Below are 113,904 nucleotides of genomic sequence, written 5' to 3' on the forward strand. Positions count from 1 at the left end.
CTTTGGGAACCTAGAAAGAATACGGAAAGAATACTCATCTAAAGCCAGAGCTATTTACTTACTTAAATAATCATAAAATGGAAAGTTCGGTGCGTTTTGTCAAGGAGAACGAGTGTAAGCGGTCGCCTGTCATTAGGTTAAGAAGAAAACGGGATAACAAAAAGTATAAATTGAATTTTCATCATTTTGTCTTGAAACGCTCAAGACCTGCTTAATTCTGCCAATGAACTTAACTTGATGAATGCTCGATCATATATTCTTTCGCTAAATGAAAAATTAAGGTTAAGTTGTTCAGGGCACATTTCATTTTTATCTCACTTTTCAGAAACGTGAGCTAATTTCGTAGCCATGTCTGTCTGTCCGTTTGTGTGTGTGTGTGTCTGTGTGTCTGTCTGTCTGTCTGTCTGTCTGTCTGTCTGTCTGTCTGTTTACACGATAACTAAAAAACGCCTGAACGAATTCAAATCATATTCATATTCAATGAACTTTGTAATTAGTGATATAATTCTGAAACTCTTGCACTTAATTTGGTGAAACCTGCTACAAATATTGACGAGATAAATATCTAAATGTCACGTAAAACACTGAGCTTGCATAGCTTGTATAACAGAAACTTGGGCAAGATCCAACGATAATTTATTGTGACTGGCTGCCAAACCACAAATGTTATTCGTCCTGTAGAAAACGTAAGGGAAATTATGGAAGATTTTCTGGTGGTGTATGTATTTATGTTGCTAATTTTATTTCTCATTTTGTAAGACGCATTTTCAAAGATAACGAGAACGCTGTATATTTGTTCATTAGCAGAAATGCTTTCAATACACCCCGTGATTTAATTGTGTGTGGTGTGTACATCTCACCAGAGGGCGCCCCGTTGTATAGAGAGGGTGAATTAGATGGCATTATTCGTTTGGAAAATTTTGTTATGGACATTTGTTCTCAGTTTGAAAATGTTGATTTTATTTTTCTTGGAGATTGAATGCTAGAGTTGGGGACTTGCTAGATTTTGAAGATGAGCACATTACTTATGATATGAATGCTACAGGAACCTCCCAGCCTGGCTATGAAATTGACCACTTTGATTTACCCAAAAAATCACGGGACAGTACTGTAAATAGATTTGGTCAATCCCTAATTGAATTCTGTTATAATCAACATGTACACATAGTAAATGGGCGTTTTACCGGTGATAGTGAAGGGGACTACACCTGCTATACAAATAACGGAGCAAGTATGATTGATTATGTAATCATTAGCAGGTCTTTGTTTCAATACGTTGATGACTTTAGAGTTGACACGTTATACATTTCCGATCATTTACCTATTCAATGCTTCTTTTGTTTCCCAAATGAGTATGACACTACAACTGACGGAGATATCAGTTCAAATGTTATGCAGCTCAATGTATGGAAGAAATTTCGTTGGAATTCGCTTTTATCTGACACCTTCAAAAATTACAAGACGAAGGTTTTGAATCTGTATATAGAATTTTCAGTCAAGCTGTTCGGGACAAGGATTTGAACAAAGCTGTAACGACTTCGATTTATATATTCACAAGAGCTGGGGAGGACATGAGAATTTTCAGTCAAGCTGTTCAGGACAAGGATTTGAACAAAGCTGTAACGACTTTGACTAATGTATTCACAAGAGCTGGGGAGGACATGATGAATACAAGTGAAAAGAGACGTAATACAACAGACATACTATGGCGCGTAATCCATGCCAAAATTAATACCTTACATTTTGAGCCAAACTTCATTCAACTCTCGCTCAGTGCGACCCAACTGTGGCCACCTTCATTCGGCTCTCGCTCAATGCGACTCAACTCTCGCTCAGTGCGACCCAACTGTGGCCACCTTCATTCGGCTCTCGCTCAATGCGATTCAACTCTCGCTCAGTGCGACCCAACTGTGGCCACCTTCATTCGGCTCTCGCTCAGCGCGACCCAACTGTGGCCACCTTCATTCGGCTCTCGCTCAATGCGATTCAACTCTCGCTCAGTGCAACCCAACTGTGGCCAACTTCATTTAACTATCGCCCAATTCCATCCAATATTGTCGCCAACCTATCCAACTTTCACGAAACTCAATGCGACTCGTGTAATGCATTCGCTTTCCGCCGCGACTCGTTTGAATCATGCTCCCTAGATTACCTTTGAAGCTCAACTCATTTGATGACTCTGCATTCGTCTTGCTTTTTGAGCTGAACGCATTCGTGTCGGGGGATATTCCGTGTTTGGGGGGGGGGGGGGCTTGGTTGGGGCGAACCATTTTTGAAATGGGCGCCACAGCATGCGATTCAAATGAAGACACTTTTGAGTTGAAACAAATCACACGTGATTTAGAGTCCATTGCATTTACTTTACTTATGTGAAGATGATTCTATGTTATGTTATCGACTCTGATTTTACTTCAAATTGATCGTGCCAGAATGTGGTTCATGGCAGCCAACCCATCATTAAAGTGACCAACTTTGCCATAGTACACGAGACGTCACAGGGCATCATAGTGACGTCACATGACGTCATTAATATATTCATATGTTTTCTGTCATTGTCCTGGGGGATCCAAATATTCAACCCAAAAGTCTGTTGCGGAAGTCCAGATTTACAGTTCCAACAAAGTTCTTGTTATCACGTCGTCTAGCTATATAAATAATTCTGTTGTCTTCAATGGATTAGGAGTTCGTTCGCGCAAATATTGTTTCCAATAGCAATACATTAAACCAAGCGACGGTATACCGCTCAATTTCGACTAGATCCCTTTTAGAAAAAATTTAACTTATTTTTGTATTACATTTTTATTACCACAAATGTGATGTAAATTCTCCATTTACAAGCAAACAAAATTATTATTATTATTATTATTATTATTATTATTATTATTACAAGTTCAGGGGCTATAAGTATTATATAGAAATCTAATAACAATTCATTGAAGCTGTGGGAATCTGAAAAAAAGGTGTTGTTTCTAATTGTCGTAAGTATATTCTCTCCGCCCAGTTAGATAGGTGTTTCTTTTGACATCACTACCCTTATGAATATTAATATACTTGCAAAAACCGACAGTTGCTGTCTGGCAGCGCGTGCTCACAGCTGCTGAACTAGCTGCACAGTGAAGCCTTCGAATGCAGGCCCATCGTGGCAGTCGTTGGCGCCTACAAACAAGGCACTGCAGCGACTGTGGAGAGTCTATGCCAGTGGAATGTTAAACGTATCTTCAGCGTGGCATTTGTAGTTGTGGTGAAAACCATAAACCCTCTCCCTGTGCTGACGTTGTTGGGTTTTATTTTGTTCATGTGCATTTACTGTAAGCAATCGAGGAAGTTTTGGGATGGAAATAGAGCAAAAGCATGAGTTATCCGCGAAATCTGTACTGCAAATATAACTTCACGCATGCGCACTTCGTTTGCCAGTGTAGCCTGCGAATATGCGCATGCGCAATTGAGTCTATTTGCACGTGAATGTGTCGTCTGTACACTACGTCTCGTGCTATAATCATGTCGTTGAGCTTTGCATGTTGACAGAAACTGGAATTATTTCAGAGAATACCTTTCAGGACATCACATGTGAGTCTCTAAGGTAACAAGTAGGACGTTTAGGAAATCCTTTCAGAAAGTTCACGCCGCCTGCGGCCATTTTGTGGAGTATAAGCTTATACGTACCTGGAGCGTATACAGTATTTCTACTGTACATATTGCCGGATTGTATGCGATGGAATTTTGCGTTTCACGTACGGCGTCGTTCAATCGTTCAGATGCAAACTTTGCAAAATTAGGGTGACAGACTTTGGAATGCTAACTCTTGTATAACAATGACGTAATTTAATGAGAAGACATTTGTATTCAAGCACGGCAACAGTTTTTGATTTGAGAACTCTCATCATGTCGGATTCACTGAAACAGTGAGTATTCAACAACTTTTTCCTATGTCCATGTAGCACTTGTGCAAAAATAAGCAAATCCACAGGCCTGGCGAATCAATAAATGTGTTTTTCACCAAGCTGAAAGGTTGAAAGATGCGTCCGTCACTTTGGGACGAGCTAGATAAATGCAGTCAAACCCAGCTGGGCATAGAAATTTGCCATTGTATGACTTTGTTCTGGAGACGACCGCCGTGCTGTGGAACTTTGCAACAAAGTTTCAATATCTGAACTGACGTACTTGAATGACAGGCACAGGAAACGATGCCAATAAAACGCATTCTCGTTGCATTTTGATAATAATGTATCAATCACAATGACACGGAAATTATGCCTCCTCCCAACAGAAGGGCCATGGTCTATTTTAGCCCTGCTACAGTATGTCTTAGTGCTGATGAAAAGGCCACATTGTTTTCATGTTGTCATGGCGACTTTTAAAATTTGCATACAACTCTGAGAGTGAAACGTGTTCATAGGTCACAAAACTCCCACTGTCGTCCAATATACCTATTTCCTTGGGTATAAAGGTGTGCAAGTATACACATCAAAAGACTAGAAAATTCACTTCATGGGCAGAATCTTGTAAAATTACCCTCTCTTGTCTAGTTAACGAAAAAAGATACCCCTGATCTAAAATATGCATGGACTACCAGTCACCGGGCTAGTACCAACTTCAGAAAATGGTAGCGCAAATGGACTACCAGGGAAAAAAAGTTAATTTTGAGCCCTGGGCAGTATTAAACATGAAACATTTAACTTGTAATATTTTCCCCTTGTCTTGGCCTGCTGGGTATCAAAAAAATGTTTAAAGGTAAACAGGGACCATGTTCAAATTTAGACATTGTCATGGGAAGGGGAGAACTAGCAAATCATAGAGTTTATGGGGTCACGCCAGGTCACACAAAAAGTAATGTACCATACATAGCCATAATTTTACTTTAGTTATATAATCAGAAATAATTTGTCTTCATTATTCTTCCTGGAATGAGACAAAATCAAAATAAATCATTATAAAATGAACATTATTACGTCGCTAATTATAAATCCATAAAATAAATAAGTACAAGTGAATTATGTTTTAAATAAAACAAAAAAACTGTGCGCTACTGTTCCTGCTTGTGATAAATAATGGTACATTGGGTGATAAGGGGCATTGGGTTCGGATTACTAGTAGAATTAATTTTAGCACATAAAATTAATTTGAAGGCATAAACTTAATTCGATGAATGCATAATAAGTTAGTACTATACTATATCACACCTATTTGGGATGACTGCATGAAACAAAATTAAAACTGCTTGAAAAATTATTTCTGGTCTATATAAAATTAATTTAACATATTAAATTAATGGAAAACAATTTTGACCAGAATGGCCCCAATATTCTTATCTTTATTATTCTTCCTAGAATGAAGGCAAAGAAATTACAATTATTATTATTATAGAACAAATGTTAAAAGTTGTTACTTAGAAATCCGTAAAATAAATAAAAAACAGTAAATTATGTTTTAACATAGATCCTCTCAAGGGTCTATGGTTTTAAATAAAAAAAACTGTGGTTACCAAAATGGTCACCATGGTAACATAAAACAAAAATGAACATGGAGTTCATGCTGTGATAAATACACTTAGGAAAACATTTGCATAGTAACAGGGATTACTTTTAATGGAATTTGGAAAAAAAATGAAATTTTAAAATGCAAATAGGTTACTATGGAAACACTGGGCAGTAAAAATGGATATCATATTTTGTCTGTCTACCCCAAAATATCTCTTTGGTATAATATTTCTGTTGATTACTGGATCTTTACGCCGGATATTTGGTCTTTCTAACCCAAAATATCCCTTTGATATAACACATTCTGTTGATTACTGGATTTTAGGTGGAATCTTTGAAAAACTGGTAACTTTTACACCTGAATGGTTGCCATGGAAAAATCTCACATTAAAATGAGTGTGATATTTTTGGTGTGCTAACCAGAAAAACCCTTATTATCAATTATTTACATCAATCAATAGTTCTTTAATAGGAATTAGGGAAAAAGTAACATTTTCAATCCCAAAATAGTTACCACGGCAACTCGAAACATTAAAATAAGTCTGGTTTTTGTGTTCTCTGACCCGAACTCTTTCATATCAATCAAAGTAACTTTTCATGGGATATTAGAAAAATTGAAATTTTCAACCCCTAAAATGGTTACCATGGAAACATGGGGCAGTGAAATCGATATCATATTTGGTCTTTTCGACCCAAAATACCCTTATGGTGAAATTTTCACGGAAATTGAACCTATTATTATTCGCGTTATTATTTCTATATAATACTTATATTAATTATTATTACAAGTTTAGGGGCTATAAGTATTATATAGAAATGTAATAACACTAGTTCATTGAAGCTCTGGGAATTCTGAAAAAGAAGTGTTGTTTATTTTAATTTTGTCAAAAGGGGTGACTTCTAATTGTTGTACGTGCAGCGCAGAATTATACATAATACTGTACGGAGAGAGGGACATCATTAGGCCAAGGAGTAATTAAATGCTTGTCGGAAAAGTGACACTCAGCAGTTTAAAGCGATACCAGCAGGCAGACTTTTAACTTGTGTGCGAACTTTATGGATACACATTCAATCGGAAGCCACAGAACAGTGCCACAAACGGCAAAAATTAGAGAGGCACCTTTTTCATCATATAGGCAGAAATCAATGTATTATTGCCTTATTTGTATTGTACGGTGATTGTTTTAACAGCACAATGGCAAATTAACTGTAATGTTATTAAAAATTACTTCAAACCATAACATAAATGATCAAAACAGGCACGTGCATATAGAATAAAACATTTTTTTTTTATTTCTTGAAGTGACAAGACTCAAATAAATTACATGTACCGATAACAAAGTTTCGGGCAAACATCTTTTACAAACTCTCTGAATATCAAAAGTAACTTATCCCACAAAGTTGCATTTTAAAAAAGGGACAAATAAAGAGCTAAACAAAAAATATAGGAAACGAAAAGGAAAGGTACACAGAAACTGAAAAAAATACAAATTGAAATGATCAAATACCTTTATTTTTAATACAATATGAAAATACAGACAAAATTAAAAAATACCGTCAATGACGCTGTACCTTCTCTAATGTGTGGTTAGGTCAGGTAATTGGTTGTTGGCATGGAGTTGTTGGTAAATAGTTGATGATGTAGGGGCATGAGGTGGGATATGGACCAAAGAACTCAAAAGATGATTAAATACATCAATCAAAAAAATTCTAAGCTACAGTATAAACTGCCTAAAGATAGTTCAATATGGAAAAAAGTTAAATAATTCAGAAATAAGAATTAACAGTCCAAAACAGTAATGACGCACTTCCCTACTGACCTGAGTGCATGTGAAATACACAACCTGGCATCTGTAAATTAAATGTATACTAAGTGAACATTTTAAGTCACTTTTAACTGTTTTTAATGAATTTTCCAAAGAGTCCTGTGGAAATGATGAAAAACGCTTATCTGGTCTAGTGTTTGTAAAACCTCATGGCTGATAATTGTCATAGTATTGAAAAAAAATTGAAGTGAAGAAATTACTTTTTTTAATAGGCATATTTTCCTTCAAATACATGACCGTGTAAAGAATATATGCTAAAAATGTTTAAGAGTAAATTTCTTTTCAAATAAATAATTTAATCTGTGACCAAAGGATTTTTATTCTTTGAGTTTACAAATTCACACATTGCAATTTGTTCAATCATCTTGTGCAGTGCAAAATTTATAAAATGACTGAAAAACAAAAAAAATTGGCAGAATTACTGTCTTTGTGATGTAAAATTATGGGTTGACATCACGATAATTGTTAATCTGTTCGAAGTACTACTATACTTTAATTAAAAAAGAAAAGTTCATGCAGAAACGGTAACATATATTGTCAGCAATGTAGTGTTAATTTTGACTTTACATCAAAATATGCCTTTGCCGGATACAAAATATATAGGGCGAAATATTAAAATCAGCCATGTTCAGCAAAATCCACACAACAGCATTGATCCTTTTCTAATTTGATTTGATTTGCTTATGTTATCCTTGTATGACAGTCAGTACAATATGGAACTTGAACACAACACAGTGAATAAGTATGCTGTAAATGAAATGGTGTGGCTGCATCCACATGCAGCAATAGAAGTGCCTTTGTCTCTCACCCCTCATTTCCAACCTGTCCCATCCCTGAAAAAATAGTTTGGTCTTATATTTATAATGTTAATAATTTCTGTATTTGTTAAAATGTGCGCATCTCAAAAACTTTTGATCATAAACATTTTAATTGTTTTTTATAGCTGACCAGTCAGTTAACCTGTTTATTTTGAATATTTGCGCATTGTTCCTCAGTATTTGACATTTTAAGAATACCTTCAATCTGTCATTTTCTAAATGTTTAAATGCTCCTTTGTGTGGTCTAGCTTTCCACAAGTATCAAATGTGGTACTTCATATAGGAAGGTCTGCCTCTAGAGGGCGGGCATCATGAACAGTGTTTGTTAGTTATTTCCTCCACATAAACTTCTGATTGTACTGTAAACAATGAACATGGCCGACGTCCGATTTTCCTGTCTAAAACTTTCACTCATTTTCGTTCATATGACTCTGAAACTCCAGGAAACGATTGGGAAGAAAGAGTTATCTTGAAATATTGAGGTACTCGCCGATATTTTGCAAAATTAAATGAGAAAAAATGCAAGGAAAATGGCGACAGGCTTACACAATGGCCGTTTTCAGACTCAGAGGCCATCTGCAGTTTATGCAACAGGCCCATATCACGTGAGGCCATGAGGGGATATCCACGCAACTCAGTACCAAACACTAGCGCACACAGAGTGAGCAAACACAAAGTGAGTACCCCTAACGTCAGCTCAGTAGTCTGTGATAGATCGTACTCAACTAAGAAACCTTGGAGAAAGGCTTAACACTGTGGCTATGCCGCTAAGTCCCTTTTGATTTTTGTCACAGCTCAAAATCGTTCTCCTACACCTCAACCTGAGCCATAAACACCCCCACCAGTTTATGATATGACGCATCACAATAGCATGACGTCGACGGATCTTGACAGACAAAATGTCTTGACAGACGGAAGAAGTTGACACCAGCATACTGGTTTTCAACTCTAATACCTTCTCTGTCTATAAATAGACACGAGAAGGTAAAAATGAGAAATACTTGAAATCAAATGGACACCTGCAACTTCCAGGGTCGTTGTATTCTGTAAATAGATAAGCAAAACAAGGTTATTTACATCTGTACTTGTTAGTATATATACTTCATCATAATAAAAGCATTTAGAAGTATTTCATTCTTATTTTCATGCTAAAAATTTAACTTTTCCAATGATATTTCATGTAAGATAAAACTGAAGGAAGTTTCATTTGAACATGTGAAAACATCCTAAAATGGTAAGTCATCATTACATATACTGGACTTACCATATAGATGACTTTTCAAGCATCAATTTTAAATTGAACAAGTCGTTGATGGCACAGTCCCCACTTGTTCGTTGGTACTTTAATTAAAAGTCCTCAGAGAGGATAGAGTCCTCTTCATTAATTAGGTCTATGATAAAAATACTGTGATACAGATAGCGCTAAATGGCCAAGAATGAGTTCCATGGTGGTGAAAACATAAAACCAATGTAGGCCGCCATCCTAATTACAAAATGTCATTAAATGAGTCAATGAGTAATGAATCAACAGGATGTTGCCGAACATTTTTGCATACTATCCTAACACTAATAGATTATCACCGGTACCATATTTCATAAAGTTTGATGCAGTATTTACAAACTATGAGATCAACATCTGTACCGAGTTTCATCAAATTTTGACGCAGTATTTGTGGATATATAACTCTAATTATAAAAGTTCATTAAATAAGCAATTACAAATTAATTAAAATGACACTGATAAATGCCTTTTTCATTGTTAAAGCAATGTAAGCTTAACATGTGTACCAAGTTTCATGAAATCTGATGCAGTATTTCTCGACATATCAGTCTAATTATGAAACTTAGGTAATTGACATGATACTGCTACACGCCGTTCAACAAATCAATGTGCATATGTATGACATAGGTCAATGTCCTTATACCAACTTTGAATGATACTGGTGGAAAGATGTCTGAGTTATGGCTCTGTACATGAAAAGATCGTAACAAAATGGCAGCCATGCAGCCATATTTAATCTTACTGTCTAAAAAATCTATATGCATATGTATGACATAAGTCAATGTCCATGTACCAACTTTGAATAAAATCGGTTGAGACTTGCCAGAGTTATGGCTTTCGACATGAAAAAATAACATAACAAAATGGCCGCCATGTGGTCATATTGGATCATATTGTGAAACAAATCGACATACATATGTATAACATGAGTCAATGTCCTTGTAACAACTTTGAATAAAATCGGTTGAGATATGATTGAGTAATTGCTCCGTACATGAAAAAATTGTAACAAAATGGTGGCATGGTAGCCATATCATGTTCATATGTATGACATAGGTCAAAGTCCATGTACAAAGTTTGAATAAAATCCATTTAGACGGGCCTGAGTTATGGCTAAGGACATGAAAAAATTGTAACAAAATGGCTGCCATGCGGCCATATTGGATCATATCATGAAACAAATTGACATGCATATGTATGACATAGGTCAATGTCCTTTTACCAACTTTGAATAAAATAGGTTGAGATATGCCTGAGTTATGGCTCCGTACATGACAAAATTGTAATAAGATTGCCGCATGGCAGCCATATTGGATAATGTTGTGAAACAAATTGATGTGCATATGTATGATGAAGGTCAATATCCTTGTACTAACTTTCAATAAAATCGGTTGAAACATGTCGGAGTTATGGCTCTGTACATAAAAAATTGTAATAAAATGGCCGTATGGCGGCCACATTGGATCATGCATATGTATATATATTGGACGTGCATATGTATGACATATCAAGTAATCCTTGTACCAAGTTTGAATGAAATCGCTCCATGTATCTCTGAGATATCTGCGTGAACAGACGGATGCATGGACGGACAAACGCACACACTGACACACGCTCGGACATGACCAAACCTATAAGTCCCCCCGGACGGTATCTTGGGGACTAAAAATACAAGCATCAATTTAGTAAAAATATGATTCATAGAAAGAACCAGATTTCAATGTTTTTATTTACATATTGGTTTGTTATTGACTTGATTAATTTGTTCTTTACATGTTTATTTTATCATGATTTATCTTTACTTTTATCACTATGGCCATCATTATTTCACGTTGCTTATTTGGTTCTGTATGAACCCCTTTGTGTTTTTGGCACTTTCACATGACTTGAATTGGTCATCACATGATGCTCCCTTACCATAAGTTCTAATTTCTTTGAACCATTATGGCCAGGTAATTTACTATACCGGTCCATTCCCTTCCTAATCTCATGATGGATACTCTCTACACCGTTCTGTGAGGAAACCAAAGCCAAACCCTGTGTTTTCAATCTGAGGGATGACATGATCTTCTAACATATGCATTTTGGGGGGGGGGGGGTACACTTTCATTAGGAAAGTGTTCTCTGTAATATGCCATTAAATGTGATATGTTTGAACTGAGAATGCTAATATATTCATCTGACATTCTATTGCTTGTACTCTAAAGATTATGGCAGGCTGCAAATTTTGAAAACATTGGCTTATACAGACCACAAATGTGTGCAGCCTGTTCATTCAGCTATGGGCATATTCTTGCTGTGGTTCTGATGACGCTCTTGCACAACGTTTGGATGTTTTCTTCCTGAAACACAAAAAAATAAAAAAAAGGATATGATAACTTTCTTTCAAAGAAGCAAACAGAGTTGTTTCACTGAAAGTAGGTCAAAATAATGTAGACGATATACATCTTCTGTAGTATATATATAACACACAATAAATCTGACACTGAAAGCTTGAAAATCCTGACAAGCAGAATACTGAACCTTTTAATGACTTCAGCAACAAAACAGTTTACAGTTGTAAAACACATACTTTACAGCACTTGTTCACATGATTTCCGATGAATGCCTGCCCGTGGTAAGAATGACGTCCAACACCAAATGACTGCAGAGCTTGGTCAATACCGCAGACTACAAAACCACATTGTTTTGGCAGTTTCGCTTTTACGTCTGTAGCTTCAGATATCTAAGAAAACAAAGATAAACACTGTGTTGTCTGGAAATGACTGCACTACAAATGTGCGCAAGCCAAAATTCTGAAAATGCAGCATAGACATGACTGTGCACTTGAGATTGACAATGTTATTGCTTATCATCACAAAAATGATCTTACTTCTGGTATCAATATGCCATTTTCAAAGATGAAGGAGACCCTCTGAGATCTCAGGTTGCTAGACAGGTTATCTGTGGGTGTTCTCACATGATACAGGCTAAACAAACATTACATGTTTATTTAACATGGCAACTATTCCAGTTTGATAAAAAGTTTGACTTGGCTAGCAACTCACTGCCACTGAAATTAATTGCGTCTCACAAGATTATCACAAATCATCACAAAATTATCACAAAATTATCACAAAATCATGTATTTTTATTTTGTTAATGTAGTATGGTCTTCTATTAATAAATACTAACCTTCCTGTCAGCTTCTTCACTGAGTTCCTGCACTTTCTCCTGGGCTTTTTAAACTTTGCCCAAGGTCATTAGTGGCGGTCTGCCATCATCTTCACTGTTGTCGTCATCATCATCATCATTGTCACAGTCATCATCAGCAAGGAGAGCCTTTTCAACACTATCAGCCAAGGTCTTAGCTTCTTCTTGGAGTTCTTTCGCTTCACACTGTAATGTCTCGATTTGTTTCAACATGGCCACATATGTGTCAAATCCAGCAGGCTTCAGCACGGGTTCATCAATGTCATCATATCTCTCTCCAGAGTCGTGATGATCTTGATATCCAGTACTGCACAGCTAGCTTCCATCATGGTGAAAAACTTTTAAAACAAGCCAGGACTGATGTGCAACCCTGGGACTGCAACCTGTGATAAAATATAAGGGTTAGCACATGTATCTTTTACTTTTAATGTATGACAATATCTTGTAACTTTCATACCTACCTATTTATGAAGAAAACACTACATACAAATATACAACAACTAGATTGATCACAAATGCTGACATATGTGCAGGCTTCATTGTCAACTTGTTTTCGCATATAGCTTGTGCATACCATTATGGACATAGTGGCATACATACATGTAGATAGGTCACAGTGTGGTCTGTTGAACTGTTCAGAGAAAGGTAAAGTGAACTGATTGAAACAGAACAGAGCTATATGTTTAGTTGGTCAATGGAAGCAAACAACATAGTGGATTGAATTGATTAGTACATACTCTGTGCAGTGGTACATTGAAAAGTGGCTTTCTGACACTATTGTAGTGCTGCATGGCATGCCTTAGGTTTCCACCAGTTGAAAGAAATTCACTGTGACATTTTCTGATATCATCATCTTCATTGATGACAATAGTTGTTCATCCTTCAGCAACTGTGCTTGTTCCTTGCTGATCACACAGCATACGCAAAAATATTTCCCTAAAATATTTCAATGTGAGGAAGACAAGGAACAAAAACTGACATAATTACTTAAAAACCTTAGTAGGTACAGACATGACTGGTGTTCATGAAGTCAATTTGATGTGCATGTGTGAACTCTTGGAGAGGATGTACCTGTAATATGCAAACTTATCAATTTAAATATTTATTTCAAAGAAATTCATGGTTACTACATTTTGCATTGCCAGTATACATATTAATACTATGTGTAAGAATTAAATTGAGAAATAAACACAAGAATTTCTACAGAGGAAAACAATCATTTGTCAATAGCTTGCAAATATTTATCAAGATCTGACCCACTGTGTACCCCTTCCTTTAAATTTATCTGACCAATCAATGTTAGCTGTGAATGTCTTAAGTCAACGAAAAACTACAACAAATTATCATAATTGTGTTCTACAGCATATCATACACAATGCATGCTGATTATTAACAGTCGCACATATTGCAAACTGATAGGACAAGGATGTACACATGTAAATCATAGGTAAAACTGAAGTGTACACAATAAACTGCCTGTCCTGTCAGTGCCTCAACTTTTCTTACGTATAAATCATAGCATGCAAGTATACATTTCATACCATTTGGTCCAGACAATCCATAACTCTTGGCCAGATACTCATAATCTCCCATCATCCGTGCTAATAGTGTCTTGTCCCTGAAATAAATCAAAGTGGAATGTAAGACAATTGTCCACACCATTCTAAATTAATGCCCATGTTTCTACACATCAATGCATCTTGTACATGAAAGAAAACAACTTGCCTTTTGTACTATTTAATGTAGGTATCATATTTATGCTGCATAAGTTTGGTCAGATTTGCACATTGTTTTTCAGATTTTTGGATCAGCAGTATAATGCATGTATTAAACTTGGATAACCAATATGTATGTATCTTAAGTTCCAAATATTGTACCAAAATAGATATATGGTACAATCTGTTCATTGTTTAGTAAAACACAGTATGCATGTTTAGACTTACTTCCACTTTGTGCCATCCAGTTTGTCTACCTGACCTCTGTTAACAGCTAAAGCTATTTCTAAATTGTAATAGGAATCAGGTGCTGCAAATGTACTCCAAATCACTGTATTATCTGCTACATTTGGATTGCTGATGTTAGCAACTTGGTAAACCATTCTCAGGGTTCCCTGACCCTTGTCCCCACCTAACTTTATCCAAATTTCACTGGTAGGACGGTATTGTATCATGCCGGGTAAGTTTGCTAGACCTGAACACAAATATGAACAAGATGCAAAAACAACAGTAACACTTATATTCAGTAATATGTGATAACAAGATTACTTATCCACAGTCTTTCTCTACATGATCATAATAGAGTTTGCACACAATCCCAAAAGTCTGACTGCAAGCCTGCTGTCCCAATATTAATACTCATGTGCTTATATAAGAGCATATGAGAACAATCTAGAACTTTTATTGACATGCTAATTACTGTTTTAAAATTCTCTCTTACACAACTAATTAAATTTCCAGAAAATTCCAAACATGACTTATTAAATTCATGGTTGTGAGGTCAAGAAGGACAGTGACCTTGATGAGTGTGGGGGAAATGACCTGCATAACATACCTCACTTCCAATATTCACATGCCATGCCTTGAAGTAACGCTGTAATTTCCTCTTGGCAGCCCATGTTGTTCCCATAGCAACTTCCAAATGAAGGCCAGCACCTGGAGGTATGTCAGGAGTGAGTCCCAAGATCTGGAGGATTTTCCTTCTTGTCCTTTTGTTGGTGTCTCACCTCCTCTCACTCAGCTGCAGCATCACATCACCACCACTGACAATGTCTCTCCTCTGACTTAACTGCAACACCCTCTGACGTCTCGTCCTAGTGCTAGCTTCTGAGATTGTTTTTCGTGGCTTTGGTGTATATGTTAAACACATGGCTGAAAAAATCACACCAAAAATTGAAAAACCAATTTATCTTTCAAAAGTATATGTGGGTGATAAATTCATGAAATTGGACTAGCTCATTACTTGATGAAATTAATTTGTTGAACCACTACCAGGTCACACATGTACTACAAAACCAAATAAATGTTATTACAAATACAAATTTACAAATTATCATATTCCATGATAGCTTTATCAGAAGAATTTACTCCAAAATCTAACTGTATATTGATATGTGGGTATAGATCAGCAAGAGTAATGCTGGTAAAAAACTCACCTGGCCCTTGGTTTTAACCTTTATCAAACTATCATCACTTCTGTTTGCTTCTATTTTTTTTCTTGACAAGTGTTGTTGCCATTTCTTCATACTGTGGCAGCATATGCACCGCTGATACATTCTGCAACACAATTTCTGCGGCCTTCACTGCACATATATTGTTCTGCCTATCCCTTGATGTTTCATCATTTGATGTCTCGGTATTGATTGTGTCAGGATGGGGACTGGAGTATGGTGGCTTCTGATGGAAATGGGCTCACTGACGAGAAGCAGTGGTCTCCAGCAATGGACTGGTAAACACACCGTTCCGTGTTGTGTTGCAGATCTTGCAGTGGCACAACTGACTTACAACCGACATTCCCATAATCACATGTGACTGTGGCATTTGATAGCATGTTTGCAAAGGCAATGGGGGGACTTACAATAGATTCACACATAATAGAGAGACGGCACACAGGACAGGATGAAGAAACTTGCAACCACTGACACAAACATTCAGCACAAAACACATGTGGTCCATCACACAAAAGTTGTATTGGTCCATCTATTATGTCTTTGCAAATGGGACACTCCATTTCTTCAATGAGATCATTGAACCTCTGTCTCTGCAAGGGAATGAATCTTCTCATCTTTTTTCCTGCCCTCTGTTTTACAGCTGCTGTTAGATTTGTACTGCCATGATCACTCTGTAGTTTCCCCGTCTTTCCTGTCTCCTTGCCAGTGATACCAGAAATGTCACTGCCTTGGTATTGACTTGGTCTGCCCCTGTTTTTACTGTCTTTCTTTTTCTTTCCTGCCTTACACAATGCATCACACACCGCACATCTCCGTACTCTACAGTGTCTGGACCATTTCACTACGTGTGTCCCTGGCCGATAGGTTTTGTTATTGCTTTCTGCCTGCTGCCATGAAGCAATGACTCTCTTACAGAGACAACAAAAATTGGACGGGTGAACATCAGAATGTCTTCACTAAAACTGTACTCTGAAACAATTCTTTAACTCCACGATAAAATTGGAGCATGGATAACTTGTGCCATTTATTTTCCGTGCACAAATACGACACCGGTTTTTTAGCACACGAGCATGAAATTCGAATGACATTTTCACAGTCTAGGCCAACAGACGATTGAAAAAGGCGCCAGAAAATATGCCAGTGTGTAAACAAACCCGTTACCAGGGAGACATGCGTGATGGTCCGAAAAACTATGCTCAACTGCAACGCACATATGGACGTAAATAAAAAACCCACACGCATAAAAAATAACCCATGACAAATCACGCCATGAAATGTACAGATTAAATCACTGCGGACACGGTTAAATCGGTTTCAATCTTGTTAAAATTGATTTACTTAAAATCTGAACCTCGTAAATTACACAACACATTAATGAAAATACTTACACTTACAGACCGCCATGCTTTATGTTATTAAGTTGTCCGTGCTAAGAAACTTCTCCTGCAAATGTCGCGAGGTCAAAGGTAAACTAGCGATAAACATCCAGCTATGCTGAGTATGCCACCTTATTAATTGAGAACAGCTTTAACTATCACATTTGAATGCATTTTTTAAATGATTATGGGTCAGAATTCGAGGAACAACACGCGCACGGCGAGCGATCGTCTCGGTATGCACACAATACGATGGCCGCCATCACTGAGAGTGCGTTCGGCTGTTCGTTATTTGTTTGCTCAACCTAAGTTGCCAAGTCGGCCGCGCCGGAAACAAAACACAGGTGACGTAGTCTGCCAGTATGAGCATGCGCAATTGAGCCTGGGAGCGCGAGAATGTGTATAGTATTGTAGAACTGTCTCGCGCTATCATGTCGTTCAGCTATAAAATGTGTGCATGTTAACAGAAACTGGAATTACTGCAGAGAATACTTTCCAGGACATCACATGTAAGTCTCTAAGGTACCAAGGAGGACGTTCAGGAAATCCTTTCAGAAAGTTCACGCCGTCTGTGGCCATTTTGTGGAGTTTATACGTACCTGCACTGGCTGCAGCGTATACAGTATTTCTACTGTACAGTGCACATATTGCCGGAACATATGCGATGGAATTTTGTGTTTCACGTCGTTCAATCATTCAGATGGAAATACCGCCCTTCTCAAAACTTTGAAAAAAAAAGGGTGACAGACTTTGGAATGCTAACTCTTGTATATCAAGAATGGCGTAATTTAATGAGAAGATATTTGTATTCGAGCATGGCTACAGGTTTTGATTCGAGAACTCTCATGGACCGTGGTTGTATTCAACAATCGAGAGGGCTAGGGTAAGTCGAAGTTTTTCCTATGTCCATGTAGCACTTGTGCAAAAATAAGCGAATCCAGAGGCCTTTGGCGAATCAATAAATGCGTTTTTCACCAAGCTGAAAGGTTGAAAGATGCGTCCGTCACTTTGGGACGAGCTAGATAAATGCAGTCAAACCAAACTGGGCACAGAAATTTGCCATTAGTTCTGGAAATAGTTACCATGGCAACTCGAAACATTAAAATAAGTCTGGTTTTTATGTTCTCTGACCCGAACTCCCCCAATAGATAATTTTCATATCAATCAAAGTAACATTTCATGGGATATTAGAAAAACTGAAATTTTCAACCCCTAAAATGGTTACCATGGAAACATGGGGCAGTGAATTCGATATCATATTTGGTCTTTTCGACCCAAAATACCCATATGATGAAATTTTCACAGAAATTGAAACTATTATTATTCGCGTTATTATTTCTATATAATACTTATATTAATTATTTTATGCTCTCGCTATCACCCGTGCATATGTCGTGAATTGGTCAAAATCTCGATGTATACCGTTGCTGGATGTGCTTTATTGCTTAAATATTTAATACCGATTATTAGTCTAAGAATAAAATGATGTCATTCTTCCCATACCCGTTGTATTTAACAGAGTTTCTAATTCTGTTTTGATTTTTTTGATTTTTCTCCCCTTTACAGTAATTTTATTCTCAATGTACTATTTCCCTAACCAACTGTAGGCCTACTGTGTAAGTCTTCTCATTCAAAATGTCCTTAAACTTCATAATATTAGATGACCCATTTTTTTAATGATATGAATATTGTCTGTTAATTATAATAGAATCATAGTACCAAAGATATTGCTTTGAAAGCTGTTTCCGAAGTTACGAGTCGCATTGAGTTTTGTGAAAGTTGGATAGGTTGGCGACAATATTGGATGGAATTGGGCGATAGTTAAATGAAGTTGGCCACAGTTGGGTCGCACTGAGCGAGAGCCGAATGAAGTCGGCCACAGTTGGGTCGCACTGAGCGAGAGCCGAATGAAGGTGGCCACAGTCGTGTCGCACTGAGCGAGAGCCGAATGAAGGTGGCCACAGTTCACAGGGACGCGTTATTTACCGAGCACACGCTGCCTCTGGCGAATGTGGGTACTATGAATAGTCGTACACACACTCTCACTCATAGGAAAATCCAAGGGTGGACACCGAACTAGACGGTATGGGAAAATCTACATTGTAACGGCTTATATGCCAACAAAACCAATAGTTATGACTATTTCTTACGTCAAATAAAACATTTTCCCAGTATTTTTACCAAGTAGTGCGTCTGTCATTTGAAACGGAGTGTAATTTCGCCGCTTGAACGAAGGGAAAACTGCTCTGTATGCAAATTACACATCGCGACGTCACTATATATTTCTCGAGTGCTGATTGGCTATGAAGTGTCGGCTTTCCTATGACGTAAGTATGTGCGAATATGAACACTGCAAACGACGTCCCAGAGTTTAACCCAGAAGTATGGATCTCGAACAGTTTTCGACTGTTTCATGGCATTAAAGTAAGACGTATGCGTACAACTAATTAAACCTAGTATCTGTCTAACAATATGTGAAGTCTGGAATATCTTTTTGGTCATTTGTTTCATATTTCAGTGATTTTTACCAAGGTTGGAGCGCGAGTCGTACACGGTAACGTACAGACCGTACGCGTTCCGATGAACCACGCACCAGCTGTCCAATGACAGTTGCCGTTTGAATTTGATTGACGTACAGAGCAGTTTTCTTTCAGGTGTCCGGTTTGTGTCCACCCTTGGTGTTTTATATAAGAACAGCGGCAATGCACTTTATCTTGAAAATACTATTTTTACGATCAGATGGAAATATAAATAGTTATTAATAATTAATATGTTATTATGAACAAGCGAACACGGAAAACAAATGTTGCAAAAGATCGAGCCATAGGCCTAATGTTCGAAAATTGGTACTCATAGTACCAACACTCGTCATGTAGCGCATGGCATGGATGGCTACATTCGAAAGATAATGCGTCTCTGTGCCACAGTTGGGTCGCACTGAGCGAGAGCCGAATGAAGGTGGCCACAGTTGGGTCGCACTGAGCGAGAGCCGAATGAAGGTGGCCACAGTCGGGTCGCACTGAGCGAGAGCCGAATGAAGGTGGCCACAGTTGGGTCGCACTGAGCGAGAGTTGAATCGCACTGAGCGAGAGCCGAATGAAGGTGGCCACAGTTGGGTCGCGCTGAGCGAGAGCCGAATGAAGGTGGCCACAGTTGGGTCGCACCGAGCGAGAGTTGAATCGCATTGAGCGAGAGCCGAATGAAGGTGGCCACAGTTGGGTCGCACTGAGCGAGAGTTGAATCGCATTGAGCGAGAGCCGAATGAAGGTGGCCACAGTTGGGTCGCACTGAGCGAGAGTTGAATGAAGTTTGGCTCAAAATGTAAGGTATTAATTTTGGCATGGATTACGCGCCATAGACATACCCTCAAACAAATCATGGTGGGACAAGGAGTGCTCTCGCGCTAGAGACCGGAAGTTTGAACTTTTAAATACATTTCGTAAATCAAATAAGGGAGAAGAGTTAACAAATTACTCTGATTCTAAAAAAACTATTTAAAGAATTATGTAAAATGAAAGCGGAAAACTACAAGAAGAAACAACGGGACACTTTATTATTTCTCGCGAACGATCATGCGAAATTCCGGAAGACAATTAAAGAAATAAGAAGTAATAATAAGTCGGGATCTACCGCTGATAACAGGCAACAAAGACATGGTTCGATTATTTTAACACGCTACTAAATAATTCAGTTGTTGTCCAGGATGCCGTATTTGAATAGCAAATTGCCCTTGATTTAGCAGACGACGATGCTTTTTGTGCTGCCTGCGACAATACTACTCCTTCAGACATTAACAGCGCTATTACTATTGGGAATTTCGAAGTGTAACAACGCCTTACAGAACTCTAAGTCTCCTGGTCCTGATGGACTTGTGAACGAAATGTTTAAGAACTGTAATGATGTTTTGAAACACTGTTTTTGTGAACTTTTTAATTTGATTCTTGCTTCAGGTGTATTCCCTGAGAGTTTGGGTAAAGGTATTATTTATCCGCTTCACGAAAAAGGTAGTTTTACAGACGTCAACAATTTTCGTGGTATTTCCCTTTTATCGTGTATGAGCAAAATGTTTACTAAAATTATTAACGAGCGTCTGGTCAAATGGGTAGAGGAACAGCAATCATTGTTGAATCACAAGCTGGTTTCCGTAAGGGCTACAGTACGATTGACAATATCTTCACGTAACAGTCTATTGTACAAAAGTATCTTTCTCAAAGAAGATGCCGCATGTACTGTTTATTTATAGATTTCTCTAAAACCTTCGATCGGGTGACTCCCAGGTACTTATGGCACAGATTGATATCCTATTGCTTACATGCGAATGTACTTAAAGTGCTTAGATCCATGTATAATAACATCGAGTCAAGTGTTCTGTGTAATGGCGGACTAACCGATTATTTTAATTGTAATGTGGGATCCAGAAAAGGGTGCATGCTCAGTCCTCTATTATTTAGTCTTTTTATAAACGAACTTGCGTCCTATATAGGCATAGAAAATGGGGGGATTTCAATTAATTCGAACTTTGAAAACGTTGGGATTCCCATGTATGCGGATGATGTAACGGATGATGCCGATCTGCCTATTAGATTACAGAGAAAGCTGAACAAACGAGATATTTTTTAATCAGTGGGGCATGTCGGTCAATTCAGACAAATCCAAAATTATGGTATTTAGAAACGGTGGGATATTGAGGGATAAGAAAAATGGTTCTACATGGGTTCTCCAGTAAATGTTGTCAAACATTACAACTACTTGGGTATGCTAATGTCATCACGACTTTCATGGTCACCAGTTAAAAGTAATCTGTGCATGAAAGGAAACCAAGCTCTTTATCAGATAGATATTGTTATCAAGAAATTTGTAGGCTCCCCCTCCCACAAGCATTTGAACTATTTGACACATGTGTTGCTCCGGTAATTTGTTACGGAGCTGAAATACGGGGATTTTAATACTCACCTGTTATTGAAAATGTACATTTTAAGTTTTGTAGATTTCTACTTGTATTGTCTACTTATATTGGTGTAAATTCTAGTGTAAACCACGAAGTACTGCTTGGGGAATGTGGTAGATATCCACTGTCCTGTATTTACATGAAACGTTGTATCGCCTATTGGCTAAAACTTGTAGCTATGAATAACAACCGATACCCAAAAGCTTGCTACGAAATGTTGAAAGATTTGGACCTGGCAGACAGAGTGAATTGGGTAACTAAAGTGCGTGAGATATTATTTCGATATGGTTTTGGTATCGTTTGTCTTGAACAAGGAGTGGGAGATCCAAAGTTATTTCTTAATTTATTTCAAGACCGATTACGGGATTGTTACAGGCAAGAGTGGTCGGCGTCAATCACTGAGTCGCCACGTCTTCGCCGCTATGTTCATTTTAAATCCATGCTCAATCCTGAACTTTACCTTTATTATGTATTAACGTTCCAAAATTCAAGGTTGATCTTGCAAAACTCAGATGTTCAAGCAATATGTTACAAATTGAAACCGGACGCCACTGCAATCCTGCCATACCTGCAAATCAGAGTTTTTGTCCATATTGTAGTAGGAAATTCGCTGGTAGAGGACGAATTTCACTTTGTTTTACTCCGTCCATTATACGCAGAACTGAGAGTTGATTTGATACCTTTAGGGTAGAAAATATATCCAACACAAGAAAAGTGTTTTAATCTCTTAGCGAGTGACAATAATCGGGTTCTTTATAAATTGTCAATATTTATTCACAAAGCCTTTAAGATTAGAGACGGCTTTGTTAATCAACGAGAAACGGTTCAATACTTTTCTGTGTAGTTTTTCGTAGCTCTCTTTTGTAAATAGCGTTAACATGTTTTGTTTTTCTCCTGATTTGTGTTCTGTAGCCTTAATATGCGATGGGCTGAGGACTATGCATTTTGGAATAAACCAACAATGTGTAAAACACTGAGTAGTGTAAAGTTAATAAGTAGCTCGTCTGCATATTAAATGAAGATTTATAAATAGTCATATAACTCCAAAATAACTGAAAACTTTGATGAAATTTACTGCAGATACTAATCCGACAGATATCGGACTGTGTTGTGAAGCACTTAGTAGTGTTAAGTTAATTAAAGGTTAAATGAACTTTGTAATTAGTGATATAACTCGAAAATTATGGCATCAAATATAGTGAAACCTGCTACAGATATTGATTTGATAAATGTTTTCGCGTCAAAGCACTGAACAGGGTCAAGTTAATGAATGGTATATTTGCATATTTTATGAACTTTGTTATTAGTAATATTACTACGAATTACAGTATTGAGTTTGATGAAACGTGCTACAGATGTTGATCTTCTAGATTTCTAATTGTCCAATGAATTGAACAGTGTCAAGTTAATAAACAGCTCAGTTGCATATTGAATGAAATTTTGTCACTAGTGATTTAACTCCGAGAGTACAGTGTTAAAGTTGATGAAACCTGCTACAATAATGTGGCAGATATCTGATTGTTCTGTGAAGCATACTACTATGTAATTAACCTGTCGTAAACCACTTGAGCACATTCAGTTCACATCTGGTACTTCAATGTATTTTTCACTTCTAGGAGTGATGAGACGGTTCTGTAATGTCAATGGAGAATGGGACGAGGTGGATACAACTGATTGCAAGACCAGGGAGTTACTTGAGCTAGCAGAGAAGGTGAGAACGATAGCATTAACAATTTTATTTTTTTGACGGTTGTCGCATTTTCTGTCGGAACTTAGACTCGACTTGAATCTACATTTCTGAAATTCTTGTCATCTAATACGGTATCGCAAAAACCGCATTTACTAAAGATTTGATTCAAAATACATTTACATGGACCACCTTATTATACCTATTTGAAAGGGACTTGGAAAACAAAACAAACAAAAAATCAATTAAAAGAAAAAAAAACATACAATGAGTCCAATGAAATGTCTGAAAACCAACTTGATATTAATATACAACAGATACACGGAACTTAGAAAGTAATTTCATATAGAATTATATTATGTTCAATAGGGACAAACAGCTTTAAATATTTGTTCCATTATAATGTAATATAGAGCACTTCCCAAGACATTTAAACAATGCAACGGTAGTCTCAAAACATTTCGTTGTTCACGCACAGATAACTAACATAACTGGCATGGTTGATGCAGTGATAGCTCTGGATTCCCTAACCAATGTCACCGAACATCTCAATATAACCCATGGAGGCGATTTATTGCTCGAGAGTGACCTCATGCTAAACATAGCGACAACTGTATCGTCTCAAGAATTAGGAGAGTCTGTCCTTAACGTTACAAACACGTATATTCAGGTACATAGTTATATCTGAAAGCAGAGTATAAGATGTCGACTTAGTGTCTGTATCAGGCACCTTGAAAAGAGTGGACGGAATATATTTTGCAACATTGTTTAGTATAGATGTATACTAAATAGGCTTTCCAATTGGAAAATTGCCTAGCTTGATTCCTACGAAAGGTTATGCCATGTTCAAGTGACAAACATAACCGAGTGAATGAACTTCAAGTATGGCACTACTGAAGAGTTCATTACGAACTAAGTACGACTTTTCAAGTATGTAGTCTAAGTTTTTCTTTGGTTTGATTAGGTATACATTATTCTTCCATGTCCCTGCTCAAAGAAAACGATATCGGTAAATGAACTTTTTTATCTATTTCAATCACAGGTGCTTACTTTTGCAATAAGAGATCGCTCAAAGTGAACAAACTCTGAAATGTGATTTACCGAATAAAATGAAATTGTCTACATATGGCTTTCTCCAACCCTGCATTTCTCACACAAGTTAACGAAACTTCCAACAGGTCCGTTTTAATAATTGCATATCCAAGAAGAATTTTTGTGTCAATGTTTCGTTCACAGCGTTTTATAAAACATATTGATCGACTCTTGGCAGTAAAATTTGAAGGTTTATGGGCACAAGTACATCAGGTGAGATAATTGTTTTTGTTTTTTTTGGAATTTTGTACACGTATGTAAAACTTACGTGTCTAATACCATACGATTTTGTTGATCCGGTGAATAAAAAAAATAATAATCCAATGTTCTTTATATCTCTACGATTTTTGTCTCCACATTTCCGATAAGCTAACATATAAGATCGAAAATTGGGGATTGTTGAGGTTTTTCATCGTGAAAGTACTGAAGTAGCAATTGACATGAATGTGTGCGCCAGGCGCGACATTCTGCTTGTATTTGACCATTTCATTAAAGGAACACGGACCAAACAAGGGAGTGTTGAAGCTGTTTTCTTCTCTAGAATCATTCGGTGACACATTGTATGACTTCATGAGAATATCTAGACAGGACGTGACCTTGTCAACTGGTGCATTAGGTAAGCAGAAGGATGTCATGTAATCGATTAGCCTAGTGCGCAGCGTCTCGGAAGCTGTTATCCATTTAATTGGCTGACTCTTACCGTTATTATTGAATAATACAAATACACTCCCTAAACGTCTGTGAATAGTGAAAAACGACAATGCAGATATAACCTACAAAACACGCTGCACTTCAGCAGAATCAATTTGATTAATCAACCATATTGTTGGCTTACCCACGTGCGTATATATGTCGAGATGTTATCTTTAGAAGTAGACGTTTTCTTAGCCCGGTCACTTCCCAATGTGCAAATATTTTATTTTGCAGATTTAAGAGGTGTTTTTATAAAATCTCTCGACGACTTCATGATTGATTTTACCACAAACACTGTACCAACGAAGAGGCGTTTACTGAAATGGAACAGCTCAGACCTTCAAGATAGTTACCTACAGATACCCAAGGCAACACTGGAAAAGATAAATGTGTCTACTTCTATAGGTACCAAAGGTTGATTAAATTATAGAAAACAATTTCCCTGTTTTAGGAATAATGTCGCTGTGAAAACAAAGTTTTAGCACTTCATGAAGAATTCTGATCTATTGCCTCTATTAACTCTCAAAAGTTGAATCACTTTTTGTGAATACTATACAAACACGGCTAGCATTTTAAGAGCTTGCCTAAAATACTATTTTAGGCAAATGTTTGGTATAGACAATCTCTGCTTCGATCGGCTTAAACAGAGTGCCTTTGATTATAATCACGAACCTTCCTTCCGTCATTCACAAATGCAAATTGAAGCTGAAAACGTAGTAGTGCGTCTAACGCATTGTAGAGACAAATATACTGAAGGCTTACCATTGAACACTAAGAAGAGGTTTTCTTTTTGCAATGGATAGAGATGCCGTTGGTAGTGATATGCTACATCTATCGAAATCCGGGAGACTTTTTACCAACGGACACTGTCACAACAAGGTCAGAAAATGTTAAAGAAGTTGTTTCTTAAAACATTTTCATTTTGGATCCTTCCTTTGTTGATTATTTTGGACTACAGTAAAAATAAATCCTCGAGATTTATGGGTTATCCATGCAGGACTTAAACGTTATTTCTTATTCTTGTAACTTTTGAATACATCAAATTAAATGAAATCAAAACCTTAGAAAATAATTAAACTAAAAACGTTATCTATGTTTTACAAAATGTACGCTTGTAAATTTCCTCCGTCTTTTATTACTTCTGTAACCCTAACCTGTATTTAACCCTAACCTGTATTTACAGACCGCAAAGACGAAATTGGGTAAACTCAATAACTGCAGTGCAGAGAGTAAAGCGGGTGAACACACCTGTTATTTCGTTGTCAGTATATCCTCAAACGCGTCAGAATATTGATGTGGATGTCCAGATGAGATTCTACTTAAAAGAGGTGAGACTTGTGGTGCTGTGTTACAATAGACTATGTCTCAGAAACTAAAAGACATAGCTTGAATTATCTGAATCTAGAATTACTTATCAATTATCGGCATTTTACCAGGAACGTTTAGGCAATGTCGTCTTTTTTGCCTTGCAGGAAGGATATTCCCCGACCTGTTCATCCATGTCTCTTGAAGCTATTTATGGGTAAGACCAACTCTTATTGTATAGATTCCTACAATAAGAATACATTGTACTTTAAACCCATATAAATATTTGTTGATAGATGCATTTACCAACTAGCTGTTTCCTATCAGTATGTACATTACATGATGCCAAATTGAACTCTTTACTATGGTCTGTACATATTGCTAAGCAATTTCAGATTTAGGAAGTATAACGTCGTAGTACGAAAGTACTTCACACAGGACCTTGCAACTATGACATTTACGCAATCAGGGAAAGGGATGTATATCGTGTTGTATCCCTGTCGATATTGTTGTAATGATTGCATTGCCGCCAATATTGCCACGAACATATTTTAAAAGACAAAACTGTCGACGTTATGTTGTTAATTAAAGATATTATGTTGCTATTACCTTTTTGTACCCATGAATCCTAACATAACATTCCAAGGAATAATTTTAAGACCCATAAGATCTAAGATCTCATCCGAAGGAGTAAATGGTGACATATATATTTTTAAATTTATCTTTAGACTACAGAAAGTAAGGGAACATCGTATAGAAGCGCACAGTGGATGACACTCAGAAAGCCACGAATAGGATAGTGTGATTCTATACTCATCACTGCATAGAAAATACTTGCTGTCATCGTGTACAAAGTACGTTAACACTGGCTATAATGTTTGTAAGGAAGTCGACAAGGGAAGGGAAGGGAAGGGCTTTATATAGAAGGTGATTTGTTAGCCGAAAGTGCACACCACTGAAATCTTAATGTCTTCCTACAGGATATGGAGTAATCACGGATGCAGTGTCAGTGAAATTGGTGTCCATGAGGTTTGGGAGTATGTAGAGTGCAAATGTAATCACGTGGCAAACTTTGCTGTTATTACAATCATTGGCAAGGAACCTAAGGTTTGCATATCCAATTAATTATCAAGCATATTTTGCTGTACGCTTCTTTTTGTTAATAAAAACCTGCACCGTGCATTTTCTATACTAAAAAGAGTATATGAATAACGGTATGAGTCTGAAAATTGGCAGCTAACAGCTCTTTAATCAAGGCCTTGCAGTATTATAGGTTTTTTGTGATCTGACACAAGGATGCGGCCGAAAATTACAAGATAAAAATGTACATTTGTTTGCTGTTCAAGGAGGATACGCCTATCGATTTACTCATTGCATCAGTGGTGTCGGAAATGCATGACCATGGACGGTAGATATGTATTTCATTAGTTGATGTATAAAGACCAATATTCAACAATGATCTCTGCATTAGATGGAAAATTCAATCCACAAAATATTCTTAAACTCCTCATCTCGCCCCATTAATTTACAGCCTTTTCTTAAAGCCGCCGCCAACATTGTTTTGACGATTTGCTGCGTTTTATCCTTGTTATTCATTATATCGAGTGTCATCGTTGTATTTTTGGCAAGGTAAGTACACTTGACTTTTAAAGCTCGTCGATTTTATAGAAATTTCAACAAGCAGTGTGAAAGTTGAGAACGTGACCACTTTTTCAAGAGGGGGAGCAAAAATTAAGACACCAGTGTAATGTTGCATTGACTGTGTTTTGTCGTCATTACAAATGTTTTGCGTACGTGCATAGTCGTGTTTGTGCTTAAGTATGGATACATGGATGGACGGATGGATTGATGGATGGGTGTTGGATGGGTGGATGAATGGATGGATGGATGGATCAGAACATTAAAGTGATGCGAAGGTATAACTTTGTAAGATATGAAAACTTGCGAGAGTAACCATTCTCATATCCCCAGTATGCCGGGCGTGTGTGAAACAGTGTGGGATCTATTTGTTAATCACAATCTCTTTTGACGAATGCCCATCGGTCCTTTACTGTTCGCCGCTCAAGCAGCGCGTATTATTTAACGAAATGTCTCGTAATAAAGAAACAGACCTCTATCAGGGGCAGACGACACAGATGAAAGTGAAGGGTTGTCTGAACTCTCTGTTGGTGACAATAGAAATGAAAATTGATCAAAGCGTGGTGGCGTATTGTTATTTTGATTAATACCTTGTCGAATTATTAATAATAAATGCTGTTAGTGCATTGAGAAGAAAATTGTCGTCAGTTTTATCATGTTTCACATAGCATTATATGTGAGAGAAATGCTACAAATTAAAGAAAGTTATTGATGACAATTGTGTTTTCTACAATGAAGTATGATGACAGCAATCTACTCAAGTATTGAAGAGACGTAAGAAAAATAATTCCACCCCAAAGGGCTGAGATCGGTGTTTGACATTTGTTTGGGAAATTCCGCGTCAGACGAACTGGACAGAAATTTTGCAGCTCTATCGTTCTTACATACACAATAATTTGTTACAACAGTTGATGAAATATTACTTCTGTATCGCAATATCTAGCAACTTTTAATAAACACTAGCCAGTAAAAGCAGATTATTTTCTATTTGGTCTCGTGAAGACAAATTGTGATGAGCAACTCGGCGATATACCTCACGGTCACCCTTGTCTTAAACAATACCCACAAATGAGGCGGCATGAATATACTGTTTTGTACTGATTCAAACGCGCCAATATCAGAAATCGACGCCTGTTGTACTTTGCCTATCCCTAATGAATGCATAAATTCCTATACTTCATAAAATGCTTGAACCATAGAGAAATCATTATTTCGTTGTGTGATGTTAATGACATCGGCCTTTAGTTTGCATCAAACCCTGGTGTGTTTTTATATTCCAGGCTGACATCAGACTTTTATGTTGTCCTATGCCAGGCTATGGTGTCACTTGGTTTCTATCCGGTCTTAATCGCAATAGACGCCAACCTTATCGAAAGAGAGAATGAGGTAATACTCTTGATCTGAAATCAGTCTATACATTTATAAATGAACTTAAAATAGGACCCGTACAAACTGCTAAATTTGACCTGTTTGAAGCTTTTGATATATATTTTTGCACTAAAATATGTAGGATAGACGAACATATTAACAGAAATCTCTGAAGCCACTCCTGAGCTAGTGTAATTAGAACATTGTAGCTAAAATATTGTCAAATTCTGTCTTCATTTGCAAGATTAAACTTTTCTTTGATATGATGATGCAACAGCATGATGAAGTTATTGTTATGTTTTCCTGCAGAATACATGCCGAATTGTGGCGGCCTTCTGTCAGTTTGCACTGTTAAGCAATGCTTCCTGGATGATGAACATGAGTGTTCAACTTTTCATCCGTCTCAAGTATTACGTATACCGAAGTACAGTGGCAAGGTGATTTTTGATTCAGGAGACTTTACTTGTGGTATTGTTTATGTTTTTAAAGGTTTATGTCCGTTTATGATCAACATTTGCCTTCTAGTGTTTGCTCTCATCGTTGGTGTTGAAATTGAAGGGAGTGCACTTGTTGTGCTGTCCTTGAAAAGATAACGGGACAGAAAGGACTCCGAAGTACCACACGTTAAATTCGTTTTAGAATCCTTCCTATATAGGTCACTCGTACGATACACCAACTTCATGCATGATACATTTATTTTAAAGATTTGGAAGAACGAAGGTTAGGAAAAAAGTATCTCAGTCAGAGTCTTTAACATATCCCTAACATACGAAACATGTATTTTTAGTGGAAGCAAACGATTAAAAATATGCAATAACCCTTCTATAGTTTCCATCAGCGATATATGCATAAAATAATCATTCGTCATCTTGCAGAATCTCTTACATCATTTGCGGTTGGGTACTGCCTAGTGTTGTCTTTGCTATTTTGAAATCAAACATTCCCGCTCACCGAGAATTGAACAGGTAACTTATGTTTTGTCTTAAAAAGTCGCTAACTCAATCTCTTGAACGCGCTTTTCCTGAAAGATAGAAATCCTACACTTTACACTTAACCGTTGAAAGCATTTATCACGTAAGCGTATGACTAAATGATATCATTTTAGGGGAGAAAGGGAGAGGATGGGGAAGGGAGGAAGGGAGGCAGAGTCCTATAGAGAAAGACAGGGACAAGGAAATGAGGGACTGAGACGAGTTTTATTACTATCATGAAAATTACGCGATGAATTGAAGGAAATCATTTTATTTCCCAACAGTTGTCTGGTTTTCAATCCTTCAACTGATTATACCGTCACATTAACGTTAGTGTCACTGACTGGAATGGTGAGTAGCTTTCAGGGATAAGTATTTTGTGAAAGCTGTTAAACTGTAAATGTTTGAAATAAAAACGCAATACTGCTTATATTTCGTTTTAGGTGATTAAAGGAAAACTGTTGTTATGATCAAATAGATAAAAAGCAAAGAACTAACTATCGGATTTCAAGAATCGTATTTCGTGACTGTCGAAGACTTTTTGCCAGATAAAGACCTCATTTTCACACAACGTTCCTAGTTAATGCGATGTCCCTGGTAAATTTTCATCTCGATAATGCAGTTTGCGATTGTTTTGAAGATCAGTTGCGGAAACGATGATAAGGGTATACACTTTGAAGCTGATATTTTGATATAGGTAAAGCAAAAATTGCCGAACAAGTCTACTTCATCTGACGAAAAGTCAGAGACACAGCCAGTTTGCGGGAAACTCTTTAATCACTGGCAAGATATTTTGTTGGTAAATCGTTATTTACGTTCCTCATAGTCAACGAACAGGCCATCGGCGAAGTGGAAAACTAAACGTCAAAGTACTATTTTTACTGCTATTGACAATTTAGGTAACGTGTTTTATGTACTGGTGTGATTACAAGATGTTCATTAAATTGGCGAAGGTCATTAATGGACCAGAAGAGCAGTTATTATGGTAAGAAATAGATTGTTTAAAATGTAAAACGATTCATTCTAGTTATTTTGTAACTTATCTTTGCCAAATAGCACTAGGTCACACACTATAAAATGAATACTTCAAAGAAATATGCTAGTGGAGGACTTTAAAGGTGTTCAACTTTAATGTAACATTATGCAATGAATGAAAGAGCTAAATAGACGGCATTGTGTGGCATTTATTTAAGGGACAAGATAAGCACTTCAATGCTGCTCCAAGGCATATTCATGGTTGGGCGATGTGTCAATGTTATCGCAGTAATGGCAAATGACAATCCATACCCAGTCTATTTCTTAGCATGTCTTATTTTACTCGAGGTAAGTTCTGATATATTCAAGTAGCGCAAAGTAACCCGAACTATCGAGTATTTCGGATAGGTTTCGTGGATCAATTTTTGACCATTATTCTCTAATCTACTCTGAGCATTTTCGAAAGATCGTGTTTCTCTAAAATCTTAATGGACAATAACATGTATAGCTAATAACGACTTCATATTGTGGAATCGAAGAATTGAAATCTGGCGTGCTTTAGCTTTGCAGACATGTGCACGAATTTTGAAGACAGCAACTACTTCTACCGTCTTTATTAGAAGGTTCTTTTACAATTCTCGATCAGCTCACTTAAAGTAGACGATGCAGTTGTGAAACGTACATTCGAGAAATACGTCATTTTTGAACTAAATATAGTTGGTTTAAACCTTTTTCTCTCCACTTTGCATCATCAATTAGCGAAAACAAAGAAGCCTTACCACTTGTAACGTAACCGCATTGAAGCTGATATGTTTATTCACGTTTGTTTTAAAGGGGTCTTTCGTTTTCCTTGGACACTTTGCCACAAATCAGGAGGTGAGTCTGACGATCATTAATTTTTGAAGCTTGTGTTTGAAGTAGTTTACAAAAAAAGAAATAAAAACATACGTTGAGTAAATATACAAAATATAGGAATAAAAAGGAAGCAGACAAGCAAACAAACACCTAAATAATAAATATATGTATACATAAATAGATAAACTAGTCTGCCTTTATCCGCAGTGTTCCAATAAACTTTTGTTTACATATCAGTACTTGTGCAGGCTTTGTAATACAATATGAAGCGCCACGAACATTTTCGGCTAGTAGGTAGGTTTTTATCTTTCTCTTCGATATTTGCAGCTGCTGATTGTCCTTAGGGCTCGGTACTTTGAATCGGACGAAGATCATAAGCAGGCTGTAAACGACTTTGAGGTAGAAGATGCTCAGCGACTGCAGATTCAGTACTTTGGATGCAGATTAAATGAACGCATAATAAATGCATGAATAGAGAATGCATAGATAAATGCATAAATAAATGCATTATAAATAAAATACATTTTCAATATCAGTAAATGAGGCGGAAATACATGAACTATCCAATGATTGCGATCTACGCTGAAAATAACAGTGTGTATGCATGTTGAAACCGATAAACTCTAAGTATAATGCTCATTGAGTACGGAAATGTCATCCCCGTTATACCAGTGACAAGCTAAACCCTTACATCAACCTAAAGTCAATTAAATCAAACAGCTATGTACCCTATCAATAATGCCGTTGATTGTATTACACAGCATACAAAAGACCATCGAAATGTATTCAACGACCATGGCACGTCTTAAAATATCTGACTAATTTAATACCGAAATAGTTAGATTAAAAAGGCGCTATCCTTTGAACCTTTTTTTTCACTAACAATGTTGCAGACGAGCAGTTGCTGATGTTGTTAAATTTACTGAAAGATGTCTAAAACGGTCGACCATATATAGACAACTTCAATCCCGTTTGCGTACACTTATAGAAAAACCTCGGGTCGGGGGAAACGGGGCTGGTTTTTACCGCAGAGTTGGCAAACGTTTACCTGCATTAGACCACAGTGCTAGCTGCTCTACGCTTCCGCGTGTGAAAAAACACACACAAAAAGTGAAAGGTCGAGACGAATGCTGATGATTGTAAGATATATGAAAACTGTGTAACAGATATTAAGTAATATATATATATATATATATATATATATATATATATATATATATATATATATATATATATATATATATATATATATATATATATATATATATAATGTCTGTGTTAGACTGTATTTTTTTCAGGTTGTTCCAAGCGTTGCTTCCCTTAAGAGAGGAGGCGTAGAGAGCGGCTTCAAATGACGATTTTCCAGTCTACTTTGAATATAATGCGAAACTTTAAGTTACTCCTTATATTGTATTTTAACTTACGTTTAATCTTCCCTCTGCTATTCATCTCATTTGATTTTCTTGTGAAATTCTCTTGACTTTTCCATAATCATGCATTACACTTCATCGAAACAGTCTTAATAAATCCATTTTCTTTCAAGCAACAAACTGGTACCCGATTACATATTATATTGACAACTTCGATGCAAAAATGGCACCATTTGCCCTTGTGACGTTCTCTTCAAACACATACAAACCTGGCCGCACTGGGTAACTCATAAAAGGATATGGCCCTGATAAAAATGACCAACTTCAACTTACACATGAAGTCTGTCTGTCGCCAACACCTAAGCGTGAGTTGCTGTTTGAGATGCTTTTACTTGGGATTTAGAGTCAGAAACACTTCCGAGGCAAATGTTACCCCTTTGCCATAAATCTTAATTGGACAGTTATATTACATCGCATAAATCTAGAAAGACTGAACGCAACACAAGGTTCTTCTAAACGAGAATACAAGATGTAATTATGGCATTTTTCTCAGTAATCTCCACTGGCTGTAAATGGTTATTTTTCAGTTATTTTTACCATTGTTTTGGAGGGAAAAACTGCACATTTTTCTTTCATTCTCAAAAGCATCCTGTAGAAACGTTCGGTATGTTTAATCTGTCAATGTAGTTTATCTTTGAGAAATATCAAATATTATTATTTGCACCGCATTTTTAGTACACACTGGAATTCATTTGTCAATAACAATATGGACTATTGTATGCATTATGCTTGCATAGGCTAAGTACTGTACCTCAACGTACTTTAGAGAGAAGCTGAAACAGAAAGTATACTTGTCTCCTAGAGTATTTATAATGATAGTATGCTCAAAGGTTTAGTTGTCCATTTTAATGTGACTTAACAGGGATATAATGATGAATACAAGAATAATTTAGAATTCAACATTTCTAACAAATTGAGATGTTTTGAAATATGATATAGACAATGCATTTACATTCCAAGTTTTTAACTGTAAAATGTCAGAAATTGCGACAACATTTGACACAGCTACACTTCAGATTTTTCGCATAGTAATAGACCGACTACCTCTTTCGAAGTTATGTATCCACGAAAGCATTACATTTCCTCACTAACTTACCCTAAATTAAAAAGTTATGGGCAAATTTGTTATTACATTGTGTCGCGCGTGTTTGGAAAGAACTAATGCGGGAATGGTAGATATTGCGCTTAATAATTTACCATGCAATTATTATTATTATGTCTCTAAAACTGTTTTGGAGACCTTACTTTAAATTATTCATTTTAATACACTCTATTTAATTTGTGACAAGGACATATCGCACTTGTTGGGGATGTTTTACTGTTGTCCGTCGTTAGACATAAGCAATAGACAGTAAATGAAAATATATCACAAGCATCAAAGCCACCGTTAATTTCAATGAAATAATTTATTTGCATTTAATTTTACCAAAGCATGGACAGCACGTCCCACCTTGCAAATAAAGGCATCGGGGCGATGCATATTCGCACTGAAGTTGTGAAATTATCCACTATAAAATATTTAAGTTAGCTACATTGTTAAAAGTTTACTTACTTTTTTATAGAGAAGTTTGTTTGAAATTTGTCGATTTTGCTAATTAGGAAACAGAGTAACTCCTTTTTTGACTATCAAATGAAACAGTTTTATGAAGCGAATTGTCGATGACCAAATAAATTTGTTAGCACAAGGTAAATAAAGTACACAATTGTCGTATCGAAAGTGGGTTAGACCTCGGTAACTTGAAAAAGTTGTCTTAATTCCTGCTAAGTAAAACATCATGCATTATATAATAATTGCAGTTATCTTTAAAGATATAGGTAAAGCAAAAATTGCCGAACAAGTCTACTTCATCTGAAGAAAAGTCAGAGACACAGCCAGTTTGCGGGAAACTCTTTAATCACTGGCAAGATATTTTGTTGGTAAATCGTTATTTACGTTTCTCATAGTCAACGAACAGGCCATTGGCGAAGTGAAAGACTAAACGTCAAAGTACTATTTTTACTGCTATTGACAATTTAGGTAACGTGTTTTATGTACTGGTGTGATTACAAGATGTTCATTAAATTGGCGAAGGTCATTAATGGACCAGAAGAGCAGTTATTATGGTAAGAAATAGATTGTTTAAAATGTTAAACGATTCATTCTAGCTATTTTGTAACTTATCTTTGCCTAATAGCACTAGGTCACACACTATAAAATGAATACTTCAAAGAAATATTCTAATGAAGGACTTTAAAGGTGTTCAACTTTGATGTAACATTATGCAATGAATGAAAGAGCTAAATAGACGGCATTGTGTGACATTTATTTAAGGGACAAGATAAGCACTTCAATGCTGCTCCAAGGCATATTCATGGTCGGGCGATGCGTCAATGTTATCGCAGTAATGGCAAATGACAATCCATACCCAGTCTATTTCTTAGTATGTCTTATTTTACTCGAGTTAAGTTCTGATATATTCAAGTAGCGCAAAGTAACCCAAACTATCGAGTATTTCGGATAGGTTTCGTGGATCAATTTTTGACCGTTATTCTCTGATCTACTCAGAGCATTTTCGAAAGATCGTGTTTCTCTAAAATCTCAATGGACAATAACATGTATGGCTATTAATGACTTCATTTCGTGGAATCGAAGAATTGAAATCTGGCGTGCTTTAGCTTTGCAGGCATGTGCACGAATTTTGAAGACAGCAACTACTTCTACCGTCTCTAATAGAAGGTCCTTTTACAATTCTCGATCGGCTCACTTAAAGTAGACGATGCAGTTGTGAAACGTACATTCGAGAAATACGTCATTTTTGAACTAAAATATAGTTTGTTTAAACCTTTTTCTCTCCACTTTGCATCATCAGTTAGCGGAAACAAAGAAGCCTTACCACTTGTAACGTAACCGCATTGAAGCTGATATGTTTATTCACGTTTGTTTTAAAGGGGTCTTTCGTTTTTCTTGGACACTTTGCCACAAATCAGGAGGTGAGTCTGACGATCATTAATTTTTGAAGCTTGTGTTTGAAGTAGTTTACAAAAAAAGACTTTTCAATAATCACCCAAACAGTCTTAATAAATCCATTTTCTTTCAAGCAACAAACTGGTACCCGACTACATATTATATTGACAACGCCGATGCAAAAATGGCACCATTTGCCCTTGTGACGTTCTCGTCAAACACATACAAACCTGGCCGCACTGGGTAACTCATAAAAGGATATGGCCCTGATAAAAATGACCAACTTCAACTTACACATGAAGTCTGTCTGTCGCCAACACCTAAGCGTGAGTTGCTGTTTGAGATACTTTTACTTGGGATTTAGAGTCAGAAACACTTCCGAGGCAAATGTTACCCCTTTGCCATAAATCTTAATTGGACAGTTATATTACATCGCATAAATCTAGAAAGACTGAACGCAACACAAGGTTCTTCTAAACGAGAATACAAGATGTATTAATGGCATTTTTCTCAGTAATCTCCTCTGGCTGTAAATGGTTATTTTTCAGTTATTTTTACCATTGTTTTGGAGGGAAAAAACTGCACATTTTTCTTTCATTCTCAAAAGCATCCTGTAGAAACGTTCGGTATGTTTAATCTGTCAATGTAGTTTATCTTTGAGAAATATCAAATATTATTATTTGCACCGCATTTTTAGTACACACTGGAATTCATTTGTCAATAACAATATGGACTATTGTATGCATTGTGCTTGCATAGGCTAAGTACTGTACCTCAACGTACTTTAGAGAGAAGCTAAAAAAGATAGTATACTTGTCTCCTAGAGTATTTATAATGATAGTATGCTCAAAGGTTTAGTTGTCCATTTTAATGTGACTTAACAGGGATATAATGATGAATACAAGAATAATTTAGAATTCAACATTTCTAACAAAATGAGATGTTTTGATATGATATAGACAATGCATTTACATTCCAAGTTTTTAACTGTAAAATGTCAGAAATTGCGACAACATTTGACACAGCTACACTTCAGATTTTTCGCATAGTAATAGACCGACTACCTCTTTCGAAGTTATGTATCAACGAAAGCATTACATTTCCTCACTGACTTACCCTAAATTAAAAAGTTATGGGCAAATTTGTTATTAAATTGTGTCGCGCGTGTTTGGAAAGAACTAATGCGGGAATGGTAGATATTGCGCTTAATAATTTACCATGCAATTATTATTATTATGTCTCTAAAACTGTTTTGGAGACCGTAGTTTAAATTATTCATTTTAACCCACTCTATTTAATTTGTGACAAGGACATATCGCACTTGTTGGGGATGTTTTACTGTTGTCCGTCGTTAGACATAAGCAATAGACAGTAAATGAAAATATATCACAAGCATCAAAGCAACCGTTAATTTCAATGAAATAATTCATTTGCATTTAATTTTACCGAAGCATGGACAGCACTTCCCACCTTGCAAATAAAGGCATCGGGGCGATGCATATTCGCACTGAAGTTGTGAAATTATCCACGATAAAATATTTAAGTTAGCTAGATTGTTAAAAGTTTACAGACTTTTTTATAGAGAATTTTGTTTGAAATTTGTCGATTTTGCTAATTAGGAAACAGAGTAACTCCTTTTTTGACTATCAAATGAAACAGTTTTATGAAGCGAATTGTCCAATATCAAATAAATTTGTTAGCACAAGGTAAATAAAGTACACAATTGTCGTATCGAAAGTGGGTTAGACCTCGGTAACTTGAAAAAATTGTCTTAATTCCTGCTAAGTAAAAAATCATGCATCATGTAATAATTGCATTTATCTTTAAAGCTATCTGATGAGTAATAGATATGCAAACGAGAGTTGTCAAAACATTTACTGAATATAATTGAGTAACCAAAAACTAATTGCCTTTATAGCAGTCAAATTGCTTTTTTTACAATTACACATGAATGAATTCGTGTACTCTACATGGAACAATGTCACAAGGCATTAACAACAGAAACTGTGTTTGTTGAAAACGCGTTGCATATTCCCCACAGCACGGTGAAAGTTGTTTAGAAATTAGAACCACCTAAGGCGCTCTGTTCGAAAACTCTGTAAAGGTGGAGTCACATCGTACAGGCACACACGATTTCAAGGCAATTCTTTCCATCAAAAATGACTTGACAGTCCCTCCACACTGCAGAATTTCAATAAGCAGAGAATCTGACGTTCAGTACTGTAGCAAAACTTTCCTCAAAGGATGAAGGAGATACACATTGGACATTTTGGGTACAAAACATCACTGTATAAAATTTATTATTTCATTTGAAACAGGAGCTTGTAGTATTTAAAAAGATAGTAGTTTTGTTCTGAATTCCCATTTTGAAGGGAAGGAATCGAAAGATATACTTTCGAAGAAGTGACTGAAGTCATGGAAGGTCAGATGGAATTTCTTTCATTCCCACTGTAAGCAGTTTGTTGACGACAAAAATGCCGTTTGCAGACATGTAAGTGAAATTATACTTATTGTCACACAACCGTTTATCATATAAATAGGTAAATCCTAACTATATATCAATCAGGGGTACAACTATAACTGATAAAAAGAAATGCATTAAAACAAGTGACATTTGAGAAAATACTCTGCATTGTGTGCAACTACCATCTAGTACTGTTTAAAGCCGACTATGTTAATTACGCAAAATAAAATAAAAAAATAAAAAACGCGTTTCCGGTAACATTACTCTGAAAATTAGGGTAGGCTGGTCGGTAGAATTTTTTATTTATTTTTCTTTTGTTGTCCAAGACCCAAGCATACTGCAGATAGGATCTATTCAACACGCATTGGAAATGCTGAAATAATGATTTAGGTAGGCTCTTTTGTTGGGTAGGTATGGTTACCGGAAACAGAGATATTTCCTGTTTTACAGTTTGGCCCTGGCAGGTTTACTCATAGTGCATCTACTTTATTCCAACTGTATTCCTGTTAAATAGCATGAAATTATGTTCTCGAATTCATGGCGGTCTCGAAACAACAAATCAAAGAAATAAATTTACAGCTCACCTGAGTAATGTATAAATTTCTTTCGAGAAATTACTGAATCGTGAAAGTATTTGACAGTCCTAAATCCAAGTTAATGATCAACGTTGTGCTAACGAAGGTCAAAGTACTATTGTGCATAATGTATTTTTATATGCCCTCCTGCAATGTTTCAGTCTGACTGTGAACTGCGATACGCAGTCTTGGAGTACAGTGCTTGAAACGGTTCCTTGCAGTTACCTTGTAATAGAAGAGGAAAAAACAAGAACACATTTTATTAAAAAAGGACCTAATAAGTCACCAATTATGGTGCCAATACGTAAGATTGTGCGCTCACATATACGATGATGGAGATTAGATGTCACAGTCCAGTGTGTCGTGAATATACGCACATACAAGACATTTAAGATAGAGAAAGCAAAAGCTGCAACTTTGTAAATAAAGAGCCATTCAGTCAAGGAGTTACCGTCATAACCAATTACATGTAACTTGCTAAATATAGTACCTGACGTCTTTCCGCAGTGCTTTTCGGTACTGGTAACCGACTTTCTGAGCGATGGAACCCTCTATCTTTCAGATTTCTCATCATTTCCCTCTGAATCTGCTATCTCTAATTATCCTGGGTTTCAAAGTCTTCCAATGCCCGTTTACGGTCCTCGTCGATGTCAAAGTAGCTAGTCCTGAGGACAATTAGTAGCTGTGGATATTGTAGGAAAGGATTTTGTCAAGCGGTACTGTTCGACAAGGTTAGGGGTATGCAAGTAGCCCACGTTCAGTTTGAGTATGAGAATATACAGGGACCTTCATTGAAAGGTAAACATATATTAAACGAGAAAATGCTTTTATGCTCCGGAAAACTTAAAGTTGGCAGGTACATCTGACGCATGATGGGAGACTATTCTTACATCTGTACCGTGTAGTTAAGAATTTTCCACTTTCGATTGCAAAGATATAATGAACTCTCTCTTAATTTACGAAGCAATTAATGATGTCAACAGAAGAAAATTATTGCCAGTTATCAACATTTTTTGTTGCTGAAATATATTGAATATTCTACTCTCACCAGCTTATGTGGTATACATTTCCCGTCATTGGTGATTTAATTTGGGGGCAAGTAGCGACCGGCCAGATTCTTGGCAGAGAGCTTCACAAAGTGAGTTGCATGGTGGATTCATTATGGAAAGTGGCAAAAACTGTTGATGTTCCCTTTGTATACCTTATGCCGACCGACGGTCGGATCGACCATGTGAATAACACTTTCAGGTAAACGTAAACGAAAACACCGTAGCCTTTGGTCCATTTTCTCTGTATTAATCTCTCTGTCAAACAGTATGTAAATTGATCTGGTGTTTTCCCTGGAGTTCACATGATCAAGGAATGTCCATATAAACGCTTTGCACCAAAATATGTTACTAAATAAGAACTGAGCTCCATTGGTCATGAATATATCCACTGCACCTCCAAAAACGAGACGAAAGGTTCACCAGGCACTATTGCGAAGGCACTGGCTTTGGCCGGGGTGGAACCTGCAAGGGAGACCCACCCCACAGTACTGTAGATTTTGCATAATTCATTGTGATTTGTATCCCCAGAGATTCCCCAGAGAAGTCTACCAGGTCTCCCGTGTGTAGACAAATTCATAGACAAGTTGTAAAAATTCTGATACCATACTTTTAAGGACACCGTTCTTCTCAATTCTTATTTTAAATGATTTAGGAAGTAATGCAAGATTGAGAGAGGAGATAGCATTTTTTTAAAGCATTACACTGATTGTGTCTTCAGCCATACAGAATAATGTAATGGAAATTAGGGAGACTACTTGCACCTGTCTTTTGAAACAAAAGAATATTGATTTTTTCCAATAGAAATGACAAAAGAAATTTGCATTCTAAGTTTTCTCAGAAAATGACCCCTTCAGTTCGTCATAACTTGCTGCCTAAAAAGTATGGCATTTGTAGTACCTACAGAACGTGACTTCCATGGTTGTTTAATGGTTACTTGGAAACTTTCACTGAAATATCTAAACATACTTTTACTAGATATTATTTATCAATTATTCTGATGCTGCACAGTATTGCTTGCATACAGAACTGAAAAGTTATAAGAAAAGTAACCTTCAAGGATACAAATCGAAGAGAATCATGGGTACTTTATTGTACTGTGCCCCCATGCCCGGCTGATTATATCATGAAGGACGCATAACCCAAATCAATCATATTATAAAGTGATAATGAATATCTGAATCGGATAGCTCTGTAAAAAAAATGCCTAATGACAATTACGTACATCTACTAATCAATAAAGTAATGATGGGCTCGAACAACTATAAAGTACCTCAGTCGCTTGCTTTCCGAAGCGTGTATCACGGTGTTTACTGCATCATGGCCGGCCAGCGTGTATCGCAAAAGAAGCGACTGAATGACATATCAAGTAATTCGCCTCGCATTACATAACACACAAGAAGCAGACGATGTGCAATTGATGAAAGACGGATAAAATTGGTATTTTTTTCGCGGCATTTGCTTGCCACAGAATTTTATCCATTCACGAGTATTATTCATCATTGTGTCGTTTTTCCCTTTGTCGGCACGCGTAGAATATACCATCATTCTATTACGCATGCCGTGCATCCATTAAACATGTCAATCATGGCATGGTGTTAACAACATAGCCATCGTCAAGTGTGATCATCTTTTGTTACGTTATTAGGGTGTACATGACAAAATTGCTCTCCGGGAGGTTCCTTGTGTTGATCAACTCGTTCTCACCTTTGGCTGTAATCTGGCAAACGGCCGTTTTTCACCGCCGTTTTGGGGATTACAGCCAAAGGTGAGAAAGAGTGAACGTACAATGTTTGTGCCGGCTTGGTTTGGCATGGACGTTATCACTTTTACATCGTTTTTAGTAGAAGGATTGTGGATTAGTATATGTTTGCTAATTAACTGCAGTGTATCTTATAATACACAGACCACTCAAATTCGTTGAAGGCGGATCTTCAGAGGATATAATTTTGTGGGCAATGTAATTTAATCTGCTTTCAGTACTATCTTTCCAAGTTGTTTATAAACTCATCAATAGGACTACTATATTATAGTTTCAGTGTGCCGGTATGAAAATGGCGCTGTATAAGTCAATCATTTGGCTCTATTCTGTGATGCACACGTTTCCGATCATAGTTCACCTTTCTCTGAGAAGATGTCCTCTCTATGGGTTATCATAGAACTCACAAACCGACTCTTAAAATTCCTCGATAATTGCAAAGCTTTTAAGATGTCCTCTGATTATTCTCAAGCTACCTACATGAATAGAATAATCGAAGAGGCAGTATGGCTCGCTTCACATCAATAACTTTGTTTGAAACAATTAATTTCGTTAATGTACGGGAATTGATTATTATTTTGGATACGATAGCTCACAGGAAACTGAATAAGAACCCTTGCATTTAGTTGATTGCACTACACTTACCGCGATGGTGGAAAAGCGGGGTCGATATCTCCGCTGCAAAAAGATTTTGTTATGGGTTCTCTGCCTGTGCGATATACAGGTTGTTCAGGTGGAAGGTAAGCAAAAGTAAACTTTCATGTTATTCTCTAATTTTTGCCTTCGTTTAGCCAAGGAAGGAAAGAACGAGTGTATTTATTAACTTATCACCTCACATCAAAGATGAGTGGTGAAACGGTCAATGCACAATGAGTATATTCCAAACTCAGTGTAAAATAAAGTAAGGGATATATTAATATTTGTGAATGATCTCTTTTATTTGGGCAAGATACATGTAATTATCTCAAAAACGCCCGCTTTATATTTTAGTTATCGCTCATTTACTTTTTACCACAGAGAAACATAGAGAGTGGCAACGGGTATTGTTTAAGGCGTGAAGCGGTTACGTTACCAATCCATGTTCGCCTCGCCTCAGGTCGCTCTCGCCTCTCTTTTTCGAAGAGTGCCGACCATGCATCCTTCGGAAATTTTCGGATCTTCGCCAATTGTTAAGCGAAAGTATGTTCGGCAAAGTTTGTGTTGTTGTTGTCGTGTGGTGCTGAGCGGAATTGACGTGCTGGCGAAATAGGGAGTGTTTTGAGCTTCAGGAAAGAGAGTTTACCGTTTTAAAAATTCCTCTCATATTTTTATGAATATATAATGAGTGTGTTTGAACCAAATTTGAAAGTCTTTTATCGATACTGTCTGGTTTTACTCAATGGTTTACGGTCAGTCATACCGTCTTTTACACGTACGTCAAGGAAGGACATGTTTATGAAACTGCTGGCGTGTTATGTTTTGATTGGCGTGATATAACTGACTCCAACCCCTTGAGTAAAACCAGACAGTATCGATAAAAGACATTCAAATTTCGTTCAAACACACTCATTATATAATCATAAAAATGTGAGAGGAATTTTTTAAAGTGGTAAACTCATCTCCCCGAAGCTCAAAACTTTCCCGTTTTCGCCAGCATGCCAATTTCGCTCAGCACCACACGACAACAACAAAACAATCTTTGCCGAAGATACTTACGCTGAAAAATAGTCAAAAATCTGGAAATTACAGAAGGGTGCATAGTCGGCACCTTCGGAAAAGAAAGGCGCGAGCTGCCTCAGGCGAGACGTATATGGAGGGCTTACGTAACCGCTTCACACCTTGAACAATACCCGATGCCAGTCTGTCTCTCTATTTGTCTGTGACCAAAGCTAGTAATCAATCACCAGCCGGAAAAAATGTCGCATCGTCGAAAATGATATATAACCTAAAAGCAAAAGTGCTGCCACACTTCTCAAGATTGACACAACAAGCAAGAAACTTTGGACCAGACACACTACAGAACTTGTACTTGGGAAAGTAAATCCCTATTTATATTTTGCATTTTGTATAACCATATCATTGGATAAACGTTGTTGATATCTACATATAAACCATATCAAAGTAGTTTGGTTGTTCTAAAAGACAGACGTGTTTTTGACGGAAAAGATTAATGCGATTTGGGCAAGAGTGAGAAATTAATCAATTTTACTTGAAATACTCTATCTCATCACTTCTATCAAATAGTGCAACTATTTCGCCTAATAGAAACTGCAATCCAAATATGTCAATATATGCCACAATGGCACTCATACATATCACATTTTCTAACATACTCCACACGTATTGAAATTATTGACGCAGTCTGCGTTAGAAGAAATATAAGATCTGAAAAACAGTTTCCTCAATTTACCGAAAAAGAATTGAGAAATCCCATGTTTCGCACACTTATATCACTGAAATATGATAAAAATCGCAAAATTAATAGCGTTTGTCAAAATTGACGGGAAAATCTGTAATACATTTATAGATTGAAATTGGCTTTCATTGCGCAAAAAATTGTGCCTCAAAATTGAAAGACACACTTTTGATCAAACTATCTGTAACGAAATTCAAAGCATTCCCTTCCTACGTGAAGAATTGAAATAAGTATCCACCGTACAGAGGTCGGTTCTACAGAAACAAAACACCGAATATTTACCGAAACTTGAATTGAAAATCGCCGCCTTCTATGTTAATACAATAAAAAATTCAATTTTCAATTTTCACAAAAGTAAATAGGTGAAAACGTCAGTTACTCAATGAGCTACAAAATGAGTCCCAACTGAGGCGCATTCCACCTTAACCCTTTCACAACCATGGTTTGTCCCAAATCCATTGTTTTCTATTGTAAAGTTGGACCTGTATACAGGGAACTGGGGGTGAAAGGGTTAAAATTTTTAACATACTGCTGTTTTGCTTATGAATGCAACCGATCTTTTATCAGCAATCAGTGGTGTTCTTAGGTTAACCAATTTGTTTTTGATATCAAAGATGCTTGTCACTATATTGCCAAATTGCCATTGTGTATTTTGCGGTCAAAAAAAGCATTGTTACTTCAGTTATAATGAGAGTATACTTCGAAAATTACAAAATTCTAACATGGAAGTCACGAATCATGCACGATATATTTGCAGCCAGTATTTTTTTGCTTGGCAAGTCAGAATAATTTTTGCAAGATGAATAGTGTTAAAAAGTTGTCTACGATGTGCAATATCAGTTTTCGTTCATTGCCACTGCGTCAGTTTTCGTTCATTGCCACAGCGTCTCGCTTTTAATCTTTCCGTTTTGCCTCTCGTGTTTTACTTTTATTATTGCGTGTTCTTCATTCGTCTCGTGTTTTGGCGTCCACATCACCACGGTCGTAGTCTGTTTTCGGGCTTCTACTACCACTTTTTCAAGTCGTGTCTCCGCGTTTGTTTTTTACCCGCGTGTTTTTCGTAACCTTGTCCTGCTTCAACTATGCCGTCTTTCGAACAACTCGAAACTTGGTCAGTCATCTGTGAAAACCTTTTTGTCCTCCTTGCACCCCGACGTTAGTTCTCACGGCTTCAGATTGGCCAAGTAAAGTTTTGCTAAAACCCGTTTCTGTAGTCACGTCTCCTTTCTCTCTACCTGCCATCGTAATAGTCGGGTCGTAAGGTAGGGTTTCCATGCACCCCATGGATGTATTTTTAAACCTACATTTTTGTAATCCTTAGGGTCTATATTTAATGAATTTTGATGTTCCCAAAATCAAATAGTGTCCCGTGGGGTTCATTTGCCGACATCTTGGCCGCCATCTTGGATTTCAACAATGGGGTAGGGGTCACGTATTTACCGCTCGACGGAAACAGAAACAATAAAATACTATGACGTTACTTTTTTAGAAAGCCAAGATCATGGCCTTTTCATTGATATATAACTTAATAGGGATAAATTAATATTCGAACGTCGATTAGACTTTATATCGGCCATTGGCCGTAAAACGTAAAATTTGCTAAATTTCAAACCCAATAATTAAGTTCCCGTTCCTCCAAACAACTTTTCATACGGTATTTAGATACTTTTTGGAATAACTCAGTGCAATAAACAAGAAAAACAACATTAAAAGTATGTGTCGTGAGATTTAGTGGGTGCCTGAGCTTGTTTTCTTATTACGCGGTATGCCATATATCCGTGTGTAACATAAGGGGTAGTGGTAATGTTTCCCTTACTGTTTCGAACCATGAAAGATGAAACCATAAAAATGTTATATTTTTTGAAAGTGCTGCATCAGACCTTTCTAAAAATATATAGATTTATGGGGAAAAGTTGCATATTTAAAGTTACAAAACTAAAACCTTTCGGTTTTTGTCGATTTTAAGTGATTTTTCAAGCTCGAAATTACAACATATTGGGTAGGGGTAATGTTTCCCTTTCTGCCTCGGACCATGAATTATGAAACCATAAAAATCGTATACTGTTTGAAAGCTCTGAGATAGGCCTTTCCAAACATGTATAGTTTCACTGGGAAAGTCCATATTTTAAAGTTACAAAGCTTATGCCTTTCAGTTTGTGTCAATTTTAAGTGATTTTTTAAGAACGAAATTACAACATATGGGGTAGGGGTAATGCTTCCATTTCTGCCTCAAACCATGAATTATGAAACCATATAAATCGTATACTGTTTGAAAGCTCTGAGATAGGCCTTTCCAAACATGTATAGTTTCACCGGGAAAAGTCCATATTTTAAAGTTACAAAGCTTATGCTTTTCAGTTTGTGTCAATTTTAAGTAATTTTTAGGAACGAAATTACAACATATGGGGTAGGGGTAATGTCAGTTTGTGTTAATTTTAAGTGAGTTTTTAAACAAAATTATAATATAAGGGATAGGGGTAATGTTTCCCGTTCTGCCTTGAAACATGAATTATGAAACCATATAAATGTTATACTGTTTGAAAGCTCTTAAATAGGCCTTTCTAAAAATGTATAGTTTTATTGGGAAAATTTGCATATTTGAAAGTTACAAAGCTTAAGCCTTTCAGTTTGTGTCAATTTGAAGTGATTTTTTGAACAATATGCACAAAACAGTCCGTTTGCCAGGTATCGAAATCATCCCCTCTAAGGCATTTTCTCTTAGCTAGTATTCTCAGCTGTCATAATCTTCTTATTTTCCATTTAACTGATGGTGTGTGAGAGTGTAACGACTTGTTTGTGAAGGGCTGTCACGCCCTCAGTAGTAAAATGGGAATGGGTTAAGGGTAACATATTTACCGCTCGTCGGAAACAAAAACAAAAAAGTACCATAAACAATACATTCTTCGAAAGCCCAGATATAAGCTTTTGACTTTTTTGATAATTATTCGACTTTAGACGGCGCCAATATTCCGTATGTACAAGGCGGTCAGTAGCCGAACCATTCACATAATGAACGTTGATATGGCCTGAAACTTCGGTAAATTCATTCAAGCAAACTCTTGTTTGATTAAGTTGGTAGTTTTCCTTTCTTTTTTATTTCCAGTATTTGCCATGGCATGACTGAAAAGAACCTGGAAAAGAAGGCTGTACGTATTTATATTAGCCTGAGCCTGAGCGTGATCTGAAAGCAAACAGATCCGCAGATAATGCGAACGATCGCAACCGTTACCAACAGACTCATTATGCAGAGCCATGCCCCAAAACTCCCGACCAAACTTGGCACTTATCATGATCCCAGTCCATTTCGAGCCGGGCTTTAAGGGAAGTGCGGGACCGGTGGCCTTTGAAAGACCTTTTGGTTTGGTTTTGTACCGTCGTATAGGAAGAAAACCCGACCTATCGTCGTTGCTGTGAATGTTTGTGTTGTTTTTAGCCTCTTTTTTGCCTATTTGAAGAATCGTCTGCGCAGCCTTCCATCCTGAGTTCTGTGTAGCAAGTGTCTTCGATCGCTCTCTTAAGTTTGTGATGTACAACTGTCTTGAGTCCCGGTGCTTTATTGGGTGTAGAGGTAAATAGTTACAGATCAGGGTGATAAATTGGTTGCCGCAGTGTCTTTCTAGGTGTTGCCACTTTTGAAGGTATTAAACACTTGGTATTTTGACCTGGTAAGTATTTTTAAGGTGTACCTGTAGGCTAGGTGGTACTGAATAGGGGCCACTTAGGTTTCAACACATTCGATGCTCTTGGCTTTCGCTTATACCCCGTTGTATGAGTAACTTGGATCAGAAATGAGAAAGTCTTAATGAATATCCATCTTTGCTAATATTAATTCTCGTTTGGCTTACAGATGGCCACCTCTACGTGTTTCGATGAAAATTTGACTTTCAATTGGACAAAACATTGAGTATGACTTTCTTCTGTGTGTTATTCAGGCCTATGAAAAATATGAAAATTGCATACATGTTGTTGTCAAATTTCTCAAATCTTAGATTGTAAGAGATAGGCTTGGGCTTCCCTGTAATAATACAAATTAGTTAAATGGGAATTTATCGGAGTAGATTACAGTCATCGAAGAGAATGGTTGACACTATAGAAAGACTTATCTCGGACTGCGGGGACCTAACTATAAAAGAACAACACAGAATACTTGCCGGATGTATTGACTGTTAATGTATAGTACAGGCAGTACTGTACAACATGGAATGTAAAACATACAATCAAAAAAAGTGGCAAATTTTCTCAACTTTTAACGAAGTTTATATTCCATCATTACTATCAGGATTAGGATTTTCCCAATCTATAATTAAGCTATTACTCGATTACACCTTGATTCAGCATGACTAATATTTTGCATTTGCCCCGCAACCAGCCATGCCCGTCCCTGGGATCGCGAACAATGCCTTTAACGAAGCTTTTGAACGATTTTGGTGAATTCTGTGAGAATGTCCTCTCTGTGGAGTATAATGTGTGAAGCCGTTGTCTAGCTCGCTTGACTCTGATGATTATGTTGACTTATTTTTTCTCAGCTGCTGGTGGCTGATCTAGCTCGAACGTTAGATCAATCTAGTCTCTCTGATTCGATCATGCTGGTGGGAATGGCATCTTCAAGCATTGACCCTAAAACGTCCGTTTGTAGGGTCTTTGCTTCAAAGACGTCAGGGTTTAACATTGGTTAAATGTCATCCATGATAAGAAACTAATGATAGATTCACTCACAAGGCTTTTAAACATTGAGGTGTCAATGGGAATATAAACCTTTTTAGTCATTTTCTGAGGTTTGTCTCGCCTTTTTATTGCTTGGTGTAGAGAGTGTTTGTTCGCCTTCTGTTTACTATTTAGTTGCGTAATTGAATGTGTTCTGTGATATTTGGCTTTTCGGGTTTTAGTTCCAGAATTATTTGCTATTGAATTTTAGTACCCAGTCGAAAATGTAATCCTCATTGGGAGTATTAGTGTTCTGCGTTGTTGGTTATGATCTCTTGTTTTCTGGTAAGGAAGGTAAAGTGTTGTCGATCCATCTTATCTTAGTATGGAGAAGCTGTATTGTGGATTAATGGTGATTGGTTTTGAGCGATAAAAGATTCTCTCGTGTTCTCGTGTGGTATTAAAACAAAGACTATTAATAGTGAGCTCTGATTTGCCCAGACGGTCACGTGACTGTGCGTATATTTACGATATACTGTAAAGTTGGCCATTCCTATCTCCAAAGTGGGTTTCTTTCAAATTGTTTTTATTTTTATCACAAGTTTCAATATACTGATATAATATAGCGATAAACAACCCCTATAAGTTGGGTACACCACTCGAGCTCGGTTTTGACCATTTCACTCCTTATACACACGACTGCAGTTCGTGCGTATACGTTGTTTACCAGTCGAAACCGTGTGGTATCCTTTCAAAGTGGTGCTTTATTGCTTATACATCTCTCGCGATACAATTAAAGAAAATGGATTGATTGTTGCTGCTGCCATATCAACTTAGCATGACGACTATGACAACCAATTTAGTGTTTGTGGGTTTGGAATATATAATTTTGGACATATTATAGCTGTTAACTTTCTTTCCCTAATTTGAGTTATTGAAATGAGTCAAACGTCTTTTATGAACCACCATTTTAACTTTTTAGTGCTATTTAATGCCTATAGAGTATTTTTCTATGTTCCTTTTAACGAGTAAATGTCAGTAAAGTAACACAAACTTTTGAGTTGTATTCAAAAGCATTGTCACTGCATAATTTTTGAGTTTACCCCATCAAGCCATCTTGTTGGAAAAACAACTGCGTTAGTGTTTCAGAGATATGATATTTATGTGGTTTCCTTATTCGCTGCGTTTGGTAGGAGAGGAAACATTACCCATACCCCTATCCCTTAAATGTATATTATAAGGGATGTACGGCATACCATATATTAGGAAAACAATCGACGCACCCCATAAGTCTCAGGAAGATACACTCTTTTAATGATTTTTACTTGTCTATTGCATTAAGTTCTTTCAAATGATATATAAATACCTTGTAAAAATTGTTTGGAGGAACATGAACTTAATTATTGGCTTTGAAATTAAGCAAATTTTACAATTTACATTTCATGTCCGATATAAAATCTAATCGATGTTTGAATATCGATTTATTCCCATTCAGTTGTATACCAATGGTAAGGGTATTTTCTAGGCTTTGTAAGAATGTATTGTTTATGGTACTTTTTTGTTTTTGTTTCCGACGAGCGGTAAATATGTTACCCCTAACCCATTCCTATTTTACTACTGAGGGCGTGACAGCCCTTAACAAACAAGTCGTTACACTCTCACACACCATCAGTTAAAAGAAAAATAAGCAGATTATGACAGCTGAGAATACTAGCTAAGAGAAAATCATAGTGGGTAAAATGCCTTAGAGGGGATGATTTCGATACCTGGCCAACGGACTAATTGTTTTGTGCATATTGTTCAAAAAATCACTTCAAATTGACACAAACTGAAAGGCTTAAGCTTTGTAACTTTCAAATATGCAACTTTTCCCAATAGAACTATACATTTTTGGAAAGGCCTATTTCAGAGCTTTCAAACAGTATAACATTTATATGGTTTCATAATTCATGTTTCAAAGCAGAACGGGAAATATTACCCGATCCCTTATATTATAATTTTGTTTAAAAACTCACTTAAAATTGACACAAAGTGAAAGGCATATATGGACTTTTCCCAGTTAAACTATACATGTTTGGAAAGGCCTATTTCAGAGCTTTTAAACAGTATATAAATTTATATGGTTTCATAATTCATGGTCCGAGGCAGAAAGGGAAACATTACCCCTACCCCATATGTTGTAATTTCGTTCTTAAAAAATCACTTAAAATCGACAAAAACCGAAAGGTTTAAGCTTTGTAACTTTTAAATATGCAACTCTTCCCCATAAATCTATATATTTTTAGAAAGGTCTGATGCAGCACTTTCAAAAAATGTAACATTGTTATGGTTTCATCTTTCATGGCTCGAAACAGGAAGGGAAACATTACCCCTACCCCTTATGTTACACACGGATATATGGCATACCGCGTGATAAGAAAACAAGCTCATGCACCCACTAAATCTCAAGACACATACTTTTAATGTTGTTTTTCTTGTTTATTGCACTGAGTTCTTCCTAAAAATATATAAATACCTTATGAAAAAATATTTGGAGGAACGGAACTTAATTATTGTGTGTGAAATTTAGCAAATTTTACGATTTACGGCCAATGGCCGATATAAAATCTAATCGACGTTCGAATATTAATTTATCCCTGATAAGTTATATATCAATGAAAAGGCCATGATCTTGGCTTTCTAAAAGTGTAACGTTTATAGTATTTTATTGTTTCTGTTTCCATCGAGCTGTAAATACGTGACCTCTACCCCATTGTTGAAATCCAAGATGGCGGCCAAGATGGCGCCAAATGAACCCCATGGGACACTATTTGATTTTGGGAACATCAAATTTCATTAAATATAGACCCTAAGGATTACCAAAATGTAGATTAAAAAAATACATCCATGGGGTGCATGAAACCCTACCTTCCGACTAGACTATAACCATTACTTGCTTACTGGTTTCAACATCCACGTGCATCCGTCCATTTTTACACCAGGTGATTCTCAATATCGACAACGTATCCAATTCCTGTCAAAAAAATTTCTTGGCAGTATTTTAGAGTTACTCTTAATCACATTGCGTCAACGGGTTTCTTTTTCTACAACTTCCATTTGTCAAACGAAACGCACTCTTTCCTCCCTTGTAGCACCCACCACTTACAGGAATACCATCCAATACATACGTAAGGAAAATGATTCCCTTGACAAGTTTTTAACATGTCAATGCAAAACTTGGTTGACAAATTTTCCACTGCTACTCGGCAAAACACTACGCCAAATTCATCGCAAATCACACCTGTTGTTACCATTCCACCCGACCTGCCCCTTTCTGATCCTGAACGTTCTTTTCTGTCTAAAGGGTTGAAATTCATTCCTCTCAGAACACAACCGATTTATCTTGCAATGATAATATAGTTATAAAGCCTGCTGATAAAGGAGGTGCTGTGGTAGTATGGCGCAAAGATTTATACATTGCTGAGGCTCAAAGGCAGCTTTCTGACGCTTCTTTCTATAAACCTCTCGACACTGACATCACCAATAAACACAACAATATCGTCAAACGTACTATCAGTGACCTAGTTCACGATAACCGTCTGCCCGACGATGCAAAATCCTTGAGCATCTCGTATCCCCGCACATCTCGCCATTACATATTACCCAAAATTCACAAAACTGATAATCCTGGCCGCCCCATTGTCTCTGCATGTTCCTGCCCTACTGAACTCATCTCTACATTTCTCGATAGCATTTTCGCCGGTATCGTGAACACACTTCCCACTTTTGTTAAAGACATATCTTATGCCATCAAGATCTTCAACGACTTTAAGTTTACAGGTACCTATAGATACATATTTTACACTTGACGTTAAGGCTCTTTATACTTCCATTCCTCATAAGGATGGCCTCCAGGCACTCGCATATTTTCTTGACCGACGCGAAGTCATGGATCCAACTACACACGTTTAAATTCGCTTAGCTGAATTAGTGCTGACTTTAAATTGCTTCACCTTTAATAGGGAATTTTACACACAAGTTCGTCGTGCTGCCATGAGTATACGTATTGGACCTTCTTACGTTTGTTTATTTGTTGGTTATATCGAACAACATATAATACACACATATACTGGTCACATTACCGAGCTCTTTAAACGATATGCTTTGGTGCAGCATCTTGTTCACGCACTGAATTAGACAATTTTATTGATTTCGTTTCACATTTTCACCCTGCACTGGAATTTACTTCCACCGTTTTAGACATATCGGTCGCATTTCTTGACATATCAGTATCTATCAATGGGGACTGGCTGTCTACCTCCATACATTATAAATCCACAGACTTCCATGCGTACGTTCTATTCAGCTCATCTCACCCTCGTCGGTGCAAGGAATCCATTCCATTTTCACAGTTCCTACGCGCTCGGCGCATTTGCTCTGACCAAAAAGACTTTAAGCAGCAGTTAGACACTATAAGCACTTGGTTCTCGGCTCGGGGTTATCCCCGCTCTATAGTGGACAAAGCCAAACAGCGCGTCGAACCACTAACACAGGAGGATGCGTTAATGTCAACCACCCATTGTCAATGTGATCGCATTCCTCTTGTGTTAACATACCATCCTTTTAACCATAGAATTCGCAAAATCATCTTTGAGTGTTCAATTTTAACTAACTCCCAAAACACACAGCATATTTTCACAGCACCCCCCATCATGGCATTTCGACGTGACTCCAACATCAAAGACCGTCTCGTACATTCAAGTTTACCGAATTGCGATTGCGCAACTGGAACATCATTATGTGGCCTTCGAGTTTGAAACACCTGCCCGCATACTTTTACTACCAATTCCATTCAGGGCCCGCGTGGTAGAGTCAAGGTTTCCGGCGTGTTTACATGCACGTCGGCTAATATCATTTACTGTATCAAATGTAGACGCTGCAGCATGTTACATATTGGCGAAACTGAACATCTTCGCACCGTGACCGACAAAAAACTTGCATACCCGGTGGCGAAACATTTCTGTACACCACCCCACCGCGGTCGGTCTGACATGGCAGTGTCTGCTATCATCTCTACCACCGACTCTACCCGCCTTAAACCACGATCGTGACGTCACACCATTCAAAACGCCAGTAATTATCCAGAAGAAACCTCTCTGTTGTTTTCATAAATTTCCGGAGGTATTTCCAGAAACACCTCCGGGTGTTTCTGGAAATACCTCAGGGAGTTTATGGACACCTGGTTTGGGATAAAATTAACATAAAACCATGATTGTCCTGAAAATATACGACATAACAAAGGATACTCTGAAAATTGATTTTATTCTAATTCCGTGCTTTTAGTTTATTGGTGACAAATGTTTATTTTGACAGATTAATTGTGATATTTATGGAAGATGATTCTTTGACAACGCAGCAGTCAGATAGCGTTTTCTCTCCAGATAATTCTTTTTCTTCAGTGCTCCGCTCATCACATGCTGCAAGGCGTACTGTCGCTTCCCGTGATACAAGGCATGTTCTCTTTGGTGGTGGTTGTTGTTCAGTCGCGGTCCCTGCAATCGCATTCCAAGAATATTCCTTCAGTAACGTGAAGGATAGCACGGCACAGTAAGAGATTCTTTGTCCGTCAATCACTCAGAAGTTACTTAACTTGCATACATTTGATCGCCTTCGTTCATTTTCACATTTAATTTTCTTCTAGTTATGTCTCATATGAAATATAAGAACATTTCCGAAGACACGATGTTAATCCTTTGGGTGCTGTAATTTTTCCCGCTAAAATGTTAATACAACTTTTATCAATTATTGTTTATTATTCTGAAATCTTGTAGGTAATTTTTGACCGAATGGACGTCAAATTTTATTGGTTACACTTTTAAAATCAAACTTTGGGCAACAATCTGAAAAAAATGACTGGGTTACATTTTATAAGGGCGACAAAAATTGAAATGCGCTAAAGCTTAAAGTTGTTTACAGCACTTCAGACCTTGTAGAATTCTACTGATGTCGTGTTGCTGGTTGTCTGATGTTCGTTTATAGTTTCTAACCGCCTCGCTTCTGTGACCAGTTTTTTCACAAATCAGTTGTTCGTCAACACTGGCATCATACAGTCGTGTGGCTGCTGTGGCGACCAAGGAGTTGTTTGCGTGATATCCTTCAAGTCCAGCTTTCTTGCAAAGACGGGCGACAGTAGAATTCAGAGCATTGTGATTGGTATACCAACAGGTTGCAGTTGAATTCGTAGAAGGATACAGATAGTAAGCATTGGCAGGCCGATTTGGAGGGCTAAAACAAAGTGTAGATAACTTACTGTAAAGAAACCATTGATAGTATAGATTTGAGGTAAGGACTGTATTTATGCTTGAATCTTTATCGGTAATCAAACATGTGTATCGAGGAAAACAGTTCTCACTAGTACCGCTGGCACGGCAGTTATTGTGAAACATACACAAAATTTTATAGTTAAAATACTCATCACAGTGCATTATACCGCTGGTACAGGCAAACTATACATCTGTCCGACATGTTGATGTTTTCGTAACCTCTGGTCACTTTGGGCTGAAGTTTTCCACTCTTCAAACCACCTTTTGATTAACTCACGCCCTCACGATACTCAAGATACTTAACACCGAGACCATCGACTTTTAATTGGATCTGTGAATTGACGTGGCGCAGGTTTCGATGTTCTTTTCCACCGCGAAGAGCGAAATGCAAGCCTAATAGGTATATTTGAGTGTCCAGTAGTGTTTGAGGGTTATGATCTCCCAGAAGCTTCTTTTGCCATAATATATATTTTCTTCGCTAACGCTAATTACCTGAGCCTGCCTTCTGTGCACCCCAGCCCTCTCTTTGCACGTTGTTTCATTACACAATCTAAACTTCTTTGCAAATCTTTAAAAATCGGGTCATTCATGAACCTGACGTCTCTAACTGTTTCACAGACGTGTTTCTGAATGGACATCGCAATCTCGCACAAATTATTTCCCGGAAAGTCCGAGCATCGCGTTTTTTCACTTCTTGCACAAATCGTGCCAAGCAGAAATTCAATTCATCATAAGTCATTTCATTAATTGATGGTTCTACAAGACTCAGATGGGCACAGCCTTGCCATCCCCTATTCTCCTATTCATTTCTTTACGCCAAGTCTCAAACAACTGCACTGACCATTGTAATGTTTTCATTGTGTTTTTTGGAATATTTTCCCGATAAATTTTTTCCAAATCACTATAGGTAGGCAACGTACCAACGCGTAAACCTTTATCGCCGGCAACCTTACTAGAACCCGGTTTATGTTCTGTTCCTGGTGCCTTTCTATCATTCGGATATGGAAATTCTTTGTAATCACTACCGTGCGTGGTAGCTTTTTTCTCAACAGACTGCAAATTATCAAATTCCTCAAGAAAGCTCCCGGGAGATAATCCCATATTATCACCAGACTCACTACTGGGCTGCACTTCTCAGAACGTGTTTTGCGACAGAAAAATATCCTCGTCTTGGTCAGACATATTACCTGCCCACTCAATTCTCGGCAACTAATCTGACTCGTAAATTGCGTGGCATGATTTCAAAATCACACACGTGGCGAACATTTGTCGTGAATAAATAAATGAATTAACATCTGCACAACGACACAGTGTGAGTACAAGTGACCTATTACTTAATTGTCATAGTAGGAATGCGAACACCTGTTGTAAGAAACAGCAGGGAGTTCTAGAATTACCTGCTGCATATAATGAAGATTAGATCATTTCACTGACAGGGGTGGTCATACAACTTTTGCTGTCAGAATGAACAATATTAATTGTTTTATCGAAATATCTTGCGTCACTTTGTTAAAACAGTAATTTAATATTGTTGTCTTATGGCAAATAAGGCTTTCCATTCAGTGAGAGCTCGTTTGGGATCGTGGTTTAAGTAAGAGAACAACCTCCCCCTCGGTGGTTTTCTATTACATAAACTCGAACAGGCCACCATTTTTAAACTTGGTACTCTCGCATCAGCTGGAATGAACACATATTTTAATGCATTCGACCATTCTCTCATTTGATTGGCTGCTTTTATCTTTTGTGTTTCCACGTTTTTCTGGCGAGTTTTAGTACTGACGAAGGGTCGAACCCGAAACGTCTGCGTTTTTTATTCTCTGCGCTTTGTAAGTGTTTTATTTCCCTATGGTCGGTCAGTATTTTACTGTATTTGTTTTAACTTGTTGCAGTTTTTATCCTCTGTTTTTTAACCAGTACTTTATCTCTTGCTGGTCGACCTAATATTTTACTGTATTATTTTTCGCTTGCTGCAGTTTTAGCCCTCTTTTGAGCCCTCTTTTGAGGTCGTTTGTAATTTTTATCAGTTTGCCAAATGTGTTAGTGGCTTTGATGTTCCGTGTTCAGACAGACATACCCAAGGAAACCGAAAATCGGAATATGGGAGACGTATAGTACACACTTGGAATAATACAATAACCTACTTTACCGAGTTCGTAAGGAACGAAACTGCAATCGGTTCGACTACAAGGAAGATGCACCAGTTTGGAGACATGGCCATGAAATAGAGTATTTTGAGTTTGATAAAGGAAACAAGTTCGGTATTTTATGGTTAAGCTTTGATTACAATACCAACTTTTCGACAACATGACGTCTTCGTTAGGGTCTAGAACATGGACATGATAAACCACAATATGGTGAACTGAACGATTTTTGGATAAAAGGGTAAAACTGAAGATGAACACTATGCTCTTCTATCGAAATATTTAAACAGAATGGAACAATACATAAAATAATGGTAAAATTTAAAATAGGCTTGGTATATGTTACTTAATATAGGATAATATGAAATTATAAAATAAACTCGGGTATAGAGAAAGCACAATATTGGGGAAATTAATTTATCAAAATTGAAAGCTGTCGAAACTGATCGTTCTATAATGCTGAACGAATGATAAAACTATTCTGTTTGTTTTATGATAGTATCTTTTTCGAAAATATCTTGAAAAGTATACTGAAAAGAATGTATATGGATGTTTTATGTCTGACTCTGAGATTACACCGGGCAAAGATAGCCAAAACATTCTTTCATTCTCCGACTGTAGGGTACCTCTGTACTTATTGAAACTAAATAGCAGCATTTACCATTCTTGCTTTTGTTCGACCATTAAATCGTTGAAGTTGATGGTGAAAAATGCAGAGATAATCTGCAAAGCAAAATTATGTAAGCCTCTCTGGCTTATAAAAAGTATTCAAATGAAAGTCGTAAATAGTGTTCAATCCATAATACATATGCATACCATGGGCAATGTACGTGCTAAAAAGTACACTTACCTTGACAAAAAGACAAATATAAAACAGAAAATCAAGGCAGGAGAAAACTTGCCCTCCTGTCGTTTGGCACTCATGTCACCTGCCCTCGGGTTCCCTTGTTGTTGCTATACTATTATATTCATAGTATTGTTTTTTAATATTCGAAGGCTGTCAGGAATTTGGAAATAGGTGGAGAGACGATTTCCGATGTGGAACCGACTACCCTCTCGAGGATGGAAACCCCGCAGAATGCAAACCGACTTTCTTGCCTTGCTGTTCACCATTATATTGGTGTGGTATTACGAGTGAACACTGCTTGCGTGATGGCTGCGTTAATTACACAAGTAAGTATGACGTGTGCGCAAGCTGGCGCGTAGGCATACGTAGTGCTAGGATATTACGTGTGTAGGATGCACAAAATGTAGTACTATTGAGATGCGTTAAGTTAGTCTATGAATACAGCAGTGTCTGATTCTGCGCACATAATATCTCAGCAATTTAAAGAAGCCACTGAAGTTGTATTCGAGCCATCACATTTCCCGTTTTCAGTCCCATAATAATTACAGAAAAGAGCTATTTGCATGCTGTTACCTCACACGGCATTCTAGTACGTAACAAGCAACATATCAAAGCAAAAACCATACCAAGAAAAATAATTTTAATTGACGTTTCAGAATGATCTTCTTCTGTCGTTACATGATTTTTGTATTTTAGGGGTGGGGTAATTTTTCATTGAACTTAAATTCGCTTTAATTCTTATAATTTGCGAAATATGGTACATATCTGTGACATCGAAAGTGAACAACGTGTATATATGTGACAATAGAAAGGAAAAACATGAGAAAACAAGCTAACATGGCTTGCATACATAGACGGGTGGATCCATAGAAAAATACATACATACATACTGTGACGTAGCCAGACATATGCTTAGAATTTAACCTTTGAATTTGACTGTAATGACCGACAGTAACCCTGCACGTTATCGCCCGTGTACGTTTTCGTGACCTTTTATTGTTTCAACTCCTGAAGTTATCATCAATGCCTGGACGACCTTTACCCCTGTTTGACATTGTAATTAACCAAGAGCGATTTGACTTTGCCGATCGTTCTTAGTTAATTATAGACGCATGACTTTGCAGATCCGGAGACCCGATTGTTCTCTACTACCTCCATGGTTAATTATAGACCCATGACTTTGCAGTTTCTGAAACTCAATATAAACTATTCATCTCAGTGTGTTAGGGGAGAACATCAGACACCATCTTAGGAGAAGTTTGGGGACACGGTCCCTCCGTAGATGGACCGTGTCTACGGGCACTTTACCGACGACGCCCCGAGACGACGTTCAACCGTGACCCTGACGACTAGTGTAGGTCATGGAAGCTTACCGTGTAACTAGTGTTACTCAGCTGAATAAAGTACTACGACTTAGAGAATTCCTGTGTATCGTTGCCGTCTTTTATACGTCTACTGCTTGAGTCGATCCAGTGGTTTGGATCGACTCAAGCCAGCGCCCACCGCTGCCACCAAATATGTCATGTAGCGTGGTTGTGATATAGCTATCGTCGGGGGGGGGGGGGGAAGTGCACTCTGTGGCAGAGAGTCGTCAGGTAGTAGACGTATAAAAGACGGCAACGATTCACAGGAATTCTCTAAGTCGTAGTACTTTATTCAGCTGAGTAACACTAGTTACACGGTAAGCTTCTATGACCCACACTAGTCGTCAGGGTCACAGTTGAACGTCGTCTCGGGGCGTCGTCGGTAAAGTGCCCGTAGACACGGTCCAACCACGGAGGGACCGTGTCCCCAAAGTTCTCCTAAGATGGTGTTTGATGTTCTCCCCTAACACACTGAGATGAATAGTATTTATTGAGTTTCAGAAACTGCAAAGTCATGGGTCTATAATTAACCATGGAGGTAGTAGAGAACAATCGGGTCTCCGGATCTGCAAAGCCATGCGTCTATCATTAACTAAGAACGATCGGCAAAGTCAAATCGCTCTTGGTTAAGTACAATGTCAAACAGGGGTAAAGGTCGTCCAGGCATTGATGATAACTTCAGGAGTTGAAACAATAAAAGGTCACGAAAACGAACACGGGAGATAACGTGCAGGGTTACTGTCGGTCATTACAGTCAAATTCAAAGGTTAAATTCTAAGCATATGTCTGGCTACGTCACAATACATACATACATACATACATACATACATACATACATACATACATACATACATACATACATACATACATACATACATACATACATACATACATACATACATACATACATACATACATACATACATACATACATACATACATACATACATACATACATACATACATACATTTGCAGACAGACAGACACTGTCAGACAGACAGACAGACAAACAGACAGACAGACAGACAGACAGAATCAAGGTTTGGGTACAGTAAACGTGACTTAATAAATAAGAACATACACATAGGTTCTGAGGGTATGAAGACGGGGTATTTCACTCGTTTATTAGAGAGGTTAAGATTGCATCCGTAGCGAGAACATAACGTAGAGTGGCTACAAGTTCCGTACGCGTAACGTTCTGCACAGATTTGGATTAAGACTTGACTGGCCCCATCGCTTTGCTTTCCACGGCAGCAGTAACTGGGTAGCCGAGCAAGATTCACATATCCGTGTTCACCTAACGATCTACGTAACAGCCTATCACTAATGCGACAGTCTTCTGAAGTTTATACGTTCAATTCGCTTAGTTTTGATTTTTATATGCCCATAGACTTGACGCAAGTCTAGACTCATACAGTCGCATTGTCTAAGGGATTTTGCTCTGATATCAGGTTAATAAAACACAGAGATAAAAACTTGAAAATACTGAAATTTTGTTTTGCGTTTGGAAAACCGTGTAATGTCACGGAGGTAAAACAAATTACAATGTTTATTTCAGTGTAGACAGTGTTATCGGCAGTGCAGTGTATGCGACGTCTGCCGCGCGTGTGCCGTCGTCTGCGAGTGCACTGCAGGAGGTACTTTTTCCTTTTTGTTATCTAAAATATCTCAAAATCAGACGGCGATCGATAAAGCCCAGAGCAACGATACAAAACGAAAGGATGTCAGTTATGAATATCAAGTCTATGGCGAAGCGAGCAAGAAAATTGTTCTCGGAAAAGGTGTACGAGAAAAGTGGCAGTTTCACGTAGAAAACGACTGCAAGACGACAAGAGAACGTGTGACATCATCAGAACATGATGAGAGCGCGCAGAAAGTGATGACGTATCCGTTCCTGTTCCGTTCCCGTATGAAATCTTAACCTCTCCAATACCCCAAGGGGCCTGTGTCATCATCAATACGTCGCTATTTATGGTAATGGTGACGTTTTCTGGCTCAAAACAGCCTGAGGTACAGAGGAATAAAAGAGCACTGTATCCCAAAATAGAGACCAGATTGCAAGAGTTTTTATAAGACACCACATGCACATGCCAATATTATTGTTTTTTCAAGTGCCAGAACGTATTGCAAGAACACACTAAGAGAAGTTTACCGTGACCCCACAACGATAACAGTAGTGTCAATTTCTTCCAGAAAAGAAGCAAAAATGTCCTTATCATGCCACATAACATCATCGTTTGCTCTCGAATCTTTGTTGTCAATAAGTTCCTTTAGGTTCCTGCGCTCACGAAATTGGAAATCTTTCTGTTTGTAATGGTCAGAGGCTCGTCGCCCTGTAATGGTCACGTGACCGGGCACTTTTTTCGATTTTTTTTCCATAGGTAAAATTCTTTCAAACATACCCTGTGATGTCACTTTTTACAGGCAAGTGGGAACTGGACATGTCTACTTTTCCGTCATGTGGCGGGTTCCAGCGAAACGCGACGGGGAAGGAGCATTTTGTGCATTATAACATCCAATCCAAACACATCTATATATGTGTTATAGTCTAAATCTTCCTGTTATTGTCATCATTGTTTCAGTGATATCGTCATGTTCTGTTGAGGATAACGTTGATATGTACGGGTATGATATGCCCGGCAGCCCTACACATAAGTCATCCCATGGAGATTGCTGCGCGGCTTGCCTTGAAACACCGAGATGTCTGGCATGGACCTATGCGAAGTCAGGCCATGTGGCGGGTAACTGCTGGCTAAAGTACAGTGTGCCAGAAACGACAATGGATTATACGTTAATATCAGGATCTTTACGAGGTACGATCACATTGAATGGCTTACGAAAGGACAGGGTACGGTAACTTTGGGCGCGGTTCTTAATTCTTGCTTGCTGAAAGTCCCCCTTTATAGCAAGGTGGCTATGAGCTTGGATATGAAAAACATACTATTAGCGCCAAACGTGTGTAAGACAAAAAGATCCGTCCCACTTCGCTGTAACCCTACTCGATGGTAGAAAATATTATCTAAAGACGATATTTTTAGCGAGAATACGATAAAATGATATCAAGCGTAAAACATCCCGAAATTGCAAAGTAATTGTCAAAACACAGCAAAGAAGAGTGGCTGTAGAAATATCAGTCAACGCCTTGACTTAAACACTGTTTGCTGCCAATATACACTCACCGCCACCTTAGGGGCGTGGATAATGAAAACATGCACACGGTAAACGCAACTAATTGTCTTCGGCCTCAAATCTCCTCCGCTTCCCATAAACAGAAGTTTGGAAGTGCGAAAATCCAACCAAGCCTCATTCTGTATCGGTATACCAACAACCGGTAGTTATATCCCTATGAAATTTCGCATACACTACAGACCCCTACCCCTTTAAAATTAATCTTTGGTAGGCGCCAACTCAACAATGACGCAACCAATGGAATGAAATGAAAAAGTGTACCCAAAATGATTGTTAAGCTTTTTCATTCGTGCCCTGGACAACATCTATGTCAAAAGAATGTGAGTTTAGCGCCGGTGCCGTACTGGCCTGGTACACGCCTAACAATATATATAGCGCGATATTTTGCGATACATAAAACACGTGTAGCCAGATGTTTCTATATGAAAGCATGTAGCGATTTTTGCGTACGATAACGATATACAAACGCCCCTAAACACAGAAGTTGCGTTTACCGTGCGCGTGATTTGATTATGTACGGCCCCTTCAGGTGTCGGATTGGAGCCCTGCACGTGCCCCGACTTCTGGTGACATTGAAGTCTGAGTGGGTCATCAAATGAGCGACATTTTCTGCTGCACGAGACTGGTAGTTTTTCGTCAATAATGGAGGGCCTTCTGTGAGTTGTTGTGATATTCATCGTAATGTTCTAGTATGTGAGGTTTCCTGAGTGACGTCTTCTAATGCTCTACACGGTCGATTGCCGTTAAGAACAAGACGAAGGCGAAGGTTGCTGTATCATAAGCTTAAGGCCAAAGTAATTAAATTCTTTGTTTTGCGTCCCACCCGCTTAGGTTTTTAAGATTTTCATGGAAAACACACACAGTGTATTTGAAGAGGAAATCTTAGGACATAACCGCTTAGCTTTTCTGAACTAAAAGTTTTGTTACAATTTTTTATTTGCTGCAATCAAAATACATTGTGTTAATTTTCTTGTGTGTGTTTTTTAAGCCGCTTAGACGTGTACCTTTTCCCATTTTGAGTGGACGCGAAACAAAGAATTTAATTACTTTGGCCTAATGCGCTGTGTTGTAGCGCTGGCCCTACCAGCGCCACACAGCCAATATGACAGAAGAATACAGCACAGGACCCGAAGGCTATTATAATTGCTTTTACCTGTGACCCCGGCGGTGGCGCTGTCAAAGAAAATAGGTACCGAAGCGTGTCCTTCAAATTAAGGAAAAGAGGGAGATTTTTGTTATTTCATCAAAGTCCATGAAAACAAAAAAGAACGTTTTTTTAGTAAACGTTTTATCCTTTGATGGATTAGAATATCCCTTTGGCGCTGATGAATCATCTTCTGAGATATACAGCCATGTCAGCGCTAAATTAAAATATGCATTTTTAATAGGGGCGTTGTGTACACTCTTTCGCTCCAGACTCAGTTTAATGCAGGTAAACTGATACAGGGAACAACAGTCCGCATTGATGTGTCTAAAGAAGTTGTTCTATATGACACCGACATGGTTGTAGAGGAAACAACAGTCCGCATTGATGTATCAAAAAAAGTTGTTTTTTATGACACCGACATGGTTGTAGAGGAAACAACAGTCCGCATTGATGTGTCAAAAGAAGTTGTTCTATATGACACCGACATGGTTGTAACTCTGTTTGCAATTTGTGTGCCGGTCTCAATGAATGAGATATGGTAATACACTGGTCTCAATAAATTATACGGTATTTCAAATTTACAGCTACTGCTCCTTTAATGAGTAGAAGTGTGAAAAAAGTAAATTTCCAATTATTTTTTATGTTATAAGATCCTTTGTGTTTCTAAACTTTGTATGCCATTCAGAATATATTTGAATAAACTGTCATGAAGCTTATTTCACTACGACTGCTGTATAGGATTTTACTTTAAAAGTCGCACTTTGAATTTGGTTGTGCAGCAATTTATCGAAATTTGGCTAGAAGCGTTTATTTAATTCAGAAAATCTTCGTGCCCATGGCCGGTTCAATAAAGCAATGGCCTATTTTAGCCTTATGTATACTAAATGAAAAGTATTATATCAATGACATGTATAATTACCGCACTTTTCTACATGTTCAGTTAAAATTAGTTAATATTTATAACAATACATGCGTCGACACATTCATTGTTAATAACCTTTAAACATGTAAAGTCTTAGATTTGAAAATGTTTGGAAATGAAAGATGGAAAGAGGCAGGATCTAAATCATGGACATACGGTGTAACAGTGAAATGACACGATCGTGGAATACGACAAGCTTAGAGTTCTTCATACAGTCATCCATAATTGTCTAATCAAACATTTGAAAATCGTCCATAAAAGGAGGAAGTTTGACCGCATATACTGTTACAGTAACGTACAGTAAAATTGAGTTTAGAACTACTTGATTTGCTGTAATCGAGGTAGGGGATACCTAAGAGGAATTTTAAAGCAACCCTCTTCTCCGAGAAAAAAAAAAACCGCAGTGTAATGATACATTACTTGAGGAGCAGCGATTTAGTCTAGAGACTCCCTATGTTTTGGTAATGACGTTAAAGCGTGGTGGTGTCAGGTAGTCGTCTTCCAGCTATTTTGAATTTACTCAGCACTTTATTAGCCACTAATAGTCACATTTAAGTATAGCAATCATCTACCCTGTGAGATCTCACAAGTCCTGGCTAGTCAGCTATTCAAGCTACTAGCCGATTTTAGCTGTTATCAGTTAGCTGAATTCCGCACGTCTAAGAAGGCCTTGCTTGCCAGTTATATCAGACGATTATCCTTTTAACCTTCTCGCCATTAGCTGGTTTTAGCCTTTTACTTGCTGGTGTTAGCTGACTACCAGTTAACCAATGGCGACCTCAGAGAAGGTCTAGTGGCTTGAAATGTATCCCAGCTATTAGCCAGATTTAGCTTTTAACAGTTGTTAATGGCTAGGAGCTGGTTACCGGCTAGCCAGTGGTGAGATCTGACAAGGCTTGGCTAGTCATCTATTCCGACTATTGCCTGATTTTGTCACTAATAACTGTTACTAGTTAGCAATTAGTTGGTTAACGGCTAACTAGCGGCGACTTCGGTTAACACCTACCAATAGTTAACTTCTTACACATAAATGAACGAGCCCAAGGTTAACAATATGTGTCTTAGAAATGAGGTGAATAAATATTTCACTATGTAAAACGCTGTATCAAGTGTTACGAGGTCATTGGTTTACTTATTAAGGGGTAAATCTCTAGCCATGAAACCTTCATTTGTTTTTGGTATCAAGAGGTAAAAGTTGCCTGGTTTACGTAATGGGGGCGTTTACTTTTTTCAGTCAATAATTCCGTAAAGTAACAAGTCGTAGAGTAGCCTAATGAATTAAATTTATTGTAATCGGTCTTTGTTTTAAAGCGTTTTAGTTGATACTATGTAGTGTTACGTGAAAAAACGGTGAAGTCAGCGATTTTCTCCAAATAAAATTTTTATAACAAAACATAAAAGTATTCACTAAGTCAAGAGATATAATACCAACTGTAAAAGTTCACAGGTTACTTATCTCAGCTGGGACGGTACAGAGCTCCAGAGTTGGGTCAGACAGTAAGACAGACCGATGAGTGTACAGTCGCAGGCTTACAGGCTTGAGGGTTGTCCATGAAAAGTCCACAGTGAAAATCTAGCATCGCTGTGAAGGTTTTGAAAGGTCTTGACATTAACACTGTTGAAGTGATTCAAAAGCCTGGAAGTAAAATTTGTCAGTGACACAATCCCAAATGTCTGACTGAAAAACTGTGCCGTCCCTACGTATTCTCAATGATTCAATATAGAGAGTATAAGAACAATCCAAAACTTCTATTGATATGCTAATTACCTTTCTAAAATATCTTCACTATTAATAAATACGAGTAATTGAATTTCCAGAAAAATTCTGAAAATGACCAATTGATTCAAGGTCATGGAGGAGAATCACCTGAAAATGCTCTATACTTATTCAACATACGTCATGAGTAGGGGAAACTGACCAACACAACAGTAGGGACATTTACTCAGAGACTTGATTAAATGTCAGTGGTTTTCTTCGCGTCATCTTTTGTTTATTGATGTTGCTATGGACGCCTTTGTGTGACCAATGCAAAAAAGGTTTGTTTGTAAAAAATGTGGTGACATAGCTATTTTGCAAAGAATAGCGAATGTTTCTAAAGCTCGTACAATATCACAGAAGCATTTTCGGTCAAAAATCTTCTGTGAACGATGGTCGAAAAGTAACACAGAAAAATGTCGTTTGCAGAATTTAAAACAAGATGTAAACAAACTGGTTGCGAGAAAGGTGGGCTGAAGAAATCATTATTTATTTCGGGGGAGAGGGGTGTCGGCAGAGAATACCAGTTGTATGACAAAGCTCTACGCCCTACAAAGAAATGGTGACGATATCATTGGCGAGCGAATATTGATGTAAATAGGAACCCAAGCTATTGCTCAATGCTGAATTTGTAAGACAGTATCCTGAATATCTTCTTTCAACTTCTGTATTTCTGCTCCCGAACAAACTCATGTTGACATTGAACTCTTATGTAAAGTAAGTCCTTAGCTGTCTGTTTAAGATCTCTATGAGAGAAGAAAATAAAGCGACCAATTTTGCAAAAATTGTTCTATAATATATCCTGTATGTGTCTTATAAATTATGTCGTTTAAGGATTACTGAAGACGTAACAGGTTGGTAACTATTTCGTATATTCATATCTACTCATATTGTTGGTGTGTTATAACTTCAATGGCACTGGTTCTTAACTGGTATGCTGATGAATTGTTTTAATAAGACTTCTGACTGTAAAAATTAAAGTTTTACTTGTAACATGCATGCTGAAGTTTCAACAATATTCCTAAACTAATTTCATTGCAAAATACAGTATACATTACTGAAGACGAATACATGGTAACGTTTAAATATTTAATATGTCTCATATTTTAGTAAACACACTATAGATTACAGTATAATTTGATTTTTACTCACAAGTCACTTTGTAATAGATGTATTTTGCCTTTCTATCAGCTGCTGTAAAAAGTCTAGGATGTTGGGCAGACGACAACCCTAGGGCTATTGGAACCCTTGAAGAGCAAGACACTTTACTCGATGGTAATTACACAGAACGTGATGATCCGATCGCAAAGTGTAGAAAAGCTGCCTTTTCTCGAGGGTTTAGAGTATTTGCTCTACAAGACGGAGGAGAGTGTGCATCGAGTGCCGACGCAGAGGCGACCTATAAGAAATACGGTCGTTCAACAGCCTGTGAGGATGATGGTGAGGGAGGTCCGTCAGCAAATCAAGTCTATGAAGTCTTTAAACGTAAGTAGAATATATTTAGGTACAATTGTGAAAGCTCTACTGTGTTGTACACCTCTCAATATACTAATGACCTGAAAGACGGTCGTATGGTTACATGGCTGCATGTTGATGACTGACTCATCCCCTGACAATGTCAACACTACAGCTCATAGACAAACTGCCCATGGACATATAGCAGTGCGGGGTCAATTAATCATGGGTTAAGATTACAATGACCGAATCAAAAAAGAAAGGATACTGTTGATGGGAAATACATCTTTATCATATGATGTGGAAAATATCATTCACACTTGTGATGTTTACCATAAAATACCCCCTACCCGACATAAGGTGATAAATATCATCAGATTGACCATCAGCCTACAGCCTGCACTACTTTCCGGACGTGAGCTGGGACCGGCAGCGCAACGTTCAGCTAATATAGTAAAACCATGTGAACGGAATGAATTCATATTTTTGTAAACAATTAAGGAAAACAGTTTAACGACAAATATTTCTCGAGAAACGTCGATATTTTACTAAAAGTGACATCACATGATGATGTCATGGACTGCATCACACACTCACCTTTGCTTCGTGCATGATGCACCCTATGATGTTACTCTATTAGCAAAGCTGCACTAACAAGTGATATTTTGGATAACCCCAGATTATTGGCAATATCACAGATACCATTAAAGCCCCAGTAAAGCTAACTTTTAACCTTTTTCACGTTCCAAATAAGATGTCATTCCTTTAGATTAATCGTATAATGTTGTTCTGTGAAGAAATAAGCCCAAGTTATGCTGCTCTAGTGACATACAAACGCTAAATATTGCCCGATCGTGTTGGAAAGCCTCGCTGGTTTGTTTAGAACTTCTATGTTGTGCACCTGGCCGAGAACGCGAGTACTAATGAAATCCTTGAGCTTGCAACATCTCTAGCGCCATGGCACGTCACACCGCGCCGCTCGGGCTCAGCTTTTCCCCATAGAAACCTTCAAAATTCCCTTTAAAATCACGGTTAGATATCAGGAGTCAAAATTTAAATTTTGGTACCAGAAAAACAAAGTACTAAATATTTACCGATATTTGAAATCAAAATGACGCCATTCTTGTGTGAACTCTGTGAGAAAATATTTAATTAAAAAAACAAGACAGAATAAGACTTAGCATTTTAATGACCCCAAGAGCTTCAAAATGAGCTTTCCACATGAGGTAGATCAGAAAGACGTACAAATTTGAGAGTCAAAAACTTTGTCCCGTTAAGCCAAGCCTAAACACATGGAATACTTTCTTCATGCAATATTAATGGTCTCCATTACCAGGTCAATGTTAACGAAAATTTAATGTGGTTGAGTACTTAAACAATGGACTTCTATTTTCCAGTACCAACGAATTGTTCAGCGGGTCCCAACCGAACATCAACGATAACACCTTCAACCACTGACGAAATTGAAACTACTACGCATTATGCTAATAAAGGAGATACATGCAGTTTCCGTATCAGTGAAGCCGGCCAAGGCAGAGTTGTGTGCTTATCAAGCAGGTCATCGGTAACATTTGTGTGTCCTCCGGGCATGGAATTAGACAATGCTGCCTTGCTTTCAAACTCGAGTATCTGTTTCGATGCCCATGAGAGGAAAATATGCACAGGTATGAATGACGTAAATTCTTTCATAGAGAATAACGACAAAAAAGGACAATTATTCTGTTTAAAGATCACATAATTTTACCATAAGTTAATGGATTATCTACACTTTAATCGACAGATATTGATGAGTGCAAAAATGAGCAAAATGGCTGCGGTTTGGAAAGAAAATGCCATAACACAATTGGCAGTTACCAATGTCTGTGTCGGGATAATCATTTCGAGGTGGATGGTCTCTGTGTGCCAAGACGAATTGTATGGGAGGACACGGATTACCAACACAACAAAAACATTGGTAAGTTTCTGAAGATTCAGGTGCACAATTTGCACCGTATTATGACTATAACCCTGTGTTCATTCCGCAATAAACACTTGATTTAGACATGCACTGGACTTATGCAACCGTTAGGGCGAGTCAGTTCTCGCATACATACATAGTGGACAAGGGAAACGATATTTTGTGCATACACAAAATGTTAGTAACGCTCTTCTTAATGCATTTCGTGTTTAAATTATGTAAATGATATAATCGAAAACACTGCTATGCCTACGACATTGTTTTATTTTGAATTTTATCATAGTTTGTGCATTTTGTGACGTAATACCCTAAGATTATTTCTGATAATTTATTTGATTATACAGCATTGTGGCGCTCAGATATTTGTTGCATCTACAAATTCACTGGCATCGCCAAAGCTATAAAATAATAGCAATGATGTTCCTCCTCCGAGCCCACGATGGACTCAAGCAAACTTTGCACTCCATAATGTACTCGGCTTCGCCTCTTACTTTATGGTGTGCAAAGTTTGCTTGAGTCCATTATGTGCCGGATTGGGTTCATTATTATTTCAGTAATCAATAAAGCGATAGGACTCTGATTATTTCAGATGGCAGAGGTAAATACTGTTCAGGTAGCGAAGACGGACTTTGGAACGTTACTGCAGTAAATAACTACTCAAAGTGGATATCCTGTCCAAGTGGTAGTGTAGGTAGGTCGCATGTAGCTGTAAGTCATTGTATATAACGTATAAATTAAAGATTAAGTATATCCCACTGTCTCTGCCACAGCCAACATCATTATCATCACCATGTTTGGCAATATGATCACCATCACGACTCTCACTGAGAGCATGAAGAGTAAAATTGATCTAAGTTTGTTCTTTATTACCGAGAGAGCAGACACACAACCGTTCATTAGGTATAACAACTCACTGAAGACTTGTACACGTGATGAATCTTCATGTACTATTCCATATATGACAATGTTTTGTACTTGCCTCGATTTATTGTTATCAGCTGTAACTCTTACCGACTTTATTTCGGGAATATCTTTTCCTTTTGATTAAAACGAGAATTTCCCTATACTGCAATAAATCACATTATTATACACCTGCGTCTGTAGCCTATGGAGTTTTGTCGTACAAGAAGTTTCGGTATCAGAGGATGCGAAGTCCAATAACTTTGACACAGAGTACAATAAAAAGTATAAATTGAATTTTCATCATTTTGTCTTGAAACGTTCAAGACCTGCTTAACTCTGCCAATGAACTTAACTTGATGAATGCTCGATCATATATTCTTTCGCTAAATGAAAAATTAAGGTTAAGTTGTTCAGGGCACATTTCATTTTTATCTCACTTGTACAGAAACGTGAGCTAATTTCGTAGCAATGTCTGTCTGTCCGTGTGTGTGTGTGTGTGTGTGTGTGTGTGTGTCTGTCTGTCTGTCTGTCTGTCTGTCTGTCTGTCTGTCTGTCTGTTTACACGATAACTAAAAAACGCCTGAACGAATTCAAATCAGATTAAGTAGATAGGTACCGTATGCTAATTGCAAGAAATGATTATATCTCATTTAGTGTGGCTTGCACATAAATGAAGTTATGAATTATCATTTTTTTCATATAATGGTTTCCTATGGAGACAGTAATAAAAGTGTCGACATAATCAAGAATTATTGCACAAAATTTCATGAAACTTTTCACAGATGACAATCTCAGAACACTAGGATGACACTGTGAGTGTCATGTTAATTATCTGCTCATTTGCATATTGAATTGACTTTTGTAATTAGTGATATAACTCCGAAAGTCCTACACCAAATTTAATGATACCTGCTGCAGATATTGATCTGATAGATATATTACTGTACTCAGAAGTACTAGGCAGTGTCAAGTTAATAAATAGCTCATTTATATATTAAATGGAGATTTGTAATTAGTCATATAACTCTGATATAACTGCACCTAATTTGATGAAATCTGTTGCAGATACAGATCCAATATATATCTGACTGTCTTGTGCGGTATTTAATTGTGTTAAGTTACAGGGACAAAGTCGGTCATTTTTCACGAATTTTGTTTGATACGAGATACTACTTATATTGTTTGACATCTAGCTATGAATAACAACCGATACCCAAAAGCTTGCTACGAAATGTTGAAAGATTAGGACCTGGCAGACAGAGTGAATTGGGTAACTAAAGTGCGTGAGATATTATTTCGATATGGTTTTGGTATCGTTTGTCTTGAACAAGGAGTGGGAGATCCAAAGTTATTTCTTAAGTTATTTCAAGACCGATTACGGGATTGTTATAGGCAAGAGTGGTCGGCGTCAATCACTGAGTCGCCACGTCTTCGGCGCTATGTTCATTTTAAATCCATGCTCAATCCCGAACTTTACCTTTCCTGTATTAACGTTCCAAAATTCAAGGTAGATCTTGCAAAACTCAGATGTTCAAGCAATATGTTACAAATTGAAACCGGACGCCACTGCAATCCTCCCGTACCTGTAAATCAGAGATTTTGTCCATATTGTAGTAGGAAATTCGCTGGTAGAGGACGAATTTCACTTTCTTTTACTCTGTCCATTATACGCAGAACTGAGAGTTGATTTTATACCTTTATGTTAGAGAATATATCCAACACAAAAAAAGTGTTGTAATCTCTTAGCGAGTGACAATAATCGGGTTCTTTATAAATTGTCAATATTTATTCACAAAGCCTTTAAGATTAGAGACGGCTTTGTTAATCAACGAGAAACGGTTCAATACTTTTCTGTCTAGTTTTTCGTAGCTGTCTTTTGTAAATAGCGTTAACATGTTTTGTTTTTCTCCTGATTTGTGTTCTGTAGCCTTAATATGCGATGGGCTGAGGACTATGCATTTTGGAATAAACCAACAATGTGTAAAACACTGAGCAGTGTAAAGTTAATAAGTAGCTCGTCTGCATATTTAATGAAGATTTATAAATAGTCATATAACTCCAAAATAACTGAAAAATTTGATGAAATTTACTGCAGATACTAATCCGACAGTTATCTGACTGTGTTGTGAAGCACTTAGTAGTGTTAAGTTAATTAAAGGTTCATTTGCATATTAAATGAACTTTGTAATTAGTGATATAACTCGAAAATTATGGCATCAAATATAGTGAAACCTGCTACAGATATTGATTTGATAAATGTTTTCGCGTGAAGCACTGAACAGGGTCAAGTTAATGAATGGTACATTTGCATATTTTATGAACTTTGTTATTAGTAATATTACTACGAATTACAGTATTGAGTTTGATGAAACGTGCTACAGATGTTGATCTTCTAGATTTCTAATTGTCCCATGAATTGAACAGTGTCAAGTTAATAAACAGCTCAGTTGCATATTGAATGAAATTTTGTCACTAGTGATTTAACTCCGAGAGTACAGTGTTAAAGTTGATGAAACCTGCTACAATAATGTGGCAGATATCCGATTGTTCTGTGAAGCATACTACTATGTAATTAACCTGTCGTAAACCACTTGAGCACATTCAGTTCACATCTGGTACTTCAATGTATTTTTCACTTCTAGGAGTGATGAGACGGTTCTGTAATGTCAATGGAGAATGGGACGAGGTGGATACAGCTGATTGCAAGACGAGGGAGTTACTTGAGCTAGCAGAGAAGGTGAGAACGATAACATTAACAATTTCATTTTTTTGACGGTTGTCGCATTTTCTGTCGGAACTTAGACTCGACTTGAATCTACATTTCTGAAATTCTTGTCATCTAATACGGTATCGCAAAAACCGCATTTACTAAAGATTTGATTCAAAATACATTTACATGACCACCTTATTATACCTATTTGAAAGAGACTTGGAAAACAAAACAAACAAAAAATCATTTATAAGAAAAATAAACATTCAATGCGTCCAATGAAATGTCTGAAAACCAACTTGATATTAATATACAACAGATACACGGAACTTAGAAAGTAATTTCATATACAATTCTATCATGTTCAATAGGGACAAACAGCTTTAAATATTTGTTCCATTATAATGTAATTTAGAGCACGTAAAAAAAGCCTGCTGAACCTAGTGAAAATGATTACTAAATAGTAAATGAGATCATTTGAAATGAAGCAGACGGGAATATTTGGAGATATAAATGCTAGCAAAACGTGTTCCAGAACATTTCCCATGACATTTAAACAATGCAACGGTAGTCTCAAAACATTTCGTTGTTCACACACAGATAACTAACATAACTGGCATGGTTGATGCAGTGATAGCTCTGGATTCCCTAACCGTTGTCACCGAACATCTAAATATAACCCATGGAGGCGATTTATTGCTCGAGAGTGACCTCATGCTAAACATAGCGGCGACTGTATCGTCTCAGGAATTAGGAAGGCCTGTCCCAAACGTCACAAACAAGTATATTCAGGTACATAGTTATATCTGAAAGCAGAGTATAATATGTCGACTTAGTGTCTGTATCAGGCACCTTGAAAAGAGTGGACGGAATATATTTTGCAACATTGTTTAGTATAGATGTATACTAAATAGGCTTTCCAATTGGAAAATTGCCTAGCTTGATTCCTACGAAAGGTTATGCCATGTTCAAGTGACAAACATAACCGAGTGAATGAACTTCAAGTATGGCACTACTGAAGAGTTCATTTGGAACTAAGTACGACTTTTCAAGTATGTAGTCTAAGTTTTTCATTTGGTTTGATTAGGTATACATTATTCTTCCATGTCCCCTGCTCAAAGAAAACGATATCGGTAAATGAACTTTTTTTACCTATTTCAATCAGAGGTGCTTACTTTTGCAATAAGAGATCGCTCAAAGTGAACAACCTCTGAAATGTGATTTACCGAATAAAATGAAACTGTCTACATATGGCTTTCTCCAACCCTGCATTACTCACACAAGTTAACGAAACTTCCAACAGCTGCGTTTTAATAATTGTATATCCAAGAAGAATTTTTGTGTCAATATTTCGTTCACAGCGTTTCATTGAACATATTGATCGACTCTTTGCAGTAAAATTTGAAGGTTTATGGGCACAAGTACATCAGGTGAGATAATTGTTTGTTTTTTTTTTTGGAATTTTGTACACGTATGTAAAAATTACGTGTCTAATACCATACAATTTCGTAATCCGGTGAATAAAAAAATAATAATCCAATGTCCTTTATATCTCTACGATTTTCGTCTCCACATTTCCGATAAGCTAACATATAGGATCGAAAATTGGGGATTGTTGAGGTTTTTCGTCGTGAAAGTACTGAAGTAGCAATTGACATGAATGTGTGCGCCAGGTGCGACATTCTGCTTGTATTTGACCATTTCATTAAAGGAACACGGACCAAACAAGGGAGTGTTGAAGCTGTTTTCTTCTCTAGAATCATTCGGTGACACATTGTATGACTTCATGAGAATATCTAGACAGGACGTGACCTTGTCAACTGGTGCATTAGGTAAGCAGAAGGATGTCATGTAATCGATTAGCCTAGTGCGCAGCGTCTCGGAAGCTGTTATCCATTTAATTGGCTGACTCTTACCGTTATTATTGAATAATACAAATACACTCCCTAAACGTCTGTGAGTAATGAAAAACGACAATGCAGATATAACCTACAAAACACGCTGCACTTCAGCAGAATCAATTTGATTAATCAACCATATTGTTGGCTTACCCACGTGCGTATATATGTCGAGATGTTATCTTTAGAAGTAGACGTTTTCTTAGCCAAGTCACTTTCCAATGTGCAAATATTTTATTTTGCAGATTTAAGAGGTGTTTTTATAAAATCTCTCGACGACTTCATGATTGACTTTACCACAAACACTGTACCAACGAAGAGGCGTTTACTGAAATGGAACAGCTCAGACCTTCAAGATAGTTACCTACAGATACCCAAGGCAACACTGGAAAAGATAAATGTGTCTACGTCTATAGGTACCAAAGGTTGATTAAATTATAGAAAACAATTTCCCTGTTTTAGGAATAATGTCGCTGTGAAAACAAAGTTTTAGCACTTCATGAAGAATTCTGATCTATTGCCTCTATTAACTCTCAAAAGTTGAATCACTTTTTGTGAATACTACACAAACACGGCTAGCATTTTAAGAGCTTGCCTAAAATACTATTTTAGGCAAATGTTTGGTAAAGACAATCTCTGCTTCGATCGGCTTAAACAGAGTGCCTTTGATTATAATCACGAACCTTCCTTCCGTCATTCACAAAATGCAAATCGAAGCTGAAAACGTAGTAGTGCGTCTAACACATTGTAGAGACAAATATACTGAAGGCTTACCATTGAACACTAAGTAGAGGTTTTCTTTTTGCAATGGATAGAGATGCCGTTGGTAGTGATATGCTACATCTATCGAAATCCGGGAGACTTTTTACCAACGGACACTGTCACAACAAGGTCAGAAAATGTTAAAGAAGTTGTTTCTTAAAACATTTTCATTTTGGATCCTTCCTTTGTTGATTATTTTGGACTACAGTGAAAATAAATCATCGAGATTTATGGGTTATCCATGCAGGACTTAAACGTTATTTCTTATTCTTGTAACATCTGAATACATCAAATTAAATGAAATCAAAACCTCAGAAAATAATTAAACTAAAAACGTTATCTATGTTTTACAAAATGTACGCTTGTAAATTTCCTCCGTCTTTTATTACTTCTGTAACCTTACATGTATTTAACCCTAACCTGTATTTACAGACCGCAAAGACGAAATTGGGTAAACTCAATAACTGCAGTGCAGAGAGTAAAGCGGGTGAACACACCTGTTATTTCGTTGTCAGTATATCCTCAAACGCGTCAGAATATTGATGTGGATGTCCAGATGAGATTCTACTTGAAAGAGGTGAGACTTGTGGTGCTGTGTTACAATAGACTATGTCTCAGAAAATAAAAGACATAGCTTGAATTATCTGAATCTAGAATTACTTATCAATTATCGGCCTTTTACCAGGAACGTTAGGCAATGTCGTCTTTTTTGCCTTGCAGGAAGGATATTCCCCGACGTGTTCATCCATGTCTCTTGAAGCTATTTATGGGTAAGACCAACTCTTATTGTATAGATGCCTACAATAAGAATACATTGTACTTTAGACCCATATAAATATTTGTTGATAGATACATTTACCAACTAGCTGTTTCCTATCAGTATGTACATTACATGATGCCAAATTGAACTCTTTACTATGGTCTGTACATATTGCTAAGCAATTTCAGATTTAGGAAGTATAACGTCGTAGTACGAAAGTACTTCACACAGGACCTTGCAACTATGACATTTACGCAATCAGGGAAAGGGATGTATATCGTGTTGTATCCCTGTCGATATTGTTGTAATGATTGCATTGCCGCCAATATTGCCACGAACATATTTTAAAAGACAAAACTGTCGACGTTATGTTGTTAATTAAAGATATTATGTTGCTATTACCTTATTGTACCCATGAATCCTAACATAACATTCCAAGGAATGATTTTAAGACCCATAAGATCTAAGATCTCATCCGAAGGAGTAAATGGTGACATATATATTTTTAAATTTATCTTTAGACTACAGAAAGTAAGGGAACATCGTATAGAAGCGCACAGTGGATGACACTCAGAAAGCCACGAATAGGATAGTGTGATTCTATACTCATCACTGCATAGAAAATACTTGCTGTCATCGTGTATAAAGTACGTTAACACTGGCTATAATGTTTGTAAGGAAGTCGACAAGGAAAGGGAAGGGAAGGGCTTTATATAGAAGGTGATTTGTTAGCCGAAAGTGCACATCACTGAAATCTTAATGTCTTCCTACAGGATATGGAGTAATCACGGATGCAGTGTCAGTAAAATTGGTGTCCATGAGGTTTGGGAGTATGTAGAGTGCAAATGTAACCACGTGGCAAACTTTGCTGTCATTACAATCATTGGCAAGGAACCTAAGGTTTGCATATCCAATTAATTATCAAGCATATTTTGCTGTACGCTTCTTTTTGTTAATAAAGACCTGCAGCCTGCATTTTCTATACTAATAAAAAGTATATGAATAACGGTATGAGTCTGAAAATTGGCAGCTAACAGCTCTTTAATCAAGGCCTTGCAGTATTATAGGTTTTTTGTGATCTGACACAAGGATGCGGCCGAAAATTACAAGATAAAAATGTACATTTGTTTGCTGTTCAAGGAGGATACGCCTATCGATTTTCTCATTGCATCAGTGGTGTCGGAAATGCATGACCATGGACGGTAGATATGTATTTCATTAGTTGATGTATAAAGACCAATATTCAACAATGATCTCTGCATTAGATGAAAAATTCAATCCACAAAATATTCTTATACTCCTCATCTCGCCCCATTAATTTACAGCCTTTTCTTAAAGCCGCCGCGAACATTGTTTTGACGATTTGCTGCGTTTTATCCTTGTTATTCATTATATCGAGTGTCATCGTTGTATTTTTGGCAAGGTAAGTACACTTGACTTTTAAAGCTCGTCGATTTTATAGAAATTTCAACAAGCAGTGTGAAAGTTGAGAACGTGACCACTTTTTCAAGAGGGGGAGCAAAAATTAAGACACCAGTGTAATGTTGCATTTACTGTGTTTTGTCGTCATTACAAATGTTTTGCGTACGTGCATAGTCGTGTTTGTGCGTAAGTATGGATACATGGATGGACGGATGGATTGATGGATGGGTGTTGGATGGGTGGATGAATGGATGGATGGATGGATCAGAACATTAAAGTGATGCGAAGGTATAACTTTGTAAGATATGAAAACTTGCGAGAGTAACCATTCTCATATCCCCAGTATGCCGGGCGTGTGTGAAACAGTGTGGGATCTATTTGTTAATCACAATCTCTTTTGACGAATGCCCATCGGTCCTTTACTGTTCGCCGCTCAAGCAGCGCGTATTATTTAACGAAATGTCTCGTAATAAAGAAACAGACCTCTATCAGGGGCAGACGACACAGATGAAAGTGAAGGGTTGTCTGAACTCCCTGTTGGTGACAATAGAAATGAAAATTGATCAAAGCGTGGTGGCGTATTGTTATTTTGATTAATACCTTGTCGAATTATAAATAATAAATGCTGTTAGTGCATTGAGAAGAAAATTGTCGTCAGTTTTATCATGTTTCACATAGCATTATATGTGAGAGAAATGCTACAAATTAAAGAAAGTTATTGATGACAATTGTGTTTTCTACAATGAAGTATGATGACAGGAATCTACTCAAGTATTGAAGAGACGTAAGAAAAATAATTCCACCCCAAAGGGCTGAGATCGATGTTTGACATTTGTTTGGGAAATTCCGTGTCAGACGAACTGGACAGAAATTTTGCAGCTCTATCGTTCTTACATACACAATAGTTTGTTACAACAGTTGATGAAATATTACTTCTGTATCGCAATATCTAGCAACTTTTAATAAACACTAGCCAGTAAAAGCAGATTATTTTCTATTTGGTCTCGTGAAGACAAATTGTGATGAGCAACTCGGCGATATACCTCACGGTCACCCTTGTCTTAAACAATACCCACAAATGAGGCGGCATGAATATACTGTTTTGTACTGATTCAAACGCGCCAATATCAGAAATCGACGCCTGTTGTACTTTGCCTACCCCTAATGAATGCATAAATTCCTATACTTCATAAAATGCTTGAACCATAGAGAAATCATTATTTCGTTGTGTGATGTTAATGACATCGGCCTTTAGTTTGCATCAAACCCTGTTGTGTTTTTATATTCCAGGCTGACATCAGACTTTTACGTTGTCCTATGCCAGGCTATGGTGTCACTTGGTTTCTATCCGGTCTTAATCGCAATAGACGCCAACCTTATCGAAAGAGAGAATGAGGTAATACTCTTGATCTGAAATCAGTCTATACATTTATAAATGAACTTAAAATAGGACCCGTACAAACTGCTAAATTTGACCTGTCTGAAGCTTTTGATATATATTTTTGCACTAAAATATGTAGGATAGACGAACATATTAACAGAAATCTCTGAAGCCACTCCTGAGCTACTGTAATTAGAACATTGTAGCTAAAATATTGTCAAATTCTGTCTTCATTCGCAAGATTAAACTTTTCTTTGATATGATGATGCAACAGCATGATGAAGTTATTGTTATGTTTTCTTGCAGAATACATGCCGAATTGTGGCGGCCTTCTGTCAGTTTGCACTGTTAAGCAATGCTTCCTGGATGATGAACATGAGTATTCAACTTTTCATCCGTCTCAAGTATTACGTATACCGAAGTACAGTGGCAAGGTGATTTTTGATTCAGGAGACTTTACTTGTGGTATTGTTTATGTTTTTTAAAGATTTATGTCCGTTTATGATCAACATTTGCCTTCTAGTGTTTGCTCTCATCGTTGATGTTGAAATTGAAGGGAGTGCACTTGTTGTGCTGTCCTTGAAAAGATAACGGGACAGAAAGGACTCCGAAGTACCACACGTTAAATTCGTTTTAGAATCCTTCCTATATAGGTCACTCGTACGATACACCAACTTCATGCATGATACATTTATTTTAAAGATTTGGAAGAACGAAGGTTAGGAAAAAAGTATCTCAGTCAGAGTCTTTAACATATCCCTAACATACGAAACATGTATTTTTAGTGGAAGCAAACGATTAAAAATATGCAATAACCCTTCTATAGTTTCCATCAGCGATATATGCATAAAATAATCATTCGTCATCTTGCAGAATCTCTTACATCATTTGCGGTTGGGTACTGCCTAGTGTTGTCTTTGCTATTTTGAAATCAAACATTCCCGCTCACCGAGAATTGAACAGGTAACTTATGTTTTGTCTTAAAAAGTCGCTAACTCAATCTCTTGAACGCGCTTTTCCTGAAAGATAGACATCCTACACTTTACACTTAACCGTTGAAAGCATTTATCACGTAAGCGTATGACTAAATGATATCATTTTAGGGGAGAAAGGGAGAGGATGGGAAGGGAGGAAGGGAGGCAGAGTCCTATAGAGAAAGACAGGGACAAGGAAATGAGGGACTGAGACGAGTTTTATTACTATCATGAAAATTACGCGATTAATTGAAGGAAATCATTTTATTTCCCAACAGTTGTCTGGTTTTCAATCCTTCAACTGATTATACCGTCACATTAACGTTAGTGTCACTGACTGGAATGGTGAGTAGCTTTCAGGGATAAGTATTTTGTGAAAGCTGTTAAACTGTAAATGTTTGAAATAAAAACGCAATACTGCTTATATTTCGTTTTAGGTGATTAAAGGAAAACTGTTGTTATGATCAAATAGATAAAAAGCAAAGAACTAACTATCGGATTTCAAGAATCGTATTTCGTGACTGTCGAAGACTTTTTGCCAGATAAAGACCTCATTTTCACACAACGTTCCTAGTTAATGCGATGTCCCTGGTAAATTTTCATCTCGATAATGCAGTTTGCGATTGTTTTGAAGATCAGTTGCGGAAACGATGATAAGGGTATAAACTTTGAAGCTGATTTTTAGATATAGGTAAAGCAAAAATTGCCGAACAAGTCTACTTCATCTGAAGAAAAGTCAGAGACACAGCCAGTTTGCGGGAAACTCTTTAATCACTGGCAAGATATTTTGTTGGTAAATCGTTATTTACGTTTCTCATAGTCAACGAACAGGCCATTGGCGAAGAAGAAGACTAAACTTCAAAGTACTATTTTTACTGCTATTGACAATTTAGGTAACGTGTTTTATGTACTGGTGTGATTACAAGATGTTCATTAAATTGGCGAAGGTCATTAATGGACCAGAAGAGCAGTTATTATGGTAAGAAATAGATTGTTTAAAATGTAAAACGATTCATTCTAGTTATTTTGTAACTTATCTTTGCCTAATAGCACTAGGTCACACACTATAAAATGAATACTTCAAAGAAATATTCTAGTGGAGGACTTTAAAGGTGTTCAACTTTAATGTAACATTATGCAATGAATGAAAGAGCTAAATAGACGGCATTGTGTGGCATTTATTTAAGGGACAAGATAAGCACTTCAATGCTGCTCCAAGGCATATTCATGGTTGGGCGATGTGTCAATGTTATCGCAGTAATGGCAAATGACAATCCATACCCAGTCTATTTCTTAGCATGTCTTATTTTACTCGAGGTAAGTTCTGATATATTCAAGTAGCGCAAAGTAACCCGAAGTATCGAGTATTTCGGATAGGTTTCGTGGATCAATTTTTGACCATTATTCTCTAATCTACTCAGAGCATTTTCGAAAGATCGTGTTTCTCTAAAATCTTAATGGACAATAACATGTATAGCTAATAACTACTTCATATTGTGGAATCGAAGAATTGAAATCTGGCGTGCTTTAGCTTTGCAGACATGTGCACGAATTTTGAAGACAGCAACTACTTCTACCGTCTTTATTAGAAGGTTCTTTTACAATTCTCGATCAGCTCACTTAAAGTAGACGATGCAGTTGTGAAACGTACATTCGAGAAATACGTCATTTTTGAACTAAATATAGTTGGTTTAAACCTTTTTCTCTCCACTTTGCATCATCAATTAGCGAAAACAAAGAAGCCTTACCACTTGTAACGTAACCGCATTGAAGCTGATGTGTTTATTCACGTTTGTTTTAAAGGGGTCTTTCGTTTTCCTTGGACACTTTGCCACAAATCAGGAGGTGAGTCTGACGATCATTAATTTTTGAAGCTTGTGTTTGAAGTAGTTTACAAAAAAAAGAAATAAAAACATACGTTGAGTAAATATACAAAATATAGGAATAAAAAGGAAGCAGACAAACAAACAAACACCCAAATAATAAATACATGTATACATAAATAGATAAACTAGTCTGCCTTTATCCGCAGTGTTTCAATTAACTTTTGTGTACATATCACTACTTGTGCAGGCTTTGTAATACAATATGAAGCGCCACGACACATTTTCGGCTAGTAGGTAGGTTTTTATCTTTCTCTTCGATATTTGCAGCTGCTGATTGTCCTTAGGGCTCGGTACTTTGAATCGGACGAAGATCATAGGCAGGCTGTAAACGACTTTGAGGTAGAAGATGCTCAGCGACTGCAGATTCAGAAAGACGCCCTTTGCAGAAAGAGGAACAGGAAGCGAAGTTTCCTGGAAACTCGGCAGACTGCATTTGTAGAGGTACGATTGCCAATAGTCGCTGGTCTTCTAATGTTTCAGTATCTGCACTTTCTTTCCAAACTCGGCTAATTTATGTAGAAGATTGTTATCTGAACTCTAAATTTCTTGAACTTCATTATCAACTTATCATGCGTTATTTTCCTATCTGTGAATTCAAGGCGGTTCATTTGTTGCTTCACCAAATATGCTCAAGAGCATCATATTTCAGAGTTTTCTTGCAATCAAACAATTGTGTTATTTAACGAGAATGCTATGTTCGCCTTCTTGTAAAGTGATGATTGCCTTCCATCACAGCCTAAGTGCTTGCTTTTCTTCTTTTGTCATAAGGTCAATCTTGAAGCGCAGAAGGAAAATGTTCATCAATTAGCGAATATGGATGGTAACAATATTGAAGCATTAGTATTCAATGAGAGTTCAGACTGAGTTTGCATCTTATGTGACGACGCTGCACTTAGTATACGACACTGTTCGACCATAGACTGTAGTAGCAAGACTACTATCTAGGATCTCATCTTTAAATGTATTTGGTGAAAGGCATAGGTACCCATTTAATAAGAATCGCCTAACTTTAGATTTGTTTCCTGTGATTGAAGCTATACCGGGTATATGAGAAAGATACTACAGATACCATTTAAAACGAATGCTTTCTAGTTTTCATACTAAAATATTTTTCAAAGTTTTGCCGATGTGAGTTTTCTTAACCTTAGTTAAGACAAGGAAAAAAAAAACAATCATGTACTTTCATGAAGCTGTAATGCTGCTGATATACTGATATGTCGCTAGCGAGGATAAAGGGGCTCTAATTGATTTCAATGAAAAACATAAAATACAAACAAAATTTACCCATGGTAAAGTAAATGGCTAATCATCTTTGTCATTCCTGTTTTTCAACATGTTGCCTTTTTCGTCCTTGTTTTTCGGACCGAAAAGGAAAGCTTAAATGATTACGGTTTATTAATCCCCGAAATAATTCAATATGTTGGCATTACCGTGACAGAGCTAAGTAATGTAGCAAATTAGTGCCACCAAGAAATACTGCGTAAACCGAACACAAACTTCGTTAAAAATCTTTCATACAATTAGTGTTTGCCAAATCTCGCTAAAGATTGTATCATATATCATAAAGTCACGATTCCAATATAAACGAATACTCTTCAAGAAACCACGTCAAATCTGAGTAGTTTGGAAAAATACAGTACGTACTATTACTGTATAAAAATGGTCGCTAGACGCGTAATTACGCATTCCAAAGATAGATGTCGGTGTTCAAATTTGAACAACTATAACGTTCATATTGTTTACACCATGTTAAACGTTATAAACACTGATGTTCTAAACATTAACAAGGTGTGTTAACAACCATCTCCTTCACGTGATCAAAAAACTCAGCAACACAGAAATTTTGCAATACTGTGAAACAATAAACAATCTTTAGTTTTTTTCACTTTATTATGGTTAACTTGCACTTAATACTGTCTTCTCTCCGGCAAACGTACAGGGACGTGCATGATATGTTAATTTGTATTTTTGAGACAATATTTGTCAATTTTCACTGGGCAAAATGCTTTATATGTGTTCTGTTTATTTACGTACATTGACGTATATGGAACATTAAATTCGTTGTATACTTTACCTTTATCTTTTTATATGGAACATACGTTTATATACCTAGCGTATATCTATGCAGAACAAGAGTATATGTAATGCAGATCTTTGCACACAAAGTGTATACTTTACTTGTGTTTGGTCAAATTATTTTTTTTCACAAAACTTGCTTATCTGCCTGACAGCTTAGATATTTGGTGTACAGGTTCGTAGGTATTTTCAGAATGTGACATATTCAAGTTATGATGACGTTTGCCATTTTTATTGGGACAATTTTTACCATTTTTGGTCAGAAAATTTGTTTCTCAAATATTACTCGTTTGATAGCTCCAATATTTGCCAGACACGTCCTAAGCGATGATCCTAATTTGACACCATCAAATTACGATGAAATCTTTAATGTGTATTTAAACAGCTCTCTTGCAATTTTTGGTCAGGCTTTCCTTAAGTGAGCTATCAAAGATTCTCCGCACAAGACAACGAGCTCTATCGACCGATAGGTTGCTTGTTGTATTCCTATCCTGGTTTGAAAATGGCTAGAATTTTAGTTTGTTGCCGTTGGTTTCAGACGGCAGTTTTCTTTTACAAATGAAATGCAGTAAAGACAGAAATTTCCAGCATGTCCAACTGCAAACGCTTGTTGATGCACAGAAAAAAACTAATTAAACCAAGTCAAACTTAGTTAATAAGATTTTTTATTTCTAAGGATAAGATTTTTTAAATGCCAAAGATTTATTTCAGGTTTTATTATGGAAGATATTAAAAACAAACAAACAAGCCATTTTGTTTATATAGGACCTTGTTGGACGTACAAGGAAACAGGTTTTACACTGCCTGTGGCAATTTTACAAGTTGATATGTTGTATTCACTATAGTTTAGAATACTATGTATCATATGCATCAGAGAAAATTTCCTCAATAAAACTATCTTACAAAAAGAGTGTATGCATTATACACGTATTTGTTTTCAACACCTTAGAAAGCTAGATGTTGAGCTTTTTTTAAATCACATACTTTTTGTGTTTTACAATTACGAGCATAAAATGTGATCCACAATGTGTAAGTTAAACCTATTTTTGTCCTTAGTTTTCAAATCTGCTACTGTTCTACAGTGTTGATGTGAATTTCGCTTTGTTTATATTTGAAAGGAAAGATGTTAACACAGTTGGTATTTTCCTGAAAGAAACTTAACAACGTGGTCATTTTTTTATCCATTTTACACAAACTGCTTGTAATTTAGTCGAGACATACATCAATAATTTTAATATCACTGGTCTCTTTTTGTTATTTCAAGGCTTGAACATCCCCTGAACGTCTGAAACTAAAGGTCTTGAAGAAGTGCATAAAGTGTGATCTAGCCTTTTATTCCGCTTTCGTTGAACGCGGCGTCCATACGTTCAAAATGTGTTACAGCCATTTGAATAAAATGCGTTCAAATTTTGAACAAATTCCATTTGCAACGTATGTTCAGTCATGGAACAAAAAGGTGTTGAATTAATGACTGATGAACACGTAGTGTTCAAAATTAGCCAAAGTGTGTGTTCAAAAATAGACCATTGATGTTAGACATATTTGAACCCATAGTGTTAAATTAAACGCGTTCAAAAATGTTACAAAAAGGCGTGTAATTGGTGTTCTATCCTTGAACATTAAATTTTGCAATGTATAATTGAACAGACATGTTGTTAGGCTCTTATGCAAGAACAGTGTTACCTATAGTAATTACGCTCGCCCTGAGGGGTGAGGGGTATGCTAGCGTGACTAAAATGTGAGGCAATGTAGGTCTATAATGACCTAATGCTACCCTGTCTGGAAGACATGTATGTTGTAATGAGCATTGCTGAAATCAGAGGCAAGTATGGCAGGAAAAAGAAAAGTGTTGTAGTGTTTGGGTGACAGTCAGGTATCACCAATAGAGGTTATTGTACCTGATGACATCGACAGTAGTCTTACAATTTACGAGAAAGAAGTAAGACCCCAAAGTGATTACGCTCAACATTAATGAATACATGTAGAGAGCAACGAGATAAATATAAATTTGACGGCGATAGCTAATGACTGATTACTGAAGTATTTGAATAGCTACCGTACACTGGAGAAAACGACTGACGAAGTTTCAGATGCTGTATGAGTTGCATTTAATACACATAATGCACATTTCAAATAGGTGAATGTACTGTTCGGACATTGCCAGCACGTTTAACTTTCATGCTCCCCCTGTCTTGTTTCACGTCTTCAAATTATTTATAATTCCAAATCACCGTGAAGGCGTGTTCAAATAATCATTTTTATCGAGAAAGATCTCTCTTTTAGTGTTTTTCGTTTTGATGTTTTACAAGTATCTACTGTTCGTTCAGATCTTTCTGAAAACCCTAATCGTTTGGAAGATAATTCATCCTTGCACGACTGATTTTTATTTCTTCTCGTTTGGTAGCTTTGGTGTGTCTTGTCCGTAGCTTTCTTTTGTAGTTAATCGTTCTGATTGATTCGTAAATTTTCATCCACTCAGTTATTGGGCTTTGCCCTGTTGATGTCAGATTAAATGAATGCATAATAAAAATGATTATTAAATAAATGCGTAAAGAGATCAGTCAATCAATCAATCAATCAATCAAGCAATACATTTACATCATCAGTTAATGTGGCAAAAATACTTGAACTATTGAAAGACGGAGGACTAAACGGACAAATAACAGGTTGCATGCAAGATGAAACCAATAAACTCTGAATATAACTCTTATTGCATATGGAAATGCCGTCCCAATTATTTCAGAAACACGCTAAATCCTTACATCAGCCTACAGTCAATTAAATCAAACATTTATTTACCCTAACAACAGTGCCTTTAATTGTATAAGACAGCATACAGAACATTGTATTCAACGACCATGGCTTTTCACATATGTGACTAATTACCGAAATGGTAATACCAATATGTTGTGCGCAAAGTGCATGAAAGCCACCGCTTTTAAAATTAGTATCACCAGATATAACCGATAATATTAATTTAAGAAGATGATTAATTAAGATTCTGCGCAATGTTTCGGTTGTTGTGAAAGGTAGTCTTTGCTTACTGTTTGCAATAAACGTTTGCAATTAATTTTGTTGATACCAATTGCAATGTTTGTCCCGTTCACCATGATTCCTAAAGCCTTAGATTCAAGTCCAAATTCAAAACTCTGATACATTACAATTTTAAGGTTGAATTAGGTCTCACCTATCAGAAGATATATCAATCATCCATTATCAGAATATCAATCATGAGAATTATCAGAAATTGCAGAATCAGTCGAAAAACTTCACTGCTATATCCAATTACCCATTTATAATTGGAGGGATTTGTTTGATTTCGTAAACATGCCAGGTGATCTGTCAAGTCTTAGTTTTACTTGTAGGATTATGGTACACTTCAGCTGCCTTGGTAATGTATTAAAGTACATACATGACTCCAAAAGTGTCCCCATGACTTGAAAGTTGTCACCGAAAAATTATGATGATTATGCGTCCTTTCGTTATAATTTAATAAAGGGATATGTGCGAGGTGATCTGCATAGTGTCAGTTATGAATAGTATTATTGTACACGCTGAAGACTTGACCAACGTAAATTGAATTCAAAGATATCTTTGACGTCAAAAGAGTCCCTGGATAATTCTTGTGATTTCACGTGAATGCTTCATTGCTTTATCCAACTACTTTTGTCCAATTGATGCAAATTGCTTAATCGAACAAGTAGCCTTAATCTTATTTTTATGTCAAACTTGAATTATTAAATAGTAGTTATAGCTACAATCCATTAACCTAGTAAGTTCTATTCCAAGCTATGATTTTGCGATGTTTGAAGTTTTAAATATCAACAAATATGACTTCAAACATTTGCATGCCTCCTTTGGCATCTCGTCATATGGTAGGTATATTTTGACAAAAGAACAATAGCCCCTCTGATAATTCTGCCTCGAGCCTTATATCAGAGCATCCTGCAAGCCTGCGTGGTGTTTATAGTAGAGCCACTCCGCTTGGGAGAGTGTCACACAATTTCTCAGTAAGATGGGCGTAATGAGTTTTGATATGCTTACTTTCAAGAAAATCCGTCATTCGAGGGCGCTCTCTACGCTTTCGCTTAATAGGGAAACGTGGAGAGCGCCTTCGAACGACGGTTTTTCAGTCTACTTTGAATATAATGGGAACTTTATGTTACACTTCATACCGTTTTTTAACTTCAGTTTGATCTTCCATCTCATATGCATCTCCTTTGATTTTCTTGCTTAATCTTCTTGAAGCTTTCCCGTTATGACGCATTACACTTCATCCAAACAGAATAAATAGATCACTTTTCTTTCAATCAACAAACTGACACCAGAGTACACATTGTATGGATATCGCCAATCCAAAAATGGCACCGTTTGTCCAGGTGACGTTTTCTTCAAACACAGCAGAAAATGTCCACAATAGGTAAGCCATAAAAATGTATCGTCCTGATAGAAAAATGATTGCATAATTTTACGGACCAATCTACTCATGTACCGATCTGTCTGTCGTCAACACCTATACGTTTTTGACGTTTTTTATATGGTTTAGGGTTTATGGTTAGAAACAGCTCTGAGACAATATGTTATCCGTTTACTATGAATTCATATTCGAAATTTATACGACATTGTGCAGTTAAAAGTAAAACCAGGATACTATATGCCAAACTGAACACAGCGTACGGTTCTTCCAAACTACACTACACGATAACATTTTGCATATAAATCTCCACTTTTTGCATTTGTTTCCTTATTTTCCATCTATTTTTGACATTGTTCTGGTGGAAAAATTGCAGATTCTTATTGTATTGCGAAAAATTATATAGAAACGCTTGGTATGTTTAATCTGTTAAATTTAGTCTGTTTTAGAGAAATGTTAACATATTATTGTTTCCACTCGATTTTCAGTCCAGATTGGAATATGCATGCATTGTGTTTGCAGAGGCTAAATATTGTTTTCTTCAATGTAATCTGGAGGGGAGAAAAAGTATACTAATCTCCTAGAGTTTTAATAATGACAATATACTCAATGGTTACTGTCGTCGTAGTGAAAATATTGATAAATAATTCGTCGATATTTCCGACGAATTAAAATGTTTTCCAATATTACGTAGGCACTGCAATGACCATTCCAAGTTTCTAATTGGAATTTTTTAGAACTTGCGACAACATTTGAAGGAATTGTCACACTGTTACACTGCAGATACTTCGCATAGTAATATGTGTACTGCCTCTTACGTATTCACAATTCACCAATACATCATTTCCTCATGGTGTAACTTACCCTACATAAATAGTTACAGGCAAATTCGTAATTACATTGTGACACGTGTGTCTGGAGGAACTAATCATGCGAGAATGGTAGGTGTTGCGTTTAATAATTTACCATGCCGTTATTATCATGTCTGCAGACCGGTTGTTGGGATTGTGATGTAAATTATTCATCTTAACCAATAGTATTGTTTTTGACATATCGCATTTGTTGAGGACGTTCAACTTTTGTCCGTCGTTCGGCATGAACGGTAGACAGTGAAAGGAAACTGTATCAAATGCCTCATTTTCATTAGTAACGTCAATGACAAAATTTATTGGCATTTCACTTTAAAGAAGCCTGGAGAGCACTTTTCACTGAGCAAATAAAGGTACTGGAGCGATAGATATTCGCTTTGAAGTTCTGAAATTAACCACGATGAAGTCTTCAAGTAAGCTCGATTGTTAAAAGTTTACTGCTTTTTTGTGGAGATGTTTGTTTTGTAGTTTGTCGATATTGCTAGTTAGGAAACAGTGTAACTCGAATAAAACAACTTTATAAAGCAAATTGTCAATGATCAAATAATTTTATTAGCACAAGGTAAAGAAGAAAGTCTAATGTGCATTATTGTAAACAAAAAGTGGGTCAGGGTTTGTTTGAAAAAAGTCCTAAGGTGGAATGCGCTTTGAGGGCAGGACTCTCAAACCTTTCCATTTTTTTATCTACTACATGTGGGGGCTCATTTTGAAGCCCTTGAATTAAGAAAGACTCTCAATGACAAGTTTTATTTTTTTTATTAAAAAATCGTAACTTTTGGGGTTTTCTTCCGTAGAATTAAGACAGGTGTAGCGACCATTTCAATTTGAAATATATGCAATTGTTGGGTAATGTGTTTCTCAAGTGCAAAACTTTGTACGGTGACCCCCATTTCCATTCTTGAGTTTGAATGAGAAAGGGTTGAAGGATTCAATGGATAAAGTTTGAGCAAAAATGAAAGTCTTTCACTTTCAAGGTGCATACGACCTTAATTCGTTCTAAGTAAAAAAATTCATAAATCACACATCATTACATTTACCATTTATGAAAGCTGCTATCTGATGAATAATATATATAATTACTGTAAAAATAGTTACTGAACATTATTAAGTACCCATTAAACACTAATTACCTTGCTAGCGATCGAATTGCTTTTTCACAATTAAACATGAATGAATACATGTAATCTATACGAAACAATGTCAGAGGGCATTAACGACAGTAATTGTATCGACGAAAGAAATTCACTTAAACATACATCAATCTTTAACTGTGTTCGTCAAAAACGCATTGCACACTTCCTATGGTACAGTTAAAGTTGTTAAGAAATTAGAACCACCTAAAGATGTTTCGTTCGAAAACTCTGTGAAGGTGGTGTCACATTTTATCGGCACATTGTTTTCAAAGCAATATATCTCATCAAAGACGACATAACACTTCTACTCGCACTGAAGATTTTCGAAAAGCAGAGAGTCTGACGTTTAGTACTACAGCAAAGTTTTTCTCAAAGCATGAAAGAAATATAAATTCTAGGTACTAAACACCAGTTTATGTAATGTTATATTTCATTTGAAACAGGCGCTTTATAATTTGGAAAAACAGTAGTCTTATTTGGAATTCCCATTCTTTGAGGTAGAACTCGCCTCGGGGACTGATATTCGGACTCTCAAACTTTCACAATACTTTTCTGATATATACCACTCATTGGGGTTCATTTGAAAGTCGACTTGGTGCCGTACGTTGTGAGTTCAAACCCGTTTGAAACCATCGTATTTAAAGCGCATGGAGTAGGAAAACTAAAACAAAGTGTTTTTCTTAAAGCATGAAAGAGATACAAATTTTAGGTACAAAAAACAGTTTATGAAATGTTATATTTCATTTGTAACAGGAGCTTTTATTATTTAAAAAGTAGGCTTCTTTGGAATTTCCATTCTTTAAGGTAGAACGCGCCTCGGGGACAGATATTCAGACTCTCAAACTTTCACAATTTTTTTTTCTGACAAATACCACTCGTAGGGTTCATTTTAAAGTGCATGGTGTAAGGAAACTTTTTACCGGCTTAGTTTTTCAAAATTGGAAAATTTCATTTTTCTCCACAGAGTTAACACAGGGATGGCGGCGATTTGGGATTTTAAATAAAGGTAAATCTTGGGTTATTTATTTCTCTAGTAGCAAACTTTGCACTGTGATCCCCGATTTTCATTCTTCATTTTGTAAGAGAATGGTTGAAAGATTCCTTAAGGAAAGTTTAAGCAAAAGTTTAAGTCTTTCACTTTCGAGGCGCAGACTACCTTAAGGGCAGGAATCTAAAGATGTACTTTCAAAGAAGTGATTAAAGTCATAAAAGGTCCAATAAAAATTTATGTTATTCCCACTCTTAGTATCGTGCTGAAGACTAAAAATACCGTTTGCACATATTCGCATAAATTATACTTGTTTCTCAACAAACTGCTTGTCATAAAAACAGGTAAATCCTACCGATATATCAGTCAGAGATAAACTGAGTACTGAAAAATGAATGCACATATTAAAAAACTCAACATCATGTCAACACAACTTCAACACTTTTTACACCCTACTATGTTGATTACGCAAAATAAAAAACGTTGTTTTTTTTCGGTTAAGTGACACTTAAGGTTGAAAACATTTTTTACTCAATGTTGTCCGAGACTTATTTATACTGTAAAACGTAAAGTATGTATTCAACATGTTTCGAAAATTCGGAAATAATGTCCCTGACTTGAGCGTTTTTTTCCAGGGTAGGTCGGGTTACCAGAAACACGCATATACTTTCCTGATTGGCTTTGGAACGTTACAACATATATCTCCTAGTTTAGCAATTTATGCTTTTTTGTTCCTTCCAAATAGCGTGATATTACGTTTTCGAATTCACAGCGGTCTCGAAAACAACAAATCAAATAAGAAATAAATTCACAATTCACCTATAACGAGTAGATCTCTTTCCAGAAATAACTGTACCGTGAACGACTTTGGCAGTTGCAAATCCAAGTATATGATCCACGTTGTGTTAACTACGGTCAGTGGACTGTCGTGCATAATATTTGCTCTGTATGATATCATATAATTTACATGCCCTCCTGCAATGTTCCAGTGTTACTGTGAACTGCGACGCGTTGTCTTAGAGTACAGTGTTTTAACCGGTTCCTCGTAGTTACCTTGAAACAGAAAAGGGTAAAAAGAGAAGATATTTCAGAAAAAATGATCTGATAAGTCACCAATTTGGTGCGAATACTTGAGATTGTATGCTCACATAATACACAGACATGACTTTCTCCGCACCAAAGAAACAGCGAGTGAAGGAAAATAAAAGCCTCTACATGTTTTATGGACTGAAATCGGTAAGCTAACATAAAGCCCCAATAGGTGCAAATGTTTGGCAAACCGATCTCAAAATATCCTTAGTTTTCCAAGCGTTTTCTTTGACTAAGACCCATTAGAGACTAAATAGTGTATAACGCTGCCATGACTGTCAAAAGTGGTATGTAAATTCAGAGGTTATAACATCAATGTAGATTTCCCGCCATTTTCAAAAACTAATCATATGACAGAGATTACAATGACAAAATGTTGGCCATCGTGTGTTGTGCATACAAGTAAATTGCATCATGCTTGTGTCTGGTATGATCACGATGGGTATGTGCAGAAAATACTCTTTTTTTGTATTTTCCTGTGGTGGCGCCATTTTATGGGTGCGGCAACCATTTATTATTAATATTAAGCATGCTAAAACACGTAGGCATGGTCCGAATTAGCGATCAGTGATACTTCAATAAACGTCCTTCAATTAACACATTTACACGAACCAACTTTGGTTTGGAAATAAAAGCATGAAAATAATGCATAAAATTAGCAGCTATTGGGGCTGTAAAGGTAAATGGTATCGTCCCTTTCTTGTATTTCTATCTATGGTACTTGAAAGCCATAACTGAAAAGCTTGGTCGATAATGAGCACGTGATCTCTTCAAAATAATACTCAGTAATGAGGTTTTTAGAATTGCTCGTATATTCATTCACTCTGTGACAATCCAGTGTGTTGTGAATACACGCATGCAAGCTACACATTCAAGATAAAGAAAGCGATATATAGACTGTAACTAGGTAAATGAAGAGCCATTGAGCCACGAAGAGCTTTCAGTCACGGAGTCACCTTCTTAATCATTTAATTTGCTGAATTTACCTGACGACTTTCTGCTTTACTTTTCGGTGCTGCTAACCGACTTTCTGAGCGATGGCGCTCTCTATCTTTAAGATTTCTCATCATTTCCTTCTGAATCTGCAATCGCTGATTGTCCTCGGTTTCGAAGTCTTCCAATGCCCGTTTGCTGTCTTCGTCGACGTCAAAGTAACGAGTCCTTAGGACAATTAGTAGCTGCGGATAATTTAGGAAAGGCTTTTGTCAACCACTACTGTGCTGTTCGACAACGTCAGGGATATGCAAATGGCGCAAGTTTAGTTTAAACATATACAGAACTTCATTGAAAGACAAACATACATTGAAGGAGAAAAACTACCTTGTGCTCTGAGTAACTTCAAGTTGGCCGATACAACAAACGCATGGTTGGGAGACTATTTTCAAATCTGTTCCATGTAGTCAAGAATTTACTACTTTCGATTGCAATGATATAGCTGAACTCTCTCGTAATTTGAGAAGCACTTTGATAGCGTCAAAATAAGAAAATTGTTGACGGTCATCGAAATTTTTCTGTTGCGTAAATATATTGAACAGCAAATTGCTTACCTCTTCGTTGGCGAGCACAAAACCGAGAAAAACCATACCACCCTGGAATAAAGAAACAATATTACAGTGGAATAATTACAAAAATGAGTGCACACATACAAATGCTTATTGATAACCAGATGACTTTTTATAAACACGAAGGTAAACAGACATAAAAAACAATAAAATGAATAAATAAATAAACAAAGTATGTAATGGTTCTTATGTAATAGGCTTAAAGTGTTATATTTAAGGAGAGCTTATGTTTTGCTCAACTCGTAATAAGTAGAGGTGTCCTTCGCCGGAACTGATGTTATTCGCTTTCAGAGCAGGATTGGTTTTCTAGTATCCCACACACTACGCAAACATTATTCTTAAATAGGAGAGGCGTTTAGTGAATGCACTCGTTAGAGCATCACTGGGAATGACTGCTCGAAAGATGTTCATTTAGAGCTCGTGTGACTGGGGTTGGCATTTTGTCGAATTAGTTTCATAAATTGAAGTATATATTACTGCCTGATAACAGTTAATTTCTCACCTCTAAGAAAATACAGCATGCTAAGACATAGGTGGAATATATCGAGTGGTCTGTCATTCCCACAACAACATTCAAAACTCTCGTCAAGATAAAAATAAAATGAAGTAAAATTGCCGATTCCAGCTTCTCACTTGAATGCAAAGAGCAACAAGGTTAGAATATTAGCGCAGTAAAAGTTTGAATGATAAAATATGATAAAATAAAAATAAAAGAAAATCAGCAAATTAACAGACTTGTCGGCGAAATAATGTCTGTTGTAATCCATGTACTAAACAGCAACAAAGATTCTATCGGGAATCACACATATAACTAGAAAAACTTTTCATTACGTTAGTATAACGATACACACAAATGCCGACTAAATCGATCGTAAATGTAAACGCAAGAGTAAGCAAGGCGAAATATTGACATACCATAATATCTTCTCTTCAGGCCCTTTTAGAACTTTGATCAGTTGAGTCAATAATGTGTAATCTAGACGATATAATAGTACCGTTACCTGCAATGTAGACAAAACCATCAGCAGTGCAAAACCCTGGATGTGTGTCAAAAAATAGGAGTGATGACATTTTTCAGTACATGTAAAATATAAAATGTCTCTTTGGCGATCAATTACAGGTATATAATTATTGGAAAAATTAAGGCAAATCGCCAGGACGGCTGGGGCGACCGTTTACTTAAAACTGCAACTATAAAAACACCTACTCGCCTATAAAAACACCTACTCCAAAGCAGGCCTTACATACACTGAACACCGAGGGTGTCTTATGTATCACATTGCCTTTCGAATGCACGCTTGATACCTGTTCTAAATGTTTTTATGATGTTAGTCTTTACTTTTAAGTGTATTCATTGGCTTGCTTTCGGTTATTGTTCAAAAATGATCTCACTCTACGTTGCCTGTCGAAAATTGCGGTCGGCTGATCAGTTCAAAATTTGTCCGCTGCAATCGTGCACAAAGACACATGGAGATCGTTCGTTCAGTGTAGAAGCTCCAATTCTCTGGACCAGTCTTTCATTAGATATTCGGCGTTCTCCTAACCAGTCGACTTTTAAAACCAATGTTTAAATTTTCCTTTTTAATCTGCTTTTTAGACTCAGGTTTTCAGTGGTTTTTTCCAATTATATAACAATTACTTTTTGTGATGTGTTAATGTTATTTCAATTTCCTTGATCACTTTTATTGTCTGTTATTATTATATGTGAATATGTACCATTAAAAGGAGTATTTAAAAGATGTCTCTGAAAACTAGCAGTTTAAAATTACAACACCCGGGCCGTTTTAATGGCGAACTTATTTGCCAGATATAAAAAACATCTTAAAGCACAGCTTACATGATCAGTTATCTTATGTTTGTTCAGCTGGCGCCTTCCCTTTACTTGGGCACTGATCGTCAACGACATTTTTTTGAACCAAAGAACCTTTAGGAACGTTAGTACAAAAATTTAAAGGGTTACTTAAGGTAGAATGGGTTTTTTTTGGGGGGGGAGGGGTGAGGGGGCGATATTCGGAGTCTCAAAATTTTCCAATTCTTTTCTCATCTACCACTTTTGGGGGCTCGTTTTGAGGCCTCTTGAGTAAAAAAAGCTTTAATTGTCTTAGTCTTTTGACCCCCAATTTTTATTCTTGATTTTAAAAGTGAATGGTTTAAAGATTACTTGAGGAAAATGTGACCAAAGGTTTAAGTATTTCACTTTCGAGGCGAATACTACCTTAAATTTGGGGACATGTAAGGAACCTAGTGGACTATTTGGTAAATGATATCACTTCAATTCCGCGAGATTAAACTGTCAAACTCCACCCACACATAGGTCGAACGTCGGACTTTAATAACTTTCAATGTCTGTCCAGGAAATAGTACCCGGCTAATCGCATGACCATCATACAAAGTTATAAAGTCAACAGCTATTGTAACACACCTCATCCGCAGTATGTGTTCGAATTTGAAAATTGATAGTCACGTGGGATGCGTTCTTTTTGTGCTGATCCGCGTAAATGACGTCATCAGGCATCATTTGTTGGAACTGCTGCCCGACACGCATCAGTTCAAAAAAAATGATGCCCACTGACGTCAAAAACGATATTGGCGATGCGCGAACCGGAGTGTAAATAAAGATGTCGTCTGCGGCCGATCAAAACGACAGCCGATAAAGTCCTAGGTTTATTCTACTTTCTGAAGAAGAACTGAATTCTCTTATTTCCAACAAGGACTCGAAACAGACAAAAACGATAATCAAAGATGCATTGAACGTTTTGCAGAAGTATTGTTATCCTGTTGAGAAAAACTTATTCTTGCCGAACCACTCCAATATATTGCAAGCGACAAGTTTTGTGTAAGGTACATTCTTACGCATGACTGCGGATGAGGTGTGTTATAGAACAAATATTGACAATGAGGGCAACAGCGTACGTCTTTAACCCCTCGGGCCTGTGCGAGTCACCTCCAAAACAGGCTGTTTCCCTCGGCTTTTTTGCCTCGGGAAACAGTCTGGTTTTGGTGGTGATTCACAGTTCTTCAGGGTAGCACTTTTCAATCATAGCCTATGGTAAGCAATTTGATGAGAAGAAGGAAAACGTTTCTATGACGGTAGTCAGACACGTACCAACGCTACTAGCAACGCCGCAACATCGATGAAAACAAAGAGACGGGAAGGGTGCGTTGTAAGGCAACTGTTGGAGAAATGAAATAAGTCATGAAAACATGGCATGGACACTTTCTACAGTTAAGATAATGTGAATATTGACGATACAGATTACCACAAATGACTTCAGAGACGTGTACATTTAGAAGCATTAACGCACTATTCAAAAACGACTCGAGGAAATCCGCAGATTATATGATAAGATATTTCTATAACATTAAACATGATTCATGAGCGGGATTTTATTCTCAATTATACCAGAAAAAAGAATCTAGCTTGACAAACGAAGTGGGTAATCGTAAGTGTAGACGGATGTCGTGAACTAATCTGGTTCCAGTAAAGTTTGTATTTTAGTAAGGGCAGTTATTACTTTGAGATTACATAAACCATCTAGGCCTAAAATAAGCTTATTTCGGCGAAAAAGTATTCTGTCACGAATGGTCATTATTCCTCTGTATTGCACCAGAAATTGTTATTGATTCTCAAACACATCTTCTGATATTTGAGAAATACCTGTGCTGTTCTGGAGGCCCTTGAAACCAGTTATTAATGAGTAAGATTGGTGCCCATGGTAAAACCCATCCGCTAAGGACGTAGAACAGTCTGAAATCAAAATGTATATTTCTGGGTAACAAAATGTGAACGTTGCAAAAGGATACGTTCTTAATATCAATACAGGGGTAAAGTTTACACATCCAAAGAGCAGATTACAAGCAGTATGTGTATGCTAGGAACTGACGTAAAATGTTTCCCACAGGCCAATAGGACATGCGATTGCGTTTTACTGACATAATCATTTCACATGTTTTGGATACGTCAAGTTGTCAAGAGATGGCATTGAAACGAATTTACAAAAGTACATTACAAAAAGTACAAGAGGGCAATTACCTTGCACGTCCATGACGATATACATAGTAAGTTAGTCGTAGGAAGAATAGGAAACTTAAATTCATCAACCAGAGAGCATTACTGAGTAAAACACCATGACTGAAGAGTGTCATCAGACGACAGGTTTCCTTTGTCCGAAAGAAAATTAATAGTAAGCGACATAAATGTGGCGACGATCGATAATGAGTGTACGCTTAGTTATGCCGCCTAAACGTAACCTTCTGTTATTAAATGCTGAATAAGGTTCAATCGGGCGGACCATTTCACTTGAATGCAGATCCATTGTTTCTGCGTTTCCAAAATTTACATTCCGTCGGCAAACTATGAATTGCCGATGGTGGGTTCGATGGGTCTTTGCGACTCATGCGAACGCACATAGTCTCAAGGTGCTATCTATGTTAATTTAGTTTGCGTCCAGAAAATGAAAGACTTAAACTTTCACTCAAACTTTTCAAGAGCAAATTTTCAAGCATTCTCTTCCCAAATCGAAAATTTAGGTCAGAAACAATTTATCCAATGTAACCAATATTTGGAAGTAAAATTGCCGCAATCCCTGTGTTATCTTAATTGGGGAAATAAAATTTCCGATATTCACAAAACTAAACATGTGAAAATCTCATTTACTCTAAAAGCATCAAAATGAGCCTCTAGTAGTAGACCAAAGAATACTATCTTAGCGATGTATACATGGTTTGTACATAATGAGCGGTGCAACAAATCGTATTCAATGAGACAAACATCAAAGAATGATGACCCGGCTTTCGCGAATTTGCAGATTTTTGCAATATGTCGATGAAAATGGCCCTAAATACGGGAGGACTTATTGACTTGCATTGAATTACCTTATGCTCGGCTATGTTCAGGCGTGTGTCAATAAGAACCAAGACTGGGAAGACGCTCAGGGATAGAATGACATGAGACAATACGATATAGAAGTCTGACGTCAGCCTGCAAGCACAGAATAAAATGCAACGTTCAGATCTAATGTGCATCTACCTCATATTGCAGGAAATGAAGCTTTTACTTCACACATCGGTACTACCTCTGATAGTGATACAGGATATACTGAGTCGATAATGAGGTACCATGATAACGGGAAATATGGCGAGACAACGGTGAATGTTTTGTGCTTTGACCGTGGTCATTTGATCTGGTTCCACGGTAAAACCGGTTTAATAATTCAGTTGATTAGTCTCAACGGTGTGTCGATTCAAAGTAGGGTTCCTTTATCAGTCGCTCGAATGGTTTTGTTTTCCCACATGTTTAGTTTGATGGTTGCCATTGTTCATCAAAAAGAGACGCTTGAATCGTTACGCTGTGGTCTGACTATTGTACGGTTAATTGCTTAGACCTTTCGTGTTCGTTTGACTCCTCGTGTTGGATTTTTGCCTGAACGAGGATGTCTTTTATATTATTATTTCTTTTATATGCTATGATCGTTTTACTGGAAAAACTGTGGCGATTGTTTGATCACCGTCTAAATTGAAATCTATATTTAAGTAAATGTCTAACATGGATTGTTATCACCTGTGTTTCCAGAATGTTTTGTACACTGAATGAAGGCCCTTTGATAGAATGGAAATTTTTGAAAATCAAGCGACCCCCTCTGTGCTGTTTGAAAAAATGCATGACGCTTTCCCTATGTAATTTTCCAATTTCAGGTGAAATTAGAAATATTTTGCAATTTTGATAGCCACAATGTAATACGAATTCAAACAGTAGATACCTATTTTGTAATCAACAAATTGAAATACCTTTTTAGGTTGGGATTAAAATTTTTCACGTTATTTTTATTGTCTCAAGAAAATGTCAACTTTGATGACTCAAGTGGTTGCCATGGAAACATGAACATAAATTGAACACCACATTTGTGATCGGCTAGTTCAAACACCGTTCTGTTGTAATTTCAAATACCATTTGAAGAGAATTTTGATTTTGATTGTAGAGACCATTACCATGAAAACAGGTGATCATAAACTGGCTCTTACATTTGCAATTGAAAACGTCCAATACCTTTATGCTGTAAAATTGATGAAAATTAAAATTCTTATTATCATCAATATCAGAAAATGTAATTTTGAGGCACAAGCTTGTTCCCATGGAAACATACGTTAGCAAATTGGATGCCACATTAGCAATAAGAAAATTCAACATAGCTTTATGCTAATTTTATGAGATCCAACTTCGTTTATCATGATTTTCAGACAATTGCAATTTGGTAATGCTGCCTTGGTAACGTCTGCCCACAAAATTGACGGAATTTTTGATATCAGCTCTCCATAAAAATCAAACCTACTATTGTTTAAATATCAAGGCTTGACCCTATCGTAAATTATTCATCGACTCTATCGATACTGTTGTCCTGATCTCTACTATCTGCTCATATCTACTTGTGATGATTCACTTTAAATTCGAACACTAAGCTCTCGGTGGATGCACTTCACATAGTCAAAACTTTCTATTCCAGTCAAAAAAACGCATTACAGAAAAAGGCACGTACCTTGCCAAGCAAACCACTAGAAAGCTTATACCCATGAATAACACCGACAGGATGCAGCATATGGTCAACACGGTATCTGCAGCGGTTTGATGAACTGGCTGTGTTGAAAAAAATGCAGAAAATTCACCCACCGCACAATTCATTTAGATGTATGCACCTTGATTCAGTTTGGTTGCAATTAATCTCCTATGGGGACTTGCCATGGTAGATGAAAATTAGGTCACGTTATACGGTTTTGATGGAAAATGGCATACCCCTCGATGTAAAAGGGGATTTCTAGTTTAATTCTGCTTGAACAGAAAGAAGGCCTCTGAGAAAACAAATTTCTGCTCTTATTACTAACCTTCGGTTCCTTTCCTATGGTTATAATCGCTACAAGGTTGCCCAGAAGATTACAGAGATATTCAACGTAGCCCCACATCCTGTTTCCAAGTCGCCTAATGCCCACATCTAGCAGTCCTTCATTGTTCTAATGAAACGCATCAGATAATAGAATTCTTGTTGCTAAGCGAGCACAATAGATTATTGATGCGCAAGAGCGGCAGAGCGTGACGGCAAGAATGTACTTCAGATCTGATCACGCTTGCTCGTTAAAACAGTGTGAAACTAATATTGTGCACGGAGAAAGATGCAAATATCACGCTTTTTGACCCTGTGAACCACTTGTTTGTATAGCCTGTCGAAATGTGTTGAGAAGAGCGACACGCTTACGTGTATTAATTGACTGCTGCATGATGGTTCACTTCGGCTGTTCGACAAGTTGTAGCGTGGCATAAACCGAACGGACACGTAAATGGAAAATTTTCCATACTTGAAAGTGTGTTAGTTTGCTTCTTTACATTCAAACCGATTGCCAATATATATGCGTAGACAAACTTGCTAGGCGTGTCTGTATCAAATTTATACATAATGTAAACGATCAGACAAACATTGACATAACTCGTAATTGTATAGTCACGCTCTTGGGCAAATTGTTACTTTTTAATTTTCAAATAAATTTGTATTATATACAGTTTACTGTAAGACATTTCTGTAAATTGAAGATCTTTCGCCTGTTATAAAAATATTAGAAATATGACGTTATTTAAAGCTGTCTGAATGACTCTTTGCGGCCATTTCGTAAATGTAGCAGTCAATGATACGTTCCCGTCTCGTTGTTAATTAAACTTAGAATGCGCCCCGGTTACAGATAATCATACTGTCAAAATTATCCACTACTTTCTGGTCTACCACTTATTGTTGCAAATTTTAAAGCTCCTTGACTAAGAAAAATGAGTGTCTTGGTATGGCGGCCATTTTTAATTTCAAATATCGATAAATGTAATTGTCTTGCTTTAAATTACGGCGTGTGTTAATTTGCAGTGCATTAATTTTACAGTATTGTCAGTGAAAGTATTGTCGATTAGTGCATGTTTGCTAATTAAATGCTGCATTTTTAATAATACAGTGACCATTCACATTCATTCAAAATGAAACTTTTGAGGATACAACTTTCTGTGCAGTGGATCCGAGCAATCTTATGTTTAATATAATGATTCCCGGTCGTTCAAAAACTCATTAGTAAAACTAGTATCTTTTGTGTATGAGTTCAGGTATTACCAGACACGAACTGAAAATGCTCACGTGTTTCAATATATACTGCAGGTGTCTGTGAATTTAAGTGTTTGCTATATATTTGGCACTACATTGAAAGTGTTATGATAAACATCATGATCAATATTCACCACAAATTATTTCCCAAGGTCATTAAGTATATAAATATATAATTAGCTGGATAAAAATATACATTTCTTCGACTGCTGTCATTGTATCACCACTTAAAAATTGCAAATTGTCTTTGGAAAAGTCCTTGAAGCTGTATTTGCCAAACTGTGACAGCTCATAACATATTCAAATTATGAATTAGCTGACATGAAAATGCAAAATATCTTTCATTTATACAGCATAATTGTTTTACCAATACATTTCGCAAGTTTCATAGATCTTTTTAAGAGTCTTTCCGGATTTATATCCCAAATTTGGAAAGTTAGTTAAATATGCAATGACATTTAATATTGTTTTATCCTAGCATTATCAATATACATAGCATATTTCCCGAACTTTTATCAAGTTAATTAAGGTATATATTTACCTAATTAGGAAAGTCCATAAAAATATGCACATTTGGAATTGCTTCATGACTTTCAATAATGTTGTAACATAGTATCTTCCGTATACATAGCAAGTTTTGTCAACTTTTGCAAAGTCAATCAATATATATTACCTTAATTAGGAAAGTTCATTAAATTGTAAATCAGGAATTGGTTTTAAGTGAAAATGCAAAATGACATTCAATAATGTTTTGATTTACATTAATTAACTAATTAAATGCACATAGCATGTTTGCCGACTTTGGTCAAGTCAATCAATTATATGACCCAAATTAGAAAGGTTCATTTAATATGCAAATTAGGAACTGGCCGAAATAAAAATGCCTGATGACTTTCAGTGATGTTAAATCAAAGTATCTTCAGTATACATACCAAGTTTCGTCAATTTTCACGGAGTCAATTTTGATATATCCTTAATTAGTAAAGTTACCGTTAATCAAATATGCAATTTACCAAAAAAATTTCACGTTACATCTTAATATCTTTTTTGGCCGATAAAGCATTGCGTGATCAACATTTGTAGCAAATGTCATCAAATTCTGTGAAGCCGTTCTCATTGTATGTCTGGTTAACTAAAATCTAATTAGTTTTTGCCATTCTCAAACAAATTCTTTATTTACGATTTGATTCTGATCTGATGAGCTGTCTCTGAGATATCGGGCCCACAGACAGACGGACGGACACACAGACACACAGACATCGCTGCGACATAATCCAGTGTGTTTGAACACGTGAGCTAAAAATGGCGCTGTGTAACTGAATTATTTGGTTCTATTCTGTGACGCCCACGTTCCTGATCACAGTTCGCCGTTCTCTGAGGACATGTCCTCACGATGGTGTTTCATAGAAAAACACAAACCGACTCTTAGAATTCCACGATATTGGCGAGGCTTTCAAGACGCCCTCTTATTGTTCTCAAGCTACCTACATGAATTCAATAACCGAAGATGAAATACGGCTCGCTTCACATCAATATCTTTGGTCACAACAATTAATTTCACTAATGTATGTGGATTGATTATTATTTTATGATGCGATAGCTCACAGAACACTGAATAAGAACTCTTGCACTAGTTGATTGCACTACAGGTACAGCGATGGTGAAAAAGCAGGGTCGGTATCTTCGCTGTAAAGAGTTTTTGTTATGGGTTCTCTGCTTGTGCGATATTCTGGTTGTTCAGGTGGAAGGTAAGTAAAATTAAACTTTCATGTTTTTCTCGAATATCTGCCTTCGTTTAGCCAAGGAAGGAAAACGAGTGCATTTAGAAACGTATCAACTTGCATCAAAGACGAGTGGTGAGACGGTCTATGCGCAGTGAGTTTATTCCAAGCACAGAGTAGAATAATGTAAGGGACACATTAATTATATGTGAATGAACTCTTTATTTCTGCAATATACATGTAATTTACTCAATACAGTCGGTTATGTATTTTAGGTATCGCTCGTTCACATTTCCCTGAGACATTTAACGCTGAAGAGTGATAAAGAAAAAAAATAATGTATTTGCTTGACAAATTAGTAGGTGTACACGTCCTGCAATATATGTTGATTCTTTTTCTCGAATAATCGAATTTTGCCTGTGATGACTAAGCAAAAACTAAAGTAGCGAAACTCAAAATACAAGAGCGGGTACTTTAAACTATTTATATTTAAACTATATATATATGAACTACTTTTATAATGATATCCAAACGCCGTAAGAGAACATTTGCCATTATCATGGTACTGTTAGCGTGCCAAATGAAATATTCTTTAGTAAAACACACGAGTGTGATATTAAAATTAAATTCTTGACGGCTTTCAATGTCCTCTCTTACCAAAGTTAACATGTCAGTGAGTCAAAAGAATTTTCTTTTCCGTAATAAAATCTTGCATAGCACACCAGACTGACTCAAATAATTTCCGAATGGTTCCTATTTTGACCTAAAGCATTTGTCCCTTGAATATAAGGAATTTTCTGCAAACAAATGAGCTCGGAACAACATTAAAGTGTATATTTTCTGAAAGGCTAGCTACTTTGAAATGCCGTAATTTGTGTGATATGGTGATATGTATAATATTTTTACACAGGGTTCAGGAGTAGACTATAATTTCAATAACCCTCTAAAGATTGGTTTTTTGCTTTCCCTGTACAAACACTGCAGTGTTTCCTGTCAAAATTTGTACCAAGACTAGAGATCAGTCGCCAGTCGGAAAATCGTCACACCGTAGAAAATGATCTATAGCCTACAAGAAAAAACGCAGACAGACTTCTCAAGATTGACACAACAGCTTTTGAGCTAGAAACTTTGGACAAGACACACTGCAGAGCTTGTACTGGGAAAGTAAATCCCTATATGCTTTGCATTTTGCATAATCATATAATTGATTCAAATAGTCTATGTACTATATACCATCAAGGGCACGTTGTGGATATTTACATATAAACTAACACTACAGTAATTTGGTTGTTCTAAATGACAGCAGTATTTTTGACAGAAAAGCGTATTGCGATTTGGTAAAGAGTGATAAATCAATCAATTTTACAGACTTCATCACCGCAAACACATGCTACGACTATTAAGCAAATACAAATTGAAACCGTAGTTTGTCAATATGCCACAATGGCGCTCATACATGACATGTTTTCTAACAATAATCTGCACACATTTTGAAATTATTTGAGGAAACTTTTACATTGAAATATTAACGCAATCTGCGTGAGAAGAAATATAAGATCTGGAAATTGATTCCTCAGTATACCGAAAAAGAATAGAGAAATTCCATGTTTCGCACGCTAATACCGAAAGATATATATATATATATATATATATATATATATATATATATATATATATATATATATATATATATATATATATATATATATATATATGAAAACTTGACAAAGGACCATAGTTTTATGGCAATCAAAATGACCAGCAGCTCTGTCACTTCGTAGATTATCTTTCACTGTGTAAAGCTATTGTTTCTGAATTTGACAACTTTGTCTTTCGTTTTATGTCTACCAGCAACTGTTTTACAGCTCAAACTATCTGTAACGAAATTTAAACCATTCCTTGTCTACGTGAAGAATAAAAATAAGGGGACACAGTGCAAAATTTGGTACTAGACAAACAAATCACTCAATATTTGCCCACACTTGAATTCAAAATGGCCACCTTCTCTGTTAATACTATGAAAAGTTCAATTTTCACAAAACTAAGCAGGTTGAAACTTTAGTTACTCCATGAGCCTCAAAATGAGTTCCAACAAGTGGTAGATCAAAGGGTATGAGGCGCATTCCATCTTAAACATTTTAAAATATTGCTGTTTTGCTTATGAATGCAACGGAAATTTAGCAATCGATAGTGCACTTTGGTAAACCAATTGGTTTTAAAATCAGATAAGCTTGTCAAAATAATGCCAAATTGCATCATTCCACGTATTTTGTGACTGCACCAGTTTGGAGACAGGTCATTTAAATAGAGTATTTTGAGCTTTATGAAAGGAAACAATTTTGGTAGATTACGGTTAAGACTTGATTACTATATTCACGTTTGGACAACGCACATGAGGTCTCCTTGAGGGTCAAGAAAAATAACATGAACGGATAAATTGGATTTGAGACATACAAGCCAAAAATTAACTTAGTAATAAAAGTACATGTATTGAAGATAATCCCTCTATGATGCTGGGGAAAATTGATTTTTTTCCTGATAGTATCTTTTTTCAAAAATATCTTGCAATGTGTACTGAAAAATATTGAGATTGATGTTATGTTTCTTATTTCTGGGATTACACTGGACAATGACAGACAAAACATTCCTTCGAGTCCCGGCTGTAGGGTACCTCTGTAGTTATTGAAACTTAATATCACCATTTACCATTCTTGCTATTGCTCGACCATTAAATCGTTGAATTAGATGGTGAAAAAGGCAGAGACAATCTGCGAAGCAAAATTAAGCTAGCCTCTCTCGCTTTAAAAAAGTGTTCACATGAAAGTCGTAAATAGTATTCAATCCATGAAACATACGCATACCATGGGCAAAGTACGAGGTAAAAACTACACTTACCTTGACAAGAAATAAAGATATTAAGTATGCAACCAAACTAAAAATCAAGGCAGGAGAAAACTTGGCCTCCTTTCGTTTGGCATAAATAGTCACTTGCTCTCGGGCACTGTGTCCCTTGTTGTTTTTTTACTATTTTATACATCATATTGTATTTTAATCTTCAAAGGCTGTCAGGAATTGGGAAATGGGTGGAGAGACGATGCGAGATGTGGACCCGACTACCCTCTTGAGGATGGAAGCGCAGCTGAATGCAAACAGACTGGACATTCATGTTGTTCACCCAATAACTGGTGTGGTGATACGCCTAATCATTGCTTGTGCGATGGCTGCCTTGATTACAAACGTGAGTATGTGTGCCAGCTGGAGTGTATGCAAACAAAATGCATAGGATATTATATGTCTCATATGTAAGAAATATAAAACTATTGAGATGCGTTCATTAGGCTATGCATGCTGCAATTTATGAACCTGCACACATAATTTTAAATAACTGGATTTACGTGATCAAAGTTGATGAAACTAGTGGGGTGAATCAAATGTGGATATTAAAGAACTCCAAAGAATTGTTACATATTTTACAAAATAACAAAAACATGTACAATTCAATCCACACATTTGATTTTTCAACGTTGTACACAACCATCCCACATAACAAACTTAAAGACAGGCTATCATCTCTCGTGACGAAAGCCTTCTTTTACAAGAATGGTAGTCGTAGGTATGAATACATTGCCATCAAGAGCAACTTGGGCTATTTCACCAACAACAGCGATGCCAAACTCAAATACAGTGATGTTGAGGTGATTCAAATGCTATATTTCCTAATTGACAACATATTTATCAAGTTTGCTGGCATGACATTCAGGCAAACCATAGGAATTCCCATTGGCACAAACTGCGCCCCACTTCTTGCAGACTTATTTTTCTATTCGTATGAAGCGGAGTTCATACAATCACTTCAGAAATCTGGGTGTAAAAGGATTGCCAAGCGATTTAACAACACCCACAGATATATCGATGATCTCATAAGTTTAAACAATGCTGGTATATCCAATTATCTACACCACATCTACCCAGATGATTTAGAAATAAAATAAACAACTAAAAGTGTGGACTCGGCTTCATAACTAGACGTATTGTTTGAAATTAGACAAAATACACTATATACTAATATATACTAAACTGTATGACAAAAGAGACGATTTCAAGTTTGAAATCATATACTTTCCCTTTTTGTCGAGCAATATACCATCATCTCTAGCTTATGGTGTGTATATTTCACAACTCCTTTGATACATTACAGCATGCGATTCATATGAAGACTTTCGAGTTAGACACAGCCTATTAGCTCAAAAGTTAGTGAGGCAAGGATTCTCAGAATGTAGATTAGTGAAATCAATTAAGACGTTCTACGGTAGATACGGAGATGTTGTATCAAAATATGACCTGTCTGTTACTCAAATGATGAGTGACAGCATACCAAATTTTGACTCACAAAAGTAATTTGGTGAATTCACAAAATAACAATGGATTTGTCGCTTTGGGTCAATCTTGACGGGTGCGGCTAGCTGGCAGGGTACGCTTACCCATTCCGGACACCTGGTACCACCACTATTTTGTGGTTCAAGATGACCCCATTGCCTTTGTCATTTTCAATATGTTCCTTGGACCTGGTAACTTTCTTAGTTACCTTGAATGATAACGATTATTGGACCTGATTTGATGTCTATTGCAAATTTATATTTATATTTACATTTATTTTTATTAAATTTATAACCATCAACTCACCCATCCACCCCCACAAACACATACATACATCCATACATACATACGTACATACATACATACATGCATACATACGTACAGCCAGATGGGATAATAAATGGGCCCTATAATCGGAATAAGGACCAGGTTATGTGTTCTTACTAATATTATTTTTCATGTGCGCAAATGTATATGCACTGCAACAATACAATTAAAAGAACTTTACAGGAACAGGTTCTCAAAAACTATAACAGTAGTCCAAATTCCTTCATAAGAAGGAGCAAAATGTCCCTAGCAAACCAAATAACGTCATTGATTGTGCTTGAACACTGTTGCAAATGAGCTCTTCATGTTCCCGCTCTCTCAAAATTGAAAATCCTGCTGGTTTAACGGTCAGAAGCTCGTCGCCCTCTAATCACATGGCATTGTATCCAGATGCAGTCCATACTGAGCGTTTGGTCACGTAACCGGACACTTTTTTCCAAAGAAAATTCTTTCAAGCATACCCTTTTATGACATTCTTGACCATCAAGTGGAAACTAGACATATCTTTTTTTTCCGTCACAAGACGTATTCTAGCCAATCAAGGCGGGGAAGGAGCATGTTAGTTGTTACGTGTAATAATATTCAACACACACATACACACATCAATGTGTACGTCCAAACTTTCAATCGTACTGCCATTGAAAAACATATTTTCATTTTTACAGTGATTTCGTCATGTTTTGTTGAGGATAACGCTGATCTGTTGTTTTATGATATGGACGGCGATCCTAGACTAAAGTCATCCTATGAAGAGTGCTGCGCGGCTTGCCTGGAAACACCGAGATGTCTGGCATGGACCTTTGCGAAGTCAGGTCATATGGCGGGTAAATGCTGGTTTAAGTACAGTGTGCCAGAAACGACTGTGGATTATGACTTAATATCAGGATCTTTGCGAGGTATGATCACATTCAATGAGTCATTGTACAGTAACTTTGGGCACGATTTGTAATTCTGATTCGCTGAAAGTCCGCGTTTAGGCAAAAAAATTGTGCTGTTCCGATAACATGGTTTTCAAAGATAGGGTGGGGGTCGGCAGGGATTTTTTTTCCAAAATATTTTTAAGTATGTATTTTTCTGGGGTTCATCGCGATCAAACACTGGCCACAACATTTCAAGGAAAAACGTATCATAGATGTAGAAAGAATATTAACATAAAATACATCCTTGTTCAAGCAAAAATCAAAAGCCAGGTAATAAATGGGTTATTTTACGGGTTTTTCTTATCTTTTTTACTTCCATGTTTACGTAGCTTTAGAAAGTTGATTATGTAAAAAGTAGGTCGGGTTATCGGAGCAAAATATTTTTTCTCGGCCTTACAGCAAGGCGGCTGTGAGCAGGGATAGCAATATGAATAACATACTATCAGCGCTAAACGTGTGTAAGACGACCATCTGACAAATGCGCTTAACTAACAAGATCCGCCCCACTTCGGTGTAACTCAACTCATTGGTAGAAGATGATATCTTTTAACTCAATATTTCACGCGAGCATATGATCACATGATACTGAGACTGAAACATAAATCTTAACAATTCTATAAAATTGCAAATAATCGTCAAAAACCAGAAATAGAAGTGGTTGTGAAAAAACAGTCTACACCTTGATTATTACACTATTTTGCGGCCTAGAGATACTCATCACCATCTTAAAATGTCAGATTTGAGCGCTGCTTGTGCCTCGCCCGGCCTCTGGTGACATTGTCGTCTGAGTGGGTCAAATGATCGACATTTTCTACTCTATTAGGGCAGCAGTTTTTTCTTGTCGACAATAGAGAACCTTCTGAGACTGGTTGTAATCCTTCTTGCTATCTACTATGTGAAGTTTCTCAGTAATGTCTTCTCTACAAGTTCGATAGCGGTTGGGTAAACGGCGAAGGCCCCTGACACATAACTGCTGTAATTGTAGCTTTCGGGCTGTGTTGGCAGTGTGCTGGCCCTACCAGCGCCACACAGCCAACATGATAGAAGAATGCAGCTCACGACCCAAAGGCTACAATTATTGCTTCTACATGTGACCCAGCCCCGGTGGTGGCACTCTCGGTGAAAATATGTCCCCGTGCGTTTTCTCCAAAGCGAGGAAAAGGGGAGATGTTGTTCATCATCTAAGTCCATGCAAACACAAAAGGGGTAATTTTGTAGTAAAAAGTTGATCATTGAAAGAATTTGAATACCTCTTTGAATCTGATAAGTATTTTCTTAGATATACAGCCATGTCAGCGGTAAATTAAAAAATGAATTTTTAATAAGGGTGTCCTGTACAATCTTTTCCTCCAGACTCAGTGTAATGCAGGTACATGTAAGCTGGGTAAGACGCCAACAGTCTCCATTGATGTGTCAAAACAAATTGCTCTATACAACAACGACATGGTTGGAACTCTCTTTGGTTTTCTGGTTTATTTTTGCCTGTTTCTCATAATAAGGGTGCCTTAAATTTGTACACGAAAATCCCAGATAAAGGGTGGTTAGAAATATTGCGGAACAAGCGTGGGTACATAGATTTTCCTCTATGGTCGCTCCACCATGCCCATACCCAGCGGAGCATTCGCCCTGAAGGGCCTAACGACAAGCGACTGTGCTTCTCAACACCGGTCTAATTCAATGAATTGGTACTTACCTGTCCATATTCAATGAAACATCAATTGCTGTATATTGGTGCTGGTCACATTGAATAGGATGTGGTGTATATTTGTTGGATTCGTTATGCGAGAATGGTGAGATTTAAGATATCTCGGTGTCGGTGTATGGGAGATGGTATGTGTTCCGGTCTCAATGAATGACATATGGCATGTACTGGTCTCAATGAATAATATTTAAAATTTACAGCAATAATTATTGTAGCTTTCACGACCAAAAGTTTGAAAAAAGAGCTTTCTATTATTAAATATTCTAAGATACTTAGTCTGTGTTTCTTTACTTTGATATGCCATTCAGAATATGTTTAATAATTGTACTCAAGCTTATTTAATACCACCGCTGTAAAGAATTTTTTTTTAAAAGCCGCGCTTTGGTTTTGCAGACATTTATCGCCAAAAGCCTTTGATGTGTAAATTATTAGATCTTTAAATATTTTGAAAGAAAAATGAAAAATGTAAAAAAACGATCAAAATCGTGGATATAAAATTACAGTGTAATAATGCAATGCAATACGACAAGCTGAGAGTTATTCAACCAGACGACCATAATTATCTCGTCAAACATCGAAAAATCGTCTGTAAAAGGAAGAAGTTTAACCATATTTAATGTTACAATAAAGTTGAGTTTACAACTACTCGTTGTGCTGCAATCGTGGTAGTAGAAACATAAGAGGAATTTAAAAAGAAGGACCTGCAGAGAAATGAGACATCACCCGAGCAGCACCGATTTAGTCAAAAGCCTCCCTACGCTACTGGTAATGGCGGTTTTTATCAGTAAAGCGTAATGGTTGTTGGATAGTAGTCTTCATACTTGAATATTCCAGCTTTTCTGAATTTCAACAGCACTTTATGAACCATTTATAGTCCATTGAAGTATAGCTATCATGGAT

At 36.9% G+C, this 113,904-nt stretch overlaps 4 protein-coding genes across 4 annotated transcripts; 2 read left to right on the forward strand and 2 right to left on the reverse strand.

The window, feature by feature from the left end:
- Positions 1-6,747: 6,747 nt before the first annotated feature.
- On the reverse strand, positions 6,748-15,413 carry LOC139144032 (uncharacterized). The gene is made up of 8 exons (XM_070714680.1): positions 15,146-15,413; positions 14,539-14,785; positions 14,137-14,213; positions 13,333-13,531; positions 12,578-12,978; positions 11,976-12,128; positions 11,655-11,745; positions 6,748-9,165 (listed from the first exon to the last, which is right to left on the reverse strand). The coding sequence occupies exons 2-4, from the start codon at positions 14,763-14,765 to the stop codon at positions 13,395-13,397; spliced, it is 441 nt and encodes a 146-aa protein (XP_070570781.1). The 5' UTR covers positions 14,766-14,785; positions 15,146-15,413; the 3' UTR covers positions 6,748-9,165; positions 11,655-11,745; positions 11,976-12,128; positions 12,578-12,978; positions 13,333-13,394.
- A 2,466-nt stretch (positions 15,414-17,879) lies between these two features.
- LOC139144033 (adhesion G protein-coupled receptor B1-like) lies at positions 17,880-33,277 on the forward strand. Its single transcript, XM_070714681.1, has 19 exons — positions 17,880-18,020; positions 23,702-23,796; positions 24,251-24,442; positions 25,009-25,077; positions 25,360-25,480; positions 25,792-25,962; positions 26,361-26,436; positions 26,741-26,885; positions 27,030-27,079; positions 27,843-27,969; positions 28,394-28,491; positions 29,781-29,886; positions 30,178-30,305; positions 30,744-30,833; positions 31,124-31,190; positions 31,739-31,824; positions 32,033-32,162; positions 32,649-32,690; positions 32,997-33,277. Exons 2-19 carry the CDS (start codon positions 23,707-23,709, stop codon positions 33,138-33,140), a joined length of 1,932 nt encoding a protein of 643 aa, XP_070570782.1. The 5' UTR covers positions 17,880-18,020; positions 23,702-23,706; the 3' UTR covers positions 33,141-33,277.
- A 10,247-nt stretch (positions 33,278-43,524) lies between these two features.
- LOC139144034 (adhesion G protein-coupled receptor B1-like) lies at positions 43,525-88,248 on the forward strand. The gene is made up of 25 exons (XM_070714682.1): positions 43,525-43,627; positions 59,366-59,542; positions 63,164-69,080; positions 70,448-70,714; positions 70,831-71,004; positions 71,597-71,698; positions 74,553-74,647; positions 75,221-75,412; positions 75,982-76,050; positions 76,332-76,452; positions 76,764-76,934; positions 77,334-77,409; positions 77,713-77,857; positions 78,001-78,050; positions 78,814-78,940; positions 79,366-79,463; positions 80,753-80,858; positions 81,150-81,277; positions 81,717-81,806; positions 82,096-82,162; positions 82,711-82,796; positions 83,005-83,134; positions 83,621-83,662; positions 83,971-84,144; positions 84,472-88,248. Exons 3-25 carry the CDS (start codon positions 68,765-68,767, stop codon positions 84,565-84,567), a joined length of 2,922 nt encoding a protein of 973 aa, XP_070570783.1. The 5' UTR covers positions 43,525-43,627; positions 59,366-59,542; positions 63,164-68,764; the 3' UTR covers positions 84,568-88,248.
- Positions 88,249-91,591: 3,343 nt separating this feature from the next.
- LOC139143103 (uncharacterized) lies at positions 91,592-102,803 on the reverse strand. Its single transcript, XM_070713258.1, has 11 exons — positions 102,711-102,803; positions 102,368-102,465; positions 100,710-100,815; positions 99,868-99,995; positions 99,493-99,582; positions 98,941-99,007; positions 96,750-96,835; positions 96,337-96,466; positions 95,820-95,861; positions 95,259-95,450; positions 91,592-94,236 (listed from the first exon to the last, which is right to left on the reverse strand). The coding sequence occupies exons 1-11, from the start codon at positions 102,786-102,788 to the stop codon at positions 94,147-94,149; spliced, it is 1,107 nt and encodes a 368-aa protein (XP_070569359.1). The 5' UTR covers positions 102,789-102,803; the 3' UTR covers positions 91,592-94,146.
- Between the last annotated feature and the right edge of the window lie 11,101 nt (positions 102,804-113,904).

This window comes from Ptychodera flava, chromosome 11, assembly GCF_041260155.1.
Source record: "Ptychodera flava strain L36383 chromosome 11, AS_Pfla_20210202, whole genome shotgun sequence".
Classification (NCBI taxonomy): Eukaryota; Metazoa; Hemichordata; class Enteropneusta; family Ptychoderidae; genus Ptychodera; species Ptychodera flava.

Coding starts and splice junctions, on each gene's coding strand:
- LOC139144034 (XM_070714682.1), top strand. CDS start 68,765: ATGTATTTTGCCTTTCTATCAGCTGCTGTAAAAAGTCTAGGATGTTGG. Junction 81,807..82,095: donor GCTCACCGAGAATTGAACAG/GTAACTTATGTT, acceptor ATTTCCCAACAG/TTGTCTGGTTTTCAATCCTT. Junction 83,135..83,620: donor CATGTCTTATTTTACTCGAG/GTAAGTTCTGAT, acceptor TTTGTTTTAAAG/GGGTCTTTCGTTTTCCTTGG.
- LOC139144032 (XM_070714680.1), bottom strand. CDS start 14,765: ATGATACAATACCGTCCTACCAGTGAAATTTGGATAAAGTTAGGTGGG. Junction 14,214..14,538: donor CTGGATGGCACAAAGTGGAA/GTAAGTCTAAAC, acceptor GATTTATTTCAG/GGACAAGACACTATTAGCAC. Junction 13,532..14,136: donor TGGATTGTCTGGACCAAATG/GTATGAAATGTA, acceptor GAAATATTTTAG/GGAAATATTTTTGCGTATGC.
- LOC139144033 (XM_070714681.1), top strand. CDS start 23,707: ATGAGACGGTTCTGTAATGTCAATGGAGAATGGGACGAGGTGGATACA. Junction 23,797..24,250: donor TACTTGAGCTAGCAGAGAAG/GTGAGAACGATA, acceptor GTTCACGCACAG/ATAACTAACATAACTGGCAT. Junction 31,825..32,032: donor CCAGAAGAGCAGTTATTATG/GTAAGAAATAGA, acceptor CATTTATTTAAG/GGACAAGATAAGCACTTCAA.
- LOC139143103 (XM_070713258.1), bottom strand. CDS start 102,788: ATGTGGGGCTACGTTGAATATCTCTGTAATCTTCTGGGCAACCTTGTA. Junction 102,466..102,710: donor CCATAGGAAAGGAACCGAAG/GTTAGTAATAAG, acceptor TTTTCAACACAG/CCAGTTCATCAAACCGCTGC. Junction 94,237..95,258: donor GTAAAGCAGAAAGTCGTCAG/GTAAATTCAGCA, acceptor TTCTGTTTCAAG/GTAACTACGAGGAACCGGTT.